Source organism: Rhinopithecus bieti, unplaced genomic scaffold (assembly GCF_001698545.2).
Source record: "Rhinopithecus bieti isolate Rb0 unplaced genomic scaffold, ASM169854v2 scaffold_51905, whole genome shotgun sequence".
In the NCBI taxonomy this organism is placed as follows: domain Eukaryota; kingdom Metazoa; phylum Chordata; class Mammalia; order Primates; family Cercopithecidae; genus Rhinopithecus; species Rhinopithecus bieti.
Window position 1 is genome coordinate 3481878 of NW_016821253.1, and position 142347 is coordinate 3624224.

Below are 142347 nucleotides of genomic sequence, written 5' to 3' on the forward strand. Positions count from 1 at the left end.
ATAATTATGCTGAGTAAAAGAAGCACCTCCCCACACAGTACTTGCTCTGTGATTCCACTCATATAAAATTGTACAATATATAAACTAACCTTTAGTGAGAAAGAGCAGACCAGTGGTTGCCTAAGCATGGGGGACACCAGGGACGGTTTAGAAAGGGGTGTGAAAATGCTGTTGGCGGTGACGGACGTGTTCTGGTGATAGCTTCACAGGCAAATGCATCGGTCACTTCACATATGTGTAATTCATTATCTGTCAGTTACACCTCAATAGAGCTGTTTTAAAAAGCAAGGTGGGGCTGGGTTTGGTGGCTCACAGTTGTAATCTCAGCACTTTGGGAGGCTAAGGAAGGAGGATCGCTTGAGGCCAGGAGTTTAAGACCAGTCTGGGCAACAGAGTGAGACACTGTTTCTATTTTAAATAACAAAACAAAACAAAAATGGTACAATAACAACTTTTAAAACTCAAACAGAAACAAAAAAAGAGATAAAAGAGATTCGAGGGACAGTGGCAAACACTGGGAACAGGCAACTTAGATTTCAACATACAGATAACAGGAAACCCCAAAGAAAAAAGCCAAAGCAAGAAAGATGTAACACTAAACTCCAGTTCAAGCAAATCTTAAAATAACAGATGTGAAGCACACATAGAAAGAGCACACCATACACCTGCAAATACGGACCAGGACAGCCAATACCAACACATGCCACGTTCGAATCAAACTGCCGGCTTGACAGAAAAAGGAAAAAATCCTCTGGGCATCTAAGTAAAAACAGCATATGACTGTCAGGGGAAGAAAACAGATTCGCCAGCCTTTTCACGCATCACTTCATGCTGGAAGATAACAGAATAAAACAAGATACTCAAAGAAATTCTGAGGCAAGAATTTGTATCCGGCAAAACTGAATTCAGCATCAGAAACTCAAGGAATACTGTCCCCAAGATCACACTGACTACAGACCGGTTATGAGAACTGAAAACACAGGAACGAATCAATGGCAGTGAAAGAAAGTGACTTTTCTGACAATGTGCTGCTTTCATCATCACAATTAACGCTACGGTATTATATTTGTTTTAAATGCTAAATGCTAAAGAGGAATAAAACGAGTGATTACGGGATATTCCATGCCATCGTCCTGTGTCTTGAGAAGCAGGATTCCGAGTGCAGGAGGCACAGATATCATATAGAAGAGGCTACGTAAAGGCCCCAGAACCCTGAATTTGTACTGGGAATATCAATATGGGCTCCAAAAATATTTTTTCCTTTAAATGTGTGTGCAATGTTTGCATTTTTTTAAAGCTCTGTCCAAAAAAAGTCTAGAAACAATGACCAACCTGATAGCAATGAGCATCCTCCACTGTGGATCTGAAATGCCATCTCTACCAGAGACTCTGGGAAAAATAATGGATTCCAAGTGTTAAACGGAATTAAGTTTGGCCTAAAACTGCCTCTGTACATAGTGACTTATAACCTCACTTAACGTATACACAAACTGGGACCTGACTTAAGAGTACACTTCTGTACCAAGCAGCCGAGTCTCACCAATCACAGGCTGACGGCTGCCAAAACATGCCCATGTGCGGCGGAGGCTGACCTGCAGTCAGTCTGGCCAGGTACGTGTGTCTTTCCCTTCCTCTAGCTATAAATACAGCCTGCACACAATGCGCAGGGGAGCGTTTTGAACCACTTTGGTCCTGAGTGTTACCGGCTGAAGAAATTATTTTCTGCTCAGTTAAACTGCTAACTTGTCTAAGGTTTTTCTTTTAAGACAGGTTTGGAGCAGAAGCTGTATAAAATAGGCCTAGAGCATCTTGACATGCCAGGCTGCAGGGAGCTATCAATAACTGTGCATGTGGTCTGTGCACACATGTATGTGCACGTATGCACGCTTATCAAAAGAAATCAAGAGCCAAGCTGAAGAGGCTCCCTCTCACTGACCGAATAAGCTTGTCTGAGTTAAATAAAGATAAAAATCACAATGGATTGAAATCCACCAAATATGCTTAACTCCACAAATTCAATTTTTTTTTTTTAAGACAAGGACTTGCTGTCACCCAGGCTGGAGTGCGGTGGCATGGTCACAGCTTACTGCATCCTCCACCTTCTGGCCTCAAGCAATCCTCCCATCTCAAGTGATCCTCCCATCTCAGCCTCCAGAATAGCTGGGACAACAGGCAGGCTCTACCACACCCACTTGATTTTATTTTAATTTTCTGTAGAAACAGGGTATCGCTATGTTGCCCAGGCTAGTCTCAAACTCCTGGGCTCACGTGATCCTCCCGCCTCAGCCTCCCAAAGTGCTGGGATTACAGGCATAAGCCACCATGCCCTGCCCATGAATTCTTGTATATAAGTAAAAACCCTTCACCGCTCACCTTCCTTGACAGACAACTAGCGCATTATCTTAAAAACTTAGTGTATAAGAGCAAAGAATCAAGCATTTATCCTGGCCTTCCTATATGAACTGTACCACTGCATAACCAAACAAGCATAAAAAAGAAAACACTTTCTTAGAAAACCATTCCAGCTAATAAAGGCAAGCAAAATGACAGAATAAGAATACCACCATTTTATAACCCCAAATAATTAACGGATCTTGGCACTGAGCATCAGCTGCTGTCAACATGGTGCTTTTCTGAGCAAAGCACCTAACCGCCTATTCTTCTGCCAAAGGGATCAAATCTGAGGCTCATCAAGCCTCTGGACCCAGCTGCCAATGTGCAGGAAAGATAGAGGGCCATGCTGAACTGCACCATGACCACGCGGTCAGCAAAATCTACCCTGTGGGAAGCCATGGGACAAACAGCCCAGGCTCTTTAACAGATAAATGGCAGGGAAAACAGCGAGACAGACGGGACTGCAAATGGACACTGAAGTAGTTAAAACAAACAAACAAAAAAAAGCAGACAAGACTAAACTGCCATCAAGAAGCCAAGAAAGTCATTTCTGTAAAAGTCGGGATTACTTCTGGGGGCAAGGAGCTGGAAAAGAAGGGGGCTATGGCTGGAGGGACACTTGGAGAGCCCTCTGGGGTATCTGGCAAAGTACTATTTCTTCCCTGGGTGGTGGACACAAAGGTATTCACCTTACAATCGTAATCATTCATAAGCTATACATTTGTTTTGTGTTACTTCCTGTTTTTATTTTATGATAAAAAGGTTTAAAACTAAATAAATAATCATGTCAAACTTTTATTATTGTTATTTGAGACAGAGTCTTACTCTGTCACCCAGGCTGGAGTGCAGCAGCAGCACAATCTCAGCTCACTGCAACCTCCGCCTCCTTGATTCAAGCGATTCCTGTGCCTCAGCCTCCCAAGCAGCTGGGACTACAGACCCATGCCACCATACCTGGATACTTTTTGTATTTTTTGTAGAGACAGGGTTTCGCCATGTTGGCCAAGCTGGTCTCTAACTCCTGACCTCAAGTGATCGGCCCTCCTTGGCCTCCCAAAGTGCTGAGATTACAGAAGTGAGCCACCGTGCCCAACCGGTTTTTTTTTTTTTTTAATTTGCACAGTTTTAAACAAGAGTCAAATAGATTTCTGAAAGATTTATTTATGCATGTTAGTCTTTACAAGTCATAGCTGTTCCTACAGAATGGCCTAGCAGCCAGGGTCGCCTGCACGCAGGCTTTGCCCTATACTAAGTGCCCAGCAAGCAGGCACGTGGGGCTGAGACCCAGCCTACACCCTGCCCACTGAGCTGTGCATCCAGGCCCTGGGCAGCATGTTTCTCTAAGGTACCCACGGGCACAAGTCACCTATACAAGCAGGAGACTCAGTCCTGCCAACTGGATGGTAAATGGAAGCTTCCAGAACACTTCCAGATTTCTGAGTTGCATCTTTTAACCAATGGGTTTTTGATTTCTTATCAAAATATAAGCCACAGAATTTTAGGCCATTTGCCTTGCTCGCCTGCAATAAAACAAGCAAGAACAGTTATCGAACCCAGTAAATACAATGCGGAAATCTCACATAATTCTCCAATCTCAAAGATGTTCAATTTATTATATACTTAACCATTTTTTTATGAAAACAGAAGCCACTGTGCCTGATTCCGTGTGAAAGGCGCATCTGCCCATCACCGCGACGGTCCCACCTGCAGGCTGTTTTCCACACCAGTAAGCACAAGTAGCAAGACAGCCACTGGCTCAAGTTCTCCCAAGGACTAAAGTCACATGGCTCGGTCTTCCGATTGTTTAGCTCCTTGTCTGGCTAATCTATCCGCTTCCTCATTGCCTATAAATCCCGAATGACCAGGAACGTGCATCTGTTAAGATAAATGTTTCCCTTTTATTTTTACTCCTCTTTACATAAGCAACACATGACTATATTCTCACCACAAAAAACCATTCAGAACAGACTGCACAGCGTAAGCTCAACTTCGACGCTCCTCTCCCCAAACGTGATCCTCAACAGCACGCTGTTGATTCTTCATGCGTTTACGCAACGGATGTATTTACAAACATTCCATTTTGTTTTTCTACAAATTGGATTTTACTGTTCATATTGCTATTTCCTCCCCCACTTATCAATGGGACTTGATAAGCTTTCCAGGCAAAACACATGTATGTACAGATGGGTGGATGGATATGTATGCAACACACACACACGCTTCCCTTGCAGTGCTGTCAGAAAAAATAATGTACTTATTTAACTACTGTCTACATTTACGGTACCGAAGCAAATTTACACATCAGGCTACCAGACTGTTATCAGTGGTTCCGGAAAGGCAGAACAAGGCAGGGTTGAGACAATGGTTGCAGTTTAATTTGTTCTGTATTGCTTAAAAAACACTTTTTAATAAACACGATCTATAATTTTAAAAAATGCTTCCATCTTGGAATAAAAGCTCTATTACCAAGGCTTTAATCACACAACCTTACTATTGTTTGAAATAAAATACACTGATAGTTTTATTTAACGTTATGATGCATGCCAAAGAAACGAACAGGGTGACATGCAGCTGTCATAGTAATGTCATGTGCCCAGGTTGGGTGTTAGTTTGTGTTCTTAACAAAATGTAAGTTTCGTAGAACATCCTTCAAACCACACTGCCTATGTATTCTATGCCTAGTGATACTCTCACTACAATTGTATTACTTGTGGTTGCAGTGAGCCGAGATTGCGCCACCACACTCCAGCCTGGGCAACAGTGCAAGACTCTGTCTCAAAACAATAAATAAAAGTTTGACATGATTATTTATTTAGTTGTAAACCTTTTTTATCATAAAATAAAAATATATAGGAAGTGACACAAAACAAATGTAATCCCAGCACTTTGAAAGGCCAAGACAGGTGGATCGTTTGAGGTTAAGAGTTCAAGACCAGCCTGAGTAACATGACAAAACCCCATCGCTACTAAAAACACAAACATTAGCCAGGTGTGGGGGCATATGCCTGTAATCCCCGACACTTGGGAGGCTGAGGCATGAGAATCACCTGGACCCAGAAGGCAGAGGTTGCAATGAGACTACGCCATAGCCTGGGGTGACAGAGTGAGACTCTGTCTCAAAAACCACACCAAACCAAACCAAAAAACCGTATTACTTGTATGATAAGGGAAAAAATCAAATGTGTGTATGTGGGTGGGTTTGTTTTTTTGAGACAGGGTCTTGCTCTGTCGCCCAGGCTAGAGTGCAGCAGTACAATCTTGGCTCACTGCAACCTCGACCTCCCCAGCTCAAGTCATCCTCCCACCTCAGCATCCTGAGTAACTAGACTACAGGCATGCACCACTACACCTGGCTAATTTTTTATTTTTTCTAGAAACAGAGTCTCACTATGTTATCCAGGCTGGTCTTGAACTTCTGGGCTCAAGAAGTCAGCCCATTTGGGCCTCCTAAAGTGCTGGATTACAGGTGTGAACCATTGTGCCCAGCCTCAAATAGTTTTATGTTTTTGAGACGGAGTCTTGGAGTCCCATATCGTTGCTCAGGCTGGAGTGCAGTGGCGCGACCTCGGCTCACTGCAATCTCCGCCTCCGGTTCAAGTGATTCTCCTGCCTCAGCCTCCTGAGTAGCTGGGACTACAGGCGCACACCACCATGCCTGGCTAATTTTTGTATTTTTTAATAGAGATGGGGTTTCACCATACTGGCCAGGCTGGTCTTGAATTCCTGACCTCGTGATCCACCCACCTCAGCCTCCCAAACTGCTGGGATTACAGGCATGAGAAACTGTGCCCGGCCTCAAATATGTTTTAATATACATTATGATATTAATTTCATGGAAATTGTTATGTCATGAAACCGCTTACATAAACCATTAATCTCTAGTAAACTTAGCTTATTTGGTCATAATAGCCATAAGACATGAACATTTAAGATACTCACCCACTGAATGTCCATCCCCTGGGTGAGCCTCTCCAGTGCCACGAAGTCCTCTTTGTTGATCACCTCTTTCCCTGCACTTGTCTTCCACCCATTTTCCTTCCAACTTTGAACCCAGTTAGTTATACCTACAAAAATGCATGATCACTGGTGAGTCAATCTTGAGAGTCCTGCCTTTTTCACCTCCTTAGTCTTACCTCTTATAACTGATCCCACTTGTACTCTGAGTCACCATCCTTGACTCTTCACTTCCTTAGCTGGCCTCAGTGCTTTAGCCTTTGGCACAGCCTGAAATACCCCCTTCTCTTCTCTTTCCCCTAACTTGTATTCTACCTACAGCTGTCAGCTTAAGATGTCATTTTTCCCAGGAGCCTTCCCCAGTCTCATAAGCATCCCCTACATGCTCCTATTCAGGGCATTTCCCAAAGAAGCAGTCAACACGCCATCTTAAGTGACTTATACACACACAGACTAGAAGTAACACTAGAGCAGAGCCACTTCCACTTCTGACTGCATCTCCAGAGCCTGGCAAAGAAATAAGCATGTGGAAAACATCAGAGCAGCAGAAGGGAGACTCCAAAATCCTCACTCTTTGCTTGATACCTGACACACCAATGTCATCCCCCTCAACGTTCCCATTCAGGTCCTGCCCTGTTGTAACACCTCCTACCAACTTCCCTTCACAGTTACTGGAAAAACAGAAGAAATCAAATGTGAGAGCTTACCATTTATAGTAAACATGCTGTCTGTATACAGAACCAGTTTACTGATGTTTTGAGCCTTTGCTTGTTCAATGGCTTTGCAGGCTGCCTTGAAAAGATAAGTCGATAGTCATGCTACAGAAAATGTTCAACTTTGACATTACTGAAGTTCAAAAGTACTTCAAAATGGAAACATCCCCTCTGTACTGTGACGACTGTATTCTCTGTATGAAACACTACTATACATACAATTCTCCTGTGCAGACATCTATCTGAAGTAAGTTTTAGAATTTTCTACAGAATTCCTATTTTCAAAATTGCTATTAAACCAGTCTCTTCTTCAAATATCTTGTACATATAAGTAGAAAAAAAAAAGAATTAGTTTATAAGTTCATACTCAATGCTCAAAAATGAGAGGCTTAAATGTATCTGATAACTTACATGAATTTCTGCTCTTTGGTTTGTCTGTCGCCCAGGAAGTCTAATGCCTACATTTCTGTTTCAAAACAGTACAAAAGAAAATAAAATTATAAAGTGAATTCTCAAAGTGATTCTTCTTAATGGATAACAAACTAGCGTGTATTCTTATTTGAAATATAAAAGTATCATATAAAAATCAAACTAACAGAGAGACTCCCAGAAGCAGAGAGAAGCAAACAGGTTTCCACACTCAGGCATGTTCTGACTCTCATTGGTTCCACTAGGGCAGAGGAAGTAAGAGCTAGTTATCTGTGGACCCTGAGTTAGGCCCTATGGCTGCAGCGGAAAGAATCCCAGGAGAAAACTCAGGAAGAAGAATGGACAGTGAGATTTCAGACTGAAATTACTAAAAACCTCCAGGAAGTAAAACAGGAAAATGAAATCAAGGAACCAGAAAAAACCCTCAGACAAGTTATTTAAATTTGGGGTCACCAGGAGATCCAGTGTTTCCTAAAAGAATGAGGAATTTTTGGGCCAGGCGTGGTGGCTCACACCTGTAATCCCAGCACTTTGGGAGGACAAGGTGGGAGGATCGTGTGAGCCCACAAATTTGAGAACAGCCTGGACAACATAGTGAGACCTCATCTCTACTTAAAAAAAAAAAAAAAAATTAGCTGGGCATGGTGGTGTGGACCTATAGTCCCAGTCACTCAGGAGGCTGAGGCAGAAGGATTACTTGAGCCTGGGAGTTTGAGGCTGCAGTGAGCTATGATCATGCTACTGCACTCCAGCCTGGGCAACAGAGTGATACCCTGTCTCATTAATAAATAAAAACAAGCAAACAAAAAAGAATGGGCATTTTTTGAATGCAAAGAGTTGAGGCAGAAGAAGAATAAATGGTCTAAAGCAGAGGTCCCCAACCCCCAGGCCATGTACTGGTACCAGTCTGTGGCCTAAGAACCAGACTGCACAGCAGGAGAGAGGTGGGCAAGCCAGCGAAGCTTCATCAGTGTTTACAGCCACTCCCCATCACTCACGTTAACACCTGAGCTCAGCCTCCTGTCAGATCGGCAGTGGCATTAGATTTGCACAGGAGCATGAACCCTACCTTGAACTGTGCACGCAAGGGATCTGGGTTACGCGCTCCTCATGAAAATCTCCTGCCTGATGATCTGTCGGGACTGTCTAACTGCAGGGAAACAAGCTCAGGGCTCCTAGTGGCTCCACATTATGGCAAGTTGTAAATTCTTTCATTATATACTACAATGTAATAATAACAAAGTATACAACAAACGTAATATGCTTGAATCATCCCAAAACCATCCTTCTGCCCCATGTCCTGTGGAAAAATCGTCTTCCACAAAACTGACCCCCTGGTGCCAAAAAGGTTGGAGATTGCTGGTCTAAAGCAAGTGCCCAGCATCTCAAACAGACACAGAAAGAAGAGCTGGTAACAATGTCCCCAGACAGGAAGTCTGCAGGATTCCTACTGAACTGCCCACGAGGCCAACCTGAGGCTCAGGAGCCTCCATGGCCCCGTGCTTCCAAAGAGGCCACACACAGGATTCTGGATACAAACAAACAGACAATGTCTGTCCTTCCAGCTTCTGAGAACCAGCCCCAGGTCTGTGCCATCCCATCTGCTTTGAGGCGCAGCTCCCAGCCCAGCCATCATCTCCACGGAGGATCCTCAGGTATCCAGACGGGACCCCTGGAACATGAACCCTCTGTGGTCAGCTCCAGGTATGTTTCCTGCCATACTCCCAGTTGCCCCAGCAAAAACAGAAGCAGCTGATGTCTTCTGACTCTGATCCAAATCCTCAACTTACAGACAATTAGAACCTAGATCTTGATTCTGTATGAAAGACAACAGATAGCAATTGTATACACTGGGGTACAACCCCATCCTCTCCCAGCCCAGTGTGATGAGAGTAAAATATGAAATCGATGAGGAAAAAAAAAAAAATCAAACCCACAATATTAACACTTTGTTGAAAAACACCATGGTATGGTATCATAGAAGGAACACTGGACCAGAAGTCAGAAGTCAGGCGTGAAGCTGATTTTCTGGACCTGAGAGGCATTAGCACGTATCCCGGGCAAGCGCTAAGCCCACGGATACTCAGTGCGACCCACGCTTGCCTCCTCTTCCAGGGTTCCAAGCTAAAATGAAATGGTAATATGAAAGAAAGTAAAAGAACTTTGTAAACTGTACAGTGCAACAGAAATGTAAAGTGGTATTATTATGGAACAATTACATCAAATCTGCCTCACTGCGTTCGTGGGCACAGGTAAATACTGGAGAATGCAGGTCAGCATCGGTGCATGGTGATTTTGCAGGGCTGAAATTCCTCCTCTACACTGAATCTTACGGCTACCCACTACAGTTCAAGTTCGTTCACATCCAGGGGCTAGGTGTGTTTGGATAATCGCACTTCGCTTCACCCTGTGTGGCTTTTGAAACACAAAGCATCACCTCGAAGACAGTCTGGTAATGTGATGGCTTCCAAGTCCGGAGACTGCCCCCTTGTGCATGCCTCCCAAGACCATCTTCCAGTGTGCCATGTGACTCCTGAGTTAAGAGGAAGTGAGGTCACTTGGTGTAAAAGCTTATCAGCAAGACTAAGCTATTAAAAAACTCCAAGAAGTAAAGGAGGAAATGAAATCAAGGAACCAAAAAATCCTCAGACAAGTTATTTAAAATGGGGGTCACCAGGAGATCCAGTTTCCTAAAAGAATGAGCAATTTTTGGGCCAGGGTGGTGGCTCACACCTGTGATCTTGGCGCTTTGGGAGGACAAGGTGGGAGGATCGCGTGAGCCCAGAAATTTGAGCCCAGCCTGGGCTACATAGTGAGACCTCATCTCCACTAAAAAAAAAGACTCCTCTTTGGAGGCCGAGGTGGGCGGATCACTAGGTCAGAAGATCGAGACCATCCTGGCTAACACGGTGAAACCTCGTCTCTACTAAAAATACAAAAAATTCGACGGGTGTGGTGGCAGGTGCCTGTAGTCCCTCCCAAGGTGACTTGGGAGGCTGAGGCAGGAGAATGGCATGAACCTGAGCGGCGGAGCTTGTAGTGAACCAAGATCGCACCACTGCACTCTAGCCTGGGTGACAGAGTGAGACTCCATCTCAAAAAAAAAAAAAGACTCCTCCACAGGGCAAGAAAGAAATGCCACAGCCAGGTGTGGTGGCTCATGCCCGTAATCCCAACACTCTGAGAGGCCAACGTGGGAGGATTACTTGAGCCCAGAAGGTTGAGGCTGCAGTGAGCTGTGTCTGTGCCACTGTGCTCCGTCCTGGGCAACAGAGTGAGACCCTGTCTTAAAAAAAAAAGCAAAGGAAGTAAAGCTGAGGTACCTGACATTCCGAAAAGCGATGCCGCTTAGCCCCAACACGAAACAAAGCCGCTCCTCTGCCACCCGCTGCCAGAGCTATTTATCTGCAGGTTTTCCCAATAATCAAATAAAACGCAGATCCCGCCTCATCTTTTCACAAGTTGTGGAACATGATTCAGTAAAACTCTGCTTGCTTTGTTTACTTACAAAGGATGGCCCGGCCCCCAGTAAACGCCGATTCCTGCTCGTGGCCTTCTACGCCCATTACTAGAGCAGCAGCCATCAGTGTAGACGACAACAAAGTCTCCTGTGGGAAAAGGGAAGTAAATACTGTGGGGCTGACTTTACTAAAAACTGAAATTCACCTCAAAGATCCCCTAGGTCGAGTTAGCATTTTAACCCGAGAGGGTATTTTACAGTGCTGCAGGCGTTTTCTCTCTGGGAAAACAGGCTCAATTCCTTACAAGGGGGCACCTAACATTTATGCTTGGAATCCACTTACATTTTGATCTTGTAGGCCAGGCAAGTTCAGGGTGAAGGCAGGCACTCTGTAAAACTAAAGCCTGCTGCAGTAAGAACTACTGTTCACACCCCACACGGAGGGTTCAAAGGACAATGACTCTGTCTCCATGGCAGGGTCACCTTCACTGCCAGGGAGCCATCCTCCCAGAGACAAGCAGTGCCTCAGCATGACAGTGACCCTGCCTGCCTGCCAGAGGGCCCAGTCTCCTGACCAGTGCTGGTCTAATTTCTTCCCTGGTATATTTGCCGCTAGTTAAGTGTAGTTACTGTCTTTGCTTCTTTCCCTCTTGATAGAGGGTGTGATTGACACACCAATGCTGTAAAGAACAAGGTAAAAAAGGACTGATGGGGGCACTTTCAGGCCACTGGTGACCAGGACACTTCAGCAGTGTGGTGGGAGCAGAGGTCAGGTTGCAAAGTGTTAAAAGAGCTGGGCGAGAGGGCAAACAGAGGTGACATGCACAGGAAGTGGAAATACTTGTCCGAAGGACGGCAAACTGAGCTCAGTGGTGGCGAAGAGGCAGGGATGGGGACGTGCTCCTCACAGGAACGGGGCTGAGAGCCAAGGGGAGTGTGGGTGTCGGGCAAGGCTCCTCAGTTCAGCTGGAACTTGACTGTATCAGCATGACTACACAGTTGCCGCCCAGCCACTGAACTGTCTCAGGAGCCAGCACCTGCCACCCACCATGTTCCAGGCCACCGAGCCTCCAGCGATGGTCAGTGCCTGGAAGCGGCTCATCTCCCCGTGACTCCACAAATCTTTGCTTCAATTCCTACCAGTAAATCGCCAAATAAAGAATCCTTGTTTGATCTTTTTTTACATAACTGCAAAACGTATCTATAAATAATACAGCTTGGCAAAACATTTTCTACTGGTTTCCCTTGAATTAAATTAGAACCCATAAATATACTGATTGATATTTTTTAACGCTACTTATTTCTATTTTCTGCTCATATGTGTAAAAGACACAAAGGAGACTTCTATTCTGTGAGTCACTAAATACATACAACTGACTCCTGGAGTGAAAGGCAGCAGGAAAGTTCACCATCACCTTGCTTCTCAGGATAAAACAGAATCTCCTGTTTTCCACAGACTGAGTATGAAAGGTTAAAATGCTGGAGCCAATCAATTGTAACAAGCAGCCGCGTGCGGGGTGTTTCTTATTTGAAAAAGCTGGAGTCTTCGCATTTTATCTTAATAACATTAAGCACTGCATGCACAGGGAGCACTGGGATTTCAGAAGATTACGGTTGTTCATTTACATGTAAGGGTTTTCCTAAGAACATTCAAAAGTTTAATTCTGCACCACTTGATCAATTATAAAATAATGGCCTTAGTGATTTCTAAATAATCTTTACACATAAGAATGAGCTGATGATAAACATCAGCTCAAACTCTCCCCATTAAGTGGGAAACACCTTTTACACATAACATGCTCAGGATGGTTATATTAAAATTTGAAAACCCAAGGAAGATGTACCCATGTAGGAAAACGTGTCTCTGCTAACTGGAGGCACCGGCTCCACGCTCGGCTTCATGTACTTTGCATACGGCTCTGCGCTTTCATCTCCACCTCCATCCAGTGGCTCACGGAGTCGCTTGCTGGCTTTCGTCTGCAATTCTCGTCCATGTTGATTTTCCTGCCCTGAAAGACAGAGTCCACTCATGAGCTGGAAACAATGAACATAACACGAAACGCTAGAGAATGAAGATATTCAGTCAAGTTATTTAGTATCATTAAATCAGACTTAAAAACACCCTCTGTATGTGGCCCTACAACGAGGGAAACGAGGCAATGTACCCCCTCCACACCACCCCAACCCCTCCACCGCCACCCCATCCCCCTCCCACGCCACCGCAGACCCCTCCACGCACCCCACCCCCTCCACGCGCACCCAACCCCCCTCCGCACGCCACGAACCCCCGTCACGCCCGCCAACCCCCTCCACCGCCACGCCAACCCCCTCCACGCGCACCCGCCAACCCCCCTCACGCCACCCCAACCCCCCCGTTCCACGCGCACCCGCAACCCCGGGAGGCCCCCCTCCACGCACCCCAACCCCCTCCGACGCACCCGCAACCCGCCCACGCCCACCCCCCACCCCGCCACGCGCACCCCAACCCGCCAGCGCCACCCCAACCCGCGCCTCCACGCCACCGCCACGACACACGAACCCCCCGTCCACGCCACCGGGACAGACCGCCTCCACGGCCACCCAACCCCCCTCCACGCCACCCCAACCCCCTCGCACGCACGCAACCCCTCCACGCCACCCCACCCCTCCACGCCACCCCAAGCCCCTCACGCACCCAACCCCGCCGTCCACGCACCGCAACCCCTCCACGCCACCAACCCCCCTCCACGCGACCAACCCCTCGCAGCCCCCCAACCCCCTCCACGCCACCGCACCCCTCACGCCACCCAACCCCTCACGACCACCCATTTCCCCTCCACGCCACCCCAACCCCCTCCACGACACCCAACCCCCTCCACGCCACCGCAACCCCCTCCACGCCACCGCAACCCCCTCCACACCATCTCAGACTTACAAGGGAATGACCCCATTCACACCATCTCAGACTTTGGTACTCTGAGAAATAAATCTAAATTTCTCAAGATAAGTTTGGTAAAGACAATGTGAAGACAATAGCAAGGCTTCTGCTGAAAGTAAAATCTGGTTGGTTGGGTGCAGTGGCTCACACCTATAATCCAAGCACTTTGGGAGGCTGAGGTGGGCAGATCACCTGAGGCTGGGAGCTCCAGACCAGCCTGACCAACATGGAGAAACCCCATCTCTACTAAAAATACAAAATTAGGCAGAAGTGGTGGCGCATGCCTGTAATCCCAGCTACTTGGGAGGCTGAGGCAGAATTGCCTGAACCCGGGAGGCGGACGTTGCAGTGAGCCAAGATCGCGCCATTGCACTCCAGCCTGGACAACAAGAGATATTCTATCTCAAAGAAAAAAAAAAAAAGAAAGTAAAGTGTGGTTTTGATGGAGATAATGATTCCCAAGGGTTCCTGACCCTTTAGGGATCATGGACAGTTCGAAATCAAAGGGGCTCTTTCTCCAGGAAAAACATGGCCCAAAATTGTGTATATAACATGAGTGGTGTTGCTGGGCGCAGTGGTGCAAGCCTACCGTTTCAGCTACTTGGGAGGCTGATATACGAGTATCGCTTGAGCCCAGGAGTTTGAGTCAACCTGGCCAACATAATGAGACTCCTTTGCTTAAAAATAAATAAATCTAAGAAAAGATGAGTCATGTCCATGGTTCAGCCCTTCCCCGCCTCAAATACAACTACATGGACACTAAATTAAGAACCTCTAGGAGGGCTTAGAGGGTACAGGTTAGTCTAGCTTTAATAAACAGATAACGGGACATATTAAGAAAGGGAAACAGGGCTGAGAGGCCAAGGCGGGCAGGTTGTTTGCGGTCAGGAGTTCAAGACCAGCCTGGTCAACACGGTAAAATCTCGTCTCTACTAAAAATACAAAAATTAGCCAGGCGTGGTGGCGCATGCCTGTAATCCCAGCTACTTGGAAGGCTGGGGCAGGAGAATGGCATGAAGCTAGGAGGCGGAGGTTGCAGTGAGCCGAGATCACGCCACAGCACTCCAGCCCAGCCTGGGCAACAGAGTGAGACTCCGTCTCAAAAAAAGAAGGCAACAGAGACCAGAAACTAAAAGGAAGCAACTGGGTCCCTTCGGGGGCAGTACTCTCGCAGTTCTTCTTTTGCAACAAAGTTTTTCTTCAGGGTGGACTCAAGGTTAATCCCAAATAGATTTTTCTTTTTCTTTTTTTTTTTTTGAGACGAGTCTTGCTCTGTGCCCAGGCTGGAGTACAGTGGCGCGATCTCAGCTCACTGAAACTTCCGCCTCCCTGGTTCAAGCAGTTCTCTGCCGCAACCTCCCAAGTAGCTGGGATTACAGGCACCCGCCACCACGCCTGGCTAATTTTTTTTTTGTATTTTTAGTAGAGATAGGGGTTTCACCATCTTGGCCACGCTGGTCTTGAACTCCTGACCTTGTGATCCACCTGCCTTGGCCTCCCAAAGTGCTGGGATTACAGGCGTGAGTCACCGCGCCCGGTCCCAAAGAGATTCTTAATACCATCTCAGGGTTATGTGGGAAGGGCCCATATCTCACTCACTGGGTAATATTATGGAAACTGAAGTAGAACCACTAAATTAGACCAGGACTCCAAACACCCGAGTTTCAATTTGTGCTATACCTTTTATCAGCTGCGAACTCCGTCCACTGAATTAAACCCTCTGGGCTTCTGTAAAATGAGGCCCTGGGCTAGATGATCTGAAATGACTTTTCCCACACTATCATTTTATGGTGTGAAAATAAGGATGCAGGAGCAACCACCTACCTGCAAACTAACAACCCTAACCCAACACTACAGGATTCGCCTCCAGCTCTCAACTCCTAAACCAGGGATGAAGAAATGGGGCACAAACAGAACACCTACGAGAAAGGAACAAGACAAATCCTAGTGGAGCTTCTCAACCCACACCTCTCAGAGCGCTCAGGGAGCCTGGGCAACACCTGACTGTAATCGGCCCGGCGTCAGCAACGCCGGCGTTTCCACTGCCAGGTTCCATTATCACACACTCATCTCCAAAACCTGCCTCTAGGTGCTCTACTGAAGTAAACATAAATACTCCGCTCCAGGTCAAAGTGTCATTTCGTGGAACCCTAACACTGATATAAACACTGGCTTTACTTACTGTAACAGAGATGGACACTTTCTACAGAACAGACTAGACTCTGAAGGAGGAAAAAACCACACTTGTCAGTTAAGTTTTACTTCACAAAATTGTAGTTTTTAAGTAAATTAACCTTAAATCAGCTTATATAAACCATAAAAACCAGAAAATAGCTCAATAATTCTAAAATAAGGATAAAAGGACTGTTAAAAACAAAAAACCGTCAAAGGGGCTAATGCTTTTTCTTCGATACACATCTGAATCATTAAAGGCACTAAATCTCAATTTATAGTCATAAGTCAGTGACTAGGAGATCGCTGAAGTTTTAAGAAGCAGATTCACAAAGAACTCGCTTGCTTTAGGATTTAGAGTACTTAACAAAAACAGAAACATGGAAGAACTGAGATACAAATAAATTACTGATTGGTTAAAAACAAAAAATTCGTGAAAAGGAAAATTATGAAAAGAAAGTATCAGGAACCCAGCAAAGAAGGAAAGAGCCATATTTTCAAACCTGCTTTCTGTCTCAAACTGAGTTTTCCATCTGGTAGAAAAATGAACAGCTGTAACAGTGAGAATGCGGCTCAGCATTACTGCCTCCACTCTCCCCTAACATCCCCGTGGTGGGATCGTATAGGCTGAGAGAACTATGGGAAGAATTTATAGTTTAAAGCAAGTATGACAGTGGTCCTTTCCCAAAACTAACCCCCAAGGAGGTAAGGAGGGAGTACACACAAGTAACAATGTTATGTTGAAGACTTATAGGAGCATCATGGCCTGACCAAGGACTGAGAAGTTTCACAATCCCTTGGACCCTCGCTGCCATCCAGATGTCTGTGCTCATCCGTCACCTCCTGATCTCACCTCCGCCTTTCTTTCCCCTTCCCTTAACATAGAAGAAGTCTCCAGTTCTATTAACTTAAGATGGTTCTTCAGGACATTAGTCCACCATGTTCTTGGCTTGGTGGCTCTCGGAAAAATGTTGCCTTCCTTGCCCCAACACCTTGTCTCTCAGCTTATGGGCTGTCATGCAGTAAGCACTGTCACATCAAAGAGCCTTTTTCATGTGTCCTCATTCTCAAACAGAACCTCCTTTAAAAGCTATTGAAGAGTGAGTGGGTGAAGCAGATGCACTGAGTGAGGGTCACCCCTGCTTTGGAAACTAACTCTTCGGGGCTCCATTCTGGAAATAACCTTCCTCTCTCTGAATTGTGCTTTGTCCAGGATTGTTATGATGATTCAAAGGAGCAGTTGTTCAGTGTTCAGGCATCTCAGTGGCCTCTAGAGAGGCTGTTCAAGATAAGGTAATTAAAATTATGCTCTGCTCAGTTTTAATTTGCTGTAGTCAAGTTTATAAGTAACATTCATGAAAGAGCACTTCCTCAGTGTAGATCCAGAAATACTTTTAAAATCTTGTGCTCTAAAGTTGTCACCCACTCATCTGAGTCTGCATAATGGGCTTTAAACTTCAAATTATATTGGGCATTAATCTTATATTGGGCTTTAAACTTTGAATAACCATACTTTATGTAACACATAAAATTGGAAGAAACTGGCCAGGCATGGTGGCTCATGCCTGGAATCCTAACACTTTGGGAGGCCAAGGCAGGTGAATCACTTGAGGTCAGGAGTTCAAGACCAGCTTGGCCGATATGGTGAAATCCCATCTCTACTAAAAAAAAAAATACAAAAATTAGCTGGGTGTGGTGGCACGCACCTGTAATCCCAGCTACTCGGGAAGCTGAAGCAGGAGAATTGCTTGAACCCAGGAGGCAGAGATTGCAGTGAGCCAAGATTGCGACACTGCACTCCAGCCTGGGCAACAGAGTGAGACTCTGTCTCAGGGAAGGAAAAAAACAAAAAAATTCAGATTGTGTGATTCTGTCCTCAATAAAAAGGAAACACCACAAAGGTGCATGCCACGAAAGAGCCACACTCATTGCTATCAACTGTAGCCCATTCAGTCCAATAACTATGCAAGTTTTTTTTTTTGACAAGTCTTGCCCTGTCACCCAGACTAGAGTGCAGCGGCGCAATCTCGGCTCACTGCAGCCTCCACCTCCCAGGCTCAAGCAATTCTCCCGCCTCAGCCTCCCAAGTAGCTGGGATTACAGGTGCATGCCACCACGCCCGGCTAATTTTTGCATTTTAGTAGAAACGGAATTTCATCGTGTTGGCCAGGCTGGACAAGTACTTTTTTTAAAAGACAAGGAATTATGGCATAAAAGGCTGAATGGAACAGGAGAACTGAGTCCTGGCTTATCCCTAATACTGTAAGTAATATGAACCACTATTTGTAACTGCTTTCAGCCTGTTCCCTAATTTGTAAAATGAAAATGATCACTCGAGGTTCTCTACATGCCTAGAGGGTAGCTATATAGATCAAATGCCACCTGGCATATGAAAGCCTTTGAATAGGTTAAAATGTCAGACTGACATGAGAGGTGACTACCTTCTGAAATCTCCGGGCTTGCAGATTTCCTGACAAAGGTCCAGGCCTCATCCTCTGTGGCAAACTTCTTAAATCTGGCAGCAGGAAACCGGTCCACCTGTGCTTTGCACTCATTCCTGGAAAAGAGGTGCAATGTTATTTCCTCCTTCCCTAACTTATCCCCTTTTTTATTAAGATTCTTAAGGTTGGAAATACAGTTGTCCCTTGGTATCTGAGGGAGACGGATTCCAAGAAGTCCTCCACCCCCATCACAGATACCAACATCAGAGGATGCTTAAGTCCTTTACATAAAATGGTGTATTTGCACATAACCTACACACATCTTCTTGTATGCTTTAAATAATCTCCAGTTTATAATACCTAATACAATGTATATAGTCGTTGTACTGTCTTTTTACGGGTATTTTAAAACTGTATTCTATTTTTATTTTTTCCAAATATTTTTCATCTATGGTTAGCGAAACTGAGGATGCAAACTGGACATGGAGGACCAATTTTAGTGTGAAAACGGCAGAATCATGCCTTACAGTTTCATCCTGCACGTCCGACTGTACACCTGTGTTCTACTGTATGCCAGCCAGCACACCAGCACCGTAAGGCTTTCGTCAAACTCAAAGCGTAACAAAATACTGGGGTCTTTGAAAACAATATTAACCATTTCATCACAACAAAAAGGTCAACTTCTGAGATGCTCCTTCCTCAATACTATAGCTGCCGTGGAACACAGGTAACGAACTTTGATATCCTGTAGTGGGAAGAGTTCTGGTGGTAGAGGCCGAACACCTGGGCTCAAGTCCTTTCTCTGTCAGTTACGTGCCCTGGGAACTTCCTGACCACAGGAACTACACCTGCAAGTGAGAATAATCGCTCTCACCTCCAAGGGTTGTTACAAGGATCCAACTGCAAATACTGGCTTATTCGAATTTACCTTTTTAAAAAGGGAAGATTAGATTAGGTACTGAGTTCCAGTCCCAGTTTAGCTGGTACCGAAATTCTGGTAATGGGGTTAGTTCTCAGGACGTGTCACTTTTGTTGTACTTTAACTGCAACAAAGATGAAGGATTAAACACAGGGTTTATTGGGTCACCCCTAACCTGCAGGTAACGTTTCTGATATTCCAAACAAGGCTTCGGCGCGGTCCAGTACCCGGCCGTGAGCCTCCTGGAACCCCGCCGGCCGAGCAGGAAAACGAGGCGGTCCCCCGACCACCCACAGCCAAGGCGCGCGACACAGACTAGGACAGCCAGGTTCCCGCCGCCGGGATTAGCCGAGCTCCGGCCTCCCCTCGACCCCGGTGCCGGCAGGGAGGCGCCTAGGCGGGCGGGCCACTCACCAGGTCAGAAAGACCCCGGTCTTGCGGCCCCTCCTCACGGCATAGAACATCCCGAACCCGCGAGAGCCGCAACGGCAGGACACGGCGGCCAAGGCGACTCTGTGGGCCAGGAACACAAGCCAGCTCATCGCTCACTCCCGGCACCGGGAAGCATTTGGACTCCCGGCCCAGCGTGGGCGCGACCCGGCAGCGCTCACCACCGCACTTCAGTCCGCGGCGCGGAAAGATGACGCACGTCTGGGCGGAGTCCTGATGAGAGCCGGGGCCTAAGGAGGGGAGGGGTCGCCGGGCGGAGCCTGGAGCCCGGTCCCCGACGAGCCCAAACTCGTCAACTTCCTGTCGGTACTTGAAGAAGCGGGGGAGGGCTGAGGTCCCGAAGTCTGGCGAGGTCTGGGATGGGGCGGGGCCTGTGGGAGCGGGGCCTTAGGCGCACCTGACCGGGCTGAAGCCCTGAGCCCCGCAGAGGAAGGTCGAGATGGTCCGTGTGGGGCCCCTTCTCTCCCCGCCCCCAGGTCGCCGTTCGGGTGCCAAGCCCCGGCGCGCTCGGGTCACGGCGGGAAGCCCTTGAACCCCCTGGCGCCCGGCGCCCACGTGCGGTAACCGCGGCTCCTCGAGAGCTCCCGGGATGCGGATCTGCAGTCAGGGCTGTGGCCAAATGAATGAATGCACATTTTTTAATGGGAAGAAAGATGTTAGGATTCATGAATTAGAATAAGCACAGAGGAGGGCGAGAGGGGAGGCCGTGGAATCCGCATTCCTCGCCTTGCCGTCGGGCGCACACTCCCGAAGGGTCGCGTCCCCTCCCTGCTCCACTGCACGTGGGTGTTTAACCAGGGCGTGTCCAGTGCCTCAAGCACCACGACCCGGGAGAAAACTGAGTTGAGAACACAACTTTTAGGATTCTGCTCCCTATTTGACCTTTTGCTCTGTAAGCAAATCAAGTTATTTTAAAAGTCTCCATGGGTTGGCGGGGCGCAGTGGCTCACGCCTGTAATCTCAGCACTTTGGGAGGTCAAGGCGGGTGGATCACCAGGTCAGGAAATCGAGACCATCCTGACCAATATGATGAAACCCTCAGCTCTACTAAAAAAATACAGAAGTTAGCCGGGCGTGGTCGCCTGCGCCTATAGCTACTCAGGAGGCTGAAGCAGAAGAATCGCTTGAACTCGAGAGGTGGAGGTTGCATCTGGGCGACAGAGTGAGATTCCGTCTCAAAATAAAAGTCTCCATTGGCAAACATTGTTTTCCAATTATTTTAAACCACTTTAATTTTCTTAAGGTCTTCTAACAAGCCTTTTGCACACCTGCCATGTGTTTTGTCAGGCCCTGGGGGTGAAGGTGAGAAAGTCAAGAATCCCTGGAGATAACACATCAGCAAATAGTGCGCAGGCAGAACAAGCTGTTGGAGGAGAGAGAGACACAGAGCAGAGAAGCAACTTCACTTGGAGGGTCAGAAGGGCCTCACATCAGAACGCCTAAGCAAATACAGTTTTGAAGGATAATAATGTTTTTTAAAAGTTCATTCACATGAATTAGAAAGAAGCAGGACATTCTAGGAAGAAGGAACGGCCCAGGCAAAAGCGACGCGCAGATTGGCGTGGTCAGTTTTTGTGTTCCTCTGTGAAATCAAAGAACAGCTTTATTTTTTTTGGACGGAGTCTCCCTTTGTCGCCCAGGCTGGAGTGCAGTGGCACGATGCATGATCGGGACTCACTGCAACCTCCACCTCCCAGGTTCAAGCCATTCTCCTGCCTCAGCCGCCCAACTATCTGGGATTACAGGCGCCTGCCACCACGCCTGGCTGACTTTTATGTATTTTTAGCAGAGACGCAGTTACACCATGTTGGCCAGGTGGTTTCGAACTCCTGACCTCGAGTGATCCGCCTGCCTCGGCCTCCTAAAAAGTGCTAGGATTACAGGCATTAGCCACTGCGCCCGGCCAAAGAACATCAATTTTAAACATTTCAGCTTTCTTAATTTTAATTTAAATTGGCCATAGCTTTCATTCCTCATTCCTACCTATTGCACTTCAAGATGGATTCTTATTTTAAAATAAAAAGACGCACACAGCTGTCCCTAAAGTCCATTGATGACTGATCATCCTACCCTTGTGAAGGTATCTGAGGAAGCCCAGAGATGCCCGGGAAGGCTCTCAGGATGACCCGATAGCTGCCCCCCACCTCACCAGCATATCTGGGGGTTGACCTACCGATGGCTTGCTTTTCTGTGCATACCAGCTAGTCCTGTATCACAAGGACTCATCTTCCCTGAGAAGTCCTAGGTTGAAATTACCTGAGGATGTTTGCAGGATCATCCACATGACTTTCCATAGTGCCAAAACCCTCTCTCTTCCTTCCCCTTCCCCTTCCCTTCCTTCCCTCCTTCCTTCCTTCCCTCCTTCCTCTTTCCTTTTTTCTTCTTTTTTCTTCCTCTCTTCTTTCTCTTCCTTCCTTCCTTTCTTTCTCTTTCTTTCTTTTTCTTTCTTTCCCTGCCTCCCTCCCTCCCTCTCTCTCTCTCTTTCTTTCTTTCCCTTCTTTCTTTCCTTTTCTTCTTTGTTTTCTTTTCTCTTTTTTCAGGGTCTTACTCCAACACCCAGGCTAGAGTGCAGTGGTGTGATCTTGGCTCACTGCAACCTCTGCCTCCTGGGTTCAAGCGATTCTCCTGCCTCAGCCTCCCAAGTAGCTGGAATTACAGGCACGCACCACCATGCCCAGCTAATTTTTGAATTTTTAGAGACAAGGTTTCACCATGTTGGCCAGGCTGGTCTTGAACTCCTGACCTCAAGTGATCTGGCCACCTTGGTCTCCCAAAGTGTTGGAATTACAGGCGTGAGCCACTGCGCCCGTTTGCCAAAACTATTTATTTTGACTTTTCATTGACTGGTTACTCCTGAAAATCTTTTTTATCTTAATCTCTGGCTCAAAGAAATATAGGATATTTCTTATCCTGAACAAACACAGGATCAGAAATCAGAAGATGAGTATATATGTAGTCTCAGTCACTTAGCTCCTTCCAAACTTAATTTTCTCTACTGAAAAAAAACAATGGGAGCGATAATTCCTACTGCAAAAGGCTTTTGTTTTGAGGATGAGATTTTAGATGAAATAATAAATGTATGCATAGCCTATTCCTGACACATGACATAAACTCAAATAAAAGTCGCTATTACCATTATCTGTTATACTCTGTAAATTAGGAATAACAAAACCATTTCTGCTTATTTCTCAGAGTCCATTCAAGAATTGTGTCCACCACATACCAGGCACTTGTCTAGACCTGCATCGTCCAATGCCCACCTCAGCCTCCCAAAGTGTTAGGATTATAGGCGTGAGCCACCGCACCCTGCCTGCATGTGGCTATTGAGATGTGCTGTATGATACACACTAGACTTTGAAGACTCAGTGTGAAAAATAAAAAGAATTTTAAGAGGGGTGGGGGTCGAGGGGAGGCAGAGCATTAGGACAAATAGCTAATGTATGCAGGGCTTAAAACCTAGATAACAGGTTGATGAGTGCAGCAAACCACCATGACACACATTTATCTATATAACACCTACATGTCCTGCACTTGTATCCTGGAACTTACAGTAAAATTAGAAAAAAAAAATAAAAGCCAACATGGCATTCATTACTGCCAAAAAAACAAAACACATTGTTAATTTTGTATATTGATCACAGGTTGAACGGATAATATTTTGAATACACTGGGTTAAAGAAATACATTTAAAATTAGTGGTCGGGCACAGTGGCTCACGCCTGTAACCCCAGCACTTTGGGAGGCTGAGGCAGGTGAATCACCTGAGGTCAGGAGTTTGAGACGAGCCTGGCCAACATGGTGAAACCCCGTTTCTACTAAAAATACAAAAATCAGCCAGGTGTGGTGGTGGGTGCCTGTAATCCCAACTACTCGGGAGGCTGAGGCAGGAGAATCGCTTGAACCTGGGAGGCGGAGGTTACAGTGAGTCGAGATTATGTCACTGCACTCCAGTCTGGATGACAGAGTGAGACTCCATCTCAATAATAATAATAATCATAATCATAATGAAATTATTTGTTGCTGTTTTACTTTTCAAATGTGACCACCAGAAAAGTTTAAAAGGCTCGTGTGACTCTCATCATTGAACGGAGCTGTTCTAAACATGGGAAAGTCAACACAGAGCTTCGGTTGCAGGACAGAGAATGAAATAATAGACCCATAAGACAGAGAAGTGACTGATTGCGCCTCATCCCCTACAGCATAGGCCGGTGACGGGAACGAGGACTGTGGGGATGAGAGCCGATGTGGGCGAGAGTGCATGCAATGCAGGCTCAGGCGTTGGATTCATCTCCCAGGAGTTGAAAAAGGTGGCATTCCTGTTCTTTATTGTCATTGCTTGTGACACTGAGGACTGCCCCTCTTCCTGAAGAGGTCGGTCAGGAAAATTTTTTGTTAACTTTTATTTTAGGTTTGAGGATCCATGTGCAGGTTTGTTTTATGAGTAAACTCGTGTCATGGGGGATTGGTGTACAGATAATTTCATCACCCAGGAATAAGCCTAGTACCTGATAGGTATTTTTTCGGATCCTCTCCCTCCTCCCATCCTCCACCCTCAGGTAGGCCCCAGTGCCCACCGTTCCCCTCCTAATATCCCTGTGTTCTCACTGTGGAGCTCCCATGTATAAGTGAGAACATGCAGTGTTTGGTTTTCTGTTTCTGTCTTAGTTTGCCTCCAGTTCTATCCATGGTGCTGCAAAGGACATGATCTCGTTCCTTTTTATGGCTTCATGGTATTCCACGATGTATATGTACTACATTTGCTTTTCCTAGTCTACTGTGGATGGGCCTTTATGTTGATTACATGTCTTTGCTATCATGAATAGTGTTGCAGTGAACATACACTTGCATGTGTCTTTATGGCAGAATGATTTAGATTCCTCTGGGTATATACCCAGCCATGGGATTGCTGGGTTGAATGGAAGTTCTGTTTTAAGTTATTTGCAGAATCACTATGCTGCTTTCCGCAATGGTTGAACTAATTTGCACTCCCAATATTATATTGTCTGTAGCTGAGAACGCTGAAATGTAAAGATTAAGACATGTAGACAGAAAGTGGTACAGCCAGGACTCAAACCTGCCTCCAAAGCCCGTCCTCCTAAACCTAAGTCATGGTTTTTCAAGTGTGGTCCTTGGACCAGCAGCAAAAGCACCACCTGGGCACTCGTTAGATATGGAAATTCTGGGCCTCACCCCGGACCTCAGCATGGGGATCCCTGGGGGTGGAGCCCAGCGGTTTGTGTTTGGGCAGCCCCAGCTGACTCTGACGCACCATCCGGTTGGAGGCCACGGTGCGTGATGGTCCCTGCCCTGTGGCAGCTGGCCTCCCTCCTTCATTTCTGTTATTCCATCTCCTTCTTACAACAACCCTGTGAGGCCAGCAGGGCAGATGTCGATTTTATTTAACAGGTGAAGAAACCGAGCCTTGAGGTTTTATGACTTACCCAAAGTCATCGCATCAGTTTTGCAACTGAAACTTCAATGGCAGATCTTCTGGCTCTTGGTCTGAGGCTGTAACTAGCACCCACAAGGACTCTGGGAGCAGCAAGGTCCGAGCAGGGGCTAATGCTTCATTTCGCTCCCTCTAGTGAAGGAGGAGGGGGCTCCCAGAGCACGGCTTCTTCTCCGTGGGTCTGGCCCCTGATAGCTGGGCGCTTACTCTGATGTGCTGATGAGATTCCGCCTTATCCCCTGCAAGCCATTTGTGCTGTGCTAGGATTAAACAGTACAGTTTGGAACCTTAGCTGCCCACACCCTGAGGGCCAATCATGCAGAACCCACAGGAAATCACCAGGCAGAAGTAGTTTGCCATAAACGTCCATTTCCTAATTTTTTGTTATCGTGACAGGGTCTTGCTCTGTTGCCGAGGCTGGAGTGCATTGGTGCAATCATAGCACACTGCAGCCTCAAGCTCCTGGGCTCAAGTCATCTTTCCACCTCTACCTCCAAAATAGCTGGTACTACAGGTGTGCGCCTCCTATATAATTAAAAAAAATGTTTTGAGGCCAGGCGCGGTGACTCACGCCTGTAATTCCAGCACTTTGGGAGGCTGAGGTGGGTGAATCACGAGGTCAAGAAATCAAGATCATCCTGGCCAACATGGTGAAACCCTGTCTCTACTAAAAATACAAAAAATTCGCCAGGCGTGGTGGCAGGCGCCTGTAATCCCAGTTACTTGGGAGGGTGAGGTAGGAGAATCGCTTAAACCCGGGAGGTGGATCTTGCAGTGAGCCGAGATGGCGCCATTGCACTCCAGCCTGGGCAAAAATAGTGAAACTCCATCTCAAAAAAAAAAAGAAAAAGTTTTGAGGTTACAGGGAACTATGATCACACTACTACACTCCAGTCTAGACAACAGAACGAGACCCTGTCTCTGGAAAAAAAATTCTTTGTAGAGACAAAGTTTCACTATATTGCTCAGGCTGGACTCAAACTCCTGGCCTCAAGCAATCCTACTGTATTGGCCTCTCAAAAGGCTGGGATTACAGGCGGGAGCCACTGTGCTAAGCCTCCATTTCCTGATGCAACTCCATCCATAATCGCATTCCATCCATTATTCAACAATCCTCACACCTTCACCTCCTGCCATGACCCATGACGCCTAAGGTTGGGGAGGGAGAACTTCACTATGGTGCAGGCAATGTGGGGGTCACCTTAGCCATAGAGAACCTAAAAAGAATGATCAACCCTCATCTGAGGTCGGGAGTTCGAGGACAGCCTGACCAACATGTGAAACTCCGTGTCCACTAAAAACACAAAATTAGCCGGGTGTGGTGGCGTGTGCCTATAATCCCAGCTACACGGGAGTCTGAGGCAGGAGAATCTCTTGAACCCAGGAGACGGAGGTTGCAGTGAGCCGAGATCGCGCCACTGCACTCCAGCCTGGGCAACAAGAGTGTAACTCCATCTCAAAAAAAAAAAGTTATCAAGCCGACTGAAAGTCAGAGTGCTCTGTTATTATAACTGAGCACTGGGAATTCTAAACAGTCAGTGATCCTCTTCCCAGAAAAAAACTCTCCTGTAATTATATGTGTATAATTCCATTTTTATGCCTAATCTTTTAGTGAACATGTCTTACATGGGAATTAATCTCCAGGGTGCCCAGCTATGCACTTGGTTCCAACACATCTTCGTTCAGCCACAAGAGGTTGATTGGGTTCAGAAGCAGAGTGCTAGCTTCAGGCACAGTTTGATCCAACTCGTGGGCACCGCAACCTCCTGCATTTAAACAGCAGGTTTGAAGTAAACCGTGGTAGCACTGTGACTATAAAGACAAACAAGGAGCACTTGCTTTACTTCACTTCATTCTATGTGATCACCTGTGCATAAATTTGAATCAGTGAAACAGGGCAGAGGGAACTGCAAGGTGAAATATTTCTGTTGTAGTGCGGATTTTAGCTCACATATTACGTATTTTACTGAATTCGAATAATGTTTTTAAAACTGAAATTTAGCCGGGAGCAGTGGCTCACGCCTGTAATCCCAACACTTTGGGAGGCTGAGGCAGATGAATCACGAGGTCAGGAGTTCGAGACCAGCCTGGCCAATATGGTGAAAACCCGTCTCTACTAAAAATACAAAAATTAGCCGGGTGTGGTGGTGTGGGGCTGTAGTCCCAGCTACTCCGGAGGCTGAGGCAGAAGAAATGCTAGAACCCAGGGAGTGGAGATCACGCCACTGCACTCCAGCCTGGGCGACAGAGTAAGACTGTCTCAAAAAAAAATAAATAAATAAATAAATAAATAAAATAAAATTGAAATTTATTTTTTTTGGCTGGGTACGTTGGCTCATGCTTTGGGAGGTCAACAGAGGAGGATTACTCAGGGCCAGGAGTTTGAGACCAGCCTGAGCAACATATGAGACCCTGTCTCTACAAAAAAATGTAAAACTTAGCCAAGCGTGCCTGTGGTCCTAACTTCTTGGGAGGCTGAGGTGGGAGGATTGCTTAAGCCTGAGAGGCTAACGCTGCGGTGAGCCGTGATTGCACTACTGTACTCCAGCCCAGGCAACAGAGTGAGACCTTGTCTCAAAAAAAGAAAAAAAAAAAAAGAAAAAAAAGAAAGAAAGTTATTGTTTTTTAAAAGTATAATTGTTGGTTGTTTTGTTTTGTTTTTGAGATGGAGTTTCTCTCTCATCACCCAGACTGGCATGCTGTGGCGCAATCTCCGCTCACTGCAACCTCCACCTCCCGTGTTTTAGCGATTCTCCTGCCTCAGTCTCCCCAGTAGCTGGGATTACAAGCACCTGCCATCATGACCAGCTAATTATTGTATTTTTAGTAGAGAGGGGTTCCGCCATGTTGGCCAGGCTGGTCTCTAATTCCTGAGCTCAGGTGATCTACCTGAGGCCTCCCAAAGTGCTGGGAGTATAGGCGTGAGCCACCGTGCCCCGCCAATTTTTGGTTTTAAACCCAAAGAATAATTAGGAAAATGACGATTATTCCTATTACATGATTATAATTGAAAATACTTTTGTTGAATGGATACAGGTGCTGAAATAGTGCATTCTCCGTGTCAAACGGATGCTTGGAATGGATGGATCGATTGGATACCTGGTCCCTCCAAATCTCATGTTAAAATCTGACTCCCGGTGGTGGTGGTGGAGCCTATCTCGAGTCTTGGGGTCATGTGCCTCTTGGTGCCATCCTCTTGTGCCCTCGGGAAGGAGTTCTTGCTCTGTTAGTTTTTGCCAGAGCTGATGTTGAAATGATCCTGGCACCTGCAACACTCCTCTCTTCCTTCCTGTCTTGCCATCTGATGCCAGCTCCCCTTCCCCTTCTGCCATGAGTGGAAGCCCCCTGAGGGACTCACCGGAAGCAAATGCTGGCGTCATACTTCTTGCACAGCCTGCAGAACCTTGAGCCAAATAAACCTCTTTTCTTCATAAGTTACCCAGCCTCGAGTATTCTTTTATAGCAACATACACAGGCTCGGACAGAACGCCACTGCTGCCTCCCCAACCCGTGAGTCCTCCCACGTACACACCCTCCTCGCAATCTGCTCGCTGTGGGAGGACTCTCCAGTTTACCCACTGAGACTGACTAGCGGTAGACACGCCCCCTTGTGCCCGAGGAACGATTGGTTGGTACATTACTGTGCTAGTGGCACTTTAATTGCAGTCTTTCGGGGACAAGGAATTTTTGTGTTTTACCCCAGTAAATGACAGGCCCTAAAGTAAACTGCGAAGGAGGACAATGCCAGCAAAAGTTTGAGGCCTGGCGCTCTGTTCAGTAAGGCTTTGTGCGGTGATTTACCCGCTCCAAGCCTGAGTTTCCTCGCTGGCAAAATGGGGATAAAGTTCCTGGTGCACAAATGCCACAGAATTGCTGTGGAGGTCAAGTGGCATTGTCAATGTGACACCCTGGAGAACTAAATGATGAAGACAAAGGTGTGTGTGGGAACCGTTTTCACCCAGTCCTCTCCTGCTCGCCACCTCTCTCTGAGCTGGGACGTTCACATGCATTGACTTTGGATTCCAGCTCTACGTTTGCTGGTTGTGTGCATCTGGTGCGTTGCTCCAATTCTGTTCTCTCCTGTGAAAGAATGGAGATAACTGGCCAGGCACAGTGGCTCACTCCTGTAATCCCAGCACTATGGGAGACCAAGGCAGACAGATTGTCTGAGGTCAGGAGTTTGAGACCAGTCTGGCCAACCTGGTGAAACCCTGTCTCTACTAAAAATACAAAAATTATCCGGTCATGTAGAGGATGAAAAGAACACTCGTTCTTTTCACCCTGTACATATTTTGTGACAATTAATGGTAAGAATAATATTTCTTTTGATGAGATAGATCAAAGGTAAGCAAATTATCCATTTATGATAAAAATCAAGAGTGCGAATATTTCTATATTTTAAATATTAATATATGAGCAATGACCTTCCATAAACTCACAGGTTGCCCATGTCTGGAGACAGTTTACTGCCATACAGGCAAAGTGGCCTTGACTTTACAGAGCAAGCCCATGACCTTGCTTCAGTCAAGTGTGTGCTAACCCAGGAGTTCACCCTCATTACAGCCTTGCACATTCATCTCGCATCGGTCCACGGATGATAATAATAATAAAAGCTCCACCAGCTGTAAGTGGAGGAGAGTGAAAGGACCTTCTGTTAAATGCAATCCATTAATTCTTGATCAAGCAGACAGGTCCATAAAATCATCTCACATGCAAGGATTCACTAGTAACTTTCCTTCTGTCACTCCGTTACTAGGATTCGGAGGGGAAGAATGACTTAGAAGCCTGTGGCCTCCCTCACCTATCTGACCTCTAGGCTTTCCACAGCACAGAGGTTACACATTCCAGGCACAGGCTCCTACATAATAGAGAATCAATTATGTATATAATAAATCTATTTTTAATAAAGAATATATATTTTAACAGGTAAACAGATCTTGGCTTTTTAACTGCCACCCTCCAAACCCCCAACAGTATTCTGTCCTGGGCCAACTATCCAGGGTCTCTTGGTCCCTCCAGGATGACACTGTATTGTAGGTATTGTGATGAGTTTCCTTGGCACTGGAAGGAATCTTTCTTCCTTAATGCTACATCTATCAATTCCTCTCTGTGGCTATTTGGTTTGTTGCTACTCAAAGTATGGTTCCTGGACCAGTATCATCAGCATTGCCTGTGAGCTAATTAGAAATGCAACATATTGGATGCAGCTGCTGTGGACTGAATATGTGTGTCCCCCCAAAGTGCATATATTAAATCCTAACCCCCAAAGTGATGGTCTTTGGGAGGTGATGAGGTCGTAAGAACGGAGTCCCATGATGGCATGAGTGCCCTCATGAAGGAGGCCCCTGGAGAGCTCCCTCAGCCCTTCTGCCACATGAGAACACAGCAAGAAGACACTGTGAACAATGAAACGGTTCCTCTTCAGACACGGCATTTTCTGCCACCTTGATCTTGGACTTTCAGTCTCCAGAGGGTGAGAGTGTCTGTTGTTCACAAGCCACTCTGTCTGTGGCACTCTGCATAGCAGCCCAGATGGACTGAGACAGCACCCATCCCCAGCAAGTCCACAACTGAGGAATCAGTGTCTGCGTCCCACCGTGATCCCTGGGTGACTTGCTGTTTGTTCACTGAAGTTGGAGACACACTGATTCTTAGAGATCATTTAACTCATGGATTTAATCCTCTCATTAACAGAAGACTAAGTTGAGGATTTGAAAGGTTAGATGATTGATCCAATTATAGTTATGCTTGTTCTATAAAAATAATATTCAGAGATAGCAGGACCTTAAGAATAATTTGTTTGGAAAAGTGCCCTCTAATTAAAAAAATCTGTGGTGGGGGGTGGGGAAGACCAAATCTCAATAGAAAAATAGTTAAATACCTACAGTCCCAGCTCCTTGGGAGGCTGAGGTGGGAGGATTGATTGAGCCTGGGAGGTTGAGGCTGCAGTGAGGTACGAATGCGCCACCGAACTCCAGCCTGCTTGACAGTGAGAGACTGTCTCAAAAATAGAAAAAGAAAACTGAGGGCAACCCATTTCTCCAGGATTCCTCTCTGCAGCAGTGAGGTCTTCTCTTTCTTTTGCCTATTAAAATTCTGCTCTCAACTGAAAAAAAAAGAAAAAAAAGAAAAGAAAAAAGAAAAATGGTTACAATACGAGCAGAAAAAATCACACAAAAACGTATTAAACGCTTTAAAATGGTCCTTGAACATATGAAACACATGGAAATATGCCAACTTCACTCCGAATTAGAGAATGCAAATTAAATTACACTGCGGTCTCATTTTTCACCTGTCAGACAGACACAAATTAAAAAGTATGACGACACATTCTGTTGGGAATGCTGTGGGAAAACAAGAATTCCCATATGACGCACAATGCTTTTCCAAGGGAAGGTGGCAGTGCGTAACAAAATTACCTATGGCTTTACCTTCTGAGGCTGAGATCCCACTTCTAGAAATTTATCCCAAAGGGGCTGCTCCAAAAGCATCCTAACGCGTACGCGCGCGTTTGTTTGTGGGGGCATTGTTTAAAATTACAAAATGTTAGTTATGACTCGGGTGCAGTCCAAGTGTCTCCACAGAACACGGGCAGGGTGAGAGTGGTCTAACTGCCCAGTGCAGAGCGATGCCACGGTAAAAAAGCATGAGGGAGGTCTCCTGAGCTGACACGGGGGGATTGCCAGGAAATATGTTTAAGGGAACACAAAATGCAAACATCAAATGCGCTTTTGTGTAAGAATGAAGGGGAAGCAAGAAAATATACATTCAAGCAAAAAGAAACTCAAGAGAGATGAACCAGAAAGCAAGGTTGGGTGGCGGAGGGAAGGCGGGGGCCGGTGCAGTGTGGCCTTCTCGAGGGAGGGACCTCCTTAGATGGCTTTTGACTTTCAGAAGCAGAGTGTTTCACATATTCAAAAGTCAACAAAGGCTGGGCACGGTGGCTCACGCCTGTAACCCCAGCACTTTGGGATGCCAGGGGGGCAGGTCACACGAGGTCAGGAGTTTGAGACCAGCCTGGCCAACATGGAGAAATCCTGTCTCTACTAAAAATACAAAAATTAGCCAGGGGTGGTGGCACATGCCTGTAATCCCAGCTACTCGGGAAGCTGAGGCAGGAAAATCGCTTGAACCTGGGAGGCAGAGGCTGCAGTGAGCTGAGATAACAAGGATGGGCAAGAAAACCAAAATGGAGTAAAAACTTAATTCAACAAATATTATCTGGATTTCAAATGAATCACGCCCACACAGGGCAGGGGATGGGAGGTGCCTTGAAGTCATTGTAGTAAGTCAGGTCAACCTTAGTCACATGATTGTGACTGTGTCAGGTGAAAGACATGGAGAACCCCCAGTACGAACTGCGGAGGGCGAGTCCCCAGTACTGAACTACAGAAGGCGAGTGTGTTCCCAGTACTGAACTGCAGAGGGTGAGTGTGTTTTCACAGTGTACAGTTAGCAACACTGAAGCTCCCTGTTGTGCATTCCAGGACTGAGCAAGGAAACATGCTGTGGAAATGAGTGGAAGCCCGATTCTCGCTGTTGAAGGAGGAATTTACAAATACGGGAAGAAGGAAAGTGAGACCACACACTGGCTGCTGGAGAACCAGGGCTATCAGACTGAACGCATGATTGCTTTCTATTGTTTTAAATGTAACAAAACAAAAAATAAAAACCAAAACACCCACCTTGACTGAGCTAAAATTTATATACCATGAAATTCACCCCTGGGCCAGGCAAGGAGGCACATGGCTGTAATCCCAGCACGTAGGGAGGCTGAGGTTGGCAAATGGCTTGAGCCCAGGAGTTCAAGACCAGCCTGGCCAACAGAGTGAGACCCCGTCTCTACCAAAAAATACAAAAACTAGCTGGGCATAGTGGTGCACACCTGTAGTTCCAGCTACTGGGGAAGCTGAGGTGGGAGAATCGCTTGAGCCCAGTAGGTTGAGGCTGCAGCAAGCTGTGATCATATCATTGCACTCCAGCCTGGGTGACAGAATGAGATCCTGTCTCAAAAGAAAAACCAAGACAAAACAAAGAAAACAACCCTGTGGGTATAAGTTCAATGGCTTTCAGTAAAGCCACAGAGCTGTGCAGTCATCCCCACCACACGGCTCAGAACACCTCCACCATCCCCCAAATGCTCCCTCACCGTCACTCCACCGTGGGCCCCCAGGACTTCTCTTCTGCTTTCCCTTACGTATCTGCCTTTTCTAGATTTCCTGGAGGGAAATCATCGTAGGTAGAATCACACAGTATGAGGTCTTCTGTGTCTGGTTTCTTTCACTTTGTATAATGTGTTCGAGGTTCCTGCTGATGTAACTTATATCAGTAGCGTGTCTGTTTTTGCTGCTGAACAGTATTCCTTTGTATGGCTGTACCGCACGCATTTGTTTATTGATCCATTGATAGACGTTTGGGTTTGTCCCTCTTTTTGGCTATTATGAGTAATGATGCTATAAACATTCACATACATGTTTTGTGTGAACATAAATTTTGATTTCTCTTAGCCAGATATATAGGAATAGATTATATAATATCCTATTGGCTTTAGGAAGTTGGAATTTGATTAGCGTGAAGGTAGTGAATATGCATGTGTATCCACAGTCTTCTGAGAAGCTGGGCTCTACATTTATGTTTTCTCTAATAAGAATAATAATACTAGTGATATACATATATAAATTCTGAATTCAGGCCGGGCCTGGTGGCTCATGTCTGTAATCCTAGCACTTGGCGAGGCCAAGGTGGGTGGATTGTCTGAGGTTAGGAGTTCAAGACTGGCCTGGCCAGCGTGGCAAAACCCTGTCTCTACTAAAAATACAAAAAAAAAAAAAAAAATTAGCGGGCCTGGTGGTGGGCACCTGTAGTCCCAGCTACCTGCGAGGCTCAGGCAGGAGAATTGCTTGAATCTGGGAGGTGGAGATTGCAGTGAGCCAAGATTGCACCACTGCACTCCAGCCTGGGCGACAGAGCAAGACTCTGTCTCCAAATAAATAAATAAATATAAATTATGAGCTGTGACTCATAAGTCAGAAGATGATTTGGGGCAAAATTCAAGGCTCTGTGTTCATAAATTCTTTGCTAATTATGTGAAATTCTAAAGTACTTGATGACTCCTTGAGCCTTCTGCAGGAAAATAAAAAATTTCGGCTGGTACTGGGTAAAAAGAGAAAAATGGTCTCTGACTTCCAGCAGCCGCATGGAATACTAGCTGGCCTTGGTGTTGTGACAGCTGGCCTAGCACCCCAGCAGTCCTGGTTTTCCTGTTGAACATAAATGATTTAAGAGAACGTCAAGGTCGGGCACAGTGGCTCAGGCCTGTAATCCCAGCACTTTGTATAATGTTTCACTTTGTATAATGTTTTCAAGGTTCATGCTGATGTAACTTATATTAGTAGCTTGTCTATCTTCATTGCTGAATAGCATTCCATCGTATGGCTGTCTCACACTTGTTTGGTACTGAGGCTGAGGTGGGCGGATCACGAGGTCAGGAGTTAGAGACCAGCCTGGCCAACATAGTGAAACACCATCTCTATCAAAAATACAAAACTTAGCCAGGCGTGGTGGTGGGTACCTGTAATCCCAGCTACTCGGGGAGACCGAGGCAGGAGAATCTCTTGAACCTGGGAGGTGGAGGTTGCAGTGAGCCGAGATGGTGCCACTGCACTCCAGCCCGGGCGACAGTGCGAGACTCCATCTTAAAAAAAAAAAAAAAAGGCCAAAATCAGATAAGGCTACATTAACCCATGACTGATGAAGACAAAAACAAGACCACTCCAAAATCATGTCTAAATCCAGGCAAAATATGAACACTGACGAGGCCACAAAAACACCAAACATCCTACTGGTTAGCAGGAGTGACGGCTGCTTCCTTAGCAACTGCAGCTGAGGACTGGCGCTCGTCTGCTCTCACTATAAATGAAACTTAAGACACCCAACCCCAGAATTACTCCAGCTTTGTGACAGCATCCAATGCTAAGCAAAGCCCTCCTTTCTCAAGCCCTCCCCCAAATTCCCGACACAAAACCGAATCCTATTCGTGTTTCCTAACACCTCCTTAGCAGAGGCCCCCCGGTTGCTCAGGGTGCACGTTTTCCTCCCTACAATGAGTACCTTGCTCAATTCCAGCAATTGGAGTTTGGAATTATCAAGATCAAAACATTAGGCGAATCATTTGGCTGGCACACTGCAGATCTTGGTATGACCGCGTATGTTAGACTGGAAAGGAACATTGTATAGTATAGAGTGAAAGACAACTTGTAGCTTATATGAGCATCAAGAAAACTATAAAGCTTGAAAGATCAAAACAGGAGTTAGGATATTTAGAGATTTTTATGAATATGTGAAACACCTGAGTTCTGATCATCCTAAAAATTTAAAAGCAGGAGGCAGTGAGCAGTTCAGTTCGCAGTTATTTCTGTGCGACTACGTACTGGGTTATTGTGGATGGATAACTCCAGATGGTAGCTAAATGAATCCATTTAAATAATTTTGGAGATTGAGCTGTTGAGTCTTTCCATCATCAAAAGGTAGAATAGCACTTTCTCTCTTCTAGTAGCTGAAAGCCATCCACTTTCGTAAACTTAATCCTCAAACTGAATACAAGCTGAAACTCTTGACCCAAACTATCAGAGAACCAACAGACAGCAGAGTGAGAGATGATGAGTAAACTGTGGAAAATGCATACAGACTACAGATCTCACTAGAAATCTCTGAATTTTATTAAGTAATTGTATGGGTTACATTAATGTTGAATTGTTAGGCTGCGTGTGGTGGCTCACGCCTGTAATCCCAGCACTTTGGGAGGCTGAGGTGGGTGGATAGCTTGAGCTTAGGAGTTCAAGACCAGCCTGGGCAACAGGGTGAAACCCCCCTCCACAAAAAATGCAAAAAATTAGCTGGGCCTCATGGCATACACCTGTAATCCCAGGTACTTGGGAGGCTGGGATGGGAGGATCGCCTGAGACTGGGGAGATTGAGGCCATAGTGAGCAGTGATCATGCCACTGCCCTCCAGCCTGGGCAACAGAGCAAGACCCTGTCTCAAAAATATATATATATTGATTTTTTGTTTTTTGAGATAAAGTCTCACTCTGTTGCCCAGGCTGGAGTGCAGCGGTGCCATCCCGCTCACTGCAACCTCTGCCTCCCAGGTTCAAGCGATTCTCATGCCTCAGCTTCCCAAGTAGCTGGGATTACAGGCGTCCACCACCAGGCCTGGCTAATTTTTCTATTTATAGTAGAGACAGGGCTTCACTATGTTGGCCAGGCTGATTTCCTGACCTCAAGTGATTCACCCACCCTGGGTGGGGTGGATGATCCCAAAGTGCTGGGATTACAGGTGTGAGCCACTGAGGCCCACCTGAATACAGGTGTGAGCCACTGCAGCCCGCCTGAATTGTTATTTTGAATGTATTCTCTCATAGTGTCAGATAAAGCAAGTAATTGTATTTTTGTGTTTAGGAGTCAAGGTTTTTATTACAGGAGAAAAGGAGATGCTATGATAGAATTGAGGATTTCAGAAGGAATCGTTCTGTTAGAAGTGGATCAAGAATGTCAATGTGAACTTGTGTCTTTTATGAAAACATTATTTTAAATGCATCTTTTTAAGCTCTGTCCACTGAAATGGCTTACGAGGATCCCCACGATGCTTCCTGCTGCCAAAATTCTGGTCTCCAATACTATTTTCAAAAAAAAAAAAACTATCAGCACTTTTAGAAGAAAAGGCTCATTCTATGTCTCAGGCAGAAAATTACAAGAGAAGCCTGGAATATCTTGTGCCAGAAAACAAGATGTTCAGACATTCATGGAGCTGACAAGACTCGGCTGCTTATCTAAGAGGGGCCCCTCCTGGTCACAACTGAGACAATTTGAGGATCAAAGGAGAAATACTGGCTGAGATTGATTGATGTATAGCAAATCTGCAATGTCACATGTCCATAATGATACATACAAGAGTTAACAAAGTGTTCTAAAAGTAAGTGGATTGGATAGACGATGTTTCTGTTCTTTGTCAATTATGTTAGTATTATCGACTCACTTATTGTTTGGTTAAATAATAAAGAAGCTAGTACTAGTAAAACTAGTAAAAAATATATATATAATGTAACGATTAGTAGGCATTTCCTAACATAAAATTAGTAGAATCATCCTCTAAGTTGTGATTATGATCCTGAAACTACCTATTAAAAATACATGTGCAACCTTTATCAACTTCTATCAGGTTCTAAGTTTTAAAAATCACATTTCTTAGGATCTCATGAGGCTCAAAGCTAAAGAGTTAGAAAGGAAAAGCATTTATGTATATTAACAGCACATTAACAGGCTAAGAAGAAAAACTCACATAATCATATTAGTTCGTAGAAACAATGCATTTGACATACTCCAACATCCATTCATGATTTAAAAAAAAAACCCCTCAGAAATAGGAATAGAGGGAAATTCCTGAATTTGATTAAAAATATCTGCAAAAAACCTAGAGCTAATATTATACTTAATGGTGAAAGACTGAATCTGTTTTCCCCTAAGATGAGGAACAAGGCACGGATGTCCTTGCTCACCACTCCTATTCAACAAAGGACTGGAAACCAGAAATAACTTTAATTTTTTTCTCAATTGACAGGTTCACAGAGAAAGAGCTTTACTGGATGAACTTTTAGATTACTACTTTTATAGAGCAGCAGAGATAAAAGCCAGGCTGAAAAGTGCATGTGGAGTAACGAAATGGACCTACTTCGACAAGGGGCCTCAGAATGACTGCCCAGATGAGACTGTAGACGCAGCTGTAGTTTCCTTTCTATTTGGAAGAAATTTCAAGTTGTCCTTAATTTTCCAAGGAGATAGTCACTTGCCTTTTAAAAAACATTATTAGAGAAGCATGGCGGGGGGGAGCATACCTAGCATTAAAAATGTGAGATGAATACCATCTCTGCTTAGTAAAGGTGGTTGGGAATCCTGAGAGGGCACCTAGTGTAATGTTTCTGCATTTTCCACAGTGCCTGGCCCACGGCTGAAAGTAACTCTTGCCTGACATTTGACAGAAGAGGAAACTGAAGCTCAGATTAAATTACCTGTTCACAGCGGGATCATTCCGGCCCGAGTTTCTCCCTGTCTGGAATGCTCTTCCCCAGGCGATAGACCCTGTGGCTCTTCCGTGTCTCTGTTTAATGCCATTCCGTTCCAGGATTCCGGACTTCTTAAAGCATAAATAATCCCTCCCCAACCTCTCATTTTACTGTTATGTAAGTTATTACAATATGTCATTATACAGTCATACTGTTTATGTAATGTCTTCTCCACTAAACTGTAAGCTCCATGAGGGCAAGAGTTCAGTCTGTTTTACTTAATAATTAGCACCTAGTACAGTACTAGCATAGAGCGAAGGCCTCATAATTTTTTTTATAAATTTATTTTTAGACAGGGTCTTGGTCTGTCGCCCAGGCTGGAGCGCACTGGTGCAACCTCCGCTCACTGCAGCCTCGACCTCTCAGCTCCAGCAATCCTCCCGCCTCGGTCTCCGGAGTAGCTGGCACTGCAGGTGCATGCCACCATGACCGACTAATTTATTTATTTATTTTGGTGGACATGGGGTCTCGCCATGTTGCCCAAGCTGGTTCCTGAGCTCAAGTGATCCTCCTGCTTAGGCCTCCCAAAGTGCTGGGATTACAGGCGTGAGCCTCAGCGCCCAGCCAAGTTAGCCTTTTTTAATCGTCCTGTCTCTGGAGGTTGCCGAAGCTGGTTTTCTTCGGCCTCCTTCTCTCGTCCAGGCCCAGGGCTGGGACGAGGCCAGCTCCCGTCTGCAACGCGCATTGAAGATAGGAGTCTTGGGAGCCGGCACCGGAACGCTCGGAAACGGCACCGAAGTATGAATCCTAGGGCGGAAAAGCGTTACCAAGACACTCATCCCCGGAGCCGCTTCCTGGGACTGTCTAGCCTTCTACCGCTTCTCAGTGATGTTCCCGTTTCCGCCCTTCTCGCGCTGTTTACGCCTCTTCCCTTCCGCCGCCAGATTTTGACGTGCTCTCGCGAGATTTGGGCCTCTTCCTAAGCCGGCGCTCGGCGAGGTAGGTTGGCGGCCTGTTCCCGGACCGAACTTTTCTTCTTGCGTTGAGGAAAACGCCTTTTGGAGTCAGGCCCTGGAGCGGCGGGCCTTGCTCACCGGGTGGGGATACAGCCGATTACCCGCCCTGTGTCCTCCGATGGCTTCTGCGGGGCGAGCGGGGCCTGGCCGGGGGGTGCGGGCGGGAGGGCGAGCCGGCGGCGCCTGCAGCCCGGCCGCGTAACGTTGAGCGCTGTGCCTTCCGTTCTCCCAGGAGAAGGCCATGTTCAGTTCGAGCGCCAAGATCGTGAAGCCCAATGGCGAGAAGCCGGACGAGTTCGAGTCCGGCATCTCCCAGGTGAGAGGGTTCCCTTGGGGTCTGGGGTGGGTGGAGGCGCCCCGCCTGGGAGGGACGGCGGTCGCGTGTGTGCTGGGCCCGGGGGGCTGGGACGCGCGCTGAGGTCGGCCCTGCTGTTCGTTGCTTCTTAGGCTCTTCTGGAGCTGGAGATGAACTCGGACCTCAAGGCTCAGCTCAGGGAGCTGAATATTACGGCAGCCAAGGTCAGCGGCGCTCCCCGGGCTGGGAGGGAGGTTGCGGCGCGTCTCGCCGCGCAGTGCCTGGGAGGGTTCTTGGATGACCTGGGTTACGGGTGAGGATGACTTGCCGCCTGGCTGCCTAACGTGAACTCCGGTTCCGCCGTGTTGTTCGGGAGCGGTACCGCCCAGGTGCGGGGAGTGGGGTTGCAGGTACTCTGCAGTTTAAGCTGTCCACGTGGGGCGGTGGAGAAACGTGGAGTGGGAGGGCCTGGGCCGGTTTCGGGCCTTATTTGCCCTTACTTAGTTATAAATACGGCGAAGAGCTATGGGGAGCTCCCAGGATGCAGACTTGTCTACGCTTAGCCCGGAGTTGCCGCATGCGGGGGTGCAGAAGTGGCAGTGATTGGCCTCCTGGCCTGGACAGTCTCCCTTCCTGAAATAAGGAAATGTGAATGTTGGAGAGAGATGTGAACATCTCCGAAGGTTGCGTGTGTCATGAACTCAAAACTAGTATTAGTTTGTAGTGCAGCCATTGTATTACTGATAAGGTCTTCTTAGTCTCTAATTTGACCACAACATTTACTTTTTTACTTTCTGAAGCAATTAACAAAGTGGATTTTTTTTCTTTAGGAAATTGAAGTTGGTGGTGGTCGGAAAGCTATCATAATCTTTGTTCCTGTTCCTCAACTGAAATCTTTCCAGAAAATCCAAGTCCGGCTAGTACGAGAATTGGAGAAAAAGTTCAGTGGGAAGCATGTTGTCTTTATCGCTCAGGTATCTGTTCTGTTGCAGCACGTTTCTGTTTGTGAATTTTGCTAAAATTGCTTTTATTTAGACTGCATTGGTAGTTGGAGTCATGAAAACAATCCTTTTAGGAATCCAAATGGGCAGAAAGATAGAAGTACAGGCGGAGCGTGGTGGCTCACGCTTGTAATCCCAGCACTGGGAGGTGGAGGTGGGTGGATCACTTCAGTGACCAGCCTGGGCAACATGGTGAGACCCTGTCTACAAAAAATAGAAAATAAGAGGTTTTAAAAGAGACGCAGTGCACTCTTTAGGAGCCGAAACAAATCTGTGAAGTGACAGACTGCTGTGTTTTGAGGTATGAACATGATTTCCCATATTTAAAATTCTACAAGTCTAGTGGGTTGCTTACAGAGATGATCAAACTAAGAAACCTGTTACCGTTCGGATCTGGCGTTGGTGCAAACTGAAGTCTTTGGGGAATGAAGTGCCAGGATTGATGAGGAATAAAAGTAGTATTCTGGGTCAGTAGGCATGGGGAAAGGCCTGTCTGGGAGGTGTTTTTCCGCTGGCATGTCAGTAGAGGCTGTGGATTCTGATGAGTTATTCAAGAATCAGGAAGTAACTCCATAGAAGGGTTTCCTCAGTCAATTGTTGGTCTGAGTTGTTTGGCTTTCTTGAACTTTGAACTTACCCTGCCATTCTTCTTGCTTTTTAAAGCAGTATGACAGTTTTAGCTTTTTGTCAATTTAAGGTCTTTTTTCATTTTGTTGCATGATAATTTTTACCTTACAGAGAAGAATTCTGCCTAAGCCAACTCGAAAAAGCCGTACAAAAAATAAGCAGAAGCGGCCCAGGAGGTGAGTGTTTTAGTAGTTTCAGAAATGTGTGCACTCCTCTTGTTAACAGCTCTTTGTGTAAGTTGTAGCTTATAAAAACAGATGTTCAAGTGGGAATTTTTGACTAGCAGTATTTGCTTTCTTCTATAGTTGCACATGGTATGTTTTAGAATTCTATATGTAAAACGTACATGTATTCACATAGCCGCCATTGTATGTCTAGTAGGTCAGTGCTGTCACAAGATGAGATGATTTCCTCCGATTATGTGTGCACAGGATAGGAATGATGAGATGGAAATCATTACTTTAATTCTGTGTGGTAAAGCCTGCTAGACATAGTTGACGTGAGCTTGGATTTATCTTTGATTTTTATTTTTGCTGTGGATTGGCAGTAAAAAATGTAGGTGGATTTGGGTGATAACGTCACAGGTTAAAATACCATTGCTGTTGATGCTGATGGAAAATGATTTATTAACTTGATTGACTTACAGGTTATCTGGCATAAACTGAAATATTAGTAGTTGTCTTCTTAAACTAGATCTTTTGGTATTTTGTTAGTTTCTGATTAGTACGTTGTTCTACAAATGTGAACTATTAAATCCCTGCGGACTTTTACCTAGGGATGAGTTTAAGAAAAAAAATTCTAGTTATGCCTGTACCCTGTGAAATATATAATTTGTATTGTTATCCTCAGTGGATGAGAAAACTGATCCAAGGCTGGGATAATTTGCTCATTGTAGCTAATACTAGTAATCCTAAGAATTTTTTTTTTTTTTTTTTTTTTTTTTTGCGGCAGAGTGTTGCTCTGTCGCCCAGGCTGGAGTGCAGTGGCCTGATCTCAGCTCACTGCAAGCTCCGCCTCGCGGTTTCACGCCATTCTCCTGCCTCAGCCTCCCGAGTAGCTGGGACTACAGGCGCCCACCACCAAGCCCAGCTAATTTTTTGTATTAGAGATGGGGTTTCACCATGTTAGCCAGGATGGTCTCTATCTCTTGACCTCGTGATCTGCCCGCCTCGGCCTCCCAAAGTGCTGGAATTACAGGTGTGAGCCACCGTGGGCGGCCTTTTCTTTTTTTTTTTAAACTCAGTCCTGTTTTTGAAAACCACTAGGAAATAGTGTTGGGAATCTAGCAATGTGTTATCGTATTGAACTGTGGTATGTGGAAAGGTAGGTGCCAGGTTTTCTAGAACTTGAATGCTATGGCTTAGTACTTTGAAAAACTTTTATGGACAGAGCGGCATAAGAATTTAGGATTTTTTTTTTTCTAAATCATGACACTTAAAGAGGGTTTTGGAAACTCAGTTCTGAGAACCTGAGTTAGGAAACGAGAAACAGTCGATTTGCTTTCTACACAGCCAAAGGACTGTCCCTCAAACCCATAGCTTTAATTCCCCTCAGTACAAACGTCTGTTTTCCAGATTTTCTCAAGACAGTGGCTTCAGTGTTTCTAGTGGGACCTAGTCTGTTGAAAGCCTTCCCTCCTCCACACTAAGCCTAGCTGGTAGGTCATAGTGATTCCACTTTTCCAATCCCGCTTCCTGCTTTCAGATTTATTTTCCCTATTCGGTAGAGCTGTCTTTATCTAACTCAGGTTAAATGCTGAAATTGATACAGTTTTTGGGTATAGCAGGGTTTTTCCTCTGAAACGCTCCAGTCCCTGTGGTTTGTGATGATTGAGTTCCTTTGCTCCCCATTTTAAAAGTTTGTAGATAACTTTGGAATCTAATTTCCATATTTGGGTGCTTTCCTAGTATCGTAAGAATATGCTTAATTAATGAGTCGCAGTGAACAATCCATTTGTCTTGATTTGCTTTCTGAAAGGTGATGAGGGTTTTGGGAAATGGACTTTCTTCAAGTTTTTGCCCTTTGTGGCTGTGAAATATTAAGATGTTGGGAGTAAAATTGAGAGCCACCAGAAGATGTTAACTGTATATATGGGTGCTGCCAGATAGGAAATCAAATGAGTAGACTATAGTGTCATTGTTAGCTACAGTGGGGTGAGACCTAGACAGATAACCGTATACAAGGCAGCTCCATAAATGCTGAAACAAAGAACCGTCTTTGACTTACTCCTAATGTCTCGTGGTACATGGTACCTGCCCCAAAAGCTTGCAATTAATTGAAACTTCTCATTTGTTGGGTGGCAGGTAGGTAGGTTTTGAACTTGATAGTGATATGCAGATGAGGAGCTTCACTGGCAGTTCTCGTGATGCTGATGGGTTAGAAATCGAAGACTCACATGGGCGGGGAGGGGCAGCTATCCTAGAGCTGGTGATAGAACAGTGCCTGGGGGTGGAAGATTGCCTCATTTGCTAGATTGGCTCATGCTAGCCAACATGAATATTATATAGTACTATAAGTGCTTTACCGTCCTAGAGAACAAGGAGTTTGGATGATATCTTGGAGGCCTAGGAGAGCTCTTGAAGGGTCTTTTATGTAAATTATGTGATCATATCAATTTTTTAGAAAGATTATCTTGACATTGGAAGGGGGGTGGTTTGGAGATGAGCAAGAGTATTAAGGTTATTGTAGTGATGTAGTTGAGAAATGATACAAGTGAAAATAAAGATGTATAAAAGACATCACTAATCTCACATTCCCTAGAGATGGTCACTTACTGCCTTGGTGAGCTTGTAGTTTACCCCAGAGTAATGTTTAAAATTGAGTGAGCTTTTGAAATAAGTCAGTAAGCTATTACCATATTCTAGGTAGGCAAAGGCTTTTGTTTGGTGCGTGGAATATAACAGGCTTGTTTGAAAATGAGTGTTAATTTGACTTCAGGAACCTGGGATTTGCATTTTCATTTTGACTTGAGGTGCCTTCTGGAGTTCAGAGGGCAGGCATTCTGTGTTGCTTACCTTTTAAACTATTCTTTTAGCCGTACTCTGACAGCTGTGCATGATGCCATCCTTGAGGACTTGGTCTTCCCAAGCGAAATTGTGGGCAAGAGAATCCGCGTGAAACTAGATGGCAGCCGGCTCATAAAGGTTCATTTGGACAAAGCACAGCAGAACAATGTGGAACACAAGGTAATAGGTCGACATTTATCATGGACAGTGAGAGTAGATTTTAGAGGAACCAGTCTCCATGTGCCACCAGAGCAATGACTGTAGTAAACTCAGGACTAGTTCTTTTACCCACACTTCAGCCTGCTCTACTTTGGATTATGTGTCAGGTTTTAAATGGAGAATTTAAAGAATTGAACACTTGAAATTCCCTGTACTTTTTGGAAGTAGGCTCATTCTGTGGTCTGACTTTTAGTTAGGCTGTATATTCTTGGTGAGTTAGGGGTGGATGGTGATGGATCAGTGTCTTGGGGGGACTTAACCATGTGGGTGACTGATGGGGTCCCCTGGTGGCTTCCCGGTGCACTGGTGTAGAGTCCTGTCCCACAACGTTGGAGAGGAGCTTGTCCCTGGTTATAAGGCTGCTACAGACATGTCATGTATTCCTTATCTTCTCAGTACTTAGTTGCTGAGGAGAAAGACCATACAGGGCACAATTTCATGAAACTATTAGGTTTTAAGCTGAGTGTGTATTTCAGAGTTTTGTGATGAATTCTTTCTTTTCTTGTAGGTTGAAACTTTTTCTGGTGTCTATAAGAAGCTCACGGGCAAGGATGTTAATTTTGAATTCCCAGAGTTTCAGTTGTAAACAAAAGTGACTAAATAAAGTATATATTCACAGTACTCTGTTTCAGTTATGTTTTTCAAAATTCCAGATTCATGGATGCGCAGCTGTCTTCACTATCAGTGGCGTCCTGTGTTGGGCCGGAGGGTTTCAGCAGGAGGGGTGTGTGCGCCAGCAAGCTTGTTGCCTGTGAGGCTCCGCTTGTGTTCAGGGGTACAAGTGTCATCACATGATGCTGCAGAAATAGCTGAATATTAGCACTTCTGCATGGTTCAAGCTAAAAATATACCTGGTACTTTTTTTTATTGTGATATATGTAAAATTTACCATAGTACCCATTTTTAAGTTTACAGCTCAGTAGCCTTAAGTATGTCTACAAAGTTGGGAAACAGAACTCTGAAACGTTTTCATTCATCTTGTAGAACTGAAATTATCCGTTAAACCAACACCTCCACTTCCCATTCCGTCAGATTTGTTGAATTTTTTATACATAAATTCATGTTAAGTGTTAAATAGACTTTCACAAGTTAAATGTAAGAGTCTGATTAATAGATTTTAGTAGATGCTAAGTGGTGTGTAAACTTGGGTAGTCCATTTCCCCACTTCCTTAGTTTTCCAGTTCATCAAATGAAGGCTCTGGGGGAAATGAAAGCCCTGAAGTGAGGACCCTGGTGTGGTGTCTGGTGACTGTAGTTGGACCAGGTCTTTGTAGAGTAGAGCAGATGTCTTAGAGAATTAGTTCCTCAGTTTTGGCTTTGTGCCAAATTGCTTTCAGTTATTAATAAGCCTTAAAATTACCTTGTACAATTTACCTTTCTGCTTTTACAGGGTGACGAGACAATCTTAACTGAACAGTCCCCTAAATAATACGTTTTACATCAAATTACTCCTACAGGTAGACTAATTCCAGGAAGCCTCCGAGGCGACACAAGAGTATTTTCCCATTTTGCAGGTGAGGGTCAGGCCTCTTAGGAGTAGAAGTGTCAGGCTCCTGATGCGGAATTCACATGGTGGGGCAGGCACACTGGATGTTTTCAAAGCTTTGGCAAGTGCTCTTGACCATACATGGCTGAGGCCTTTGTAGATGAGCAGGTGGTGAGGAAGGTTCCTGTTAAGCTGTTACCAAGGCTGGCCCTTTATCCTCAGTAGTCCATAGGCCCCTCCCCCAGTTCCGCTGTCTCCCCAGTTCCGCTGTCTCCCCCGCTCCCCCGTCCCTGGACAGGGATTGTCTTGGTTTCTCTGGAATGAGTTGTTGACTTAGGCCTAGGGTTCTGTAAACCTATTCTCACCCTTCTCCAGCACGAAGCCCCCTTCTCTCCCCATCCCCCCGTTTCCTGGCTATCTGTGTTTAGTGGCTTTTTGGGAGGCTTCATCTCTCATCTCAAACATTGACTGTATTAGAATTCACAGATTCACTGGTTTGGGAAACAAGATTTACACAGGCCGTCCTAGAATGTTAAGCATTTTCCTTTTAAAAAGTGTTCTGGGCCGGGCGTGGTGGCTCACTCCCGCCTGTAATCCCAGCACTTGGGGAAGCTGAGGCGGGCGGATCACCTGAGGTCAGGAGTTTGAGACCAGCCTGGCCAACATGGTAAAACCCCATCTCTATTAAAAATTCAAAAATTACTCGGGAGGCTGAGGAGAATTGCTTGAGCCCAAGAGATAGAGTTTGCAGTGAGCCAAGGTGTCACCACTGCACTCCAGCCTGGGTGATATAAGCGAGACTTCATATCAAAAAAATAAAAATTTTTTTTTGAATTTCTTGATTTTCCTCCAATGCCAGTCAGTGGCTCTCAGTAGCATACCTAGTAGACATTAAAAAACCATCTCCAGGAAAAGAGGAAACTTTATGTGAGAAAACAATTGTGTTTTGAAATCAGTGTAAGGAATGAGCTTATTTTAAGATGTCCATTGGGAAATGCTTCCATTTTAGGTGAGAGTTACATTGACCTGTAAGGTATCAGTAACATAAAAACTCAGAATATTCTTACCTATTTAAGATGCTTATGAAGAGTCTCAGTTGGCTTTGAATCTCTGTTAATAATCCCTTCTAATTACTTGGCAAGAACAAAGATGACCAGAATACCAAGAAAGATGGGAAATTTTGGTCGATTTTCAACAAAACTTCACATTTGCTAGATAGGAAGCACAGCCAAAGATTGGGGGACTGTTCAGGTGCTTCTGTCCACATCTATCTTTGTAAGGGGTCTTAAAAAAAAACAAAACCCTCATAGTGGAAGTTTTCTGTCATACTCAAAAGTGTAACAATCAGTAGTGGGGCTCTGTCCTACCACCCAGCTTGAGCAGGGACTGATACGTTACTAATCTTGTTCATCTATTCTCACCCTTTATTTGCTGGAGATTTTTGAAGCAAATTCTAAACATATCACTGAAGAACCTTTTAGCTGTGATAATTATTAAAATCCAGTGCCAAACTTAAAACTAGATTTTAAATTGTTATAGCAAAGTATAACAATCACTGCTTTCACTAAAATTAATACCTTGGTGAACAAAAAGACTTAGATATCATTCCTGTTGTTACTCATTTAAACTTACGTGTTTTTATAACATACATACGCTATTAGTACTGTGGTGCACTCTGTATTAACTACACATTGGAGGTACTCAAAATTTTAAGGGGGTGCACAGTAGAAGAGTTTGGGGCCTAGTGTGCTAAACGCACAATTTTCATCTGTAAACTTTGTCAAGGAAGCTTATTTTTTTGTCAAGAAAGCTTAAATATATAGAATATATATATATTTTTTTGAGACAGAGTCTCGCTCTGTCGCCCAGGCTGGAGTGCAGTGGCCGGATCTCAGCTCACTGCAAGCTCCGCTTCCCGGGTTCACGCCATTCTCCTGCCTCAGCCTCCCAATATATAGAATATTTTTGAAAGGTAAATACAAACTTTTTCATGATTGTGTTGAACAATGATTAGATAGTAAGCCTGCAGGCATGTGTATGCATTTGCTATGGGAAGTAATGGTGGTTTTAAAAAATCCTCCTTTTCCCTTCTAGTTACATTAGTCCAGCCTTTTCTCTGTGATTCATGCAACATAGTAAAGGAACTAGTGAAGGTATACAAAGTCACACAGTTCTTAAGTAGTACAGCATCTTGAATGTTTTCAGGCCCTGAGATGATACTAGATCCGTAAAGCGGGTATTAGACTTGATATTTATTAAAATGTATAGCAGGACAATGTAACTACAGCCTAGTGAAAGAGACATTTCAATGACTGGAGATGGGCCTGGTGCCTAAGATTCCTGTTACTGCTAGAGGAGCTGTTGGAAATACTTTAACTCCATTGAATTTTCTCACTATAATCAATAGCAGCAACAGTGGGTGAGTGACTGTAATGAAGTTTAGTCTGAATGCCTCTAGCAATCACATTTTACTCAAAATGCTATACAGATAAAATCAGGGCTGTGCTCTGTAATCACACACTTAATGAGGCCACCTTTCAAGTTAGTGTGCTGTTAATTGTCTGCATCTAAAATGGCCTAAGCTTCCTCTTGAAAGTAGAGTAAATCACTCCTTACTCAACTTTTAGATCATTATCTGACAGAACTCCCTTACCATTCTGCCAGTTTTATTCCCAACTGTGTTCTCTGGCATGCTGCAAGCTTGTGACAGTACCTGACCGTTCCACTCAGGGACCCTGAAAGCAGCGCTGACCACGTCGTAACCTGACATGGCTAAGTCTTCGCCTAAAGCTCTTGGGGAGTTTGATGTGGTGGGTGGGGAGTCACTCCCTGTGTTTGGTTGTGGCCTGAAGATGAGCTGCATCCTTCCTCCCTGGACCTCAGGTTTCCCACTGGGAAATGAAAGGGTGAGCCTGGGCTAGCTGAGTCTGAGGGTCCCGCTAATTCTGAAAGTCACTGACTAAGTAATATAAGTTCAAAGAATCTGCAAATATAGACAAGTTCTCAGAGTATTTGGCACTTAGTAAAGATGAATGAATGTGTTCTCTTGTCCTTGAAAACCAAACCAGTTACAGATTTTATTTTTTTAAGACAAGAGTCTTGCTCTGTCACCCAGGCTGGAGTGCAGAGGTGCGATCATGACTCAGTGCAGCCTCAAACTCCCCAGCTCAAGCGATCCTCCTGCCTCAGCCTCTTGAGTAGCTGGTACTACAGGCGCACACCCAGCTAATTAAAAAAAAAATTATTTTTTTTTAAAGATGGGGCTTGCTAGGTTGCCCAGGCTGATTTTGAACTCCTGGGCTCAAGTGAGCCTCCCTCCTTGGCCTCCCAACAGGCATAAGCCAGCATGCCTGGCCCGGGGTTAACTTGATTCGCAGTTTTAAGGCCTGTGCTGGAGCAGGAGCTTCTAGTGTGGCAGACAGTTGGGGGTGGGTAGGATGGTGTCTGGGGACTCCAGAACAGCTCCTGTGTATTCACTGAGTGTCAGTCCGTGTGGGTCAGGCACCGGGGCAGACTCTTGAAGGGATTCGCTCAGATCCTTACAGGGACCCTGGGAGGTAGGCAGTGGTTCCCCATGCTTGGGAAGTGTTAGAAACGAGAACACTGAGGTCCCACCAGCAGCGTATGACATCGGCAGCTTTAGGGTGGGGCCCAGCCACGTGTTTTAGGTTTTCCAGTAAATTCTGATGCAGGCTCAAGTTTGAGGACCTCTGATAGCTGACTCCCTAATAGTCTCAGATGATACAGTGGTGGGGCCCCGCCCTCATGCGCCCAGGCAGGGAGGCTGTGATCCAGATCTCACGTCTGTGCTCCCAATCTCAGGCCTATGCTCCCGGACAGCCCCGGAGTGGCACGGGGAGAGGCAAGCGCCAGGGAGAAGACGGAGGCCCAGCCCCACACTGCTGAGGCGGGAGGCCAGTGGGGCCCCGCTGTGTCAGGGAACACAAGGACTGGGAGAGGTGGCTGCCCTTAATGTCCTCATGGACAATGTCCCAGAGATTTGGCACATGCACTGTGTGACCCCAGTGAGAATTCCCATCCAGAGACAAGCAGGGTTTTCATCCGGCTCCTGCTGTCCAGATTTCTGAGTTATCTTTGAGAAATGTAAATACGATTTGGGATTTGTGCCAGAGTCTTGTCCTGGCCCCCTGAGAAGGTCAGGGTTTACCAGGCAAAAGGCTCTTCCCAGCAGCCACGACTTAAACGCTCTCAAGAAAAAGCTGTGGGGAGGAGAGGAAAAGGAGGAGGGGAAGGCCTCCTGGCCCTTCTGTTCCCAATGCAGGTGTGAACACGGTTTAGAGTCTAACCGCACTTCCAATGTAGTGTACTCGAAATAGGAAGTTAAATCATCACTTACTTATGTAACTGAGAGTAATTATCAGCTTATTGGCATATATATTTTTAAAGTCCTTAACATTTCAGGAACACAAAAACAAATGGAAAACACCCACATCAGCTGTGAAACAGAAGCCAGGCAGTCGGGTCTTGGGGGGGTTCCATGAGGACCTTGCTGGCTTGCCCACTGACAAGTGCAGCTTTAGTGCGCGGGGCCCAGACTCTGACTGGCACGTTCTTTGTGAACTGCAATCTTGGGCAAGGTCTCTCATTCTTGAACTCTGAAATGGGGGTGATAACTCCTTGCTCTGAGGGTAGCTGTGAGGCCTCCATTAGTGAGTGGTCGTGAATGATCCTAGCTGGCATTGGGTTCTACACACGGTTCTGTTCTCTTCACCTGTTTGCGTCCTGCACAGGCAGAGGGGATGGCTGCCCAAAGGATATGATGTGATGGGCCTGGCCTGGGCACACTGTGCTCCGCACCCTACTTCAGACAACAGAGGCAGAGTCACCATGAGGCCAATAAAGATCCGGCTGGAGAGGCCTTAGCATTGAGTTCTGTGGTCATATATTTTTATAAAATTAGCACAAATAAAATATTTAGCACAATGAGTGAAGACTGCTGTCTGGTTCCTCTGTCACAGCCTCCCGCTGAGTGGTGCTGACATGGCCCAGGCATCTTTGGATCTCGCTGAGGGTTTCCCCACCTCAGCACTGTTAGCTTTTGGGGCTGGAGCGCTCCGTGCTGTGGGGCCATCCCATGCATTGTAGGATGTTTAGCAGCAGCCCTGGCCTCTCCCACTAGAAGCCAGTACCGTCTCTCCAGTTGTAACAACTGAAAATGTCTTCTGCACATTGTCAAATGTCCTTGAGCCCGAGGGGTGTGGACAGCAAACTGAAGTTGAGTTGGCATTATATTATTTTGGATTTCAGCCGGATATGATCGGTGGTTCATGGTGTAGGAGGAGGTCAGGAGCTACAAATTGGTCAGTGGTGTGGTCATGTCAAAGACTAGGATTACTCTGCACAAAACAAACCAAAACCCAAACGTTGAAATGCCTGAAATCAAACACCTAGTATATGAAAGAAAACTGATAAGAGGTTTCCCCAGCCTTGACAACCATCCAAAAAATATTCATGACATGACTGGTAAAGGCTTGTGGAGCTGAAGTAAACCATTTGAAGCTACCAATAATAAGACATTTAAATAACCATGCAAGATAGAGCAAGTACTGAGTTATCTTCTGCTCTTTCTATAGATATTTGTGTTCATGGGAGCAGGCAATGAAAGAATATACAGCCAAGTAATATAGAAACATAAGGGCTCATCTCTACTAAAATACAAAAAATTAGCCAGGCACAGTGGCTCACACCCGTACTCCCAGCACTTTGGGAGGCCAGGGTGGGTGGATCATGAGGTCAGGAGGTCGAGACCATCCTGGCTAACGCAGTGAAACCTCATCTCTACTAAAACACAAAAACCTAGCTGGGCGTGGTAGTGGGCACCTGTAGTCCCAGCAACTTGGGAGGTTGAGGCAGGAGAATCGCTCGAACCCAGGAGGCAGAGCTTGCAGTGAGCTGAGATCGCACCACTGCACTCCAGCCTCGGCAATGGAGCAAGACTCCATCTCAAAACAAAACAAAACAAAACCCAAAACAAAACATAAGGGCTATCAGGCAGCTTTTTAAAAAACTAAACTTTTATTAACATCTAGAGAAAATTATAGATTCACATGCAGTTTTAACAGAGATGCTGTGTACTTAACTTCCCCAAGGGCAGCATCTTGTGAAACTGCAGGACAGTCTCCCAGCCAGATACAGGGATGTGCCTCACTGCAGTCACCACGGGGACCCCGCACGGCGCCCTCCTATACCACCCCCTTCCCTCTGCCCCACTTCCTCCTGAATCCCTGGCAACTGTGGGTCTGTTCTCAGTTTCTGTAGTTTGGCCATCTCAAGAGTGTTGTATAAAGACAATCATACAGTAAGGAGCCTTTTGGGATGGTATTTTTCAGTAAGTAGAGTACCTAGTTCCTACAAGGTGCTGCGTGGGGTCGATGGTGGGTTCCTCTTTGTGACTGGGTCGCGTTCCATGGCAGGCATGTACCACAGTCTGTTTAACCATTCACCTGGTGAAGGATGTCCAGGCTGATTCCTGTTTTGGGATATTACAAATAAAGCTGCTATAAACCTTGGTGTACAGCAAGCTTGTCCAACCCGCAGCCCGGGGGCTGCATGTGGCCCAGGATGGCTTGAATGTGACCCTACACGTAAGCTTTCTTAAGACATCGTGAGTTTTTTTGCTTTTTTTTTTTTTTTTTTTTTGCTCATCAGCTATTGTTAGTGTATTTTATGTGTGGTCCAAGGCAATTCTTCCAATGTGGCCCGGGGAAGCCAAAAGACTGGACAGCCCTGGTGCATGTGAACACAGCTTTCCACTTCTCTGGACTAATTCCTGGAGTGCAGTTCCTGGGTGGTAGTGTGGTTGTATGTTTAGTTTTTTGAGGCACTCCTAGACTTTTCCAGTGTGGCTGCAGCATTCTTTTCTTTCTTTCTTTCTTTCTTTTTTTTTTTGAGACGGGGTCTTGCTCTGTTATCCAGGCTGGAGGGCAGTGGTGTGATCTCAGCTCGCAGCAACCTCCACCTCCTGGGCTCAAGCGATTCTCCCGCCTCAGCCTCCAGAGTAGCTGGGACTATAGGCATGCACCACCACGCCTGGCTAATTTTTTATTTTTAGTAGAGATGGGGCTTCACCATGTTGGCCAGGATGGTCTCGATCTCTTGACCTCGTGATCTGCCTGCCTCGGCCTCCCAGAGTGCCGGGAGCACAGGCCTGAGTCACCACGCCCAGCTGGCTGCACCATTTCAAATTGCTCCCCGTTTCCCCTCATGCCAGCCTTTGGTGTTGGGATTTTGTTTTAGCCACCTGGATAGACATGTAGTGATAGTTCACTGTGGGTTTTGTTTGCATTTCTCTAATGGCTAATGGCGTTGCACATCTTTTCATGTACTTATTTGCTGACTGTGTATCCTCTTTGGTGAAATGTCTCTTCATGTTTTTGCCCATTTTCTACTTGGGCAGTTTGTTATTTTCCTGTCAAGTTTCGAGAGTTCTTTCTGTATTCCCGACACTCTCCTTTGCTGGATTTGTGGCTGACAGACGCCTCCTCCCATCCTGTAGCCTGTCTTTGCATCTTCTTCACGGTGTCATTTGTAGAGCAAAAGGTTTTAATTTTGGTGAAGTTCCATTGATCAGTTATTGCTTTTACAGATTGTACTTTGATGTTAGAATATCAAAGAATGATTTGCCTAGCCTTAGATAGATCCTGAAGATTTTTCTTCTATGTTTTTTTTTCTAAAAGTTTTGTAAGTTTACATTTTACATTGAAGCCCATGATCTATTTTGAGATAGTTTTTGTATGAGGTGTGGGGCTTATATTGGGGTTCATCATTTTTGCCTATGGACGTCCAGTTGCTCTGGACTGTTCATGGCACCTGCTGTCTTCCCTCCACTGAATCGCTTTTGTACTTTTGTGAGAAAGCAGTTGAATGTATTGGTGTAGACCTAGTTCCAGGCTCTCTGTTCTGTTCCATTGTATAGTGTCTTAGAATTGGGTAGATTGATTCTTCCTACTTTATTCTTTTTCAAAATCGTTTTAGCTATTCTAGTTCCTTTCTCTTTTCATAAACATTTTAGAATAGCCTTGTCTGTATCTACAAAAATTATTGTTATGATTTTGATAGAAATTGTGTTAAGCTTGTACTGTGTATTAACTTGGGGAGAATCGACATTTTACTCTGTTGAGTCTCCTAATCTATACTTTTTAATTTTAATTTTATTATTTTTGAAACAGGGTCCCACTCTGTCACCTAGGCTGGAGTACAGTGGTGCTATCTCAGCTAACTGCAACATCCATCTCCTAGGCTCAAGTGATCCTCCCACCTCAGCCTCCTGAGTAGCTGGGACCATGCTACTATGCCCGGCTAATTTTTGTATTGTTTTTGTTAGAGACAGGGTTTCCCCATGTTGCCCGAGCTGGTCTTGAACTCCTGGACTCAAGTGATCCTCCCACTTCAGCCCCGCAAAGTGCTGAAATTACAGGCATGAGCCACCATGCTTGCGTGAGTCTCCTAATCTATCAAGACGATGTGTTTCTCTATTTATTCAGATCTTTTTTGAGGTTTTCAGCAGCATTTTGTAGTTTTCAGCATGTAAGTTCTATATATGTTTTGTTAGATTTACACCTAAGTATTCCTTTTTTAAAGCAATTGTAAATGATATTATTTTGAATTTTGGTGTCTATGAATTCATTGCTATTTTATAGAAATCTGCTTGATTTTTCATTGTTTATTTTTATTTATTATTTTTTTTGAGACAGAGTCTCACTCTGTCACCCAGGCTGGAGTAGAATGGCGTGACCTCAACTCACTGCAACCTCTGCCTCCTGGAGTCAAGCGATTCTCCTGCCTCAGCCTCCCGAGTAGCTGGGACTGCAGGCATGTACCACCATGCCTGGCTGATTTTTGTATTTTTAGTAGAGACGGGGTTTTGCCTTGTTGGCCAGGCTGGTCTCGAACTCCTGACCTCAGGGGATCTGCCCACTTGGCCTCCCAAAGTGCTGGGATTACAGGTGTGAGCCACCACGTCTGGCCTACTTGGTTTTTTAAATATTGCCTTGTATCCTGTCACCTTTTGCACTGATTTAATAGTTTCCAGAAGCTCTTTTCTGTAGACTCTTGGATTTTCTAAGGAGACAACCATGTCATCTGCAACAAGGGACAGTGTTATTTTATTTTTCGAATCTACACGCTGTTTATTTCCTTTTTGTGCCCTGCTGGTGTGCCTAGAATTTAGCACTGCAGTGAGTAAGAGGTGAGAGTGGACACCCTTGCCTTGTCTGAATCTCAGGAAGGAAACGTTCCATTTTTGCCCATGAGGTATGGTGTTAGCTGTGGCTTTGCCTTTAAAAGATGATCTTTATCAAGTTGAGGAAGGTCTCCTGCAACTACTTTTCTGAGAGTTTTTGTCATGACAGGTGTCATTTATGCCAAATGCTATTTCTGCATCAATTGACATATTCGTGTGATTTTCTTTGTTAGCTTGTTAATGGGTTTTTATGAAAGGAGCTTTGACTATTGACATAGCCTCATATTCCTGGATGAAACCCCATTTGGTCATAGTTGATAAATCTTTTTCTATATTACTGAATTCTGTTTGTTAATATTTTATTAAGGATTTTCTCATCTATATTCATGAGGGTTATTGGTCTACAGTTTTTTTGTTCTGTCTTTGTCTGCTTTTGGTATCAGGGTAATAATCAACTTTATAAAATGAATTGGTAAATATTCCCTCCTCTTCTATTTTCTGGAACAGGATGTGTAGAATTGGTGTTAATTTTTCTTAAACGTTTTGTAGACTCTCCTGTGTAACCATCTGGCCCTGAAATGTCTTTCTGGGGAGTGTTTAAATTGCAAGTTCAATTCCCTTCCTTGGTATAGGGCTATTGAATTATCTGTTTCCTGCTGAGCATGTTGTAGTGTGTTTTCATGAAGTGGTTCATTTTGTCTAAATTGTCAGATTTATGTATAACTTTAATCATACATTTCAAATAATCCATTATTTTCCTGAATTTTATTATTTGTGTGGAATTAGTCTGTTTTACATTTTATTTTCTGAGTTTTCAGTCTAAATAAATATTCACCTTTGAACCTAGCTTCCTATGATTGTAATTTTATATGTCTCTTTTTCTTAAATAAGGTTCCTCTGTCCCCCAAAACATGCAAGATTCAGGCTGCACAGAAGCTGGATCTATCCAGCCCCTGACTAAGATTTGTTTCTGGCATTACATGAAACTTGCCTTTAAATGAAACTTAAATGCGTGGAGTGAGTTTCCGGACTCAGGTGTGGCCAGGTCTCCACAGCCCGTGGTCAAGCTCTTACTGCCTTCTGAAGCGAAATCCCCTGTGAGCGAAGCAAAGGAGATCAGTCAGCTGCACTGGTTTCTGTCTGATTGGTGCCAGGTGATGAGCGTCCCTCCTCTTCATGCTCTTCTGAATTTCTACAGTAGTCGTGCTTATTTTTTCAAAACACGAAAAGAAAGAAGAGAAAGCCAAAAAAGAAACAAGAGTGGGGCGTTTGGGTTGGAGAGTCAGCAGGGGCATCTCCAGGAGGGTCGTGCCCCCCACCCCGAAGCCGGCCTCAGGGAGTGCTTGGCGTGGCCGGCGTTGCCACACTCCCCAGGCCGCCCTGCGGGACGGTGGGCGCAGCGCAGACAGGAAGCGGCCGAGATAAGGCTGCGGCCGGCCCGGCAGCCTGATTTGCTGGGCTGTCTGATGGCCCAGGCCGAGGCTTCTCCCTGCGCCTTAGACCGCGGCCGCCTCTCTAAACAGCAGCCATGAGGCGCCGGGGGCAGTGTCCTCGCGGGCCGGCGACGGGCAGGACGCCCCGTTCGCCTAACGCGTGCTCAGGTAGGAGACGCTGCCCGGGGCTGCAGCTGAGGGTTGACGGGGGCTAAGACGGTGGAGAGGGGAGGCAGGCAGGGTTCCAAACGGGGCGCGACGTGGGCTCCGGCTGAGCGAGGAGGATGGGAATCTGTCCCTAGATCCTGGCAAAAAAGAGGGAGTCTCAATAAATCTGGCACCAGAGTTCCAAAGTTGGATTCGTTCATGGCGGAAATTCGTGGAGCCTATTGATGAGATGGGTTCAGACCCCTGAGAGTTACTGGAAGATGGAGTCACCCTCTTGGGTGGCAGATTTCAAAGAGCCCAAGGCCCAGAGGGCGAAACAGTCTTTGCTAACTCCAAACCTCAGTTCAGTCCTTGGTCGCACAACCTGAGGATTGTTCCTGAGCCTGAGCAGCGTCTGAGGGGTCAGGGGACAGCAGCCACCACTGCTCCCGGGGACCATTGGCTCTGTGTTGGGCTCAGGAACGGGGATCAGAGAGGTGGGGGAAAGGTGGGCCTTGGGGTGGCAACTTTCAAGGGAGGGACTTGGAGTTCAGATGGGGTCGTGTAAAACCAGGTGGGGTCATCTTGTCTCCAAAATTGGAAAGGAGGAAAGTTCCCTAGGGCAGCCGCCTCCTGCCTGGATGCCTTGCCCTAGGAACTGGCTGTCTTTTTAGAGCTGAGGTGATGTGGCCGTTCTCAGTGTAAAGATGAGCGTTTAAAGCCATGGCATGTGGGTAGCCGACGTTTTGGTTTGATGGGAAACACTTTGCCTGTGCTAGGCAGAGCACTGCCCCAATCTTTCACAGCTATTTGATTGTATTTACAATTTTGAAAAATCCATGCGCCAGAGAAGAGAGCACACCGGTAATGTGCTGACTGCTGGGGGAACGTAAGAGGGGAGAGATCCCTTCTTACTCTGTGCTCTTGGTAAGAAACTAAGAGGAGTGTGTGCTGTTGTGGGGTGGAATCCACGCAGAATCCAAGCTGCCCCAGAAGGTGCTCTGTCACTGTAGGGAGGGAAGCACCACAGCGGGGTTGAGGCAGTCGCCAGTGAGACGGGCCTCCTGGTGCTTCAGGGATGTGGTCCTCAGGAGGCATTTTGTGGTGCCTGTAAGTTGCTGGGCATTGCTGAAGTTACTTAACGAAAATGTAGAATAGCATGTTTGGCAACTGAAGCCATGATTTTCTCCCATTGTCTATTTCATTCTTTTTTTTTTTGAGATGGAGTCTGGCTCTGTCGCCTAGGCTGGAGTGCAATGGCACAATCTGGGCTCACTGCAACCTCTGCCTCCCAGGTTCAAGTGATTCTCCTGCCTCAGCCTCCTCAGTAGCTAGGATTACAGGTGTGCATCATGGTGCCCAGCTAATCTTTGTATTTTTTAGTGGAGAGATGGTTTCACCATGTTGGCCAGGCTGGTCTCGAACTCCTAACCTCAGGTGATCCGCCTGCCTTGGCCTCACAAAGTGCTAGGATTATAGGTATGAGCCACAGGGCCTGGCCCCATTGTTCATTTCATTTTTAACATGTACTTCTTCTCAGGATTCCACGTTTAACCCCCTCCCCCTGCTGTTCAAGTCTGCCCCTTCCATTGATGGGAAGGCCCTAAGCTTCTTGGGCCCTGGCTGGGAGATAAGGATGTTGTTCTTAAAGAGGTCCTGGGGGTAGCTGTGGCTTCTCCGTTTACAAAATAGAATTCCTCTTCTAAGAAGGCAGTCAGAGGGTGAGACCTCTGGGAAGCAGAGACTCCTTCGGGGACCTGCGTGCCCTCACCCTGTGCCTACCTGCCGTGGTTCCTGCTGTGTGTCAGAGAGCGCCCTGAGGCAGGGCCTCTGTGCCCATAGGCCTAGATGGGGCCTGTCGCAGGAAAGTGGACAGAAACTCTGTGAATGGGCAGCGGGGTCAGTGAATGAGTGAAGTGAGGGAAGGCACGAGAAATCCCGGCCTGGGCTGCTCCGGGGGTCAGTGGATGAGTGGAGTGAGTGAAGGCACGAGAAGTCCCACGTGGGCTGCTCCGGGGTGAGTGAAAGAATGGAGTGAAGGCACGAGAAATCCCGGCCTGGGCTGCTCCGGGGTGAGTGAAAGAATGGAGTGAAGGCATGAGAAATCCCGGCCTGGGCTGCTCCGGGATCAGCGAGTGAGTGTGAGTGAAGGCACGAGAAGTCCCATCTGGGCTGCTCTGGGTTTCTCCGCTCACTACTCACCCCTTTTCTTTTTTTTTTTTTTTTTTTTTTTTTTTTTTTTTTTTTTTTTTTTTGAGACGGAGTCTCGCTCTGTTGCCCAGGCTGGAGTGCAGTGGCGCAATCTCGGCTCACTGCAAGCTCCATCTCCCGGGTTCCCGCCATTCTCCTGCCTCAGCCTCCCGAGTAGCTGGGACTACAGGCGCCCGCCACCACGCCCGGCTAGTTTTTTGTATTTTAGTAGAGACGGGGTTTCACCGTGTTAGCCAGGATGGTCTCGATCTCCTGACCTCGTGATCCGCCCGTCTCGGCCTCCCAAAGTGCTGGGATTACAGGCTTGAGCCACCGCGCCCGGCCTACTCACCCCTTTTCTTGGGAAATGGAGCCTGATCTTTGTTGAACCCACTCTTGGAACATGTGTGGAGTGAAGGCAGTAAAAGCCTTGCTGAACGCCTGTTTACACCTGAACAGAATCATTTCTAACTAGAGAGGAAATACCCATGTCAGCCTTTGATTCCTGAGACATTAAAAAAAAAAAAATCTAAACCCAGTTTGCATCCAACAAACACTGAGAAGTAAGGTTTGACTTGCGCACTGAGTGGGTGGGGAGCAAGAGTTTACCATTGCTTTCAGAAGCCACATACCACCAGGAGCCAAAATACTGCTGCTCAGGCAGCAGCCGGGGAGACTATGGTTATGAGCCCAGTGGACCAGCCTGTATGGCTACAAACCTTGTGGTGCCCCTTGTTTTGACATTTTATTTTTATTTTATTTTATTTATTTCATTTTTTTTTTTTTTTGAGACTGAGTCTTACTCTCGCTCAGGCTAGAGGGCAGTGGTATGATCTCCGCTCACCACAACCTCCACCTCCTGGGTTCAAGCGATTCTCCTGCCTCAGTTTCCCGAGTAGCTGGAATTCCAGGCACCCGCCACCACGCCTAGCTAATTTTTGTAGTTTTAGTAGAGATGAGGTTGCACCATGTTGGCCAGGGTGGTCTCAAACTCCTGACCTCAGGTGATCCACCCGCCTCGGCCTCCCAAAGTGCTGGGATTACAAGCGTGAGCCACTGTGCTTGGCCCATTTCAACATTATTAGAATTTCAGGACAACGACAGCAGGGCAGTAACCCACATCTGCAGACTGCCTGCCCTGGAAATACTGCGTAGACATTAGATGTAATAAAGATTCGGAAACATGGAAACGCCACCAGGAGAAGAGCAGGAGGCTCTATTTGTGGACTTTCGCTCTGTTGTTTGTTCCTTTATTCACTCATTCATTTGTTCACTCGGTTTGGTGCCTGCTCAACTGCAGGCTTCTGCATGCTCAGAGACCTTTACGAAGCTGTAGCTTGCACAGATCACTCCAAGCCTGCAGGGAACAAGGAAAGTGGGAGAAGTGAAGTCCGCTGGTGGGAGGAGTGAAGTCCGCTGGTGGGAGGAGTGAAGTCCGCTGGTGGGAGGAGTGAAGTCCGCTGGTGGGGTCCTCGGTTTCCGCTTTTCAGTTGCCCTTATTGTTCTACTATCCACGTGAGCACAGGGGAGCAGGGTGTGGGTCTCTACAGGGGAGCAGCGGGTGCGGGGTGTGGAGAGGAGGCTGGAGGCGGGCTGTGGGTGGGGGGTATGGAGAGGAGGCTGGAGGCCTGGTGGTGGAGTTGGGGCCGATTGTTCAACTCCATATTGCATTGTCTTTATCGTGAGGAACTGTAATAATGTACAAGGTTGTTTTGGGAATTAAATCAGATATGTGTCCACATTTGGTATACAATGTATATTGACTTCTTGTTCTCTCCATCAAAAACCTATTTTAAAAAATCCCTTATGTCATGACGGAAGGAGGAAGATGGGCCCTTCCTTTGAGGCATGGGGAAAGGGTAGTCGGGCAGAAAGAGGAAAGCAGCCAACAGTGCTGGGAAGCCCTGGATTTCAGTCCCACCCTCACCACATACTAGTTACGCAATGCTGGGAAGGGTTCTTAATTTTTCTTTTCTTTGGCTTCCTCATCTGTGACGAGGGCCTGATAGTGCTGACCTCTGTGCAGTGTATGGGAGTTATTTTCCTCCAACCCAGTGGACATTCTGCACCCTTGTCCTTTACAAAGTCATTTCTGCAAAGGGCTCTGCAGGAAGAAGCCAGGTCCTCATTTGGTGCACGATGACCCACACTGCAGGATGGCACTGAATGGAAGCAGGTTTCCCTGTGCCCATTCTGTGGGAGAACTGACTAATGCAGAGGCATTGGGCAGGGCACAGGTGTTCTCAGATGAGGAACCCTGGCTTCCAGCGCTTTCCCTGGACTGGGAGCCCACGCATGTGATCGCAGTAGGATCAGGAGCTGCCATTCGCTGAGCATTCACTGTGTGCCGCGCTGGGTCACGGTGCCACGCACATTAATCACCTCTGCTATCCCTTCAAATAGCCAATCTCCACATTAAGAGAAGGGCAGGGGCTCGGAAAGGGCATGTGGTGTGGCCAAGGTGCTGGTAAGTGGTTCAGTGGATTTGTAGCTGCCCCTCACCCACTGCACTCAGGATGCCAAGTCCCGGGAGGTCTCTGGGCAGTGCCGTGGCCCCTCCGTGGCCCAGGGAGGCAAGCGCTGGCTGCCCCACAGTCCTGAGGGTGAGCTCCATGCCACCAGCTGTGCCCTTCCTCTCCCAGCACCCATCAGTGGCATGCAGTCTGCCTTAATAAGATTAGATAATCCATAAGCTACAGCTACGTAAAGTTGAGTAAAAAGACATTGAATGCTGTGGATACTGTGCTGTGATATCTTTTAAAACTCAAGAGCGGCCAGGCGCGGTGGCTCATGCCTGTAATCCAAGCACTTTGGGAGGCCGAGGCAGGTGGATCATGAGGTCAGGAGATCGAGACCATCCTGGCTAACACGGTGAAACCCCGTCTCTACTAAAAATACACAAAATTAGCTGGGCGTGGTGGCAGGCGCCTGTGGTCCCAGCTACTCGGGAGTCTGAGGCAGGAGAATGGTGTGAAACCAGGAGGCAGAGCTTGCAGTGAGCCGAGATAGTGCCACTGCACTCCAGCCTGGGCGACAGTGCGAGACTCCATCTCCAAAAAAAAAAACCTCAAAAACAAGCCAGGCTGGGCGCGGTGGCTCACGCCTATAATCCCAGCAGCTTGAGAGGCTAAGATGGGCAGAGCACTTCAGCCCAGCAGACCAGCCTGGGCAACATGGCGAGACCCTGTCTCTACAAAAAAGACAAAAATTGGCCAGGCATGGTGGTACATGCCTATAGTCTCGACTACTAGGGAGGCTGAGCTGGGAGGATCCCCTGAGCCCAGGAAACTGAGGCTGCAGTGAGCCAAGATGGCACCACTGCACTCCAGTCCTGTCCCCAAACCAAAAACAAGCAAAACGTGACAGAAGATGCTTTAAGAACGCATAATGTGTAGGAATACTGCTTAAACCCCTCCAGAGGAGAAGCTCGCATTTGGGATGGCGTCCCCCAGGGGAGGGCGGGTGGATGGGAGCAGGGCTGGGGTTTCGGGGCTGGCGAGGCAGGTGCGCTCACCAGTGTCTGCAGTGTGGTGAGACCTTGTCATCGTGTAGTTGTATACACATTAACTCCTAATGAACTAGAAAGTGAGCATCAAAAATGACACCTCGAAGTGTTAATAATTGTTGAAGCTGGGCAATGGTACGTGGAAGTTCATGGTACTGGTTTTGTGTGTAACTGACATTTCCCATCACAATGTTAATGATGATGAGAGCCTCAGCAGGACAATGCCGGGCCCCGTGATGGCTGCGTCACTGCACGAGGTGGGCTCCCACCCACAGTCCCTTCTCTGCAGAGCCGGGAGCCCCCACTTTCCTCCTGGCCTTCCCACTCCTGTGCTTTGTAAAGTCATCTCTACTTCTGATTCCTTGTGGATTCTTGCAGGATGTTTGAATAAAAGGGGGTGTGGGCAGTTTCTGAATCCCTTTTTCCACCACCCTTCCCACATGCGCAGTGGGCCCTGGAGTGACGGGAGAGGAGCCGGGATTTGAGTAGGGTCTTCATGGACAGGGTGGCGTGCGGACTACGTAGACCATCATGATGTATCTGAAGCTCATGGGTTTACTTTTTGTGACTTTGAGCTTTTTTTTCTTTTCCTTTTCTTTTTTTTTTTTTTGAGACAGGGTCTCACTCTGACTGCCCAGGTTGGAGTGCAGTGGTGCGATCAGAGCTCACTGCAGCGTCAACCTCCCGGGCTCAGCCTCCCACTTCAGCCTCTCCTGTAGCTGGAACTACAGGGGCCTATCACTACACCTGGCTAATTTTTTGTAGATGGGGTTTAGCCATGTTGCCCAGGCTGGTCTCAACCTCCTGGGCTCAAGCCATCTCCTGGCCTCGGCCTCCCAAAGTGCTGGGATTACAGGCGTGAGCCACTGTGACTTTTAGCTTTAAAGTACCTTTGTTTCCCTGAGCCATTCTTGGACACCCAGGATGAGAGGCGGCTTCAGCTTTAAGGTCTGTAGGTTTTCATAGAGGTAGGACGAGTCTGTCCTCTTTGGCAAGTGAAGCTCTCCCACTCACTTGCCCAAGCTCTGGCTCCGCCCTGACTCTAACCCTCTCTCCCTTCCCGCCCCGCCCCTTCATTAACCCTTGCCTCAGCGGTAATGGACATTTAACACGGAATGTTTATGGCAGTAACCCCAGCCGTCTCCACGTCATCTTTTTGTCTGTTACCACTAGAGGGAATTTTTTCAGATTTGGGAGAGGGATTTCAAATGACTTCCCTTCAAGCTGCAGGGCTGTCTTGGGCATCTTGACCTCCACACATTTCTGGGAGGACTCGTCGTGCAGCAGGACTTCAGGTGGTAAAGGTGGGCTTTCGCCAGCCAGAGGTGGGGTCTCTGTAGACGCCATGGGGCCCTGGCTTTTGGGACTGTCTGGACCACTCTCCCCTGGCTTTTGTAGCAGGGCTGTCACGGGGCTGTTGATGTGGAAATCCCCCCACCACAGATGGCCTTTCTCTGGCAGCTAAGGTGACCTTCATTCTGGGCCTGAGAGGGCCAGCTGGCCTGGAATTGAGGAAGAGAAAATGCAAGGTGCCCTGACCTCCAAGCCTTGCAAACCGAACCATTGCTCACCCGCTGGGTCACATGGGAGTCTAGAGGTGTCTCAGACTCGGAAAGTCGAACCCGGGCCCCTGACTTAGCCTCACCTCCTCAGTTCTGTTTCTCAGCAGCTGGCTGCACTGTTCATCTGGCTGCTCAGAACAAAAGCTTTAATCTTTGACTTCTGTCTGTCGTTTCCCACATCATTGATCAGCAAAACCTGTCAGCTTTGCTTCCAGACTGCATCCCAGACCTTTGTCATCACCTCCACCCACACATGGGGTCTAGCTGCTGTCCTTGCCCACTGTGCTGTTGTGGTCACCTTGGCTTGGCCTCCTGTCTTCGGTTGCTATTCCTCTAAGTCCTGTCTCAAGAGCAGGGTGACCCTTTTATAAAGCCGCTCCCTGATCCAGACCCTCTGTCTCATACAGAGCAACCCCCAAAGCTGCCGGGCGCCGGCTACTGTCTCCTGCTCTCTGGCCTTGGCTTCCTCTGTGCCCACCAGGCCAGCCCACCTCTCCCCGCATTGTCTGGCATGCACTGCCTCGGGGCTTTCTCTGAGCCACTCTCATCCACCTGTCAGCGAGGCTTCCCTGGCAACCGTCTTGAACAGCAGCATGTGTCCCGGCCACTGTACCCTGCCTCACTCTTCCCCACGGCGCTTACCCCTGCCTTTGTCTGTCTCGGTCTGTCTGTCTGTCTCTTCCAATAGGAATAAAAACATAAATGTTCTTGCTCTACTCCTGGTGCCTAGAACTGTGCCTGACATTTGGTCGGCATCCACAAATGTTTTTAAACGAATGATTAACCAAACGAAAGGAGGCCAGGAAGTATCCAGAAGCATGGTCTTTGGGATGGACGGATGCTCCTGTGGCTTCGATGCTCTGTGGGAGCCCCAGGCCCAGCTCGCCGTGGCTCTTTTTCCGCTGTACTCCGGGGCTGCTGTCTGCACTCTGCCTTCTGGACTGTCCCTCTCTCCCCTCCTGTCCCTGTCCCTCTGTTTCCTGGCCTCTCCTTCAAGTTCAGTAGTTTCCATTGCCCTCTTTGTTTTCCGAGTTTTATTTATTATATATACATATATATATTTTTGGGATGGAGTCTTGCTGTCATGCAGGCCGGAGTGTAGTGGTACGATCTCAGCACTCCGCAACCTCCGCCCCCTGGGTTCAAGCAGTTCTCCTGCCTCAGCCTCCCAAGTAGCTGGGATTACAGGTGCCCACCACCACACCCAGCTAAGTTTTGTATTTTTGGAAGAGACGGGGTTTCACCATGTTGTCCAGGCTGGTTTAGAACTCCCGACCTTAGGTGATCTGCCCACCTTGGCCTCCCAAAGTGCTGGGATTACAGGTGTGAGCCACCACGCCCGGCCTTGTTTTCCAAGTTTTAACGCCCTCTGCGTTGAAGAAACAACGGGGGCAGCACATACTTGCCCCTCCTGGGACGGTCAGGAGTCCATGATACCCCTCTTCCTGTGGGCTCGGCCCCCACCTCCCCAGGACCCTGCGTTCCTAAGGCTGGGCTCCTCTCTCCTTATTGATCTCACCGAGGAGGGCCCATGTCCTGTCACCTAAGGAGATGTGGGGCGTGGATTTGTTGTCTGTGAATGGAGCCACTAAGCCTGGAGCTCCTCAGGCACCTCGGCTCTTTCCTTTAGATGTTTCTCAGCCTCCCTCCACTGTGCCCAGCTCTGCAGAGGCTCCATGTCTGTCGTTGGCCATGCCGTGTGGAGACCCCCTACTCCACTCTGTGTAGGAATCGTTTGTCCCACAGACCAGATGGAACTCCTTGGGGTGGGCGAGTCGTAGGCCTTCAACCAAGGCTCACTGACCAGGGCTGGCATGCACTTGGTGCCTGGTGCCTGACCTTGGGGCTGCTGTGGAAGCTTCTCGGTGGAGGCTCATGATTGGTGCTTGAGTGAGTGGGGAGAACCTGGCCTGGGGGCCCAGACAGCCCTTCCAGGCGCCAGGAGGGCTGCACGCCTTGCCTCCAGGCCTGCTCACTGTCACTGGCTGCCCGGCTTTTGCAGTTCCCATCACTGTTTATTCCTTCCTCTGTGTAGGAGTCGGTGTCCTGCCTGCGCTCAGGATGAGGGGGGATCTGGCCCTGGCGGGCGTTCTAATCAGCCTGGCCTTCCTGTCACTGCTGCCGTCTGGACATCCTCAGCCGGCTGGTGATGACGCCTGCTCCGTGCAGATCCTCGTCCCTGGCCTCAAAGGTAACCACTCCCTGAACTTTGGGCTGCTGGCCAGTGGCCTCTGGGCCAGTTCAGAGACTCCTATGCAACTGGGAAGTTCCACAGAAAAGCACAAAGCCCGGGCAAATCTGCTCACCCCATTGGGCCTCAGTTTCCCCATCTGGAAATCAAGGGTTGGGCAACATGAAGTCTAAACTGTCTTCGGCCATGGAATTTCTAATTCTGAAGGTAGCAATTTATTTGCAACTCAGCCCTCTCCAGGGGGGCCTTGCTGGAAGGCACCTGGGTTTTGTCAGACCCTGCACACATGGCCTCGTGTGATGCTCCCCATGAGATGATCTCATTTGGACCATTTTACGCATGAGGAAATTTGGGGCTCAGAGAAAATCTGCAATTTGCGTGAGTTCCCCAAGTGTGCTCCACATGGCGTCCTGAGAGCTCTTAATATTTTATTTTAAAAATTAAAAATCCCTGCTGGTCTAGTGGCTAGGGGGAAAAAAAAGAAACAAACATTGTTTGTTTGTTTTCTTTTTGCTTTGTCTGCAATCTGCTCACAGATAGAGATAGTTCTGCATGTCAGGCATGGGTGAGAAAGTCCATGAGGCTGCAGGATCTGAAGCCTTCCGAGTAGCATCTTCAAGTAAGAAAATCACCAGCTTCTACAAAGCAGAGGCAACAGGTCCCCAAACCTGGTGGAGCCCAGTGTGAAATGAAAATGTGGGCCCCTTGTTCAAAATTACAGAACCCAAGAAGGGACAGCAGAGTGTGTGCCAGTGTCGGGTGGCAGGGCCGGGGCTGCACGAGCCACGGCAGAGTCCAGGCCGCAGCTGAGGGGAGTCACATGGGTGCTGAGGAGGTGGAGGGGCACATTGACCTTCTGCGCCCTGAATCAAGTCCGCCTCCTCCTCATCCCCACGCAGGCTGCTTGGGCCTTCAGTGTCTCTTGTGGAGTGGCTGCAGCTCTTTTTATTGAAACATTAGAGAAAAGTGGATTCAAACCACGATCAAAATAGTCACCATAAAAGACAAGCCCTCTTCTGGGGCACAGGGTCCGAACAGCTCAGGGCCACCCTGCCAGGCCACGCAGCTCTGGATCGGGGCTCTTTTCTGGCTTGTTCACCCTGCTGTTGGAAACCAAGTGGGCCGCCCTACAGCCCAGACAAGCCGAGTGGCCTTTGTGCTTTTATTTCTGGTGAAGACGCTTGCTTTAGAAAATGTTTAATTATGTTGGAAGCAACTTAAACCGTTGGACGTGTGTGGCTCTCTCAGAAGTTTTGGTGAAAGTGGCTTTGGCCCTGACTTTGTGGTCGCATGTGTGGGTTTGTGAGTGGAACCTTCAGCTTTAAGTTGGAAACCATGGCTGTGGAGAGCTGGACTTTAGGCTGGGGAGGTCACGTCCCTACCTTATGTGGTGGGTGCCCCCGAGTCCCTACCATTCTCTTCCCTGTGCCCTGCCAGGTCTGTAGCCCGCACTATGGGGGCCGTGGGGTGGGCTCCAGGGTCCTTTCTGGATGCTGCCTTTCCCAGGTGCTGTTGGGAGGGTCCTTCCCAGCCTTCCACGTCCTGGGTCCCCTGGATATGCCTCGTTTCCCACAGGCTGGGAAGTGGGGCAGATCTGAGTGTGCTGTGGGTCAGCTATGCTGTGTGATGGGTCACCTGTCCTTCCAAGCCTTGGCCTCCTGGTCCGTGAGGTTGGGGAGGCAATGCCAGCTTTGCGTTCTGTGGGGATGCAATGGTGGCACCAGGAGTGGGCACATGGTGACCGGGGACCCAGCCCCTGCTCCCGGCTCTGGGACAGTGACTTACAAAGCACTAACCCTGTGCAGGCAGTGAGCCCAACCAGGGAGCAGATCAGGTGTCCGTCCAGCACGTGCCCCGCGAGTCTGCAAGTGAGAGGTGAGCACCAGGGGTGAGGAACGGTTTAGAAGGATTCAGGATGCCCAGTGTGTCAGAAATTGGGTTACTCAATGGAGAAAACGATGTGTGTCAGCAGACTTCATCCCTGCCAGCCACAGCATATGCTGTAGCACCCCAGGGCCGCTGGAGGTCAGAGAGGAGAGGCAGCGTGCAGTGCAGTACAGCTGGAGGTCAGAGAGGAGAGGCAGCGTGCAGTGCAGTGCCGCTGGAGGTCAGAGAGGAGAGGCAGCGTGCAGTGCAGTGCCGCTGGAGGTCAGAGAGGAGAGGCAGCGTGCAGTGCAGTGCCGCTGGAGGTCAGAGAGGAGAGGCAGCGTGCAGTGCAGTGCCGCTGGAGGTCAGAGAGGAGAGGCAGCGTGCAGTGCAGTGCCGCTGGAGGTCAGAGAGGAGAGGCAGCGTGCAGTGCAGTGCCGCTGGAGGTCAGAGAGGAGAGGCAGCGTGCAGTGCAGTGCCGCTGGAGGTCAGAGAGGAGAGGCAGCGTGCAGTGCAGTGCCGCTGGAGGTCAGAGAGGAGAGGCAGCGTGCAGTGCAGTGCCGCTGGAGGTCAGAGAGGAGAGGCAGCGTGCAGTGCAGTACAGCTGGAGGTCAGAGAGGAGAGGCAGCGTGCAGGGCAGTGCCTACTTCTAAGGAAACAGACACATACGTAGTCACCATTCATTCATTAGACAAACAGCTGTTGAGAATCTGCCGGGCAGGCTCCTGGCTGGGATGAAGAAGCTGTGGTCTGTCTCCTCACAGTCCCGCCATTCAGCCCAGGACATGGGGTGGCATCTGGTCTGTGAAACACGGGACGCGCTCTCCCCCCGCACCACTTGCATTTTGGATCCTGAAACCTTTGCCGACTCCACATTTGGCTGAAGAATCTTCCTGGGCACATGCGCCAGGCTGCCACTGACTGCTGGTGGTGCTTGAATGACATTTATTTGTCATTCCAGGCCTAATAATAATATATCATCTTTACAGTTAGAGAGAATGACAACTCCTTTTAATGGGAAAAAAGCAGTCTTTTTTTTAGTGGTTAAAAAAATGACTGTAGGTGGGAAAACATTTATCTGTATTAACAAATGTGTTGCCCGGAAATGTGAAAGGTTGTAGTTCTTCTTATAGGTTTTATCAAATTAAATTTTTTTTTCCTTTTTTTTTTCCTTTTTGCGATGGAGTTTCTCTCTTGTTGCCCAGGCTGGAGTGCAGTGGTACGACCTTGGCTCATGGCAGCCTCTGCCTCCCGGGTTCCAACGATTCTCCTGCCTCAGCCTCCCAAGTAGCTGAGATTACAGGCAGGCACCACCATGCCTGGCTAATTTTTGTATTTTTAGTAGAGACGGGGTTTCACCGTGTTGTCCAGGCTGGTCTTGAACTCCCACCGCTTCGGCCTCCCAAAATGCTGGGATTGCAGGTGTGAGCCACCACGCCTGGCCTATCAAATTTATTTAAAAATCATTTACTGCCATTCTTTAAAACAACACTGGTAAAGCCAGTAATGGGGCCTGAATAACATGCGCTGTGGGAGGTTTGCTCTTCTGGCATCTGACGGCCTGGTGCCGTCTCCCCTTGTGTAGAACGAGCCAAGCAGGCTGAGGTCTCGGCTTCCTCCTCTCTGACTTCCCATGGCCCTGGGGTGCCGTGGCACTTGCTGTGGCCGGCAGGGATGTGAAGTCGCTGGCACACGAGTTTGTTCAGCCTTAGAAGCCAGTGGCACGACAGTCAAGCACTGTCCACGGATCTTCCTCAACTGGCTGTAAATATGTTGAAATACCTTAGGTTCTCCATAAAATAACTGGCATGTGCCTTCCTAGCTGGGTGGGAAATGACCCCAAATGCAATCTAGGTAAAAGATTTTTGTTCGTAGATTTGTACATGATTTGCAGGGAAGCCAGGCAAATAGTAAATGCCAGCCATGTTTTGTTTCTTTGAGCAAGGAGAGAGCCGTGTTGTGATAATGGTGGGAAGTGAGCCAGCGGTTGAAATGTTAGCCTCTCCTGGCAGAGAAATAACTTGTCATTAGAACTATGTAGTCAATCTTCTGAAAATGAAAAGGATGTGGGAAAAATTCATTGCGCTCACTGGGTCTACATTACAAAATGCACAGTGCTGAGTGGGGAGGTGTATAGAAATCCTGCTCTGGGGTCATTACCTGCAGGGACATACATCTTTGTGACCCCTGGGACCAGTGGACAATGAACACTTCAAACTCTGCCAAATTGGCCAGGTGCAGTGGCTCACGCCTGTGATCCTGGCACTTTGGGAAGCTGAGATGGGAGGATGACTTGAACCCAGGAGCTTGAGACTACCCAGGGCAACATAGTAAGACCCCATCTCTGGAAACAATAACAACAACAACAACAACAAGAAAACAAACAGCCCTGCCAAATTGTGAACAGTGCTTGAAAACAGCCTTGGTTCTTAAGATGCATGGACAGGGCAAGTCTGCAAGGCGGAGGCGACGGGGACCGCAGAGAAACCAGGGCAGCCGCGCCGTGGATGGTAGGCCTCTGTACTCTCTGGTCTTCAATGCTGCTAGTCCCGAACCAGAGATTAAAATACTTTTTCTCGTGACAACCAGCACGGTGTCTTCCAGGGCATATTTTGTTCAATCCTCATCAGAGCTGAGGAGGGCCAGGCTGGGAGGGCTTACGCTGGGTTTTGCGCAGGAAGGAAAGCAGTGTCTGACTCCAAGTTTGGGCTCCCCACGCTGCAGGCACAGCCCTGAGGCATTTGGGGTACCTGCTGCCCAGCGCTGGCTGAAATGCGCCGGGCCCTGTTCAACTGCAGACACAGGTCCATTAAGCAGAGCCCTTGGGAGATGGCGTTTAAGTGGATTTTGTGATTAGCTGAGATATATGAAGAAAGTCCATGTTCAGTCCTCTTTAGAAAGCCTCGCTGTTTGTAATGACTTACTATTTCTTTCTTTGCTGCTTTAGTAACGAGAGTTTGTCGGACACAGCGTAGTGTGTGGTGCTTTTCAGAGTCCTTCCCTGCCTCCAGTTGTTACTATGAACTATTTTTCTTTTCTTTGATTTTTGTTTTTTTTGTTTTTTTGCTTTTTTAGAGATAGGATCTTGCTGTGTCACCCAGGCTGGAGTGCAGGGGTGCAATTAACTGCAGCCTCCAACTCCTGGGCTGAAGAGCTCCTCCCACCTCAGCTTCCTGAGTCGCTGGGACTGCAGGTGCACGGCAACACACCCTGCTAATTTTTTTTTTTGAGACAGAGTTTCACTCTTGTTGCCCAGGCTGGAGTGCAATAGCGTGATCTCGGCTCATCGCAACCTCTGCCTCCTGGGTTCAAGTGATTCTCCTGCCTCAGCCTTCAGAGTAGCTGAGATTACAGGCACCCACTACCACATCCGGCTAATTTTTGTATTTTTGGTAGAGACGGGGTTTTACCATGTTGACCAGGCTGGTCTCGAACTCTTGACTTCAGGTGATCCACCCGTCTTGGCCTCCCAAAGTGCTCGGATTACAGGTGTGAGCCACCATGCCTGGCCCCTGCTAATTTTTTTGTAGAGATGGAGTCTTGCTATGTTGCCCAGGCTTCCTTTAAGTGATCCTCCTGCCTTGACCTCCCAAAGTGCTGGGATCACAGGCACGAGTCACTCTACCTGGCCAACAAGTTTTCAAAAATCAGATTAGAGACAAGCAGATGGTTGCAGGTGGAGGTTGGTCAGAAGCTATCATGACAAGCTTGTCCTTACTGCTTTGTCTTTAGGAGGAGGAGAGGAGACGAGGGTGAGTAGTCATGCTGGTTAGTGAGTCTCGCTCTGAGGTTTTGACGCCCGAGGAAGGCGTGGTAAAGACACACTGGCATGCCAGCACATCCCAGCTTGGACATGTCACTTGATTCTCACAGCTGCGTCTTCACCTGTAGAGTGGACACAGTGCCCGACCCATGGTGAAATTATTATGCAAATAAGTGAATGCCGTGTACAAACTCCAGGAGCTTTCTTGAGCAGTTTGAGAAGAGCTGGCAGACCTGCTTAGTGTTAATTCTCTACGAGTACTGTTGGAGCACTCGCCTTCTTCCTGGTGCTCTGGGGGACCCAGGGTTGGGTGAGATGGAGCTGTGTCTTCTCGGAGCTTTCAGCCTGTGGGAGAGAGAGCAGACGGCTCTCATGTAGGTGGTGTGAAATGCTTTATGAAGGAAACATTCTTCTGCCCTCCTCTCGGCCACAATCGCTGTTGGCCTGGTCCATGGCGTGGGTGGTCAAGTTATCCCTATGAGCGCCAGGCATGAAGTCCCTGGGCTGCCTGCTGCCCCAGGCTCACGGCTTGCTTTGCCCAGCCACCTGGCTTTCCGTCAGCCCTTCCAGCCCTTCCCCCTCATCTGTGCACCTGCTGACCCTGTCCTCGGAACACTTCTTACTCTGTGCCTGGCTACCCTGCTCAGCAGCTCAGCCTGAGAGCCACCCCTCAGAGGGGCTTTTCGGATCTTGCTGTCTAAATGATGGCTCCTTTGTTGAGGTGATTGCCTCATTTTATTCTTGCGTCCCATGTTGCTAATGAGAATTCTTATGTCAATCTGATTCTCATTCACAGGCATGCAGTCTATAAAACTGTTTTCCCCTCCTGGGTAGCTGACAGAATTTTCTCTTTATTCTCAGTGTCCTGCGGTGTCGCTCTGACATATCTGAGTTACTTCTCTCTAATTTTCCCCATGTGGTTCTCTGCAGGCCCTTTCACAGCATTCTTTCATGGCTTTCCTTAGTACTGGGCAATCGCAGCTACTGAATCTTCCCAGCCGTGAAGGCTTTGTTCCTCTCCTTCCGGAAATGCTATAAGATGGCCATTGACATTTGTAAGTTTTTCCTTCAACTCTCAACTTCATAACTTCAAAACAAACAAACGACACCTGCATTTCTTACTAGTACTGCCCTGTGAACGATGCTTCCTCCTCACCCCTGGCTTCACGAGGCCTCTTCGTCCTTGGCCACTGGGGACTCGCCTTTCTGCGGAGTGGCTGCCGCACAACATCTCTGCTCGGCTCTTTCCGCCGCAGTGTGCTGTTGTTCACGGACTGGCCTCTCCCTTGTTATGAGGACCTCAGTTCACCGATTGCACAGTCAACCTCCACCTTTCCGTCTCCTCTGTTCTTTCTTCTGCACGATGCTGGTGCCCCTGAAACCTCTGGGGATTCTTAATGCTGAGTTTATCTTGTTAGTGGATATTTCTTGCTAAACTGTCAACACTTCTCTTTTCTTCTTACAAGCTAGGAACGCAAACTTGAGAACTACTTGGAGCCTCAGGGCAGCGTGTGAGTGTCCACCGTGGGGCAGCCCAGGGGCAGCCCACAGGCTTTTCAGCAGGTGGCCCTGGGGACTGGGGCTGGGGCATGGGGGTGATGTGGGGATGTGCCAGCCGCCGTCGCTGTGCTTTTCTCTTTGTTACTTGGATTTAAATGGAATGTCCCCTCCGTGAGGCCAGATAATCGGCTTTGGGGATTTTGTGGAGGGATCTGTAATCTCAGCTGAGCCTCTCTCCAAGACAAGGTGCAAATGGAGAGTTATAGAGAATCAAAGTTTATGTGAACGCTGGCACGATTGTGCAGAGAGGGAAGGTGAATTTGTAGCATGTCAGTGCACACACATGCACACCCATGCACACGCACACACACACATGCACACCTACGCACGCACACACACATGCACACCTACGCTCACACACATACACACATGCACCCACACACACACCTATGCACATGCACACACACACGCACACAGATGCACACACGCAGACGTGCACACACACGCACGCACAGATGCACACGCACATGTGTACACACACACGCGCACACGCGCACATGCTCCCTCTCTGCAGCCATTCAGAGGAGGGATAGTGCAACAGGTAAGAAATGCGGCCTCATAAAAATGACTACAGAGCCGAATCCCAGCCAGCAGATCAGAGTGGTCCTGTTGAGAGAATCCAGAAGAGCCTCCAGGAGAACCAGGTGAGAAAGCGGACCCTGGACGGAGCCGGCTAACCAGGGGGCAGAGGGCACAGAGTAGGGGATGACCGGGATCCGAGGTAGAGACTACACTGAGGAGGGGCTCAAGTACTGGGCGTCATTGATTGCTACATCCAGAGACATAATGGAATTCCATGTGTTTCAGGACAGTGGTTTTGGTGTGGATTAGAGTGCGGGGAGCAGACTGGAGCGGAGGGGTTGGTGCCCACAGGCCTTGCTGAGGCCCCGGGCTCACTGCGCACATCTCTGAACTGTGCCTTGTAGGGTGTCTCCACCCGTGATTCACCCTCTGTCTCCCGCACCTGCTGAGCCCCGGAAGTGGGTGGACGTGCCCACCTGGTCACAGGCAGCCCCCACGGTGGAGGCCCTGGCTGAGCAGGAGCCTGTGCCTGGGGGACTCACGCTGACAGGGCCAGGGGGGCACTGACATAGTGCCCGAGGTCATCCTTCCCCGAGTACCAAGCAGACGAAGCGCCGGGAGAGGTCGGGGTGTCGCTTCCCGTGGGGGGCACCTGGAGACGCTGCTGCCCTTCTCATTGGTGTTAGGGTGGGGGAGAGCTGGCATTTAGATGGGGCACTGTGTGCCCAGGGACAGACTGGGAGCCCACCAAGACGGGGAACTGGTGAGAGAAACACGCCCTTTCTAAGGGAGAAGGTAGGGCAGGGAGAGAAATAGGCCTGAAAACAGAATCGGGGCACCCAGCGTAGGGGCTGGGCTGCAGGCAGCGGGGGAGGGCGTGGGGAGAAGGGGCCTGGGGGCCTGCAGGGACCCAGGGAGAGTCCTTCTAACTGTTCTTCTTCCACAGATCACTCTGGGACGCTGTGCTGGCCAGACAAGCTACTAAATGGATGTGACTTCTTCCACAGGGGATGCGGGAGAGAAGGGAGACAAAGGCGCCCCAGGACGGCCTGGAAGAGTCGGCCCCACGGGAGAAAAAGGTACCTGCAGCCCTGGGCCGGCCCTCAGAGCTCTGAGGATGGAGGCACCACTTCTGCTAGAGCCAGGTGGGGAGGTGGGGGTGGTGGTTCCAGAGAGGACAGGCCCTGCCTTCTGGGTCCCAGGGAGGCAGACGGCACGGGGCTTGGCTTGGGAGCAAGGAGGGGAGAATGCTCCTTCAGCAGTGCTCCGTGTGCTGACCTGTGCGGCCCCAGGAGAGAAAGTGTGTCCTGGAACTCAGCAGAGGCTCCTGGGCTCTCTAAGCCTCATCTGTGAGATGGGAATAACAGCTTCCAGATCATCTGTGAGCGCTCAGTGGATCAGTGTCGTTATGAAGACACTGTGTGGCAGGGTACACAGATAGGACCCTCATCACTGTGCATCTGTCTCCTTCTAAAGTCGGATGATCTGCCTGCCTTGTGGGACTGTGCCGAGGCTCATGAGAGCCAGATCATACATGTAAAGGAAATGTATCATGTGTGAAGTAGCTGCACAGTACATGGCAGGGGTTAAACACATGGTGGCTATTATCTTTATATACTCCTTGTTAGTACTTTAAATTTTTTTAAATGTTTTTTCTTTTTCTTTTCTTTTTGTTTTTTTTTTGAGACAGAGTCTTGCTCTGTCACCTAGGCTGGAGTGCAGTGGCACAGTCTTGGCTCACTGTAACCTCCACCTCCCAGGTTCAAGCCATTCTCCTGCCTCAACCTGTTGAGTAACTGGCATGTCCTATCATGCCCAGCTAATTTTTTTTTTTTTTTTTTTTTTTTTTTTTTTTGGTATTTTTGGTAGAGACTGGTCTTCACCTTGTTGGCCAGGTTGGTCTCGAACTCCTGGCCTAAAGCAATACATTTTTTTTCCAAGTCATTAAAAATTGTCTCTAGAAGTGCTTTCTCAATATGTATACATCATTCTATGAGAACATATACTACAGTTAGCCAACCCCCCAACCAATCTTTTAACATTGGAGAGTTAAGTTGTTGCCAATTAAAAAAAAATTATTATAACAACACAAAGATGATTAAATATATATTTAAGGGGCCGCATGACACTGGTTTTTTTTTTTTTTTTTTTTTTTTGCGAGGGCAACGGAAGTCCGCTTCTGTCGCCCAGGCCTGGCGAGTGCAGCTGGCCGCAATCTTCGGCGTCACTGCAAAGCCTCCGCGCTTCCGGGTTTACGCCCATTCTCCTGGCCCTCAGCCTCCCAGTAGCTGGGACTCAGCGCCCGCCACCTCGGCCGCGGCTAGTTTTTTTTTTTTCTGTTGTTTTTAGTAGCAGACGGGGTTTCACCGTGGTCTAGGGCCAGGGATCGGTTCTCGATCTCGCTGACCTCGTTATCCCGTCTCGGCTCTCCCAAAGTGCTGGATTACAGGCCCTTGGAGCCCCGGCCGCGCCCCTGCGGGCCCCCATACGACTGGTTTTTGAAATGTTTTTTGAGGTGTAATTTTTCGGACATTCCCATTTGAGATTACAGCTGCAATCTGTTTTGACCAATTGCCCACCCCACCTGCTACCCCCCCTCGTCCTGAGCAATGAGCCTAGACCATCTTGTTTCATTTAGCGTAATGCCCTCTCTAGGCTTCATCTCAGGTCACAAATGGGGTAGTGATTTGTCTTATATTTTCAAGGGACTGATAATATTCTGTGTTATATATAGCCATGTTTTCTTTTATCCACTTATTGGTCAACGGGATGCTTAGGTTGTTTTCATACGACGGCCGTTGTGAATAATGCTGCAGTCAGCATGCAAACTGTAGGATCTTCTTCGAGATCGATTCATATCCGCTGGCCCTGTGGAACCCAGTAGTGACATGGCCGGCGCCATGGTGGGTAGTTTCTGCTTTTGATGTTTTCAGCGGCAGGGCCTCTTACTGGTTTCCATTCCCAGCAAGCGATGCCTAAGGGCTCCCCCTTTCTTCCACATCTTCTCCATGCTTACTCTCTTGACTTTTTGATACCAGCCATCCTCCACAGGCGTCAGATGGTAATGTCTCATTGTGGGCTTTAGTTTCTATTTTCCTAATAATTGATGATGTTGAGACCTTTCCGTATTACCGTTGGAATCTGTATGTCTTCTTAGAAAATGTCCGCCTGATAATCCCAGCAATCTGGGAGGCCGAGGCGGGCAGATTCACGGGAGTTCAGGAGATCCAGACCATCCTGGCTAACACTGAAACCCTGTCTCTACTAAAATATGAAAAATTAGCGGGCATGGTGGTGGGCGCCTGTAGTCCAGCTTTACTTGGGGAAAGCTGAGGCAGGAGAATGGCGTAAACCCGGGAGGCGGAGTTTGCAGTGAGCCGAGATCCGGCCACTGCACTCCAGCCAAGGCGACAGAGGGAGCTCCGTCTCAAAAAAAAAAAAAAAAAAAAAGTGAATGTATTCAGATTCTTTGCCCATTTTTAATTGGGTCATTTGTTTTGTATTGTTGTATGAATTCCTCATATTATTTTAGATATTAACCTCTTTATCAGAATACATGGTTGGCCAAATACTGTCTCCCGTATCCATCGGACCTTTCTGTTTTGTTGGTTGCTTTCTTTGCTGTGCAGAAATTGTTAGTTGGATAGGTTAGTCCACTTATTTATTTGCTTGTTGCCTGTCTTTGGGCATATAAAAAAAAAATCACTGCCAAGCCAATGTCAAGGAACTTTTCCCTTACATTTTCTTTTAGGAGTTCTGTGATTTCAGTTATTACATTTAAGTCTCCTATTCGAGCTGATTTTTTATGTAATGTATAAGACAAGGAATTCAGTTTTGTTTTTTTGCATGTGAATTTTTCCAGTTTTCCCAATAGGCATTGTGTATTCTTTGTGCCTTTGTGAAGCGTTAGTTGACTGGTATATGCACCGCACGGGCTTATTTGTGTGCTTTCTTGTTTCTGCTCCATGCCTGTGTGTCTGTTTTTATGCCAGTGCTCGTTTGAGCAAGTATACTGCTTTGATTACCCATCTATCTGTAATATCAATTTAAAATCAGGAAGTGTGATGGCCTTCAGCTTTGTTTTTCTTGCCTGAAGACTGGCTTTGGCGATACATGACTCTTTTATGGATTCACATGATTTTAGGATTTTTTTTCCATTTCTGTGAAAAGCCTTTGGGAATTTTGATAGGGATTGCATCTGATATCTGTAAGGATTGCTTTGGGTTAGTGTGGACATTTTGAAACATTAATTCTTTTGGATCCATGAACATGAGATATTTTTCCATTTATTTGTTGTCTTCAATGTTTCATGTTTCAGTTGTACAGGGTACACAACCTCTTCCTTGGTTGAATTTATTCCTAAAATGTCATTCTGTTTGGTGCTACAGTCAGGGAGGACTGTTCTCTTAAATTTCTTCAGTAGCTCGGTTGTTAAGTGTATAGAAATGCTGCTGATGTTCGTGTGTGATTTTGTGTCCTGCAACTTTACTAAATTTTGGTTTTTAGTCTAAACCCAGTTTTAATGGGAGTCTTTAGGGTTTTTATCTTATATAAGATTATGCCATCTTCAAACAGAGCCAGCTTTCTCATCTCCCTTTCCAATTGGGATCCCTCCCTCCCTCCCTCCCTCTCTCTTCCGTTTCTTCCTTTTTTCTCTCTCTTTCTCCCTTCCTTTCTTTCCTTTCCCTTTCCTTTTCTCTTTCTTGCTTAATTGTTCTGGCTAGGACTTCCAGCCCTATACTGAATACAAGAGGTGAGAATGGGCCATCCTTTCTTGTTTCTGATTTTAGTATTAAAGCTTCAGCTTTTCATCCAGTGAGTATGATGGTTAGCTGTGGACTTCTCATATATGTGCCTTTATATGTGTTGAGATGGATTCTTTGTATATGTGCTTTCTTGAGTGCTTTTATCATGAAACAACAATTGAGTTTTGTCAAATGGTTCTTTCTTCATCTACTGATGATTAATATGATGTTTATTCTCTATTCTGTTTTATGGGATATATCACATTTATGATTTCTGTTGTTGAACATCAGCATAAATTTGGCTTGATCATGTGTATAGTCGCCCTCCTTTTTTTTTTTTTTTCTGAGATGGAGTCTTGCTGTGTTGCCCAGGCTGGAGTGCAATGGCCACGATCTTGGTTCACTGCAACTTCTGCCCTCCTGAGTTCAACGATTCTCCTGCCCTCAGCCTCCCGAGTTAGCTGGGGATTACAGGGCATGCACACCATGCCCAGCTTCATTTTTTGGTATTTTTAGTTTAGAAATGAGGTTTCACCATGTTGGCCAGGCTGGTCTTGGAACTCCTACCTTAGGTGATCCACCTGCCTTGACCTCCCAAAGTGCTGGATTACAGGTATGAACCATTCTGTTGCTGGCCATCGTATAATCCTTTTTAATGTGGCTGTTAAATTTAGTTTGCTAGGTTGTGTTGAGGATTTTTGCATCTATGTTCATCAGGGTTATTGGCCTGTAATTTTTTTTTCTTCTACTGTCCTCTTCTGGCTTTGGTATCAGGGTAATGCTAGCTTTGTAAAGCTAGTTCAGAAGTGGTCTCTCCTCTTCAGTTTTTTGTAAGATTTTAGAAGGATTGGTATTCATTCTTATTTAAATTTTTGGTAAAGTTTGGCATGAGGATACCAGGTCCTGGACTTTTCTTCGATTGGAGATTTTTGACTACAGAATCAGTCTCATTACTAATCTGTTCAAATTTATTATTTTTTCATTATTCAGTCTTGGTGGGTTGTATGTTTCTAGGAATTTGTCCATTTCTTGTAGGTTATTCAAACTTTTGATGTATAATTATTCATATTAGTCTCTTATGACCCTTCATATTTCTGTGGTATCAGTTGTCATTTCTCCATTGCATTTCCGATTTTATTTGAGTTATCTCTTTTTTCTTAGTCTAGCTAAGGTTTTGTCAATTTTTTTTTTTTTTTTTTTTTTTCTTTTCAAAAGCAACTCAGTTGTGTCGCTTTGCTATCGCTCTTCTAGTCTCTATTTGATTATTTCTCATCGGATCTTTGTTTTTTCCTTACTTCTAACTTTGGGCTTCGTTTGTTTGTCTTTTTCTAGTCCCTTATGGTGTAAAGTTAGATTGTTTATTTGTAATCTTTCTTTTCCTTTCATGTAGGTATTGTTATAAACTTTCCTCTTAGAATATCTTTTTGCTGTATCCCATAAGTTTTTGTATGTTGTGTTTTCATTTTCATTTGTTTCAAGATATTTTTTGATTTCTTTTTTGACTCGTTGATTGTTCAGGAATGTCTTGTTTAATTTTCTCGTATTTGTGAATTTTCCAGTTTTTCTTCTCTTGCTGATTCCTAGTTTTATACTGTTGTGGTTAGAAGAGATGCTTGATATGATTTCAGTCTCCTTGAATTTGTTAAAACTTGTTTTGTGGCCTAATGTATGATGTATCTCGAAGAATGTTCCGTGTGCACTGGAGAGGAACGTGTTTTCTGCAGCTGTTGGATGGAGTGTTCTCTGTATGTCTGTTAGCTCCATTCGGTCTAAAGTGTAGTTTATGTACAGTGTTTTCATATTGATTTTCTGTCTGGGTGATCTTTCCATTGTTGAAAGTGAGGTATTAGCCGGGCGCGGTGGCTCAAGCCTGTAATCCCAGCACTTTGGGAGGCCGAGACGGGTGGATCACGAGGTCAGGAGAACAAGACCATCCTGGCTAACATGGTGAAACCCCGTCTCTACTAAAATACAAAAAACTAGCCGGGCGTGGCGGCGGGCGCCTGTAGTCCCAGCTACTCGGAGGCTGAGGCAGGAGAATGGCGTGAACCTGGGAGGCAGAGATTGCAGTGAGCCGAGATCGCGCCACTGCACTCCAGCCTGGGAGACACGGCGAGACTCCGTCTCAAAAAAAAAAAATGAGGTATTGATGTCCCCTACTATTAGTGTTTGCTACCTATTTTCCCTTCAGATCTGTTAATATTTGCTTTACATATTTAGGTGCTCCAGTGTTGAATGTGTATATATTTGTAATGATTATGTTTTCTTGATGAATTCACTCTTTATCATTATATAAAAGCCTTTTTTTTACTCTTGGCTACAGTTTTTGACATAGTCTATTTTGTCTGATATAAAATAAATATAGCTACTCCTATTCTGTTTTGGTTTCAATTTGTGTGGAATATCTTTTTCCATCCCTTCATTTTTAGTCTATGTGTGACCTTAAAGCTGAAGTGTGTCTTTTGTAGGCAGTGTATATAGTTGGGTCTTCTTTTCATTTTTATTTTTTATTAAGCTGCTCTATGTCTTTTGATTGGATAATTTAATCTATTTACATTTAAAGTGATTATTGATAGCTAAGGATTTGCCATTGCCATTTTGTTAATTGTTTTCTGGTCACTTGGTAGATCCTTTGTTCCTTTCTTCCTGTCTTGTTGTTTTCCTTTGTTGTTTGATACTTTTCTTTAGTAGTGTGCTTTGATTCCTTTTTCTTTCTTTTGTGTATGTACTAGATTTTTTATGTATGGTTACCACAAGGCTTATATAAAACATTTTATAGTTATAACAGTCTATGCTAAACTGATAACTTTGATCACACACAAAACTCTACACTTTTACACCCACCCCCCATTTTATGTTTTTGATATCACAATTTACATCTTTTATATTGTACATCTATTAACAAATTATTGGACCAGGTACAGTGGCTCACACCTGTAATCCTGGCACTTTGGGAGGCCAAGGCGGGTGGATCACGAGGTCAGGAGTTCAAGACCACCCTGGCCAGCATGGTGAAACTTCATCTTTACTAAAAATACAAAAATTAGCCAGGTGTGGTGATGTGCACCTGTAGTCCCAGCTACTCAGAAGGCTGAGGCAGGAGAATCACTTGAACCCGGAAGGTGGGGCTTGCAGTGAACTGAGATTGCACCACTGTACTCCAACCTGGGCGACAGAGTGAGACTCCATCTCAAAAAAAGATAAATAAATAAAATATATTAGCTGGGTGTGGTGGCACCTGCCTGTAGTCACGGCTGAGGCAGGAGGATTGTTTGAGCCCAGGATCTGGAGGCTGCAGTGAGAGAGTGAAACCCTGTCTCTAAAAACAAACAACAACACAACAAATTATTGTGGCTATGGTTATTTTTAATATCTTTGTCTTTTAACCCTTATACGAGAGTTATATATGATTTACACATAACCATTACACCATCAGAGTATTCTGAATTTGACTATTGTTATCATTTGAATGTTTGCCCCCTCTAAAACTCACACTGAAACTTGAAAAAGCCAGGTGGCCTCTCTCATGAGCCCCCTTACTGTATGATGCCCTGTGCTACCTCAAGACTCTGCGGAGAGTCCTCATCAGATGTGGCCTCTTGACCTTGGATTACCCAGCCTCTGGAACCGTAAAAATAATTTCTTTTCTTTGTCAATTACCCAGTCACAGATATTCGGTAATGGCAACAGAAAACAGACTAAGACAAGTATATAGTTTTATCAGTTATCTCTACACTTTTAAATGTTTTCATGTTACTAATGAGCATCCTTTTGTTTCAGCTTGAAGAACTTTACCTTTCTTGTAAGGGAAGTCTAGTGGTGGGGAACTTCTTTAGCTTTTGTGTATCTGGGAGACTCTTTATGTTTCCTTTATTTCTGAAGGATGGCTTTGCATAATCTCATTGCCAGTTTTTTTCTTTCAGTACTTTGAATATATGATCCCACTTTGTCCTGGTCTGCAAGTTTTCTGCTTAGAAGTCTGCTGATAGCCTTATAAGGGTTCTCTTGGATGTGATGAGTTTCTTTTCTCTTTCTGCTTTCAAAATTCTCTTCTTGTCTTTGATTTATGGTAGTTTGATTATAATGTGTCTTGGTGAAGTTTTCTGTGGGTTGAACCTATTTGGAGACTTTAAATTTCATGTACCTTGATGTCCACATCACTCCCAAGTTTGGAAAGGTTTTTAGGCATTAATTCTTTAAATAAGCTTTCTATTACCTTCTCTCTATATTCTCCTAATGCAACTTCCATAATGTGAATGTTAGCTTTCTTGATGGTATCCTTTAGATCTCATAGGCTTTCTTAATTTCTTTTAATGCCTTTTTTCTTTTTTCCTCTCTGATTGGATATTCTTAAATGACCTGTCATCAAGCTCACATGTTCTTTCTTTTCTTTTGTTCTGTTCTGCTGTTGATGCTCTCTACTGCGTTTTAAATTTTATTCATTCTGTTCTTCAGCTTTAGAGTTTCGTTTGGTTCTTTCTTAAAAAAAACTCTATCTCTTCACTGAATTCCTCATTTTTAATGTATTCTTTTTCTAATTTTGTTGAGTTGTGTGTCTATGTTCTCTTGTATCTCATGGAGCTTCCTTAAAGTGATTATTTTTAGTTCTTTGTTAGGCAATTTGTAGATCTCCATTTCTTTGGGATTGGTTTACTAGAGTATTATTGTGTTCCTTTGGTAGTGTCATGTTTCCTTGGTATTTTATATTCCTTGAAGTCTTGCATTACTGTTTTTTCATTTGAAAAAGCAGTCACCTCCTCTAGTTTTTATGACTTTTCCTGGGAGAGAAATTTCTTTACTAAACAGCCTGGCTAGGGATTCTGAGGCTCTCTCAGTCCATTTCTAGGGAGGCACCTGCTGCACACCTTTTGCTTCTCTTGGAGAGGGGTGAACTTTTTAAGAGTATATGCCTTTTCTTGATCCCACAAAGCCAGTCGAGGTGCTATGAGCCTCTCATTAGTTTCCCCTAGGGCAGTGCTCTGAAATGCTCAAGTTCTTGTGCCTTCTCCCCATCCCACACAGTCAAGCTTATCTGTCTGTGTGAGATGCTTGCACTTGCCATCTGTGGGGGTGCCTTTGGGGAGCTGGTGGAGGGATGGGTGAAGCATGTGAGCATTTGGGTGCCCGTGGACGAGTTGGGATGGTTCACAGGAAAGGTGTCTCAATTGGCTTGTTGGGGGGCTTCCTAATAAAATCTGCAGAGCAATTATTAAGGTCCATAGCCTTTCTTCCCAGCTCCCAGTCTCTCCCAACTTCTCCTCCATGTCAGTCACCTCGGTATTGTAGGTGAGACAAGAAAGAAGCAGACCTTTCTGGGCAGCATCCTGCATGTCTGGGGAAGCTGGAAGCTCACTGACTACACTTTCACTTACTCCAGTGGGAGAAATCATGGGCCAAGGGGGTCTCCCTGGGCGCTGAGCTATGTTTCCTGGGGAAAGGGTCACATGGGTAAAATGAAACTGTTCTTACCCTCATCAGTGCATCTGTTGGAGTTTTTTCTCTAACAGTGTGCTGGAACTTCTCTACTGGACTTCCGGACTCCTACAAAGACACTCGTGTTCGTGGGGACTTGTCAAAATGGCAGCTTCTTTGGGGGGACTATGGTAGAAAGCCATCCTCCTAAGGTCACCCACGTGTGCATGTCTTGTCTTCCTTATTAGATTATACATTTCTCAAGGGTAGGGATTTGTGGATCACACTGCCAGCTGGCGAGTAAGTGGTTCAAAGTCCCCAACATAGTAGTTATTCCTAAGTATTAGATTGATAGACTTACAGAGGGTCTTGAAACGTACATTGACTACCCCAGAGATATGGGGTTATAGTCTGATAGACTCTTTTCATTTCTACCTTTCAAAGAATCGTAATAAAAGGATCCACAAACACAATGACTTGCTGATCCAAGGGTGCAAGGATTCTCTATTAAAACCTCTGAGGAATTCCCTTCTCCCTCCCTCTTTTCTTCCTTCCTTCTCCTACTTAGAAGTGGCAGCAGGCTTTTTCAGGCTCCGAGGCATGTCCCCACTGATGTTCAGTTGTGAGCCAGGCTTCCATGCTCAAGCAGGCCTCAGGTCCCTGCTGAGGGGTGGGCACAGATGGAGGGTGAGCCTGAGGCAGGATGTGCAGGAGAGCAACTGCTGAGACAGCGTTCTTGGCTGCCTTGTGGTGGGTGTGGGGCCATGGACCCAGCCCAGGGTGGGGGTTGGGGAAGGCACTCGGGAGGCTACTGGTAATTCAAGGTTTCTGAAATCTGGAGACGGGGAGGGCTAGGAGTCCATAAATGGATGTGGTGTTTGGCATCCCAGGGAGTCAGCTTAGGGCAGTGGCATTTAGCACTCAAGGGTCTACGCTATACCTCAGCTTGGACCCATGACTTTGCAAAGTTTTCTTTTTTTTTTTTTTTTTGAGACAGAGTCTCACTCTCGCTCTGTTGCCCAGGCTGGAGTACAGTGGCATAATCTTGGCTCACTACAACCTCCTCTGCCTCCCGGGTTCAAGTGATTCTCCTGCCTCAGCCTCCTGAATAGCTGGGATTACAGGGGCCCACCACCACGCCTGGCTAATTTTTGTATTTTTAGTGGAGATGGGTTTCACAACATTGGTCAGGCTGGTCTTGAACTTCTGACCTCAAGAAATCCACCCCCCTTGGCCTCCCAAAGTGCTGGGATTACAGGCATGAGCTGCCACACCTGGCAGACTTTGCAAAGTTATTTAACATCTCGATTATCTGAGTTGTCAAGCAGGGATAGTCATAACATTGTATTTACTTTTTCCAACGGTCACAGCCAGCATGGCAGCTTCTGACATCTCCGAAAGGAAGCACACCTCATCCTTTGTAGAGATGGCATCACAGGGTAATGGATCCAGAAATCTCACCTTCACACTTATGTTGGATCCTGAGATGCAGAGAATAGGCAACCACCCTGCCCATGGCCACATGGCTTGGACAGAACTGGAGCAGAAGCCCCATCTCTAGATGGACGTGGTTTGCTGGGAGGGAGGAATATTGTTAGGCACAATGTGGTCCCAGCTTCGGCTGAGCAGGGCAGAGACCACAGACGTGGAGCCAGACAGTTCTGGGCACACTGGGCCTGTCTGTATCGTGGCTCCACCACCTGTCAGTCATGTCAGCTTCTGGAATCAGCTTTGTCTTTCCAAGTCCCCTTTTTTCTGTACCCGTAAAATGGGGGTCGGGGGCAGGGCGGGGGGCGGGGGAGCTACCTTCCCAGGACTCCCCAGAAGGGTTTAAACGGACAGTATAGAATGTACAGTGTCTTGCGATTGCAGCAGCTTGCCTGTGGTGCCTAGTGGTCCCTGGGTGATTGCCCTGTTATTAGTTTTCCTTTGCCCCAGAGCAATGTCGGCCCTGGGCTTTTGTTCATGCGGACACTCAACTAGGGAATAAGCATGACTTCCGGGCTCTGCAATAACCAACTGGACATTCTTTCTTGGTTAATCGTGGCTGTTTCTGTCAGTTGTGAGTGGGCCTCGTTTTGGATAATGCTTTATTCTCAAGGACATTAGTCAGGAGAGAGAATTGGAATTATGTTGTCATATGATGTGGTTTTATGGGGAATAAACTAGGACTTTTTATGGTGCCGCAACCTGGAACGAGTCTCCTCCCAGAGACCTAGGACCACCCTGCGGTTGCTTCTGCCCTGTGTGGATAGCAGGCTGCTCGGGCCCAGGGGGGCGGGCTCAAGATGGTGCTGGAACCAGGGACCTCAGCACACCACCACCCCATCCACCACTCTCCCTGGAGTTCTACTCTTTCCCAGTGGGACACAGCTTGCCGCTCCCCCTGGCCCACTGGTTTTTTCTGGGCCCGGGTGGGCCTTGCCTAGCTGGGTGCTAGTGGATACACTTTCTAGGCTCATTGCAAGCGGGGGCACGTGGCAGTTCCCTGATACCAGTCACTGGACATCTGTGGCTTTCCTGGGCATTATTGCTGCAAGGACTTGACCTGGAGAAAAACCAGTGGACCTCTTGCGGGAAACTTTGGGGGCCAAGACTTTCCTGGTTTCTAGCATCCTGGGAACCATCTGCCAGTCCTGGGCCAAACTGGGGACTGCAACTCAAGCTTTCCCCTGGGCCATGATGATTGCTGGGCACAAATGATTGCTTGTGCCGACGACGCTGCCACGGATGACACTGGGCCGATGATGGGCATGACGATGGGTGAATCTGGATGATGACGCTGGCCGTGATGGGCATGATGATGCTGGGCACCGGCACGCTGAGGAGCCGGGAGATGATGAGCACGTGAGGGTAGATCTGTGGCACAAGACATACTGGGCATGACGATGGGGCGACTGGTCACAATGACACTGGGCATGACCTATGGATGGGCACGGATGGATTGATGGGCATGACGATGGGTGATCTGGGCACGACACTGCATGGCGAAGGCACGGTGATGAGCGCGACAATGGGGGTGGATCTGGGCACGGGACACTGGGCATGAAGACGGAGGGCACGATGATGGACACAATGATGGGCATGGCAATGGGGTGGATCTGGGCACGACACTGGGCTTGACGGAGGGCACGACGATGGGGTGGATTTGGGCATAATGACAGGGTAGATCTGGGCACGATGACGATGCTGGGCATGATGGCACTGGGCACGATGATAGGCTGCATCTGGGCATGATGGCTCTGGGCACAGTGATGTTGGGCATGAAGACGGGACACGATGATGGGGTGGATCTGGGCACAATGACTCTGGACACGATGCTGAGCACAGTGATGCTGGGCACATTGACAGGGTGGATCTAGGTATGACGCCACTGGGCATGATGATGCTGGGCATGACAACAGTGTAGATCTGGGCACGACGGTGCTGGGCACAATGCTGCACATGATGACGCTGGGCATATGCTGGGCATGATGAGAAGGTGGGTCTCAGCACCTGTTCCAGTGCTTCTCGAAGGGACTTCTGAAGGGGAGGAGCATGCCTGGGAAGAGTGGGGCCTGGGTGTGATAGCCCTGCTCCCATGCCAGCCCTGCTGTTGCCCAGCCCGTGACCACTCCAAACCATTGTTTTCAACTTCTGATATCAAAATCATGGCCTTCATAGGGCATTGCTGCCATCACTGGCCCCGGGTCTGCAGATCCGCTCTCATCCTTGCGTCTTCAGGTCCTAGCATGAGACCTGACGTTCGGAAGGCCCTCCGTCCACTCTTGGAAAAATATCCTGAGTTTTCATATCTTCGAATACCTCTGCAACCTGTGGGTGATCCCTGTCTATGGCCAAGGGCCCCCCATCTGTATCGTCCTCCCTTCCCAGGTGAAGGAGCTGCCCTGCCGGATTCTAGAGAGCTGGTCTGTGGGACGAGGCTTCCGGCCATGCTGGGTAGATGCTGTGTTCTCTGCTTGTCTCTGGAGTCAGGGCTCTGCTTCAGGTTTCCCCAGGGGCTCTTGTTTAAATGCAGCTCCTGGCCCAGGAGGGCGGCCTGAGACCCTGCACTGGTCTTAGCAACACCCAGGTGCTGCTGCAGGCCTGGGCTGTCCCCACTGGTGGGGGTCCAGACACCTCTGCTTCCACAAAGTGCATGCTCTGCTCACATGGGGGCCTGGCTGCAGCGGGCGCTGCCCTGAACAGGCCGACTGGGTGTGCGCTGGGGGCGTTGAGGGAGTGTCCTGTCGGGAAAGTGAGACCCCCCGCTTGGGGTGGTGGTGCGGCTGGATGGCCTGTTCTGAGATAGCAAAACCAGGCCATGGCCCAGAGAAAGTCCGGCTATTTAAAATCGCTAAGGAAGCTGAATTCCAAATGCTCTTTTTGCCCCTTCTCCACTTCAGAGGACTGTGTGAAGTGTTCATTAAAATTAATAAGAGCTCCGCACCTGCTTTGAGCTGCTCTCAATCCTCACGCGTGTCCAGAGGACAGATGGGAGGCACAGCACTGCTCACAATGGTGATGAGATGTGGGATGGGCCGTGGCGTTCGTGCCCAGTGCGCCGGGTGCCGCAGCCAGAAGCTCCTATGGCAGAGAGGGAAGGGATCCAGGGGCATCAGGCGCATTCCTGTTGTCGCACGCAGCCAGCGGGAGGGGGCGTTGCTTGCCTATTGCAAAAAGCTTTCTGTGACTTGGAGGTGCACCAGGCCTTGGGAGAGGGAAAAAGGCGTTGGGGCTCTTTTTCTACTCCGCTCTCCTCAGAAAACCTCTGGGTCTGGAACCACACCACTGTGCTGCCCAAGGGTTCGCTTCCAAGAAATGTCTTCAAGTTGAAAGAAGTCAGCTACAAAAAAGGCTGTGGTGTGAAGCAGAGAATGTGTTGACCATCTCAGTGGATTTTAACGGTTCTCACCTTTTCTTCTTCCTCCGAACACCCCAAAATAGAATCTTTCTGTCAGAAACAACAGCTCACACCAATAGGCCCCAGTGTGCCTGGCTGATATGTGGAGGTTGGGGTGTAGTGAGGGTCTCCTGGGTGCTTCTGGGGTTCTCAGTTTAAGCCTAGGTGCTGAGCAGCTGTACAAGTTTGAGTTGTGTGAGGATAAAAGTATGCGTATGTACATGCACTCATGCACACATGTATAGTGTGTGCATGCAGACGTGCACATAGCATGTATGTTTGTGCATGTATAGTGGTATGTTGGATACATATATGTATACATGTGCATGCCATGTGTGATATGTAGTACGTACCTGTAATGTGCATATGTGCAATTTGTGTGTATGTGCATTAGCATGTGTGTGAATAGTATTGTATGTGTGTTCCTATAGTAAATGTGTGGGATGTGGTCATGTGAGTATGCCTTTTTGTCTATGTATGTGCTGCCTGGATGCGCCCTGTTTGAGATAAAAGCCAGGCCACGGGTCTAGAGAAAAGCCCAGATGTTAAAAATCGCTGAGGAAGCTGATTCCAAGTACTCTTACATATGTATGTATATGTGTATGTATTCAGCATATGTATCTTTGTGTGTACACATGTATCCATATATGTAGGCTTTGTAAGTTTTATGTATGTGTAACAGGCATGTTTATATGTACATATATGTGATGGTTCTGATACATGTTATGTGTGTTGTATTTATACATGCATGTTTGCATGAATGTGCTGCATTATGTATCAATGTGTATGCATTATGTATGTGTGCATATATGTTGTGTTTGCATATTGTATATCTGTTAGTATGTATGTTTGCATGCATGTGTGTATGTGGAGGTGAATATGCACATCTCTATGTGCATATGCATGTGTATGTGTGTATAGTATGCCTGCACATATATGTATGCATGTAGATGTCTGCATGCATATGTGTATAGTATATATGTGTGCATATGTATGTGTATGCATGTGTACATGAATGCATGTGTGTATAGTATATGTGCATGTGTCTGTGTATAATGTGTGAGGGGGCTTCAAAAAGTTTGTGGAAAATGGAATTAAAAAATAAAATAAATAGATAAACTTTATTTCTCAATATAAGCACCATCAAGTTCAAGACATTTTTGTAAGTAATTATACCAGCCATTTAGTCCATCCCTAAAGAACTGAGGGCCCTGGGAATTTCACCATGTCAATGTAGTCTTTTTTACATTGTTTACTGAAGAAAAGCGAGTGCCCTTTACAAATATTTTAAGATAAGGAAACAAAGAGAAGTCAGAAAGAGCCACATTGGGAAAGTTGGATGCTTAATGATTTCCACTAGAGACTCTTGCAAAGTTGTCCTTGTTTTATATGGAGAATGAGCGGGAGCACTGTTGTGGTGGAGAAGGGCTCTGGTGAAGCTTTCCTGGGCATTTTTCTGCTAAGGCTTTGGCCGACGTTCTCAAAACCCTGTGAGAGTAGGCACGTGTTATTGTTCTTTGGCCCTCCACAAAGAGAACAAGCAAGATGCATTGAGCATCCGAAAAGACTGTTGCCGTGTCCTTTGCTCTCGGTCAATCTGCTTTGCTTTCCTGGCCCACTTCCACCTCTTGGTAGCCACTGCTTTGATTGTTTCGTCATTAGGATTGTATTGGTAAAGCCACATTTCATCTTCTTTTACAATTTTGAAGAAATGCAATACAATCCACGCCAGTAATCTCAGCACTTTGGGAGGCCGAGGTGGGTGGATCACCTGAGGTCAGGAGTTCGAGACCAGCCTGGCCAACATGGTGAAACCCCATCTCTACTAAAAATGCAAAAATTAGCCAGACCTGGTGGCATATGCCTGTCATCCCAACTACTCAGGAGACTGAGGCAGGAGAATCGTTTGAACCTGGGGGGCAGAGGTTGCAGTGAGCAGAGATTGCACTACTGCACTCTAGCCTGCGTGACAGAGCAAGGCTCTGTATCAAAAAGAAAGTTAAGAAAAAATTTTAAAAAATGATTCTGAGGCATTCTTCAAAGAATTGTAACAGTAAGGCAAAGCAGACTGGCCGAGAGCGAAGGTCACGGCAACAGGTTTTTTGGATGCTCGAGGCATTTCTCTTGTTCTCTTTCAGGAGGTCCGGAGAACAATAACATCTGCCTGCTGTCGGGGTGTTTAGAGAAAGTTGGCACTGGCTCATCTGGTGCAGGGAGTGTTTCTCCACCCCCAGGCCCAGCTGCGCCCAGTGCCTGGTACTTTCCCCAAAGGCCTCCCTGCAAGGCTGAGGGGACTGTGAAGAGGGGTCTGGTGGTCCAAGCTATGGGTTTAGGGCAGAAGGGAATAAGGAGGGACAGAAGGGTTTGGGCCACCTGTAGCCATCCCAACTCCCTACCAGCCGAGTGCACTTGGTCGTGGCTGACACAGGCGAGCAGGCTCAGAGGGGGCTCTGCTCGGAGGGCTCTGCCTGCTGCTTTGCACACTCTGGTCTCTCTGTCTCCTGCCCCCAGGCTTGGGAGTGGGGCACTGCTTGTCCTCCCACAGGAGCACGAACTTGCGCTATGCGTCCAGCCCCCCGCTCTTAGAAATACAGCCTTCCCGCAGTTCCTGGCCCATGGAGGGTGGCTTTGGCTGTACCTAGGGGTGGAAGCCCCACAGGCTGGGGCCTACCCACAGTGGAGTTGCAGGGTTTGGAGCCCTGGACATGGAGTCAGGAGGCCTTGGTCTGAGTGAAATCCACGCCATCAGTGTGTGCTCCTGCTCCTGATGCTCACTGTGACCGGAGGCATGGAATGCCCTGAGGTGCCACTTGAGAGGGAAACTGAGGCTTACAGAGGGCTGTAACTTGTGCAAGGTTTCATGGGTGGAGCACTGGGATTTGGGGCCAGGCCTGTCTGATTGCAGAGGCTGCACTCTGAATCACGGGGCACTGTGTTCCTTCCTGGCTCCCTGTGTGACCTGTGGTGGTCACCTGACTCTCTGAACTCCTCTTCTGGAGCAGAGGGCAGTGTCTCCGTCTCTCAGTACCACACAGCGGGCAACTTCCAGGACAGAGATGATTTCCTCCCAGCTGTGGAGGCTGGAAGTCAGGGATCCAGGTGCCGGCAGGGCTAATTCTCTCAAGGCTGCTCTCCGGGGCTTACAGGCGGCGTCTTCTTGCTGTCTCACGCAGCCTTCCTCCGTGCACGCACAATCCCGGCCTCTCTTTCTCTCTTTCTCTTTGTGTAAAGCCACATTCCTGTTGGACCAGGGCCCACCTGTGTGACCTCTTTAAAGACCCTGCTTCTAGTAGGAGTCACACTGGGGTTAGGGCTCCATTGTCGGAATTTTGGAGGATGTGATTCAGCCCTAATAGCTGGTGCTGCTAGGAACGTTGTGAAGCTGAAACCAGCATGTATATGTGGATGTGCTTTCCTGGCACACAGCCTGCCTGGGAGCATTCTAACTTATTTCTGAAAGATGGAAAAATGAGCAGAATCCCGGGACCCCCACCGAGTCCCCACCTGGAGAGGGGCGGCGTCAGAGCATGGGAAAGAAAACCAAAGGCCCAGCCCTGGGAACAGCACCTGGCCATGAGAAAGCCTGAGCACCACAGGGGCTGAGGAGCGACGTGGCAGAGGCAGGTTGCGTTCCTTCACCTGAACAAACAGTTAACTATTTGCTAAGAAGCTTCCACCTGGAAAAGATGAGGAGGGCACAAGGGGCTCCTCCCCACCTGCGAGCTATTTCTCCCTGAGACCCCTGCGAGATGAGATGTGAAGCTGTTCAAGGACAGTAATGGGGAGAGAGAAGCGACCCGCAGACCCTGCCTTCCCGCCTTCCCACCCAGACAGCTCCTCCCTGGAGGATGAGGCCAGGTCCCCAGGCTGACAAGTAGAGTGGGATGGTGAGGCCCAGGAGACGGTGGAGGAGAAGCCCCTGGGGCACAGGTGCTCTTGGGGAGGCGTGCTCCTCCCACCTTCGAGAAAGACTCATTAGTGGTTCAGTCCATCAGCTGGAGGAGGCACGCGTCCTGCTGTTGCAGACAAGTTAAAACCTGAGAGTGAGTTGAGAGCGTTTGGCCTTTAGCCATCTCTAAATTGCATGGCCAGACGTTAATGCAAATCCAAGGTCATCGCTGACACTTGGCACCTGTCTCCAGCGAGTAGCGCTCAGCTCCTGCCCTTGGAGAAGTGTGGGACCCAGTCCCTGTCATAGGGGGGTCTGAGAAACCCCTGCTGTGGCTGCTTGCTGATTGTGAGGGTGCTGTGAATGCGTCCAGCCTGATCTGGCAGCCTGAACCTCCTCGCCAGGGGACAGAGTGGGGGACCACAGCTGACCGACAGGGGAACAGCATGAAGACATGGAGGGGGAAATAAGCATAAACATTGAGGCTGTCCCAGCCTTCCTCCTAATGGTCAGCACAGAACCTCAGCAACGGCACGGTGGAGAGCTGGGCACAGGAGAGTTTGTCTTTGCACAGAAGACCCAAGGAAGACGCGTGTTCCTGGGCCTGGGACAACACGAAACAGCCGATGAGCGTTTTCAGGAACATCAGCTTTTCTGTAGGACCCTCTGCGGGAGGCTGAGCAGAAGCATGGGGCTCACTTTTAAGCTTCCGAGCACGGTGGGGGACACCTGCCCTCACAAACTCATCTTGCCCTAACTCTCTCCCAAAGGCCCTGTCTCTAAATACTGGCACCTTGGGGTCACAGCTTCAACAGAGGAATTTGGTGAGGGGCACAGCTCCATCCACTGCAGGAGGTGACGGTGCTCAGGCCGTGACTGGGCACTCAGTGTGGGTGGCTGTGTCCATCCTGCCGAGGAACCAAGCCATACCAGGGTATGTGCTGGGGAAAGGCAGCCAGGATGGGGCAGGGACTGAGGGTTTCTAGCTGGGTGAAGGGAAGATTTCAGAGAGAACAGTTTTAAATGTCTGGGGACTCTTGGAGAAGGTGAATTCAGCTAGCTTTGCATTTCTGTGGGTGCAAAACCAGGCTGGCTGAGCGGACCCAGCAGAGTGGCAACTTTCCAGCTCCTCTAGCCCTGAGAACTGACCGTACTGTGCCTCCTTCTGCAGCAAAGCAGGGCCCAGGGAGAATTGCAAATTGCCTCCCTTGCAGCAAGTTTTGGGCATGTATAATAATGGGTTGGCTGGTTTACTGAAGCTGTTTGTTCCAGTTGCCCTTCTCTCTCCTTGCTCTGGCATTTTACTGTTACAGAAATTTCAGGTTGAAATTGTCATGTCTCAGAACAGCAGGAATGGGTGCCTGGCACCAGCTGTCAGAAGAGCAGGCCAGGTGGCTCCGGCAGGCGCTGGACTCACAGGCTGCCGTGGAGAGGGATTCGGAGCAGGGCAGGGCTGGCCCCTGATGGAAGGTGACACCCTGAGCGCCACCTCCGATGTGGGGGCCCTGCCCCTCCCTCTGTGAGACCTCCTGGCTATCCGCCCAGTCCCGGCCCTGCCTGTGTCTTGGGCCCTGTCCTCACTGGGTACCCCCCGGTGGCAGTGCCTCTAGCCGCCTTGCTGTGCCCCTGCCTGCCCCACTACCCTCGGGTTCCTCCCCGGGCTCCTCTTCCTCATGTGGGTCTCCTGAGGGGCCGCCCGGCCCCCGCCTCCCACTGGACATTTCTCTCAGGTGCCCTCCTGGCCCTTGTCACCGTCACATGATGGCTCCTCTCCCCTGTCTGTCCCCCTCTCCCCTGCCTGTCCCCTCTCCCCACATGCCCCGTGGCATCCCCCGCTGTGGCTCTTCAGAGCTGTGTCTCCCTGCCCCCTCCTCGGGGAGGGCTCGCCACCCAGTGCCAGGTGTGTGCGCCTCGTCCGCACGTCCCATCAGGCAGGAGGTTCTGCCAGCGCCACCTCCTGGGTGTCTCCCTGATCTGGGCTGTTCTTCTCGTCCTCCCAGACCCCGCCTGCCGTGACCCCCTTCACCCCCGGCCTGCTCTGCCCTTGGCCTTCTTTCATGCCTTTCAGCCTCTCCAACCAGTGTTACCAGATGCTTCCTGAACACAAGTCTGGTCTCACCGCCCTCTTCTCCAACTCTCTGCCTCTCCCACAGCACGGAGCATGCACCACACCCTCTCCGATGCTTTCCTAGGCTCTGAGGACGGACGAGGAAGTGGTGTCGCTGTGCCCCTTTTTCTCTTCCCTTCCTCTTGCATGCACTGCAGTTGCTGGACTGCTGTCCTGATTTACCAGTAGACCCTGAGCTCTGACTCCTGCAGCCAGCGCCCTGCACAGCTGGTGACACACAGTGCCTGGGGCGCAAAGCAGAGTCGCCTCCGTGCTGGCTGTCCAGCCTAGGTGCCATTAGGATCTTTCCCTGCCTCCCTTGTCCCCCCATGGTCCCCCAGGCTGGATGTGGCCCCCAGCTGCCAGCATCAGGAGAGCAGCCTGGGCCTCAGAGCAGCAGGGCGTGGCTCTTGTCCTGGCTCTGCCATGCCAGGCTGTGTCATTTTCGTAGCCAGATAAGAGAATGCATGTGAATGTGCTTTGTGAATCAAGGCTGTATTTTAATACAGCGTAAACCACTCTTTGCAGGGGTGTGTGTGGTTTCATTTTAGCAAAGCTCACTGAAGTCTACGTTCCGTCCTCTGGTTTCTGTCTATTCTGAATTGGGGGAACATTACAACTGCTTTGCAAAACAAGACTAGGCGTTCCCGGCAGGGAAGTCCTTGGTTCTAAGGAGGCAGGTGGCGTCACTGCGGGACAGAGCGTTATCTGCGTGCAATAGAAAGTCCTTCCTGCCACCCCCTGTCTTGCAGGATTGCCCACATTGAATTGCATTTAGTTCCTGCAACAGTGGGTTATAACTGATCACGAAATCCTAATGTGTAATTATGTCCGTGAGAAAGAATTACTGAGTTATATCAGGTCACCTGTTTCTTTTTCCAGTTTTTCCCTATGTACTTGTTTGCTGTTTGCTGGTGGGGCTGGTGGTCAGTGGTGATGACCAGCAGACAGGTAGGAGCAGTTGCTTAACACTTGGGCTTAACACTTGGTGGGAGGGAGCCCTGAGAAACTCCACCCTCTGGTTTAATTTGCTCTAGGGACTGGGTGACAGCGGCATTCTTCGGGCTTGGTCCAGTGATCAGAGAGACAATCCCGTGGGATCTTGGTGTCCCTCTTGCTGTGAATGAGAGGAGAAGGGTGGGGGACACATACCGCACACCACCGCTGCACACACACAGGCTGGGTCAGGGCCCAGCAGGTCACGGGATCCGGCATTCTGCTGGAGAGCAGGTCCAGCCGGGAGGCATCTGGTGAAGCACTGCTGGGACCCTCCTCCCTGGCTCAAGTTCACACACCCGAGAGGAGCCAGGGGCTTTGCCACCTGCACCCACCCCCACACCATGTTCCTGACAGTGCTGGTTATGTCCGTGCTTGCAGAGTTGTGGGTATGTGGTTTGGTGGGGTGCAGGAGTAAGAGCTGGGAGGTTCTGCCTTGCTGGGATGGAGGAAACACGAGCTCCCCTCTCACACAGGCACGGAGGGGATGGACCGTGGTTGAGTTGGGAACTTAGGGATGCCCAGTTTGGCCCCTCCGTTCTATGCTGCGTGTGACTTCTGGGGGAAGTGCATCTTCCTTCGGAAGCTGTATCAACAGGCGACCTGACTGTGACAGTCACCTACGTGATCTTGGAGAGATTTAGAGCTGTCTTTCTTAGTTTCTTCTATGTGTCTGCCATGTTAGGAAGGAGGGCGGTCGGGTCACCTGTGCACATGTGTGATGGAGGAGGCCACGGCATCATCTGTGTATCAACCAACTTTGCTTTTATTGTTTTCTACAGGAGACGTGGGGGACAAAGGACAGAAAGGCAGTGTGGGTCGCCATGGAAAGATCGGTCCCATTGGCTCTAAAGGTATTTGCGATGTGATTCTTGCCTCATTTCCCCCCGCCCCTAGGGTCAGTGTCTGGATCCCCTGAGAATAACTCTAGCGTGGATTGTCTTGTGGGGTGCTCCTGTTTATGCTCTGTGTGTGCTAGAGAAGACATCTGCCGTGCTCCTGTTTTGGAGGTGCTTGGAGCTAGTTGCTGGCTCTGTGCTTACAGGGTACGGTGAAGTGCTCCCCATCCTGCGGGGTTTTCATAGCACCCCAGGATGGAGGGGCCGCGGCGAGTGCGCTTGGGCGAGACTCTGGCTGTGTAGCCACAACATCCTTAACAAGTTTGGTAACACGCTTAGAGCCTCACGTAAGGAGCGGATGGACCCTGCTCAGGAGGCACCGCGTCTGTTCCCCCAGCTCGGGTCTCAGGCATTTCGAGGTGATGGGATGATTCTTGGTGAGAAAAGGGTGTGGGGTGTCAGCAGCGGGTGTGAGCAGCAACTATGGTCCCAACACCTGGGCTCAGGCTACACCTGCGGGTTCTGATGGCACCGTCTCCGCTGCTGCATTTGCCTGCACAGCCTTGGTAAGGCGGGCAGATCAGCTGCGCCTCCCATGAGGAGAGACTGAGGCCAGGACAGCCAAGGGGTTGCTCAGAAGGTGCTGTTCCTATGCCCCCCCTCACCCCCCGCCATCTGGTCAGTGGATGTCTTTGGAGCGCTTGGCTTGTTCCAGGTGTATGCTGGGCTCTAGGGGACGGAGCCGGTGGGAGGGCAAGGAGCTGGCGCTCCCTGAGCTCTGCAGGTGTGGAATCATGAAGTCTCCTTGGGGTCCCGCATGGTGTAGCAATGCGGCTGAGCTGCCCTGAGCACCAGCGGTGGAGGGAGTCTGCTGTGGTCTGTCCAGTTCCGGGGCCAGGCTCTTCTACCTCATTCATCTGCCTCAGAGCAGGTTGGCCCAGGTACCAAGAGGCTACGGTCTGGAGTTGGAGCTGTGAGGGGGTTCTCATGGTTTGTTCTGATCCATGGTCACAGACCTCCCCCTAGCCCAGCCCGTACCTGGTAGAAAGGGCTCTGTGGCCAGGAGAGCAGTGGGGAGGGGCCCAGCTCAGCTGTGGGCCTCCTGGAAAACGGGTGAGAGGCACCTTCCCTGCCACGGCCAATCCAGTGAAGAACACACAGAGAATCATGGGATCTGGAGGGAGGTGCGGGCTTCACAAACCCAAATAACATCGTGGCAAAATACTTATATCCCCAAACTTGCCATTTTAAGTATTTTAAGCGTACAATTCAGGGACATTAAGTACATTTGCAATGGTGTACAGGTATTACCACTATTTCCAAACCCTTTTCATCTCTCCAAAGAGAAACTCTTCCCACTAAGCAATGGCTCCCCGTTCTTCCTCCCCCAGCCCCGGTAACCTCCAGTCTGCTTTCCGTCTCTGAATTTGCCTATTCTGGATATTTCACATATGTGGAATGATAACAATGTTTGTCCTTCTAGTTGATTTCACTTGGTGTCGTGTTTTCAAGGTTCACCTGTGGGTAGTGTGGGTCAGAATGCCCTGCCTTTTTAGGCAATAATATTCCACCATACGGACGGACCACAACTGTTACCATTCACCTGTCGACGGACACGTGGGTTCTTTCCACCTGTTGCTTTTGTGAATAACACCACGTTGCATATTGACACACACATAGGGATGTGTATACTTTTACCATGTAGTGTGTGCTCTGGGCAGATTCCGGCGTCTCCTAAGGGGCAGCTGGTCCAGGCTGGCCTTGTTTGGCTTTGCTTATTTGATTTGCCTTGTGTCTGAGATTGTCATCCTGGGTTCTGATCAAGCTATGATTTCATTTCCAAGCTCCCGATGCTGATAAAGGAACACAAAGGGATCAGGTGGGTGGAGGCTGCGGAACTCCTTCCCTCCTTATGCGAATGGAGTCGGAATCTGCACAAGTCTCTTTGCAGAGGCATTTGGGGCTTCTCTGTGAGAATAAAGAGAATCCATTAGAATTTATTAAGTCACATGACTTAATTTTAGAGCAGCTAGAAAGCCCTGTTGCCATCATTTTGTTCAACCCCCTTGTTTTGTACATTGAGGAAAGCTGGGGGGCAGGGTGGTGAGGTGGCTTGTCTCATCTAACTGGAGGTTGGGTCCAGGCCAGGATGGAGCCCAGGGCTTCTGGCGTCTGGGCCCTCCAGGACACTGGGCTGCCATGAGCAGGTACAGGAAGGACCTTAAGCTGGGACAGGAAGGAGTGTGCTGACTCTTGGATTAGATGAGCTCTCAGGCCCGCGTGGCGCTCCCATCATGCTCAATCTGGATTTTCCTGCTGTTGTGAGAGGCGTGTTGGCTGTTGGGGGGAGTGGCGGCTCACTCATGGCACCAGGGATTCATGAGGCGATGTCTGCAGAGTGTTCCATCAGATATCCTGGATTTTCCAGAACTGACTTAAAGAATGATCACCCGATAATCCCTGTCACCCCATGACATGTATATGGTTCGTATCACATAAATAGTGCCGGAAGCAGGAATTTCCTGCAGAATGGAGCTCCGGTACTTCACAACAACAGGGTGGCCTGGGAGAAATCCACGAGACAAGTCACATTTTCAGTCTTGATGTTTTTAACTCAACACGTCCACCTCTGCCTGGTGACTTGGACCTTGTTTTTCATTTTCAGGTGAGAAAGGAGATTCTGGTGACATAGGACCCCTGGTCCTAATGGAGAACCAGGTATGGTATAAAGGGTACAGGATTTTTCATATAATGTGTTAAAAATTGCACTTTGGAAAACAATGTAGATCATTAAATGGAACTGTGGTGGGCTGGGGAACAGAGCGCATACGCCGCCATGTGGTCCCCGTGTCAGTGATGCTCTCAGAGATGCTGCAGTGTTTGATTTCCTTCTACCTGAATGTTAATGACCTCTTAGGAGTGTCATCTGCCTGTCCACTGTGTTATTCTGTCTGTGTGTGTAGCTGGGCTCAGTGACACCAGTCCTAGGATGAGCATTCTCCACTTCTTCGCCTCTGTGGGCACTAGGGGTCTCCTCCTACCGCCAGACTTCTCAGAAAGCACATCTGGACTTTGTGGCTCTTTCCCTGGTTTCAGACATCTTTGCATCCGACTCCCACAATGGTGCTCCACCGACACGGCTCCCCTCGGAGGTTCCAGGGAGCTCAGATCCAGCCCAGGTGGACGTGGCTTCCCTGTGGGGCACCTGCTTCCTGCTGCCAAGTCACCAGGACACGTTGTGTCCTGTCCTCTGTCCCTGCCCTCTGCCCGCCTTCACGCCCGCCCCCCCACACTCGCTATCTTTCTCCCAAAACTCCTTCTGCAGCTCTTCTGCTCCCTCCCCAGAATGGTGACCTCCTCTGAGCCCTGGTACAGCCCTCACCCCCATACCCCTACACGGTGGCCCTCATGAGGTCAAGCCCCAAAGGACACATCTGGTGGGCATCTCCACTGGGGGTCTCATGGTCCCCATCTGTCTCACTGGAGCCCTTCCCTCACACCCTGGATTACCACACTGGACACTCACCCCCACGTACCTCCCACACTGCACGCCCACCCCCCTCACATCCCGCAGTGGACACCCACCCGCCATGTACATCCCACAGTGGGCACCCACCCGCCATGTAGATCCCACAGTGGGCACCCACCCGCCATGTAGATCCCACAGTGGACACCCACCCCCCTCACATCCCACAGTGGACACCCACCCGCCATGTAGATCCCACAGTGGACACCCACCCGCCATGTAGATCCCACAGTGGGCACCCACCCGCCATGTACATCCCACAGTGGGCACCCACCCGCCATGTACATCCCACAGTGGGCACCCACCCGCCATGTAGATCCCACAGTGGGCACCCACCCGCCATGTAGATCCCACAGTGGACACCCACCCGCCATGTAGATCCCACAGTGGACACCCACCCGCCATGTAGATCCCACAGTGGACACCCACCCGCCATGTAGATCCCACAGTGGACACCCACCCGCTATGTAGATCCCACAGTGGACACCCACCCGCCATGTACATCCCACAGTGGGCACCCATCCCCATGCCCATTCCACACTGTGCACCCATCCCCCCCCCAACTCCCAAGCTGCTCAGTCATGCCCCATGACATTGTCAGGCATCCTCTAATCTTCCTTCTGCTTCAGCGCCTCCAGGCGGGGATTGTTGCTGTCCTCCTCTCACCCCACCCCCTCCCTCATTCAGGCCTCATTGCTTTCGAGCTGAATTCCTGAAATAATATCCTGATGGCTCTGTGCCCTCCCGTCCTTTATTTATTGACCACAAAAGATGCTTAAGAGATACTAGATTTAGGTGGAAGATACAGTGTTTAAGTAACTAGAATATTCTTTCAGTCAGACTCCAACCTTCCCCTTTTCCCTCAACCAAGAAGCTCGACAGCTGGGCCTCGGAAGAGAATTCAGTGCATTTAGTGTGTTCACGGGGGTGGCGGGGAGCGTCCCTTCCGCAGGTGTCTGCTCGCTGCAGCCAGCCTTTCTCCCCGAGACGCGCTGTGTCTCCGTGATGTCACTCGTTTCGCAGCACATTCAGAAGGTGCTTTCCGAGAAGGATCTGACCCTTGGAAACTAGGGGGGAAATAAAGGGGCTAGATTTCTGAATAAAAGTTCTTGTTTTAAAAGCTCCTCCTGCATCACAGAGATGAGGAGGAACAGCTGCTTGGGAGGTGTCCTCGCCTGTGTGACTTTGTTCCATACGAGTGCACTGAGATCAGTGTCACTGAGTGGCCGAGCACCATCTGCTCAGGGCACCTCCAGGCACTCAGCCAACCTGAGGGGCCTGGACAAAGCCTCTGGGAGACAGAAGGACCCGGAGGCAGGTGAGGGCAGGGCAAGAAGAGGGGACATCCTGGGGCCGAGCTGCTACCGTCAGGCCTACCTTGGTCAGAGAGTTTGGAGGTTATGAGGAAAGGAATCCATCCACTTCCCCTGACACGGGTCTCTCCAGAAAGCCTCTATTACCTCAAATCTCAGGGAGCTTGAAGATAAAATATATTTTTAAAAAATTTATCTTAGATAAAACTTCCACTAAAAAAATCCCAAAACCAAGGCAAACCCCAAGGAAGATCAAGTTTCAAAAGTGCAAATGTGAATCGGGGGGTCTCACGTATGAGGGCGAGGTAGGTGGTTTGGGCTGCCAACGTCCAGGAAGATGGGATTGAACTTCTCCAGGATGTGCCAGACTGCAGGGTGGGCTGAGACTCTGCACAGTGGAAACTGGGAAAAGGTGCAAAGCCCACCCGCATGCCTCCCTTCCTCCCAGGCCTCATCCACGGCCTACAGGTGCTCCTGGTGATGCTGCCCTGTCCTCCCTCCCTGAGCCATCCCTCACGCCCTGTGTATGCCCACGATGCCCAGCTCTGCCCTGGCCCCTACTCCCCACCTGACATGTCACAGGCACCAGTGTGTTGGCGATTCTGCCTCCTGTACTCAGCTAGGAATGGAACAGCCCCGCCGCCTCTAGAGCTCTGCACAGAGGATGCTGCTGCTGCCGCCTTCAGCTCCCCTCAGCCCTGCAGTGCCCCCAGGCCATGGAGGACTGCTGCCAGATGTTCTACCTTTTCTGACTGCACACCCTCAGCCAGACCCGCTTCCCTGGGTCCCAACCCTGCCCTGGGCTGCTTCCCACCCCTGCACCTCCATTTCTGTTCCCTCTGCAGCTGGCGAGGTTTGAAATACACATGTCTGGCCTCCCTCTGCTCCTGTCAAGGTCTTTCCCTGCTCCCCCTGCCTTTAGGATGAAGTGGAAGATGGTTATTGCGGCCTCAAAGGCCCATGGGGCATGTTTGTTGAGTAAAATGTGTATTTCTGGGGAGGGGCCCTCGACTCTCTTCTGAGCCCGAGTCCTTGTCCAGCCTTTGTAATGCACCGGCCTGGCCCCCGCAGGCCTCCCATGTGAGTGCAGCCAGCTGCGCAAGGCCATCGGGGAGATGGACAACCAGGTCTCTCAGCTGACCAGCGAGCTCAAGTTCATCAAGAATGGTATGTGGCTCCCGGTGCCACCCTCCCTCCCTCCCACCTACCTCCTGGCCCTGTCCGAAGACCCCAGCAAGGGCTCTGCAGTGGCCACGCCTGCCCTGCAGTCCCTTGCTGCCCTGCCGGCCCCTGCTGCCCTGCCATCCCTTGCTGCCATCCCCTGCTGCCCTGCCGTCCCCTGCTGCCCTGCCAGCCCCTGCTGCACATGGCTGTGCCTTAAGTTTGTTGCAGAGATGCAAGTGCTCGCTTTTCAGCCCTGCCCTTCCCCACAGCTGTCGCTGGTGTGCATGAGACGGACAGCAAGATCTACCTGCTGGTGAAGGAGGAGAAGCGCTATGCGGATGCCCAGCTGTCCTGTCAGGGCCGAGGAGGCACGCTGGGCATGCCCAAGGATGAGGCTGCCAATGGCCTGATGGCCGCATACCTGGCGCAGGCCGGCCTGGCCCGTGTCTTCATTGGCATCAACGACCTGGAGAGGGAGGGCGCCTTCGTGTACTCCGACCGCTCCCCCATGCGGACCTTCAACAAGTGGCGCAGCGGCGAGCCCAACAACGCCTACGACGAGGAGGACTGCGTGGAGATGGTGGCCTCGGGCGGCTGGAACGACGTGGCCTGTCACACCACCATGTACTTCATGTGTGAGTTCGACAAGGAGAGCATGTGAGCCTCGGGCTGGGGCTGGCCGCCGGGAGAGCCCGTGAGCCTCCGTATATGAGCCTCAGGCTGGGGCTGCCCATTGGGGACCCCACGTGTCCCCGCAGGGTTGGCAGGGCCAGAGCCCAGATCATGGTGCCAGCCAGGGAGCTGTCCCTCCGTGAAGGGCGGAGGCTCACTGAGTAGAGGGCTGTTGTGTAAACTGAGAGAACGGCCTGTGCGTAAGAGGAAAAAGAAAGTGTCCCTGGGGTGCTGTCTCCGAAGAAGCAGAGTTTCATCACCATCTTGTAGCCCCAATGCCATTATGTAATTATTGCCCAGAATTGCTCTTCCATAAAGCTCGTGCCTTTGTCCAAGCTATACAATAAAATCTTTAAGTAGTGCAGTAGTTAAGTCCAAATGGTGGCAATGGGGTCTTGAATTAGTACCTTTTAATTTCTATGTGGAAAAGAACTCACTTCACTTTGACCAATGCTTCTGTAAATTATATTAAAATATAGGTTCCTTCACACTATTATCCATGTAAAAACAATTTTGCTTTGCTTCAAACCCAGATTTCAGGAAAACAACAACAAAATTCTCCAAACTTTTCTACTACATGTGTGGATTCATTGTGTTCTCTTAATTTTTTCAATAGCTCTATTAGTTATATTTTTTATTTTAATTAATTTTTGTAGAGGTGAGGTCTTGCTATGTGGCCCAGGCTGGCCTTGAACTCCTGGGCTCAAGTGATCCTCCCACTTCGGCCTCCTGAATAACTGGGACTACAGGCAGGAGCCACCACACCCAGCTTGTATGAGTTATCTATTACTGCCTAACAAAATACCCCAAAACTCAGTGGCCTAAGAAAGATTGATTACCTCCCAGATTAGAAATCTGCACAGGGCTTAGCTCGGTCCTCTACTTTGGGGCCTCTCCCAAGCTGAAACCAAGGTCATTCCTCCTGCAGTTTGGGCAGAACTCAGGTACTCCTGAGTTGTTGGACAGAGGGCCCCAGTTTCCCACCAGCTGTGGGTCACAAGCTCCCGCAGTTTCCTGTCACAGGGACCCTTCCCCTGGGCTGCCCACAACACGACAGCACCTTTCTCAGAGCAGCCTGGGAGAAGAGCTGAAGAGAGAAGCCGCAACCTTTCCTAAGCTCACCTGGACATGTCCTGCTGTCTGCATCCATTTGCATTGCCATAAAGGAAAACTCGAGGTTGGGCAGCAGATCAAGAAAGAGGTTTATTTGGCTCACGGTTCTGCAGGCAGCACTGGAAACATGGTGCCAGCATCTGCTCCCGGTGAGGCCTCAGGCTGTGTCCACCCTCAGTGGAGCGGGAGGGAGAGCCGGCACTCACAGAGATCACATGGGGAGAGGGAAGCCACAGAGAGAGGGAGGGAGGTGCCGGGCTGTTCTGCATCATCAATCAGTTTAGGGAGGGAACAGAATGAGAACTCACTCACTGGGGTGAGGACTGAGGACAGCACCCAAGACACTCATGAGGGTTCCGCCCCCAACCCAAACACCACCTATTAGGTCCCACCTCCACCACTGAGGGTCACATTTCAACATGAGATCTGGAGAGGCCCAACAGCAAACTACAGCACGTGCCTTCCCTCTGCGGTGCTCCACCAGCTCGAGGCGAGGCACTGGGTGCAGCCCCTGCGTGGGGGTGAATACATACCAGGGGGTGGGGACCACTGGGGTCAGTTCAGAAGCTGCCTGCCACAGTACCTCAGTTGTTTTTTTTTGTATTTCAGAATCCCAATAAAAATAACAAATACCTTCATTTTTAAAATAGAACACACGAGCACGCACATTCCATCTCAGCTGGTATTGTGGGGCGAGAGGGAGCTGTGGAGCCGGCTCCCAGGGGCTGGTGTATTTGTGCACATCCTGCGAGGGAGGCCCCAGCGGCCCTTTGTTCTAGGTTATCTATTCTGGTTGTTTGCAGAGTGAAATGCCTTGGAAGATAAAGGTAGTGTCTCCCGTCCTTGTCTCCCCACCGGAGAAAAGGGCAGGTTTGCCTGCAGCTTTGGAAAATAGAGTGTCTCGTTCTGCGACAACGGGCAGGCATGGTTACTGTCCAGCATAATAAAGATGATGTCTCCCTCCAGGAAAGAGTGCAGGCATGAGTACTACCTGCTAGAGAAGAACCGGGTTCCCTAGGCTCAAGGGTCCTCCCTGTAACAGAACCACTGCATGTGCAGGTGCTGTCTGCCTTCTTCCTGAACCCCTGAAGGGGGTGGAGCCCAGGATACTGGTGCAGAAATGCCAATACCCTGGCCACAGATGTTGATGTAAGTAACAAAGTCCTTTGTCTCTGACCCAGAAGTCTCATGTCTTCAGCCAGCACCCATGTACCTGGGGCTGTAAGTAGGGTAAAATCTCAGACCCTTCAGAGTTCTTGACAGGAATTTCTTGATATCTCCTTAAATTTAATTCTCATCTCACTGGAAGGACATAGCAAACAAGTTTATTCTGGACCTGAGCGGTCCCTGGTTTGGTTGGATGGGAAGAGGAGCACCTTGTCTCATGGAGCAGGTTCCAGGGAATGATATACAGCCAGAGAAGCAGGTGCTGCTGCCTCGCCTGCTGGGAGGGAGCCCGTCAGAGTGGCCAGGCTTTTGCTTCATTGGCGCGGGCTCTGTGTGAGAGATGGAGTCTTCCTACTGGTGCGTGTATCCTTCTGGTGCTCACAAGTTACTGCAGCCATTAGCTCACCCCTCTATCTGCTCACCCATGCATTCATTTACTAAGCAGTCAGTCTGAACACTTCTCCGTTTCTGACTCTGTCAGACCCATGGTTTTCTGTGTGGCAGTTCCACTAATGCCTGGAGTGTAGCTGAGGAATTGGGGGATGCTGCTGTGTGTGTGTTTGAGGGGCAGGCTGTGTGTGGGGAGAGCTGTCACTGAGCAGGTCATCTCACTGAATGAGCAAGTCCTCAGTGGTCCCGCTTCTGGTCTCACAGGCTGTGCTCTGCTGTCCATCATCCCCGTGAGGATGCAGAGCCACTCCCTCAGCCCCCGCACTCCTCATCCCTCTATTGCCTCTGAACTCTCTGGTTCACTGAGGTGGCCTTGAAATATAGGGCCCCAGACAGGCTGCAGGGGTTGTGCGTGTGATGACATGGGACCATGTGAATGTAATTTGTAATATGTTCAACGCGACACACATATATGTCTAAGAAGTTAAAATCCTCCTTTCAACTTTGCTCTAGTTGAGGGTCGGTCTTTCTAGGCCTTTTTTAAGAGCATGCATATACACACACATACACACACATACACACACATACACATACACATACACATATACACATACACAACATATACACATACATACACACACATACACGCACACATACACATACACATATACACACACACACACATACACACACGTGATTAAACGTACCTGGAGAATGGGGCGGGGGTGGGCATTCTTTCTCACCCTGCCTTCTTCATCAGCAACCTGTCTTGGGGCAATTCCCATGCTGCCTATGGGGCCTGCCTGCTCCTCCCATCCTGAGGCAGAGTATTCCAGAGTGTGGCCCCTGGGGGTCACTCACCCATCCTCTCCTGATGCCCCTGGGGGTCACGAATGCGTCCTGTACTGATGGACGCTAGTGTTGTCTCAGCCTTCACTCTTGCAACCCAGCTGTGGTCAGGCTCCCTGAATGTGCCTTGATGTGTGCCAGTGAGACCCTATCCGTAGGGGAGGAACGGACCTGGGAGTTGAATGGCCGCACTTACACATTTGATAACAGATCCAAGGCCAAGTCTGGACCTGGGAGTTACAGGCAGGAGAGGAGAGGCCAGGCTCTGCTGATGACGGTGCAGTGGGCAGGTGTGGGGGCAATGGGCAGTGGGCGTCCTGGGGGCAGCAGCTCCAGGCAGCCCGGCAGCCCTGCCAGCCTCTCCCACTCCTCTGCTAGTGATGAGTCTGGGCCCTCAGGATGGGTGGAGGAGAGCTCTTTGGCCTAGAGAAGTCTGTCCTCTTTTCCATTTCTACCCCCCATTAAGGAGCAGAGGTAATTATTTTAATGGATGAGTCTTATTCATTATGTGGAGTGGCGTCTTCCTGACACGTCTCCCAGTCAAACAGGAAAGCATATCTTCCCATCTGTCTTTAATGAGGCTTTCACATGCTCGCGGCTGCTCTGCCTAGGCTGGGGGAGCCAAGACACTCCTGACGCTGGCAAAGCTCTCATGCACACATAGGGTGTTGGCTCTGTGCATGTGAGGCTGGCCGGCTCTTCCTCACCTTCACGGCAGCATCCACTGCCCACAAAGCCTCCCTGGCTGCCCCAGGTCCACCAGTCCTGGAGGAACAGCTGGCCTTTGGGATGCTGCAGGGTCTGGGGTACTGCCCACAGAGTGGGTGGAGACCCTGCTTCCATGTGCGGACTCCTGGTCACAGGGAAGGCCTGCCAGCTGGGCTTCCACTCCCATAGGGCTGCCCGCAGCATCTTTGTCCAAGTGTGCACAGGGCCGTGGGCTGTCCACCACCCCTCATTCTCTGCTCCAATACCACCCCCCGTCCTCCTGCAAATCCACTCGGGCAGACGGCCGCCTCTTCTGCCAGCGCACCACACGACCCGCTGTGTCCCAGGGTGGGACACACCTTCAAGTGACAGTGTGATCTTCACGAAGTTACCGTACGTCCTAAGCCTCGGTTTCCTCATTGGTTGAGTGACTGATTTTCATACCTCCCACTGGGGCCTTGTGAGGGTTACACGACATGATGTGTGCAGAGTGGTCGGCATGGCAGAGTTCTGGGTGTTGAGTACTGAGTACCTGGCCCCGTAGAGAAGGCCGGGTGCAAGGCAGCGGTGAACATAGCCCAGGACACTACGTCCTCACCATAGACGGGTTCACAGAAACGGCAACACATGTCATAGACAGGTTCTTGGAAGTGGCGGGCTTCGGTGAAGTGGCGGGCTTCGGTGAAGTGGCATCTAATGAAACCAGTTCCACAATGGGCGCGTTGAGGCACAAGACTGAAGTGCCTAGAGCATCATTCTGGTCACAGGGTCATCACCAGACTTTGAAAAAAGACCCCAGACACTTCTAATATTAAATACTGAAGTAAATGTGGTCTACACATACATTTAAGAAAGATTAATAGAAATAAGATCCGTGTTACCCAGTGATTCTGGTTCAGGGGTGTGGGTGGCCCAGGCCTGACCTGGCAGCTCAGGTGCAGGGTGGGCTCCAGCCCTGTGGAGGACGCTGTCCCATCGCAGAGCAACACACCTGCACTCACACAGGGACCACGCAGACATGCCAGGGACTCACGTGCGCGTGTGTGGACGCAGGAGGAAACCAGAGCGCCCAGAGACAACCCACACAGATATGGGGAGACCGAGCAGACGCCACAGACGGTGGCCCTGGCTGGGAATTGGTGCTTTCCTCGTCAGCGCTACAATGAAGCAAGGTTGGTGAAACACGATTGGACGGCCTGCTGCCCGTCGCTTCCCCAGCCACAGCTGCTCGTCGCTTCCCCAGCCACAGCTGCTCAGCAGCACCTAAGGCATCTTCCAGATTCCCTCTGCCACGAACTGGACGTGATGCATTAGTGCCTTGAAAGGCACGGAGCCGTCTGTGGGTCTTCATCCCTTTCTCCCCTCTTATGCCTGATTCTGCCAGAAAACAAGAGCCATTTGGCACTGGCCGCACAGTGCCCTCAATTGGAAGGGAAGAGGGCAGTGCTGGCTGAGAGGGCAGAGCAAGCCAGGACACCTCCTGGAGGGGGGAACCCTCTCTGGGTTCTGGAGTTTAGGGAATTAGCAAAGCCCTGCTCCAGGTTCCTGCAGGAGCTCCCACTGCTCCTCCTGGGGGCTGGAGTGGCACCCACAGGGCTGTCAGGGCAGCCACGATTCCCTGTCTGTGACTGGCCACTGGGCTGATGGCCCCTGAATTGACCCAGGCACCCTGCCTTGCCAGGGCCAATGCTGAGCACCTTCTGCTGGCTAGTGGGTAAGAGAAACCGCACAGCATGGTTTCTGCTGGGTGGAAGCTTGGCGAGGCCTGGGCGAGGGGGCAGCTGCAGGTCCAGCCCCAGGAGCACCTTGAAGCCCCTCGGCCTGGTGAACGTGTGGGCCCTGGGAGCTGCCTGCCCCGTAGTTCTGTGGGGGGTCAGCAGTGCGTGAACCTCCCTTCCAGATGCTCTGCTCCTGGGGCGTCCCGCACCCGTCTGGGGTTTAGTTTCCTCCCCATACAGGCGAGGAGCTTGCACAAAAACACCTCTGTGCCTCCACACTACCCTTCACATATGGGTACCCACTGCCACGCAGTCCCCACCCCGCAGCCCCTCCACCGGCCTTCACGGAGGGGAGTCTGTTCACAGCAAGCACAGTGAAGGCGCACGGGGCCTTTCTTTGTACCTGGTTAATTCAGCAGTGTAGGATTGTGCTTGCTTTAAAGCAAACGTGAGGGGCTATAAACGGCGTGAAGTCAGAACCATTGCCCTGATTTAATTCCCATAACTTTCGAGTAGGGGACCTATTGTGTCGACTGCAGAATCTGATCTGCAAAGTAGGAGGGAAACGGTTTGGTTACGGAGAGAGCCGGGATTTATTAGATGCTGCATTGAGGCATGACCGGAAAGCTGGCAGGCATGGATTTCTCAGAGCCCTCTCTGAAGCGCGGGCTGAGATGGATGCGCGGGGAGACGCAGCCCGGGGCTGCCCGGCGGTGGCTGCGGATCCGTGGCTCCATACTGCCATCTAGTGGGGCAGGAGGGCGAGGACGGCGGCGCCCACACAGGCGCGGGGAGGTTTGCAGAGCCAAGGAGGGCGCTCAGGCCGCGGACGCTTGCAGGAATTCTTTTGGAGGAGCGGTGTGCGTGCGCGCGCGTGTGTGTGTGCGCGCGCGTGTGTGTGCGCGCGCGTGTGTGCGCGCGCGTGTGTGTGTGCGCGCGTGTGTGTGTGTGTGCATGCACGTGTGTGTGCATGAGGTAGGAGGGGAGACGAGTTAGAGGCATAGAAAGAACAAAGAGCAGGCGGGAGCAGGAGGCAGAGGCCGAGGTGTCAGACTCTTCAGAAAGCACCCGGCCTCGCTCCGCGTGAGTTCTCATCCTCAGTGACACCCACATTTTGCCCCTGTGGTGACAGCAGCCACATAGACCTGACGACCAAAAGAGCAGTCAGGAGAAAGGTCACTCTGGCCGTTGATGGCAAAGTCGAGCTCCAGGTGGAGGCTGGGCCCACCCCATGCAGAGCTCCATCAGCCCGGGAGGCGGGAACCATGCCTGGCGTTTCGTCAGGGGCAGGCCCAGGTCCCTGACAGATGTCTTGTGGGTCTCAATCGTCCTTATTCACGGGCAGCTATTCGTCTGGACGTTCCTCCTCTTTTAGGCCTGAAACTGCTCTCGCGCTCTGCCCATGCTGTAGAAGGCAACTCAAGGTCACTGGCATGGACATCGTGCCTCTCGCTTCCCCCCGTGTGTCCATCGGGGTCTGTGGCCTGTGAGGGCTGAGTCACCAGACACAACCTGGCTCAGTTCAGCAGTTCTGAACCAAGAACCCACACGTTTCTTAGTTGCAAGCAGGAAAATCACAGTCTGGCTAATTTAAGCACAAAGGGAATTTGTTGAAAGCGTTTTGGGAGCTCGCAGGAATTCTGGGAGGCCCGGAGCTCTGCCTCCGGCATGTGGAAGGGAACAAAGCCCATGGATCATGCTGCCGACCATGGCCTGCAAGGGCCCCTCCGCTGCTGGCAGCAGCTGCAGTTGGTTGCTAGGCTGCCGGCTGTTGCTGTGGAAGCGACTGTGCTGCTGTGTTTGCATTTCTCTAGCTTCCTATGCAGAGCCTGGGGGCCGGTCTGGCTGGTACCTAGAGCTCGGGGCCATTTTGTGGGCCTGCACAGGTTGTGCACTGCACAAATCCAGAGCCACTATTCATAGAACTACAATCTGCACAATTATACATGGAAGCTTTGTGTGCGTCCATGCCTTAGATACAAAGGAGGCTGGGAAGCACATATTTTTCCATTTCTATGGGAAGAAAATGTGTTTCCTAAGGATGGAGCTACCCCAAACATCGTGTATCAGTTAGCTTTTGCTGTGTAACTAAACCGCCTCAAAACTTCGTGATTTTGTTTTGTTTTGTTTTTTTGGAGATGGAGTCTTGCTCTGTTTACCAGGCTGGAGTGCAGTGGCCTGATCTCAGCTCACTGCAACCTCCCAGTTCAAGTGATTCTCCTGCCTCAGCCTCCCGAGTAGCTGGGACTACAGATGCGTGCCACACACCTGGCTAATTTTTTGTATTTTAGTAGAGACGGGGTTTCACTGTGTTGCCAAGGCTGGTCTTGAACTCCTGAGTTCAAGCAATTGGCCTGGCGCGGCATCCCAAAACGCTAGGATTACAGGTGTGAGCCACCACGCCTGGCCAAAACTTTGTGATTTTAAATGATAATCATCCATTTAACCATTAATCTTAACTCTGTAGTCAGCAATTTGGACTGAGCTAAGCTGGGCAGTTCTTGTGGTCCTGGCTGGGCTCACTCTGGTGTCTCTGGGTAGCTGGTGGGGTGGCTGGTCTCCAGTGCCTCAGCTGGGAGGCCTGACTGCAGCCTGCAGATTCTCACCTCAAGTAACTGGCCTAAGCATGTCTGCAGGGTGGGAGCATTTTGGTGCTGCTTCAAAAAGCAAGAGTGGGTGCACACGGGGCCCCCGAAACCTCAGCTCAGAGCTGGAGCATCACTCTGTCTCCTTCTGTGCCCAAAGTCAGTCATGAGGTGAGCCCAGGGGTTCAGGAAATAGATTCTGCCCATGATGGGAGAAGCTGTGGAGTTCCACTGCACAGGGGTGTGAGGGACTGTGGCCACGTTTGCAGTTTGCCACTTGTGTGAAGGAAGTTCAGATGTGGCCAGAATCAGGACAGACATCCATTGTGGCAGGATTTGGGGAGAAGAGGGAAGGACTTTCAGGTGATCGGCAAGGACTGGGCATGTGTTAAACTGAAGGCCTGGTGGCCCAAGTGGACCTGCCTCCTGCCAGCTATGATCCAGCCTTTGCCTCTTTCCCTGAAGGTGTGCCAGGCACTGTGAGCTGGGGTAGGTCCTTTTGCTAACAAAATTCCATCAGGGTTAGTTGGGAGATTGTGGCACCAGTGGGTGTCAAGAAGACAGTTTCTGGCATTGCTCTTGGGCTCAAGTACCACGAGGGTGCTGCCAGGCCATACCAAGATGCTCTGCTCATCCTTGATGACCTCAAGGTCACCTCCTTTCCCTCATCCCATGGGCCATGATGGTGTGTGGCAGAGCTGAGGGAAGACTGGTGACGGCCAAGCCTCTTCCAACATATCCTGTGTATCTTTCCCACTCCTGCTATCCCTGCGCTGCAGCCCTCAGTCTTATTCTAAGCCTTTCTCATCCCTCATCCCCCATAAGGCTTTCCTGCCTGGGTTCATCATCTATGGGTGTGTAACGAATTATCCCATGATTAATAGATCTTAGATGCATAGTTTCTGTGGCCCAGTAACTTGGGAGCAGCTTTGCTGGGTGGTTCTGTCTCAAGGAGCCTCAAGAGATTACACTCAAGACATCTGCTGGTGCCACAGTCTCATCTGAAGGCTTGACTGGGCCAGAGGACCAGCTTCCAAGGTGGTCGGCTCACGTGCCTGCGAGTTATTGCTGCTGTTGGCAGGAGGACTTGGATCCTGCCACGCGGGCCTCTCTAGAGGGCTGCTGAATGACCCTGTGACGAGGCAGCTGGCTTCCCTCCATGTGAGTGATCCAAAAGTCCTTGATGGGAGAAGCTGCAAAGTCACACTGCAAAGAGGTGTGGGCGTGAGGAGAGGTGGTGGACTGTGGCTGTGGCTGCATCCCCCACACGGGAGGAAAAGCAGTGGCTGCAGTGGCTTTGATGGCGCGGCCTCAGAACCACACTCTGTCATTTCTGTAAGGCTCTGCTGGTTGCACTGGGTGGCCCTGCTCAGCATGGAAGGGCTTTACCACCGTGTGAGTGCCAGGAGGTGAGGATCGCTGGGGCCATCTAGGAGGTTACCCAAGCTCGATCCTTAGCATTGTGCTTTTTCTAGATGAAAGCTAGTTCATCCGACCCACATATTCAGGTTATTGTCTGATGGAAGCTGAAGAGCTCAAGACACACTCCCTGAGCACTTGTCATGAGCCAGACACTGCCAGAAGCTCTGGGATGACACAGTCAGTGCGTGTGACTCTCAGTGAACCCTCAGGTGCGCAGGAAACGTGACTGTCTTTTCTGCGTGTTTCCATTCAGCTGAGTGGAAGAAACGTATTCTCAGCCAGTTCTGGACTTCATGCCCCATTTCCCTGGGGTCGTGTCACAGACAGGGCATTTGCAACTCTGCCTGGAAGGCACAGAAAGAGGACTGCATGACTGTTTTCAGGCAAAGGTTGCCATGGATAAGAAGCACTTTGCATTGGCTGTGTAATGTGGAAAAGCAAGCTAGCACGAGTTAGAGGCTTAAAGCAGCACCCGTGACCTCCCTGTGTCTGTGGTCAGTGCCTGAGGCGCTCCCTGGACCTTCTCTCAGCCTGCAGTCGAGGTGTCCGTGGGCTGCTCTCCTCCCTCTGCGGACAGGATCTGCTTCCCCATGCACTCCCCAGGTCACTGGTGGGGTCAGCTCTGTGCTGGCTGCTGGCCTCTCTGCAGGGCAGCTTGTACCAACAGCAACTCCTTCAGGGCAATAAAGGAGAAAAGGCGGGGGCGGTGGGGGGGAGTAGAGACGTAAGTCAGAGGCTTCCGAAACCTCACCCTGGGAAGTGACATCCATCACCTTTGCTGTGTCCTATTCACTAGAAGTGAGCCACTGGGCTCCACCCACATCCGGGGAGAAGAATCGGGCATGGATGCAGGTGGACAGGGCCCAGCACCTTGAAGTCACCCTGCCCAGGCTGGCACGTGTGTCCCAAGAGTGTTGTATGAGGGTGGGCAACGTGGAAAACATGCACAGCTCATGTGACTATCAAAGGAATAACTAGTTTGTTTGTTTTTTGAGGCAGCGTCTCACTCTGCTGCCCAGGCTGCAGAGCAGTGATGCGATAACAGCTCATTGTAGCCTTGAACTCCTGGGCTCAAGCGATCCTCCCACCTCAGCCTCCCAAGTAGCTGGGACTACAGCTGTGTGTTACCATGCTTGGCTAATTAAATTTTTTTTTCAGAGATGGGTTCTCACTGTGTTGCCCAGGTTGGTCTCAAAGCCCTGGGCTCAAGAGATCCTCCCGTCTCAGCCTTCCAAAGTGCTGGGATTATAAGCATGGCCCACTGTGCCCAGCCTTAGAATGACAAGTTTTAAGTATTTGCCTAATTAAAGGGATAGCATTAAGGAAACCACTAGCTTCTTGCAACTGGAGCCAGAAGACAAGCCCCGAGCAATGCCCCTGAGTGCTGCCCCGTGCTTCTGTTGGAGCACTGCAAAGCCTGTCGCCCATTCCGGCGGGGCGTTGGGTGGCCTGCTATCAGCAGAGCCAGCGAGCTCCCACTGGAATGGGGTGGGGGGAAGAGGTGCGAGGTTGTTGTGCCTGAAGAGCGGACATTTCCCCAACATCAGGTCCCTACCTAGTGAGCGGGACACCCGCTTCAGCCAGGGGCTGCACAGGGGTTGGAGGAGCCCATCCAGGGAGCCAGCACCTGGAAGGCGGGGCGCATGTGTTGTTTTGTATGCCACAGGTCAGCCATCACTGCAGGCTGATCTCCTTGCCTCCTGGGAGGCCGGGGAGGCCGTGGATGGCGGCATCCCTCTGAGGGCGCTCCAGCCCTTTCCATGAGAATCCTCATGTCTTGGCAGGACCAAGGCAGGAGTGTTGAAGCCCCTACAGAGCTCCAAGAACAGCCTCATGTCTGGCTCAGGCCCCTGCTCCGGGACCACCTCTCTGCCAGCTCTTGTTCTCCTCCCACCCCACAGATGGGTCCACAGGACGTCTGCTGTGCACGATGGAAATTTCTGTAGCTGTGCAGCCCAGCCTGTCGCCAGTGCCGCATGTGGCTGTTGGGTACTAGAAACTTAGCTCATGAGACAGAATATCCAAATTTTAACTTCACTAAATTAAATTGATCTTAGCGTTAGAGAAGTATTGAATTTAGCATAGCTAGTGGCTGCCATGTCAGATGGGGCAGCTAGCTGGCAAAGCCCTGTGCCCAACCTCTGGCTAAGGCCCAGCAGCCCCAGCATCACCCTGACCCCTGCCTTCCACACCTTGACCTCTGCCCTCCACGCCGAGCTGGCTCCTACAATCTAATGTGCTTCCAAATCACCTAGAAGCTGGTTAAAGAGAAATCTCAAGCCTCAGAATCTGCGCTTTAACCATCTCCTAGGTGATTTGGAAGCACATTAGATTGTAGGAGCCAGCTCGGCGTGGAGGGCAGAGGTCAGGGTGCCATGGCTTTATCTGTGCCACAGCCTAGGCTTAGCGAAACCACAAGGAAAAAAAATGGCCCTTCTGTTCTCCGCACCGTGAGCTTTGTGACTGATCCGAGGCAGCGAGCGGGGGCGCTGCGCTGCTGTGGCAGGGAGGTCACGGGTGACAAGAACTGCCAGGGATGAGGCCACATGCGTTAATTCATTAAAATACAGTCAGCTACGGAAGGCAACTAGGATGTCGTTCTGTTCTTAACGAATTTCATCTGGATGGGGAGACAGATGTGTAAACATGGACTTGAAGGCTGGGGGAGCTGAGATCAGACAACAGGCGCTGGACGCGTCCTAACTACAGCTGGGGTTGGGGGTGGGGTTCCCGGAGGTGGCCTTGAGCCGGCCTTTCAAACGGCTTTGCTTTCCTCTGGGAAAGCTGGAGTTCAGGAGGAGAAGGCCAGGTTGGGCCCTGGGGAAAGAAAACCCAGGAAGGAAAAAAGGAGCATGTGGGTGATGGTTCTCCCTGGGACGCAGGTTGTCTTTCTGGAGCCCCTGCACCTGCCGTCTGCTGTGCTGGCGTTCTGCTTCCAGCTCAGCCCTCCCTGCACAGGGGGCTTTCCTGCCTCCAGGGCTCCAGCTGATTCATCTGCAGAGTGGAGAGCTTGCCTGCAGGGTGGCTGTGGCAAAGCAAGGCAACGTCTGTTACTGCACCTTGAAGCCAGGCTCAGATGTTTCTGCATGGAAAGTTCTTCCGTAGACAGTGGGACCTTGGAAGGCGGGGGACGTGTGTTGTTTTGTATGCCACGGCCTAGCATCCGCTTGGCAAGGTGTCCTTTCTTAAGCATTTGTGGACTTCTTTAAATTCCATGACAATTTTGTGTGTGTTTGCTATTTTCTGGGGCAGAGGGGCCCTAGCCAAACTCTCCCAAGGGGCCCCTGTCTTCTCTAGTAGGTCAGGACCCACTGCTGGGTGTGCTCAGTGTTTTCCGAATTAATAATGATGAGTGAATAGGTGACGTCTAGAGATAAAATTTTAACTCAGGTTACTGGCTGGACCAGGAAGGTGGGGGTTTCAGGCCCAGACCAGTGGCCGGAGGCAGCTTTGTTAGGCCCTGGGACCAGCAGGGACCAAGCCTGGCTTCGGGCGGTGTGCGAGTGTCTTACAGAGGCCTGCTTAGCTTCTCCGGGTAGGGACTGCTCCCCCTCTTACTTCTATCTCCCTGAAACCCTTGTGACATCATACAGGCACAGCCAATCTCTGGAAAGTTCCATCTCTACCTCAGGCCTCTATACATTCTCTCTGAGCTGGCACTCAAGCACTATGGGACCTTGGCTGGCTTCTGGGGAGCAAGAGATCCATTTGTGAATACTGGATTTCTGACTCCTGGGTAAGCTGGAGTGTGGTTTATAAATACCTTGCTATCTTTAAGGTTGCCTTTGCCAAAAGAATAGGGTGACAGAGATGAATTTCAGTAATGCAATGAACGTTCGACACTTGGAAGGTGACAGAGGGTAGATGGTGGCAGATACCACTTTGTGCTGTCAAACTGTGTTGGTATCGGGCGTGGTCCAAACACCTGGAGGGGCCCCAGAGGCAGGTCAGGCTTCTGGGCCCCAGTCTCTGCTCTGCTTGGTTTCAAATCATGTGACTTTGGTCTTTTTAAAAAATAAAATCTAAAGAGGCTGGGCACGGTGGCTCATGCCTGTAATCCCAGCACTTTGGGAGGCCGAGGTGGGTGGACTGCTTGAGTTGAGGAGTTTGAGACCAGCCTGGACAACAAAAATACAAAAATAGCCAGGCATGGTTGCGCGTGCCTGTGCTCCCAGCTACTTGGGAGGCTGACGTGGGAGAATTGCTTGAGCTCAGGATGGGGTTGGGGTAGAGGTTGCAATGAGCCAAGATCACACCACTGTACTCCAGCCTGGATGACAGAGTGAGACCCTGTCTCAAAAAAAAAAAAAAAAAAAAAAAAAAAAAATCTAAAGAACTAAGGCCATGGTGAAGTAAACCTATATTCAAAAGAGGAGTCACAACATAGAACTAAATGTAAACATATACCAACAGTTGGCGGTGGCCAGGGGTCTTGTGCAGTTGACCTTGGGCTGCTCAGAGTCCCTGCTCAAGCTCACTCTAGTTTTGTCCCAAACTTGAACAAATCGCTTCTATTATTTCACCATAAATCTCATACTTTTGGCCAAAGGCTTCTTCGGAACTTATCGACAGTGATGACAAAGTCCCTGAAGGTTTTCTTCTTTACGAGGGAATAACTCTGCCATCAGCACAGCCTTCCCTGCTTGTCAGAGGAAGGGCTCTCTTTCCTGTGCTTCCTAGACTTGCCTGGTCATGCCTTTTCTTATTTTAAGGCTAATCCCAAAGGAAAAAATAGCATGAGCACGACTTGACTGCATGAAATTTCATGATTCTGTTTTAGACAGTCATTGCCTCATCGCCTTGCTGTAACCCATGATGATGCTCCTCATTTGCGGTGATTAAGTTGAAATTTGCAGGCAAAGCTTTAGCATGTTCCTCTAACATCAGAGCTGACCCTGGGTCTGGTCTCAGCCACAGCAGAAAATGTATTTAAGGGCTCTGTTGAGCAGGCAATGGGAGGGGTTGTAGCAGTGGGCTCAGCAGCAGCTGCCACAGGCCATCTGAGCGCTGCGAGCTGGTGAGCTGGTGGCCTCAGCTGAGGTTGCATGGCTGCCTCCTTTCTTGCCTAGACCTTGGCTAGTTTATGAACAGAAACGGCAGAAATGTCACAGCCCTTTTCATAGCAGACACTGGTTGGGCCTGTGCTGTGGCCTGGAGGCCTCTATGGTTTGGATGTTTGTCGCCCCAAACCTCATGGTGAAATCTGATCCCCCTCTCCATATTGGAGGTGGGGCCCAGTGGGAGGAGTCTGGGTCATGGGGGCGGATCCCTGGTGAATGGCTTGGTGCTCTTCTGGAGGTGTTGAGACGGTTCTTGCTCTGTTAGTTCAGTGAGAGCTGCTTGTTAGGAAGAGCCTGGCGCGCCCTCCCACGCTTCCTCTCCTGCCCTGCGGTGTCTGCAGGCCGGCTCCCCTCACCTCCCACCATGAGCAGAAGCAGCCTGAGGCCCTCGCTGGAAGCATACACTAGTGCCGTGCTCTCCTACAGCCTGCAGAACCCTAAGCCAAGTAAACTCCTTTTCTCTGTGAATTGTCCAGCCTCAGGCATTGCTTCACAGCAACACAAATAGGCTAAGACATTGGGAGAACACAGATAACAAATTTTGCAATATTTGGGGAGATGAAGCTGCCTTTACTGTTGTTATAAATAAAGTTTCGGTGCCGCAAAAGAAACAGCACTGGAATAGAATTTTTTTTTCTTCTCAGCAAGACAATGTACTTCTATAGAAGGGTGCGCCCTCGCAGATGGAGCAATGGTGAGCGCACACCTGGACAAGGGAGGGGAAGGGGTGCTTATTCCTGATCACGTGGCCCCTGCTGCTGTGTGATTCCCCTGTTGGCTAGGGTTAGACAGCACAGGCTAAACTAATTCCGATTGGCTAATTTAAAGAGAGCGATGGGGTGAGTGGTTTGGTGGGATAAATGGTTATGGCAGAGCAGGAAATCGGAATGAGTCAGGCTGGAGAATGAGTCGGGGCCGAGCAGGTGATCAAAAAAGGTTGCTTTATGAGGAAGTTAAGTTTAAAAATAGAAGGCAAAGAATTGAACATACTGACATACTGATTCTTTGAAGAGAAATTTATAACTCATATCTAACACTGTTTTTTTTCCGTAATAAAGTGAGAGGGCCTGTGGTTTCAGACAGCATAGGCCTGGGGTACAACTCATCTGCATTCACAACCTGTCCCACTCCCTGTTCATTAGCTGAATGCCATTGGCTGAGAGCCTCCGCCCCGTCTCTGAGCTTCTTAGCAATGGGTTTAATCATGTGTGACTCCAAGGCTTGGAGTACGGGAGACACGAGAGCAAATACGGAGCTATGGACTTGATGCGTAGAGACCTCAGTTCTCTTCCTTCTGCTCCTGGCTCATAGTACACATGTTTTGAAAACCATGCCAGGGATCTGACCTTAATGCATCCAAGCATTTAGCTGCAGGGTCATTGGCAGAAAAGCCTCAAGCGGGGATTCAGAGAAGGCTTTAATTAAGCTTGGCCTGTGGGGGCTGCTGCCTGGGCTGGATCTGCTGTGAAACAAGAGAAGCTTGATGTTCTAGGAGAAATGCTTGGGGCCCAGGACCATCTGCTGGAGGGAAAAGAATGAGTGTTTCCGGAGAAACAGACCAGCACTGGGGCTCTTCCCTGGAATTCAGGTTAAGTGTCCTGGGCTTGTGAACCAGGCATGAAAGATGTTGCAAGTCTTTGCTTTGAGAAGCTGTCAAGGATCATTGCCCCCTCAGCCCAAACCTCCTAGCACCTCTCCGACCACACCTTTCACTTTGGTAGTGATTGATAACTCTTCTTGGTTGTTGAGAAGTTTGGATGAAAAGCTTCAGGTGTGTATTATAGTTTCATGTTGCTGTTATTACAGGTCCTTAGTGTCTTACAGAATGCAGATTTCTGATCTCATGGTCTGTTTGGCAGACCTCCAGGTAGGCTCATTGGATCCCTCTGCTCTGGGTTTCATGAGGCTGAAATCAAAATACAGTGGGCTGAGTTCCCCCCAGAGGCTCTGGGAGCATCCTCATCAGCCTTGCTGGGGTTGTGGGCAGAATCCAGGTCCTTGAGGTTCCCTGTCCTTGCTGGCAGCAGGAGGACCCACGCTGACCTCCCACGGCCTCTCTTAAGTCTCTGCCCATGAGCCCTGAGCTTCAGAGCTCAGCCATGATGTGGCTTCTCTCTTTCGAAGCCTGATTCAGAGTCACACTTGGGTTCTTTCTGACTTCCCTTTCTGCTCCACGGTTCTCTGTTTCCAGCCAGAGAAAGTCGCCTGCTTTTAAGGCCTTGTGTGATGATGCTGGGCCCACCCAGATCACCCAGAATTGCCCAGGCCCATCTTAGCATCTGTGGCTTCATTGTGTCTGCAAATTCTGCTTTGCATATAGGGCGAGAAATACACAGGTCTCAGGATTAGGGAGCGCACATTCTGGAGCACATCCTGCTCACCACAGGGCGGAAGTGTTCACTCCAAGGCACTGCAGGCAGGTTATTTGAAATCAGCACATTCCTAGTCACAAGTGGATGCTTTAGGAATTAATGGTTGATGAGATATAGGGACTAATTTCAAGGCACCACCTGCAGCAGAACCTATGTTACAGCATGAAGAACCCCTGATATTCTTTATATATATATATTTTTTGTTTTACAAATGTATTGGGCACATGTGAAAGTGTGTTATGTGTATATGATGGATGGTGATCAGCCCAGGGCATTTAGGGTGTGCATTACCTGAGTACAATCCATTCTTGTAGTTTGCAGTCACCCCACTCTCGAAAGAGAATAGTTCATGACACATAAAACGGATATGAAATCCAAATTTCAGTGTCCATAAATAAAGTTTCGCTGGAACACAGCCGCCCTTGTTTACTTATGTAACGTCTGAAGCTGCTTTGTGCTGCAGTGGCGAGGAGATGTAGACCTGCAAAGTGTTTATTACCGGGGCGCCTGGCAAGGCTGCAACTCCCAGTGTGGTAGAAGAGCACTAGCTTCGGAGTCAGAGGAAGACGTGAGTTCACTTTCTGTGAGGAGTATGGAAACATGGTGCCCACACTGTAAGGTGGTTTTAGCGGCAGAAATATCGTTGTACCCAGCACTCCCATTACTGTGTATATACCCAAAGGAATATAAATCATTCTATTATAAAGACACATGCAGGCACCTGTTCACTGCAGTACTGTCCATGATAGCAAAGACAGAACCAACCAAAATGCTCATCGATGATAGACGGATAAAGAAAACATGGTACGTATACACCATGGAATACTATGCAGCCATAAAAAGAATGAGATCATGTCCTTTGTAGGAGCATGAATGGAGCTGGAAGCCATTATCCTCAGCAAACTAACACAGGAACAGAAAACCAAACATCACCTGTTCTCACTTATAAGTGGGAGCTGAACAAGAACACATAGACATGTTATGGGGAACATCACACACTGGGGCCTGTCGGAGGGTGGGAGGAGGGAGAGCATCAGGAAGAATAGCTAATGGGTGCTGGGCTTAATACCTAGGTGATGGGGTGATTGTCATGTGTGTCCGTGTGAAGAGCCCACCAAACAGGCTTTGGGTGAGCAATAAAGCTTTTTAATCACCTGGGTGCAGGCGGGCTGAGTCCGAAAAGAGAGTCAGCGAAGGGAGATAAGGGTGGGGCTGTTTTATAGGAGTTGGGTAGGTAAAGGAAAATTCCAGTCAAAGGGGGGTTGTTCTCTGGCGGGCAGGAATGGGAGTCACAAGGTGCTCAGTGCGGGAGCTTTTTGAGCCAGGATGAGCCAGGAAAAGGAATTTCACAAGATAATGTCATCGCTTAAGGCAAGGACCGGCCATTTTCACTTCTTTTGTGGTGGAAAGTCGTCAGCTAAGGCGGGGCAGGGCATTTGCACTTCTTTTGTGATTCTTCAGTTACTTCAGGCCATCTGGGCTTATACGGGCAAGTCACAGGGGATGCGGTGGCTTGGCTTGGGCTCAGCGGCCTGACAATGACCTGTGCAGCAAACCACCATGGCACATGTTTACCTGTGGAACAAACTTGCACACCCTGCACATGTACCCTTGAACTTAAAAGTTGGAAAAAAAGACTCTGTGTCAGAAACAGTATCTGCCTGGCGCAGGTGGGTCGTCAACGGTAAGTAGCCCAATAGATGGTTTTGCAGTGTGATTGAGGGTTTCCTACATTGATGAATGGCTATTGAAGATTTCTAGGATCACTGCTAAAAATTGGTGTTACTTCTAAGGTCATTAATAAGAAAGGATATTGAAATAATGGATCCTTTTCTATAACATGCACAAGGATATGCTTTGTAAAACCACACACCTGCGCTGTCTGATAGAACTTTCTGTCATGATGGAAAATCTCTTCTGTGCCATTCAGTACAGTCGCCATCAGCCACATGTAACTTCCTAGCACGGAAAATGCGGCTCACATGACTGAAAGAACTGGATTTTGAATGTCATTAGATTTAAATTTAAATACCACGTATGGCAAGTGGTTCCCGTGTCAGTGCAACCATGGAACACGTAGACAACCACTGCAGGCACCAAACGGCGTGAGGTTCGTGCCCAGCACCGCGTGGTGGGGCATCTCTCTTAGTCTCTTTTTTGCCTAAAGACAAAGTAGTAGAAAAGGATATGAGTGGCGCAGAGCAAATGGTGGCTGAATTTTATACTCCTGCCACCACTTTGCCACCCTGCCGCTTCTATTAAATGGAAGCAGTTTATTCAACCGGAGGTGGATGTGCCTTTGAAACTTATCTCTATGGTGCCTCCTCTGCAGGATTTTACAAGGGTCTGTTTGTGTTGCTTTTATCTCAAGGTAACACATTTTAAGCACATGTGAGTAGCAGAGTCTCAACTGCAATTGGAGCTTGGCCAAGAGAATAATAAAAACAGTTTAAGGAAATACTTCTTGGAAGCTGCTGAAAAGGTCCCTTTGCAACTCCTGTTCTCTAGAGAAGCTTGCAGGCACAGGGGTCCGTGAGTGGACATCGACTTGTAGGAAGCCTAAGGACAAAGGCTATGGAGAATTTTTCACCCCAATTTAAATTCATTTCTGCCAATTAAGGCAGATGTTTCTGGCCAGGTGTTGTGACTCATGTCTGTAACCCCAGGATTTTGGGAGGCTCAGGTGGGAGGATCGCTTCAAAATAGGAGTTCAAGACCTGCCTGGGCAACATAGTGAGACCCTGTCTCTACAAAAAATGTAAAACTGTGGTTTGGTGTGGTGGTGCCAGCTGTAATCCCAGCTACTCAGAGGCTGAGGTGGGAGGATCACTTGAGTCCAGGAGTTTGAGGCTGCAGTGAGCTATGATCGTGTCACTGCACTCCAACCTGGGCAACAAAGGAAGACTCTGTCTCAAAAAACAAAACAAAACAAAAAAAACCAAAAAACCACCAAAATCCCCCCAAACCAGATGTTTCCAAATGCTAGATTTCATTTGAAAAAACAAACTTAGTCTTGAAAACTCTTATGACTTTTGAGGTACCACAATGGCACCTCAAATATATGTAAATATATACTTATATATGAAAAGATTTGTAATGAGGTTGAGGAAAGTGTGTTCACCGACTTTGAATAACAGGTTTCATGAGTCAGCCTGCCTGTTGACCCTGGGTGGCGCCTGTGGCAGCGAGACAGATCCTGGAAAGGTCCTGTCTGCTTGACGGCATCAGCTGTAGATGGCATCACTACACTGACTAACGTTTTCCGAAGATGAGCTTTTAACTTATTTATTTCCCAAAGAGAAACATTTCCAGAGGGAGCATTCTTTTCCCTTTATTTTTCTGAAGTACTGAGTTAAAGTGTTTTTTATTTTATTTTAAGTTCTGGGATACATGTGCAGATGTGCATGTTTGCTACGTAAGTAAATGTATGCCACGGTGGTTTGCTGCACAGGTCAACCCATTACCTAGGTACCCCGCAGCCTGCTGATAGGCCTGAGTGTGTGATGTTCCCCTCCCTGTGTCCGTGTGTTCTCATTGTTCAGCTCCCACTTATGAGTGAGAACATGTGGTGTGTGGTTTTCTGTTCCTGCATTAGTTTGCTGAGGATAATAGCTTCCAGATCCACCCATGTTCCTGCAAAGGAAATGATCTCATTCCTTTTTACCACTGCATGGTATTCCATGGTGTATATGTACCACATTTTCTTTATCCAGTCTATCACTGATGGGCATTTGGGTTGATTCCGTGTCTTTGCTATTGTGAATAGTGCTGCAATGAACATAACGTGTGCATTTATCTTTATAGTAGAACTATTTATATTCCTTTGGGTATATACCCAGTCATGGGATTCTGGGTGAAATTGAAGTGTTTTACTGTCTAAGTTGAGTGTGAGCTTCAGTGGGGTGGGGCTACACAGAATGAAGCGTGGAGGCTGCTGGTACCTTGAGAAAGGGTGTAAATACTTTTCTCTTCTTTTGATCTCTTTCTCTGTTGAATTGACAGCCTCTGCTACATGCGTGTGAGATGGAATGCTCTGTGTAGGTTATCGGAGGCGTACCAAAGGAAAAGATGAAAGACTGTACACACCAAAGGCCAGCCTGCACCTCCGATGCCCTCTGCTTCCCAGGGAAGCTGATCAGACAGAGTGGGTCATGCCTCACGTTACCAGGACCCCTGGCTTCACACATCACAGGGGGGTGGCTGGGAGGGAACATTATATTATTGACTTAGGCAAAATGCTTGAGCGCTCTGTACCGGGGCATAGTGAGCTTGCTGGAGCTGATGGGGAAAAAGTTAAGCTGTTTCCAGAGAACCGTTGGTGTATCCAGTGTTCCATAATGACTTAGTGTATCACGTCGTCGGCAAGCCTCTGCTGTGTGCCCGTGACTGGCCCGGCACTGCGTGATTTTGCATGGAACACAGGATGATGATGAAGAGCTGCGTGCAGGGGGAGCCCGGGGCCTTGGTGAGACCCACAGGCCAAAGCCAGGCTGCTTAGTCTATAAGCTGCCCATGCTGCAGCCTCAGCATCTACACCCTTCAACCCACAGCCTCCCCACCGTGCTCAGCCAGGTTAGTGCTGGGACACAGCAGCAAACAGGGCACCGCACAGTAGCATCACCCAGCCGTGATGAGTGGGCCGCAATGTTGCTAAGAGCTCTGTGAAGAAGCGATTTTAATTCCAGCCAGTCTGTAGGTTGTGTGTCTGTGTGGCGGTTTAGCGCTGTTTTAAATTCTGCATTGCATGGTGGGGGCGACTGTGGCGGGTGGACTCTGGGGCATGGTGGGGGCGACTGTGGCGGGTGGACTCTGGGGCATGGTGGGGCGACTGTGGCGGGTGGACTCGGGCATGGTGGGGCGACTGTGGCCGGGTGGACTCTGGGCATGGTGGGGCGAGCTGTGGCGGGTGGACTGCTGGGGCATGGTGGGGGCGACTGATGGCCGGTGGACTCTGGGGCCATGGCTGGGGCTGCGCAGCTGTGGCCCGGTGGACTGCTGGGGCAATGGTGGGGGCCGAGCTGTGGCGGGTGGACTCTGGTGCATGGTGGGGGCCGAACTGTGGCGGGTGGACTCTGGCATGGTGGCGTGCGACTGCTGGCGGGTGACTCTGGGCACTGGTGGGGCGACTGGGCGGGTGGACTCTGGGGCATGGCTGGGGGCGACTGTGGGCGGGTGGCTCTGGGGCAATGGTGGGGGACGACTGTGGCGGGTGAGCATCTGGGGCGATGGTGGGGCGACCCTGTGGGCGGGTGGACTCTGGGGCATGGTGGGGGCGCGCGCGACTGTGGCGGTGAGCGGGACTCTGCACCATAATCTTTTTGGAGCTTTTCCAGCACAGTTCGGTAAAATTCTCTTTGATGACAGGCCTGTTCCAGACCTGTGCTGCTCAGCAGGGAGACCGCAGGCCTAGAGGGCATAGGAAATGTGGCCAGAGCAAAGGAGGAACTGGATTTTGAGTTGTATATAAGTTCAAGTAACTGAAGTTTAAATTTGTTAAATACCCAGGTGTGGCCAGTGGCTTCCAGATTGGACAGTGTGGGTCAGCAAAGGCACCGTCAGCGCCTGTGGTTCCCCAGGCCGCCGGCCTCCGTGGCCGCACCCATGGTCTCCCCTGCCTGGTTGCCTGTCCTTCCCTGTACTGCCCGGCCTGGCGTCCACTCCTAAAGGGGGGTTCCTGAGCCCGCAGAGCCCACTGAGTGTGTGTCCTCAGTTCCCCGCTGCACCTCGAGGGCCCCTCTGTCACCGCATTCCCTGGGATGGTCACCACTCGTCTGTCCCCTCCACTGCACCAGGAGCCACTGAAGAGCTTGTGCACGCTCAGCCCTGGGCACGGCGTCTGCACATCCGGGAGCTCTGCACACGCTGCTGAATGAATGAGCGCAGAAGCAGGTGGAGTTTGTTGAACCAACACTCCTGTGACACTCGTCGTGCTCCAGTGGTCTTCTAGGGGTTTTCCGCTGTCAGTCACGTTTGGATACATCGCGGTTGGCCACATGGTTCACTTTGCAGCTGCGGGCTTTGACAATTTCCTTGATCTCTCAAAGATGCTTTCCTTTTCACTTGTAGAATGTGAATGATACCAAAATCGCAGGTTGTTCTGACGATTGAAATGAGATAAACTGTATGAACAGTGCACGACATTCCTGTGAACTCACGGTAAATGTTAGGGGGTTCACTAGGGACACACCAGTGAACAAAACAAAACTTACTGCTGGCGTGGAGTGTGCATCTAATCCGGAAAGGCAGTATATATATATATATATATATATATGTATATGTATGTATGTGTGTATATATGTATGTGTATATATGTATGTGTGTGTGTATATAGTATATGTATATATGTGTGTATATGTGTATATATGTATATGTATATGTATGTGTGTATATATATGTGTGTGTGTATGTGTATATATATATTTTTGAGATGGAGTTTCGCCCTTGTTGCCCAGGCTGGAGTGCAATGGCATGATCTTGGCTCACCGCAACCTCTGCCTTCCAGGTTCAAGCGATTCTCCTGCCTCAGCCTCCCGAGTAGCTGGGATTACAGGCATGCACCACCATGCCTAGCTAATCTTTGTATTTTTAGTAGAGATGGGGTTTCTGTATATCGGTCAGGCTGGTCTCAAACTCCTGACCTTGGGTGATCTGCCCGCCTAGGCCTCCCAAACTGCTGGGATTGCAGGTGTGAGCCACCGTGTCCGGATAATAGTAAATACTATGGAGAAGCAGTGGCATGTGGGCTCGTATTATGTGGGAACAAAGGCGGGCCCGGGTGAGGGGTGTTGGGACGCCTGGGGGCGTGGGGGCTGACCTGTAAACAGGAGGTCAGGGCAGTGTTGCTGAGGAGGCGATTGAGGGAGGCAAGGAGCAGACACACAGCTGTGTGGGGAACAGCATTCCTGGCAGAGGGAACCACCTTTGCAAAGTCACAGAGGCAGGACTAGGTGAGGGAGGTGCTTGGGGCACAGGTGAGGAGAGCAGCTTTCATTCTGAGTGAATGGGGAATGACTTTTGGTTTTGAAAGCTTGCTCTGGGGCTGGACTAAGGACAGCCTGTAGACAGGCAGGAGCACATGTGTTGGGGATATTTCATTACCCATGAGAGAGATGGTGCCGGTGTCTCTCCTCTCTCTCCCTCTCTGCCCCTGTGAATGTGTAATATGCATAATGTGCATGACTTGTTGTTGTTGTTGTTGTTGTTGTTGTTTTGAGATGGAGTCTTGCTCTGTCACCCAGGCTGGAGTGCAGTGGTGCAATCTCAGCTCACCGCAACCTTTGCCTCCTGGGTTCAAGTGATTCTCCTGCCTCAGCCTCCCGAGTAGCTGGGATTACAGGCACCCGCCACCACGCCTGGTTGATTTTTTATTTTTAGTAGAGACGGGGTTTTGCCATTTTGGCCAGGGTGGTCTTGAACTCTTGACCTCAGGTGATCTGCCCACCTTGGTCTTCCAAAGTGTTGGGATTATAGGCATGAGCCACCGCACCTGGCCATGTGTATGACTTTGTGAAAGATTTCAAGCATACTCGAGGTGTGTAAAAATATCAAATGGTTCCTGAATGTTCCCACTGTCCAGTGGTAACAGTGGTCACCAGCACATGGCCCATTCCACTCCACCTTTGCCCTCATATACTTCCTTCCTTCTCAGACAGTTTAGAAGATAATTCCGGCCAGGCACAGTGGCTCACACCTGTAATCCCAGCACTTTGGGAGGCCAAGGAGGGTGGATCACCTAAGGTCAGGAGTTTGAGACCAGCTTGGCCAACTGGTGAAACCTCATCTCTACTAAAAATACAAAAATTATGGCTGGGCGCAGTGGCTCACGCCTGTAATCCCAGCACTTTGGGAGGCCGAGATGGGCGGATCACGAGGTCAGGAGATGGAGACCATCCTGGTTAACATGGTGAAACCCCGTCTCTACTAAAAATACAAAAAAATTAGCCAGGCATGGTGGTGAGCACCTGTAATCTCAGCTGCTCGGGAGTCTGAGGCAGGATAATTGCTTGAACCCAGAAGGTGGAGGTTGCAGTGAGCTGAGATCATGCTGCTGCTCTCCAGCCTGGACGACAGAGCAAGACACCGTCTCAAAAAACCACCCCCAAAACAAAAATTAGCCAGGCATGGTGGTGGGCACCTGTAATCCCAGCTACGTGGGAGACTGAGGCAAGAGAATCGCTTGAACCCGAGAGGTGAAGGTTGCATTGAGTTGAGATTGCACCACTGCACTCCAGCCTGGGTGACCGAGGGAGACTCCATCTCAAAAATAAATAAATAAAAATAAATAAATAAATAAATAAACAAACAAATAAATAAAAAAGATAATTCCATGTTCTGGGTCCAATGGGCAGGTGGACAGGATGCTGCACAGACTGTGGGTGTGAGGAAGGGGTCTGAAGGTGCCGCCAGGGCTTTTGCTGGAGCGACCAGGAGGTTGGAGCTGCTCCTCCCAGAGGTGGGAGACTGTGATGGGGCAGGCTGAGGGAGAGCCAGAGCTGAGGCTTGGACCTGTCAGCTTTGAGATTTGATTCAACATCCAAGGGGAGATGTTTTGAGTTGGCAGATGAAAATTCATGTTGGGAAGGCGCTATGTGTTTGGGGATAATTGGAGTGTGGATGATCTTAGGAGCCATGACTCTGGTTGACATCACCAGGGGATGAGGGCTCAGGAGGAGGAGACTCCAGTGAGCCCAGGGGCTTCAGCACCAAGACTCGGGGAAGAACCAGCGAATCAGGACATCAGGAGCACCTTCCCACCTGCAAGTGTGACCAAATCACCCTGGAGGGGCTGTTCCCGTTCATGCTCCTCACCACGGACTATGGAAGTGCCAGTTTGCTTTAAAAAAGTGTCCATTTCATAGGCAAAATGGTATTTTAGAATTAATTATATTCCTGTAATTTCAAGGAAGAGCTGACTTCTCACGACTGTGGACTGTTTGTATTCTTTCTTTTGTGAATGAATATAATTCTTAGTGAGGTGTTTTGTGTAGTTTTGTCTTTCACCATGAGGGGTAGAAAAAAGGGCTAGGAACAAAGACCATCTCTTGGCTTAGGGGCGGGGAGGCCCTGGGGTCAGGCCAGACTCTCCCCGCCTCCCTCACGGTCTCTTTCCATTTCTCCAAATCTCTGCTTTCTCGACGTCAACACGAGGGTGCTGGGGAGTTGGGCTAAGTCCCACGTTAGGATCTGCCATGGCCACATGGCCGCGAATCTCCCTCGCTGGACCCGTCTCTGTGGCTCAGTCTCTGCTGGCTCCAGAGCGTGGCCTGGCCTGCGCGTCGGTGGACGTCTGTTCCCGCGTGGGGGTGCCCTTGTGGGCAGGTGGGCTCTGCTGTTTCCCACGTCTAGCCAGGGCCTGCCACCCAGGGTCTCAATACGTGTGTTTTGAATGGCTTCAAAGACTATTAAAAGCAAGTTATTCTTTTCAAAATTAAATAATCTCTCCCTTTTAAACAATAAAAGAAAACTTTGCATTTTGTGGCGATAGGGTTTGTATAGTTAGTGATATTTTATTTTTAAATGCTTTAGAAGGAAGCCATGCTCTAATTCCTTCCCCGTTTCAGTATGTTTATGCAAAGTCCCTTTTTAGCTCAACCTCATCGAGCAGAGGGCACCTGTCAGGTCCAGTTGACAGTACGTCCAGTTCTGTCACTGCCTGACTTTTGAATGTCTCAAACCTTAGCGTCAGGAGCCTAGACAGGGCCTCACTCACTCCGACAGCCCCCGAGGTTGACTGAGCCGCCCTCTCCTTTCCAGGAAGCATGGCTGATGTTCCGAAGGAGGGAAGACTGACCCGGTTTCTGGACTTCACCCAGCTGATGGACATGGCATCTGAGTCCGTAGGAGGAAAAGTAAGTGGGTCTCTCATGGCCAGAACAAGGGTTGAAGGCATCTGTGCTAAGGGCACAACTGAACAGTGCAGAGAACCTCATGCAAGAATCAACAAGAATCAGTCTGAAGGGCTGGCCTGCCCAAGGAAACCAGTTAGCGAGAAAGACTTCCAAAGAATGTGTCTTAAATTGGTGACAATTCTCAGCAAGGACAACACTGCCTTAGGTTTTGTGTGTTTCACTAGAGGACAGACTGTGGTCCTCTGCTCTAGATAGGCTGATGGTCCTCTAGCTCTAGTTAGATTGGAGGTCCTCTAGATCGAATTAGATCGGATGTCCTTTGGCTCGAGTTAGATCGGAGGTCCTCTGGATTGAGTTAGATCGGAGGTCCTCTGGCTCGAGTCAGATCGGAGGTCCTCTGGATTGAGTTAGATTGGAGGTGGTCTGGCTCGAGTCAGATCGGAGGTCCTCTGGCTCAAGTTAGATCGGAGGTCCTCTGGTTCTAGTTAGATCGGAGGTCCTCTGGCTCAAGTTAGATCGGAGGTCCTCTGGCTCTAGTTAGATCGGAGGTCCTCTGGATTGAGTTAGATCGGAGGTCCTCTGGATTGAGTTAGATCGGAGGTCCTCTGGCTCGAGTTAGATCGGAGGTCCTCTGGCTCTAGTTAGATCGGTGGTCCTCTGGCTCTAGTTAGATCGGTATTCCCCTGGCTCCAGTTAGATCAGATGTCCCCTGGCTCTAGTTAGATCGGATGTCCCCTGGCTCTAGTTAGATCAGAGGTGCTCTGGGTCTAGTTAAATTGGAGGTCCTCTAGCTCTAGTGTGTAATGAGTGTCACCTGGAGAACTCATTAAACGTAATGTGCAGAGGTGCTGGGATGCAGGCTGTGCTCAGAAGCAGTGTGTCTGGTACAGAAAGGGAAAGCCCTGTGCCTTCCCCCAGGAAGCTTACACTCTAGCAGGGAGACAGATGTAAGTCCAGACCAGCCCTGTGACTGGCACAAGGCCAGGGTGCTGGGGGAGCATGTGGACTCCAGCCATGGGCAGCCTGGGGGGATTGGGGTGGGAGGGGTGGGGAAGGGCCACTTGAGTACTACTGGAGGTGACTCACTGGAGAGCAGCTGGCGGGCAGGGATGAGGTGCAGGCTGGTTCTGGCAGAGGTGTCTGTGAGGAGAGCAAAGGAGCCCACATGCTCCAGGTGGCTCAGTGTTTCAAGAACACGCCGGGCGTTTGTGAGGAGAGTTGGGAGCATGAGTCTGGAGAGGTAGGAGAGGCTCCATGTGCCCCGCGAAGGTGTCTGAGAGATCTGGAGCAGGGGGACCCTGATATGCCCACCTACCTGCCATTTGAACCCTGGCACAGGTCAACCCCAGCACAGCACAGGTCTCCCCTCCGCTCTGCCACCCAAACAGCCGGCAGCTCTGAAACAGCTCGTCCTTCCTGCCTTTTGAACTCTTGGGCTGGAGTCAGAGCCTGGGGCAGGGTGCTCTCCAGGCTGCAGTGGCCATGGAGTCCTGGGTTGGGTGGGTGACCACCACAGCCTGTTTTGCTCAGGAAAATCTGGTTTACCTTGTTTTCTGGGTGTACAATTAGTATCACCAACCTCACTCTCAAAATGATTCTGCTTTGGTGGACGAATGACCAGGACAGCCCACCTGCAGGGTGACCTCTGGTGGCCCTTGTGGGAGAACACAGAGGCACCAACTGCATATGTGACCCAGAGCTTTTTCGGTCATTGCTCTGTTTGTAAAAGTACCACAAAACCTCTGGTTCATGAAAAAAAGAAAGTTGGTTTATTTGCTTCCTGAGTGTAAGAAGTTAGTGATCTTACCTCCAGGTGGTAAAGGAGAATCAGAAAAAAGGGTGGGAGGAGAAGATGAAGGAGGAGGCAGGCAATGAAATGTAAGCATTTAAAGGCATCGTGGCTTAACTGCAGATTCTGTCGCTTCCCCAGGTGATTTCATGTCTTCTTTTTACTTCATCTCATAATGTTTCACTAGGGAATGAAATAAAATGGTTTCAGATTTATGGTTGCTTTATCTTTACTTCTTTCTTTCTTTGTCTAGATTTTATTTGCAACAGATGACTTTTTTGCTCCTGCAGAAAACCTCATAAAGGTATTGTAAATTGGCATTCTGTGACGTACAGGGTTGATGTAGAGAAATCCATGCAGCCGTGTTAATTAAAATCTATCTGTATATTTGGGATGGAGTCATGTGATGTGGACCGGCAAATTAGCATATTAGAATATTAGAAAGACATGCAAATCAGCGTGAACTCACGCCAAAACATAGCAGAGACAAGGACTGCAAAGAATTCAGGACTGCATTGTTTCATGGGGAAAATTCTGAGGTCCTCAAATACTGCTCCTCTGGCTAAGGTGAATTTCATCGTCTGTGTTGGGAAGAAAACAGATCTATGTCTTGAATTTTCTGGGAAATGTTTTACCTGCCTAATTATAAAAGTGGAGGACAGCTTATTAAAAAAAATAGAGAAAATGCTGACAAACATAGGGAAGAAATGGCAGCTCTGCTGTAGTCCTGCTCCTCTGTCATACCCAGTGTGGAGATGCGAGTTCTTCTGCGCGGAGAGACAAACACAGGTGCACATCGAGTTGGTGCCCACGTACAGCATGCATGACTGTGGCTGGGGCCTCTGGGCCTCCACCGTGGGCAGCAGCCCTCTGGTTACCCTGGTGAAGTGGTTGCTCTCTGTCTGGGCAGGACCTGGCTGGGTCCAGAGCAAGCTGAAGTATGGCCCTGAGAAGGCACCTTACAGTGTTAACTTACCTATTCCCCAGGAGAAGGTGAAAATCAAATGAGAAAGGGAAATGTGAATCAAACTTTTTCTAGGTCACGCAGTTACTAAATGCCAAAGCTCTTACCATTTTACCGCAGGTCCGATCTTTGAAACACTGAAATGCATGCCTGTCTTGACCTAGTTGTTCCACAGATTTACATCGTTTGCACAAGTGAGCAAAAAGTATGTAGAAAACATTCATTCTGGTATTGTTTGGAGAGGAGATAACCAATCTAAATGTTCACTGATTGACAGGGAACTCAAGAAATTATAGCTTTTCCAGATATGGACTAATATGTGGCTACTAGAATGAGTTCAGCCTGGCACCGTGGCTTGCACCTGTAATCCTAGCGCTTTGGGAGGCCAAGGCAGGAGGATCACTTGAGCCTAGGAGTTTGGGACCAGCCTGGGTAACAAAGCAAGACCCCATTTCTGAAAATAAAAAAAATTATCCAGGCATGGCTGTGTGTACCTGTAGTCCCCACTACTCAGAAGGCTGAGCTGGGAGGATTGCTTGAGCCCAAGAGGTCGAGGCTGCAGTGAGCTGTCATCATGCCACTGCACTCCAGCCTGGGTGACAGAGTAAGACCCTGTCTCAAAAAATAAAAATTAATAAAAATTAAAAAAAGCAGGCTCTCCATTCACTGGCAACAAGAGAGATCCATGTATATTTTATGAGCATAAAACAGAGTTTGAAGGTGCATACATCAAACAGTGAGATGTGACTATCTGTGAAGACAGAGGTGGGCTTGGAAATGGGGTGGGAGAGAGAGGGTGGGGCACTATTTCTTATATTTTATACTTGAGCATATATATATGTGCACACATATAAACACATACACACATACATGTGTGTATATATAGTCACACCATAAAATCACATGATATATATATATATATATTTCTCCTTTTTGGAAAAAATAACATTACAGATAAATGTAAAGTTCACCTTTCACATTCAACTTGCCAGTCCACCCCTCCCTTTTCACCATTAACACTGTTGTAGGATGGGAGAATGCGTTAGTCTGTCGGGGCTGCTAAGACAAAATACCGCAGATGCTACCGTGGTAGCTTAAACACAGTGATTTCTTGAAGTTCTGGGGGCTGGAAGTCTGAGACCGAGCCTGAGACAGCAGCAGCTCCAGCATCTCGTGAGAGCCCTCTTGGAATGGCCACCTGCCGGTGATACCCTCAGGTGACAGAAAAGAGAGGGGAAGCAGGGCATCTCCCACCTCCTCCCGATGGTCACTCATCCCGTCATGGGGGCTCCACCCTTGTGACCTCATCACCTCCCAAAGTCCTCATCTCCGAATAGCATCACTTTGGGGATTAGCCTTCAACATACGAATTTTGGTGTGGGACAAACATTCAGTCCGTTGCAGAGAATTCTTCTAACGTATTTTATACACTTAAATACACATATATTCATAAATGTATATTTTACATTTTAAAATTTATATACATACTTTCACAAGGCACTTAACATTCTGCACTTTGTTCGGTGGGGGTGGGGCAGGATCTGGCTCTGATCAGGCTGTCAGGCTGGGGTGCAGTGGTGTGGTCATGGCTCACTGCAGCCTCGACTTCCTGGGCACAAGTGGTCCTCCTGCCTCACTGGGACTTCAGGCATGTGCCACCATGCCCAGCTAAGTTTTAAATGTTATGTAGAGATGAGATCTCTAGCTTCCAGGCTCAAGCAATCCTCCTGCCTCGGCCTCCCAAATGACTGGTATTACAGGTGTGAACCACCGTGCCCGGCCCTAAACTTGCTTTTCTCACTGCGTGTTTGTGAATTCCATCTGTGCTGATGCGTGTACACCTAGGCCACCCTCTTAGCTGCTGAACAATAACTGCCTATGTCATCGTGGCCCAATTTATGGCCCCCTTTCCCTGTTGATACACATTTAAGTTGATGACATTTTGCAGGTATTGAAAACATCCTCATACAAGTGTGTGTGCACATGTGTGGGTTTATACCTGGGACTGGTGCTTGGTTTTTCTCTTTTGTTAAGAACACATCTGTCATCACATGGCATGAGCCACTTTTACAACAGTACATTTTCCTGCCACTGGTTCAGTAGCATGTGTCTCCAACTTCCCTCACACCTTCAGTGTCAGTCCAAACACAACAGCAGCAGTAGCAGCAACACACCCGAAACAATCAACCTACCACCAAAACTAAACACCAGCAAGTTTGGGGCCTTGGAGGTCTGGGGTTTAAGTGGGAGGTGTACCTTCTTTTCTTCTTCTGGGTTCAGAGCAGAATTTTGCACTTCCTGATGAGTAATGGAAAGGCTGCAGTGTGCGCTATTTTTTTTTTTTTTTTTTTCTGAGACTGAGTCTCACTCCCTTGCCCAGGCTGGAGTGCCTTGACGCGATCTCAGCTCACTGCAACCTCCACCTCCCTGGGTTCAAGCGATTCTCCTGCCTCAGCCTCCCGAGTAGCTGAGATTACAGGCATGTGCCACCAGGCCCACCTAATTTTTTTTTCTTTTATTTAGTAGAGATAGAGTTTCACCATGTTGGCCAGGCTGATCTCGAACTCCCGGCCTCGTGATCCGCCTGCCTCGGCCTCCCAAAGTGCTGGAATTACAGGCACAAGTCGCCGTGCCTGGCCAGTGTGTGCTATCTTTAAGATGTGATTTGGGCTGGGCGCGGTGGCTCAAGCCTGTAATCCCAGCACTTTGGGAGGCCGAGACGGGCGGATCACGAGGTCAGGAGATCGAGACCATCCTGGCTAACACGGTGAAACCCCATCTCTACTAAAAATACAAAAGCTAGCCGGGCGAGGTGGCGGGCGCCTGTAGTCCCAGCTACTCGGGAGGCTGAGGCAGGAGAATGGCCTAAACCCGGGAGGCGGAGCTTGCAGTGAGCTGAGATCTGGCCACTGCACTCCAGTCCGGGCGACAGAGTGAGACTCCGCCTCAAAAAAAAAAAAAAAAAAAAAAAAGATGTGATTTGATTGGCCGGATGAAACACGATGAAACCCCATCTCTACTAAAATACAAATATTAGCCGGGCACTTGTAGTCCCGCTGCTTGGGAGGCAAGGCAGGGGAATTGCTTCAACCCAGGAAGTGGACATACCATGTGCTAGGCACACTTAAGGCTGACAATAGCCGGAGGAGGTAGATAGCACGATGGCTATTTGCCTTTGACAGAGGAGGAGCCCTGAGGCACAGGAGGGTGGGTACCGTTGGCCATGGGTCCCCTGCCTGGGAGGCTGGGCGGGTTGGCACACCAGGGAGTCTGGCAGGATCCCTGGTTAGTGTCTTATGCAGCAGCTCCCATCAGAGCATTCCTCCATCCTGGGCCCTGCTACCTCTAGTCCCTTCCTCTGCTCCTGCCTGGGGAGCTTCCCTAAACAGTAACGTAAGATCCTCTTTGCACAACTTGATGGAAACAGGGAAAGTATCCTCACGCTGGGCCACCCACCAAGCACAACAATTTCTGAGCATCCACACTATTCCAGGGTCTTTCATGTCGGCTGTGTCTTCAGGACACTCCTGCAAGGATGCGTTTATTCTCCTCGTTCTGGAAGATGAAGAAGTGCGCTCAGCTGTCTAAGGAGACTTTGTGGGGCATCAGAGACCATGCATTCCTCAGGGGTTGCAGAGTGTGCTGTGTGGGTTCAGCTGGACCCTGAGTGTCCAGCCTGCTCTTCCTATGACTTAGGATGAATTCCTTATTGAGTAGTCTACCGGCCTGCTTGGAAATCTGACCAGCCTCTCTCACTTTAATACCCGTGTAGGTTGCTGCTGGCCCACAGAGTGCCTGGTGATGTGGTTGTTCCTGCTGCTATCAGTGGTCAATTCTGTGTGCTGAGGCCCACAAAGAAGTAACGTTTCTTTTTCTGAAGATGATAAAAGTGGAGGCATCTCTCAATCTGGAAGGGGCTAGCTGGGCATGAAGGTGGTGGCAGAGGCTCCCCTAGACCCATTTGCACCGTTCCTCTGGCCCTGTGGGACAGAAGTGAACTTATTGGAAGCCAGGAGATCACATGAATGTTAATGATTACCTTGTTGTGTGTCTTTGCCCTAGAGTGACAGCCCGTGTTTTAAAGAGCATGAATATACTGAGTTTGGGAAATGGATGGATGGCTGGGAGACCAGGAGGAAAAGGATTCCAGGTAATAACAATGGCTAGCTCATCACAGTGCATCTGACACTGCAAAATTAAAAACGGGGGCTGTTGCAAAGCCAGGGTCCACTTTGGGTCAGCTTTAACATGGGGCCCTGGAATGCTCTGTAATCTTGGATGTCCTTATCTGAACATCAGGCTCTAAGTCAGGAAGGGGCAGCTTGAGCCTGGATCACTGACATCCCACCAGGCACAAAGGGTGAGAAGCACTTTGTTGGGAAAATGAAAACCCTGGTGGGGTCTGCGGATGGAAAAAAGAGTGGTTCTCACTGAGCAATGTGGCAGACGTTAGGCAGCGTGCATCTTCCGGGTCCTTACTAGTCTTCTGGAGTAGGTCTCCTTACCTCCGTTTTACTGCTGTGGAAACAGATTCCTGGACTCAGCCCAGGGCACACTGCTAGCAAGATAAGCTGGGGACCGGGCCAGGGTCTGTTCTCAACACTGTACCCACTGTCTTTTACGATTTTATGCAATTTTTGTTCATTGCTACTACTTAGTCTCAATCAAAATATACCTCTTGAAGTTGAAGAAAAGCAAACAAATCCAGGCATTAGGTTGATAATTGGAGTTTTACTTGCTACTCTCTCAAGTATTACAGACAAATTTGATATTTCTACCTTTCTATCTTTCTACAGTACTTGAGGCAGTATTAGTTTCTAACAGATCTGGATATTTTAAGGTGGGTTTATATCTGGCAGCAAATAACCAATAACTCCATAGTGGCAGACTTGACGTCAAGACTCTGAAGGCTTTGGTAGACTCAGGCAGGTGTCTGACCAGTGGTGGGGCTGGAGGCTGAAGGGTGCTATGGCAATTCCTGAGCTTGAGATGACAATGAACACAGTGTCTGCAGGAGAACCAGCTCTGCTTACAACCTGCTGAGCTTGGCGAGGTGCTTTCTACATCACACTGCCCAGTCTAAGCTCTATGGAAGCTAATGGCACCCCTAATTTACAGTTGAGAAAATGAGACTCTCTACTGTAAGAGGTAAGTAATTTGCCAAGGACAGTCATAGGAAATGATCCATTTGGAACCAGAGTCAGGTCTTCCTGGATCCCAGCCTATGGATTTTCTGGTCTGGCTAGAACTGACGATTTCTGTTGGGAAATGGTGGTCACATGCGGCCAGGTTATGAGAGACCCTGCAGTCATATTAGCTAAGAACCGCCCCAAACAGGTTTTCCTGTGATGGGCGGAAGTGGCCCCGCTGTGGGTCAGGTGCATGTGGGGTGCGCTGCCTTGCATGCAGCATCTGCTGCGTCGGCCCTAACGAGGTTGCTCTTGTCCTCTGTGCTGCTCAGGTCACGACTGGTGCGTCCTCAGGTTGGGGATCCAAGGAGTCATCCGGGGCTTCGACGTGGACGTTTCTTATTTCACGGGAGATTACGCTCCTCGAATGTCAATTCAAGCAGCAAACTTGGAAGAAGGTGCCTTAGGAACCACTGTCCCCAAAATGAGAATTATGAGGTCACATGGCTCCTCTGGCCGGTCACACCCCCACAATTTCTCACTTTCCGTACGACCCAGACAGCTTCAGGAACTTGACTAAGGCTACTTTACTGTAACAGAGCTGTAGGATTAGGACTCCTAATAGAGCGCTCTGTGGTTTTTGATTTGTGGCTTAACAGTGTTAACAGCCAGATGTAGATTTTATCATTCCCACGATCCTTCAGCTTCACGCAGAGGCAGGCCATCATCCCTGGAACGCGGGTGAGCAGGTTGCTGGGTGGGCGGGAGGGAGTGGGTTGTGCCTCAGATGACCCAGGTGATGTGGAGCCAGGTCTGGGACAGCTGTGGGGTGAGCAGCACCAGCCGCGCTTTGGGCTGTCCCAGTGTGTGTGATGGGGCAGCTGCTATGGCATTTTTGGCAAGGGTTTCTATCTGCATCTTGGAATGCTGGGCCTATGAATCCCGCAGGCTCTATAAATGAGACATATTCTGTGAAAGGGCCATATACATAGAGCAGACCCCAGGTGCTGAAGAAACCAAGAAACCAAAGAAAGAGGCCGACAAATCCAATTTGTTAGTAACGAGTGTTTTATTGGGGGAACTTACGAACAGAAGTGTGGCCTCGGGCGGCAGCAAGATGATAAATCTCTGCACTGTTACTCCCGAGACCCAGGGCTCACATGCTGTAGGGAAAGGGTCTGTGTGCTCCACTGGGATAACTGAAGGCAGCCTCCGGAACAGGGAAGAGGGCTGTGTGCGTCACAGCCTCTAATTTGTGCGATAACATCAAGGTTGACATGTTCTGGACTAAGGACAGTAAATCAAGTTGGAATCAGGACGTGTTCACAGGATTGAGGCTAATCAGACATCAACATGGCAGATTCGCATCCAATATGGGGCCACTTTGTCTCCACAGACCTGTATTTTTATTCCTTTGATATAATCTGATGTTGACTTTAGCATTAATTTTTAAAAAATATGTACAATTATGTGTGTGTTTATACATGTACTTAGGGAAGATAAGTCAGTGTGGGTTGGCAAGTTTACAGTGAATGCGCTATGTGCACAGTACTGCATGAGGCTCTGTGGACATGAATGGGCCCTGCTTCCCGAAGATGGCTGGGGCACCTGAACAGGAAATGATGCTATGAGAGATGCTGCTTAAAAGCGGAAATGACCAATGACAAGCGAGTAAGATTGTTTCGGCAAGTTCCTCAATTGCCTGTGAGTGCTTCTATTTCTGAATTGCCCCAGAATCAATCCTAAGGATGCCACTGGGAGAGGTGGTGTTCCTGGAATGGACCTTGTCACAGTCCAACTTTGAAAACTCTAGTGATGTGATAAACTTGTTGAAGTTTGAGCTAGCTTGGAGATGACATTAACTATTTGACAAGCAAATGCGGTATCAAACATCTTGTACTATTTTTTGATGTGACTGTTAATATATTAAATATTGAGGAACTTCAACAAGTGTATCCATTACTTTGATCATTTGATACTTTGAAATATCTTTAGTGTTATTTGCAAAGTGAGAATTATCATACAAACCACTGAGAGAGTAGATTCCCTTTAATTTTGAACCCTAATCTTAATCCCGAATGGTCATTCTGACTACAGATAAACTACCAGAAATCCCAGAAAGAGGAGTCAGGACAGGAGCCGCAGCCACTCCTGAGGAGTTTGACGCCATTGCTGAGGTACATCTCCCTCAAATGAATTGGGTCTTGTCACCAATTATTAGGACAGTAGGGAAACTGCTCTGCACACCTGGCTGTGCAAGGCGATTCTTTGGGACACCGAACCCTGGTGCTCCCAACATCATTTGCTGACCCACTGTGGCCTTGCAAACGTCTCAGTTTGTTCATTCAGCCTGGGAAGAGTGAGCATCGTGGCCCATGAGGGACATGGAGCCCTGCTTCTCAAAGGGTTCCACCAGCACCCACCTGCAAATGGCTGCTGGCCCCGATGAGCACACATGTGGAAACTGATAGTAAGCCTTTAAACACTTTTTATACCAACTTGATGAAGTAACTTTTGTGTGTGGAGAATTTAATAAAAGAAACAGTTGGGGAAAAAAAAAAAAAAAAAAAAAAAAAAAAAAAAAAAAAAAAACGGGGGTTGCTTAATGTGTTTGTGTTTTTTTTTTTTTTTTCATTTATTTAGTAATTAGTTTGTATTGTTTTTTACAGAAACGTTGATCCATAACAGACAGGAAAGTAAATAGCAGCAACAGTAAACAGGGCCGTTAGTTTGAGAAGTGCTAACCTAGAGAAAATGGTTGCAAGGTTCAGGCCAACAGATTTCCCCAGATGTCATGGTGCATGGCAATAACCTTGGTTTTTATTTGAATGTTCACGTCACCACTCCTCTGCGTGAAGACATTTGGAGGGGTCTGAGATCTTGTCCTTCATTTGCAAGCCTCTGCCACCATTACCCACTGGCTATTTTGATCAGTATGAAAACAAAACAGGCCTTTTTTCTGTTTTTTATTAAACATGGAGCTTGATATGTAGTTTGTATTAAAGTGTTTCATTAGGTATCCATCATTAATTTTTATTCCAAAGTATCTCCACGCCTTAAGTCCCACAGAGGCAATAGGATGACAGAATGTATTGTTTTCAAGAGCAATTGCTGACATTTCTGTATTTATTGCTAGCTAAAATCTGAGGACTGGAGTTACTTGGTTCCCATGACAGAGCTTAAGCCAGGAAACCCTGCTTCCGGCCACAACTATTTTCTTGTCAGTTCCCAGCAGAGATGGACTCATATCAGACTCAACATTTTCCCAGGTAATCATGACATGAACTTATCTCCAGTTCCATGGCTTCTTTACTTTATGTTGATATGTTTATAAAATATAAAATGACTTGGTAATTGATCTCGCTAGCATTTCAGGATTGTAATTTCCCCTTTTTATGCTCCAGAAAATTCTTGTTTTAATCCACAAATCAATAGGTCGTTATTGAAAAATTATCAAGTAAATTAGGATGTGGTAGAACTAAGTTATATTAGGTTAGATAGATCCTAACTAGGTTTCACAAGTATGTTATATTAGCAGCTGAAGTGGTATGTACAAATGACTCATTTTATTTTTTAATAGCTTTACTGTGATATAATTAACATGCAATTCACCCATTTGAAGTGTACAATCAGTGCTGTATAGCATATGCACAGACACGTGCAATCATCACCATACCTTTAGAACATTTTTATCTCCTCAAAAAGAAACCCCATATCCTTTAGCTATCATCCCTCATCTT

At 48.7% G+C, this 142347-nt stretch overlaps 4 protein-coding genes across 5 annotated transcripts; 3 read left to right on the top strand and 1 right to left on the bottom strand.

The window, feature by feature from the left end:
- Nucleotides 1-3975: 3975 nt before the first annotated feature.
- RNASEH1 (ribonuclease H1) lies at nt 3976-20312 on the bottom strand. Its single transcript, XM_017860310.1, has 8 exons — nt 19814-20312; nt 18481-18596; nt 12795-12959; nt 10999-11098; nt 7473-7527; nt 7056-7140; nt 6334-6458; nt 3976-4269 (listed from the first exon to the last, which is right to left on the bottom strand). Exons 1-8 carry the CDS (start codon nt 19939-19941, stop codon nt 4174-4176), a joined length of 870 nt encoding a protein of 289 aa, XP_017715799.1. The 5' UTR covers nt 19942-20312; the 3' UTR covers nt 3976-4173.
- An 18948-nt stretch (nt 20313-39260) lies between these two features.
- On the top strand, nt 39261-45142 carry RPS7 (ribosomal protein S7). 2 transcript variants are annotated; one of them, XM_017860312.1, is made up of 7 exons: nt 39261-39357; nt 39607-39690; nt 39822-39893; nt 40500-40643; nt 41409-41473; nt 44332-44482; nt 45030-45142. In XM_017860312.1, exons 2-7 carry the CDS (start codon nt 39616-39618, stop codon nt 45105-45107), a joined length of 585 nt encoding a protein of 194 aa, XP_017715801.1. In that variant the 5' UTR covers nt 39261-39357; nt 39607-39615; the 3' UTR covers nt 45108-45142. The 2 variants fall into 2 exon arrangements, with proteins under 2 accessions (XP_017715801.1, XP_017715802.1); XM_017860313.1 differs by lacking the exon at nt 39261-39357 and adding an exon at nt 39371-39455.
- An 11309-nt stretch (nt 45143-56451) lies between these two features.
- On the top strand, nt 56452-103872 carry COLEC11 (collectin subfamily member 11). Its single transcript, XM_017860339.1, is given in 8 exon segments — nt 56452-56810; nt 66082-66237; nt 74956-75027; nt 96762-96833; nt 99484-99510; nt 99513-99536; nt 102729-102824; nt 103091-103872. Coding segments are annotated over 8 exon segments (912 nt in total). The 5' UTR covers nt 56452-56737; the 3' UTR covers nt 103483-103872.
- A 13210-nt stretch (nt 103873-117082) lies between these two features.
- Nucleotides 117083-141876, top strand: LOC108520785 (probable allantoicase; the record flags this gene model as incomplete). The annotated part of the gene is made up of 7 exons (XM_017860279.1): nt 117083-117181; nt 130631-130725; nt 132768-132818; nt 137541-137628; nt 138940-139065; nt 140705-140784; nt 141744-141876. Coding segments are annotated over exons 2-7 (568 nt in total), but the record flags the coding sequence as incomplete, so codon positions are not given.
- Between the last annotated feature and the right edge of the window lie 471 nt (nt 141877-142347).

Bases quoted from the DNA above. Each gene is read 5' to 3' on its own strand.
- RNASEH1 (XM_017860310.1), bottom strand. From the start codon at position 19,941: ATGAGCTGGCTTGTGTTCCTGGCCCACAGAGTCGCCTTGGCCGCCGTG. The intron at 7,528-10,998 runs GTAAGTAAACAA...GTTTTGAAACAG, and splicing joins TGGGGGCCGGGCCATCCTTT to AAATGTAGGCATTAGACTTC. The intron at 7,141-7,472 runs GTAAGTTATCAG...TATCTTTTCAAG, and splicing joins ACCAAAGAGCAGAAATTCAT to GCAGCCTGCAAAGCCATTGA.
- RPS7 (XM_017860312.1), top strand. From the start codon at position 39,616: ATGTTCAGTTCGAGCGCCAAGATCGTGAAGCCCAATGGCGAGAAGCCG. The intron at 40,644-41,408 runs GTATCTGTTCTG...TTTACCTTACAG, and splicing joins ATGTTGTCTTTATCGCTCAG to AGAAGAATTCTGCCTAAGCC. The intron at 44,483-45,029 runs GTAATAGGTCGA...CTTTTCTTGTAG, and splicing joins AGAACAATGTGGAACACAAG to GTTGAAACTTTTTCTGGTGT.